We start from the raw sequence: 144,179 nt of genomic DNA, 5'->3' as shown, positions 1-144,179 counted from the left end.
GGAGGGGTGTAGTTTATAGAATGGGGTCATTTTTGGGTGGTTTCTATTATGTAAGCCTCGCAAAGTGACTTCAGACCTGAACTGGTCCCTAAAAATTGGGTTTTTGAAAATTTCTGAAAAATTTCTATATTTGCTTCTAAGCCTTGTAACATCCCCAAAAAATAAAATATAATTCCCAAAATGATCCAAACATGAAGTAGACATATGAGGATTGTAAAGTAATAAATATTTTTGGAGGTATTACTATGTATTATAGAAATAGAGAAATTGAAACGTGGAAATGTGCCTTTTTTTTTTTTACAAATGTTTGGTAAATTTGGTATTTTTTTTTATAAATTAAAAATGCTTTTTTTTAACTTCATTTTACCACAAAAAACTATCTCAGAATGGCCTGGATAAGTCAAAGCATTTTAAAGTTATCACCACTTAAAGTGACACTGGTCAGATTTGCAAAAAAATGGCCAAGTCCTTAAGGTAAAATAGGGCTGAGTCCTTAAGGGGTTAAGGTATTGATGGGTCTTCCACAACATAGTAAAAAGGTTTACTTTAGAACAATCCTGTTCAATGTCTACCCACAATTTTCGAACCCATTCTAGCAATCTTGACAGAGTAGTTGCCTTATAATAGTTTTCAATGTCAGGTAGACCTGCTTCTCCATTTTTCCCATGTCTGGTCAGTGTTTTATATTTAATTCTGCTATGTTTCACTTGCCAAATAAATTTGGTCTTGGTTTCTGGGAAAACTAGATCTGAGATAACTCACCTACTTGGCACTTCAAACTGCCAATTTGTAGTTCACTTGCCTATTCCTTGAATTAGGAATAAGTTAATTTGTTCATCTACACACATAACTGACATCCTGCTACCACTTGACTAATATATAGTCCCCCCCCCCCCTTCAAGTGGTGTGAACTTTAATACCTTAAACTCTGCTCTGTTGAGAAACTTCTACGGTTTTCTCAGCAGACCAAACGCTACTTGTTTCTTTTTCTTTTTCAGTACCATACTCTGATATTGAGGTGTACTGAAAAATGTTAGTTCATATCAGTTCAAGTTTATACCAGTCAATAAGACTTATAGCTTCCGTCCTTTACTACATTCACAATGACAGAATTTACCTGTGTTACATTTAGTCCCAATGGTTTAAATATTCCGTCCAAAAGAGGCCAAATCCTAAAAATATTCTATAAAAGAAAGATAGACATACTCTTCATACAAGAGACCCACTTTGAGATCTTACACCCCTATAACCAAACATCATTATTACATACAATGGTTTAATGCCTGCTCTCCTACTCAAAAAAGGAAAGGTGTTTCCATAGTGTTTAATAAACATTTTAAATTGACTAAAACTGTCATTCTATCTGATCCTGATGGCAGATTCGTATTTATTAAAGGGGAAAATAGGAGAAAAGATGTTCACCTTCACCAATATCTATGCTCCGAATACCAAACAATCATCATTTTTTAAGTTAGAATTTGATAAATTAGATCCATTCTTGGATGGGACCTTGATTGTTGGAGGGAATTTTAATGTCGCATTAGAACCCAACGTGGACACATCCCACGACTTGATTAAAAAACTGTTTCATGAATACCAATAGGTCGATGCCTGGAGGGCAATGAATCCAACAGCCAGAGACTTTTCATACTTCTCTAAGGTTCACAAGTCCTATTCAAGAATTGATTACATATTAATTGGCCAAAGAGAAATGGGCAATATAAAAAAAAAAATAATATGAACCAATATTATTATCTGATCATGCCCCCCTTTGAGTAAATTTATAATTTGGTCATGCTTTAAAACACCGGGGACCTGGAGACGTAATGAAAGCTTACTTGCCAAAAAAGAGAATGACGCTCTCACCTCCCATCTCAACCATTTTTTTTAAAGAGAACCTTGGAGATCACAGTTGTGCTATACTAACATGGGAAACACATAAAGCAGTCATCAGGGGTCTTCTGATACAGATGGGAGCTAGAGAAAAAATAGCAAAAAATAAAGAGATAGATACAATCTTAGCAAAAATCCCAAAACTGGAGACGCTTTACAAAGCATCTCTCTGCAAAAAGATGGAAGGGGAGTTAACATTATTAAGACAACAACTTAATGAAATACTTAATATCCATTCCCAAAAGTTCTCATTCATGTCTAAGTTTAGACATTACCTCTACGCAAACAAATGCGGTAAGACTCTTGCCAAGATCATACGAAAGGAGAGAGCCATGACATGTGTCCACAAAATTAAATCAGAAACAAAAATTGATGTTTTTGAATCTAAAAAAATAGCTGAGGCTTTTAAAGTCTTCTATAGCAGACTCTATAACCTTCACAAAGAAAAGGATGTGGGTCTAGCTCCAAAGGTTCTTATCAAAAGATTTAAAAGATATACAGACCCCTAACTGAATAAAAGAACAAACAGAAAAACTTAATGCCCCGTTCACCCTTGATAAAATCAAACATTCCATAAATTCTCTAAAAAAATGGTAAGAGCCCTGGACCAGACGGATTTTCCTCTGGTTATTAAAAGAAATTCAGAGACTTGTTGGCCCCACATTTGGAACACCTCTTCAATGGAGTTTTCTTAGCTGCTCCTTTCAGGCCCGAATCTATGCTTGCTCATATTTCTGTCATTCCAAAAGAGGGCAAAGATAGTACTCAATGCGCAAATTATAGACCAATCTCGCTACTTAACGACCTCAAACTCTTTGCCAAATTATTGGCAATGCGACTGCAAAAACTAATGGGACACTTGATAGATAAAGATCAAGTGGGCTTCATTCCTGGAAGAGAAACTAAGGATAATACCATTAGAGTTTTCCACATGATCCAACATGCAAAAATTAAGAATACCCCCTTCCTACTTATAACAACGGACGCTGAAAAACCCTTTGATAGGCTCAATTGGGACTATCTCCACGAAGTTCTGAACAAACTAGCCTTCCCAACTAATTTTATTGAGAAAATAATGTCCTTATACAGACGTGGACAAAATTGTTGGTACCCTTTGGTCAATGAAAGAAAAAGTCACAATGGTCACAGAAATAACTTTAATCTGACAAAAGTAATAATAAATTAAAATTCTATAAATGTTAACCAATGAAAGTCAGACATTGTTTTTCAACCATGCTTCAACAGAATTATGTAAAAAAATAAACTCATGAAACAGGCATGGACAAAAATGATGGTACCCCTAGAAAACACAGAACATAATGTGACCAAAGGGACATGTTAATTCAAGGTGTGTCCACTAATTAGCATCACAGGTGTCTACAACCTTGTAATCAGCCATTGGGCCTATATATATGGCTCCAGGTAATCACTGTGTTGTTTGGTGATATGGTGTGTACCACACTCGACATGGACCAGAGGAAGCAAAGGAAAGAGCTGTCTCAAGAGATCAGAAAGAAAATTATAGACAAGCATGTTAAAGGTAAAGGCTATAAGACCATCTCCAAGCAACTAGATGTTCCTGTGAGTACAGTTGCACATATTATTCATAAGTTTAAGATCCATGGGACTGTAGCCAACCTCCCTGGACGTGGCCGCAGGAGGAAAATTGATGACAAATCTAAGAGACGGATAATCCGAATGGTAACAAAAGAGCCTAGAAAGACTTCTAAAGAGATTCAAGGTGAACTTCATGCTCAAGGAACATCAGTGTCAGATCGCACCATCCGTCGTTGTTTGAGCCAAAGTGGACTACATGGGAGACGACCAAGGAGGACACCATTGTTGAAAACGAATCATAAAAAAGCAAGACTGGAATATGCCAAACTACATGTTGACAAGCCACAAAGCTTCTGGGAGAATGTCCTGTGGACAGATGAGACAAAAATCGAAGTTTTTGCCAAGGCACATCAGCTGTATGTTCACAGACGAAAAAATGAAGCATATCAAGAAAAGAACACTGTCCCTACTGTGAAACATGGAGGAGGCTCTGTTATGTTCTGGGGCTGCTTTGCTGCGTCTGGCACAGGGTGTCTTGAATCTGTGCAGGGTACAATGAAATCTCAAGACTATCAAGGAATTCTAGAGAGAAATGTACTAGCCAGTGTCAGAAAGCTTGGTCTCAGTCGCAGGTCATGGGTCTTGCAACAGGACAATGACCCAAAACACACCGCTAAAAACACCCAAGAATGGCTAAGAGGAAAAAATTGGACTATTCTAAAGTGGCCTTCTATGAGCCCTGACCTCAATCCTATTGAGCATCTTTGGAAGGAGCTGAAACATGCAGTCTGGAAAAGGCACCCTTCAAACCGGACACAACTGGAGCAGTTTGCTCATGAGGAGTGGGCCAAAATACCTGCTGAGAGGTGCAGATGTCTCATTGACAGTTACAGGAAGCGTTTGATTGCAGTGATTGCCTCAAAAGGTTGCGCAACAAAATATTAAGTTAGGGGTACCATCATTTTTGTCCATGCCTGTTTCATGAGTTTATTTTTTTACATAATTCTGTTGAAGCATGGTTGAAAAACAATGTCTGACTTTCATTGGTTAACATTTATAGAATTTTAATTTATTATTACTTTTGTCAGATTAAAGTTATTTCTGTGACCATTGTGACTTTTTCTTTCATTGACCAAAGGGTACCAACAATTTTGTCCACGTCTGTATACTTCCCCTTCAGCCTGCATCAGAGTCAATGGGATTCTTTCCAAACCATTCAACATCTCTAATGGCACTAGGCAGGGATGGACCCTTCTATTTGTTCTCTGCCTAGAACCCTTCCTTGCAAAAATTAGATCCAACTCTAATATAAAAGGCCTTTGCACTAAAAACAAAGAACATAAAATCTCGGCCTATGCAGCTGACACATTATTTGCTTTAACAAATCCATTAGACTCCTTACCAGAACTGATTAATAAGTTTGAGGCATTTAATAGGGTCTCTGACTTTAAGATTAATTTGGACAAATCTGAAATGTTCAATGTTACCCTAAATAGTAAAATATGGGAAAAAGTTAAAAGACTAAGCCCTCTAAAACCAACACCTCAATCCTTTATGTATCTAGGGGTCAAAGTTTGTCTTGATCTTATGGATGCTTACAGAAGTAACTTCATCCCGCTTTTAAAATCTACCGAAATACAGTTAAAAGAATGGGACTTATTATGGCTGTCATGGTTTGGTAGAATCAACTTAATAAAAATGATGATCCTACCAAAATTCCTATTTCTTTTCCAGACCCTCCCCATAGAAATTCCCAAGGAATTCTTTAAAAAAGCAAAGGGTGTTATGACCTATTTGTATGTTATGAAAAAGATGAAAATAATTTTTTTTCCAAAACAAAACACTGGCTAGCCATAGCAATTTTATAATAAGAAAAATTTATAAATTGTTCCTTACTAGACCACATACTTAATTTCCTGCTTCTGATGCCCCTCCCCTATGCTGGGCACCTTCAGGACCAAACACCACTGGGGAAAGGCATAAGCAAATGTATGCTTAACAAATTGACTACTAGCTGAGAGACTCCAGGGTAAATCAAGTGTACCTACTTATTGTAACTAATAATGTGCTAAACTGTCTTGGTAGATATCTAACACTATTACCTGAGCAAAGAAACTTTGCTTTCTCAGAAGTGATGTTGCACACTGTATCAAGCTTATTAGCCGATGGGAATGTCTGAGACAAGCTGGAAACAGAGTAAAGGAATTCTATCTCAGAGCAATGGCACAACTCCTACAGTCTACTTCACTTGATTATGCCAGAGAACTCATTCCTTTAATTTCAGTTGTTGCTTTTAGTGAATCAGAAGGAAATGATGACAGAGGAACACCAGTTGTATCAGACATACAAAGCTCAACTGAAGAGACATATTGCAGAGGGATGTGTTTTACCCACTGTCACTGAAGATGACTATTTCGTAGAGATGAAAGAACAGGAGGATAAGCCAATTCAACCATGCCAAACAGACCTGAAAATATGGGCAACAAATTTGTGAAAGGAGTAAGATGCTTGCAGCAAATCATAGTGACTGTGACAATTTACATTTCCTTCCAGAGCTTGTTCCAAATGTTATAGGAATGGCATGTTACCTTCCAGTTTGGACAGCTATGATGGTTCCATACTTTAAAAGTGTGAACATGACAGCAAGTTCTGCAAATGTTGAGGCTGAATTTAAAAACATAAAAGATGGCCTCTTAAAACATGACTGTCTCCCTATTAGAACTGACCGATCTGTAATTCGTCATCTTGAATTTATGGAAGGTAAAATGAGACTTTCCTCCACCCCCATAAAGAAAACAGAATGCAGTGAAAACATGAGGCAAGAGAATGGGCAAAAAAACAGCAACTGTGAGGAGAATCCACAAGTTCACATAAAATCAGGTGCTGAAAGTAGCTTCCAGTAGCAGCCTGTTGAAAATTGGAAAGGTCTCAGTATTCCTACAAAAAAGAGATGGTCCTAAATAACCCCATGTTTCGAGTGGCTGCATATGGACACAAACTGTAAAGGGAAAAAAAAAGATGAGCATTTTGAAAAATGGAAACCATCTAGCTAAAAAAACTATTAAAGTAAACAAAATGCTTAGAAGTATCGTTAATACCTGTGCATTTGATTCATTTTGCCAGTGTCTTTGTTGTGCATTCTGGGACAGTGGATTATTTTGCAATTATGTCAACAAAGAGAACAACGTTGAAATTTTTGAATTTGTGCAGACAATTGTGACAAAGGGAGTTAGAAAAGAAGCTTATGCAATGAGTGAAAAATACTGTCAGGAACATTTGAATATGTTCAGCTGAAGTCAGGTGTGAGGCAGGTCAATGCTGAGTGCAACGTCTCAATGACTATGAGACTGGTACCAAGTGCAGTAATGACAACAGTGTTCTTCTGTGTACTGCATTACAAATGTAACTTCTTCAAGGACAATCCCTCTTCTGCCAATCAATGGACATTTTAGAAACTAATGGACTGAGTAAACTTCAGCTAGCATTGGAAGATGGGCTAAACCTAAATGTGTCTAAATGTCTGAAGCCATTAAAGTCACCTCAAGAGTGTCCAGATGGCTGGAAAATTCAGAATGCATCTTCATTGAAATTTATTTGCAATGATTTGGTCACGCACAGCTGCACCACTGGACAAATACTTTGTATTGAAATAAGTGCGGAAACACAATATACACTGTCTGAAATACCTGTAAACATACACCTGGACAGCCATTCATTCATGTTACGAGGGGTTGTTGCCTTCATTCCAGAAACTGGCAATAAGTCTCTTGGCCATTATGTAGCCTATTGTAGAAGAACATTTAATGGCTGGGAGAAATATGATGACTTGTGTGACTGTATTACAACAGCCTCTGCAAAGACCAAGATGCAAGCCAGTGTAATATTTACGAAGGAGGAGTCAATACTTTCTTAAAAGGATACCCTAAGCCCCAAAAAACTTTAGCTTTAAAGGGGTACTCCGGTGGAAAACGATTTTTTTTAAAATCAGCTGGTGCCAGAAATTTAAAACAGATTAGTAAATTGCTTCTATATAAAAACCTCAATCCTTCCAGTACTTATCAGCTGCTGCATGCTCCACAGGAAGTTCTTTTCTTTTAGAATTTATTTTCTGTCTGACCACAGTGCACTCTGCTGACACCTCTGTCCATGTCAGGAACTGTCTGGAGCAGGAGAGGTTTGCTATGGGGATTTGTTCCGGCTTTGAGACGCACATAAAGGTATAACCTTACTGACCGGTCTCGGTGTATGAAGTAATAACTGTGTGTATATCATTATAAATCATATATTGATACATTAATCCTATAACCCCTTAAGGACCCTGCCATTTTTCACCTTAAGGAACAGGCCATATTTAGCAAATCTGACATGTGTCACTTTATCTGGTGATAACTGTAAAACGCTTTACTTATCCAGGCCATTCTGAGACTGTTTTCACACCACATATTGTACTTCATGACAGTGGTAAAATTGAGTAATTTTTTTTACTATTTTTTAAACAAATTCCAAATTTACCAAAAATTTGGAAAAATTAGCAAATTTCCAAATTTCTATTTCTCTATTTGTATAATAAGTAGTAATACCTCCGAAAATAGTTACCACTTTACATTCCCCATATGTCTACTTCATGTTTAGATCATTTTGTGAATGCCATTTTATTTTTTGGGGATGTTAGAAGGCTTAGAAGCAAATCTTGAAATATTTCAGAAAATTTCTAAAACCCACTTTTGTCAGGACCAATTCAGATCTGAAGTCACTTTATGAGGCTTACATAATAGAAACCACCCAAAAATGAACCAATTTTAGAAACTACACCCCTCAAGGTATTCAAAACTAATTTTACAAACTTTGTTAACCCTTTAGGTGTTCCACAAGAATTAATGGAAAATTGAGATAAAAGTTCAAAATTTTACTTTTTTGGCAGATTTGAACCCATTTGAAGCCCCCCTGATGCACCCCTAGAGTAGAAACTTCAAAAAAGTAACCCCATTTTGAAAACTACGGGATAAGGTGGCGGTTTTGTTGGTACTATTTTAGGGTACATAGGCAAGGTAACAAGAAATAGCTGTTTTGGCACAGTTTGAATTTTTTGTTATTTACAATCATCTGACAGGTTAGATCATGTGGTATTTTTTTAGAGCAGGTTGTCACGGACGCGACAATACCAAATATGAAAAAAAACAGATTTTTTAGTGTTTCCACATTCTGAAAGCCGTAGTTTTATTTATTTTGTGGGCGACTGTCTTGTGTAGGGGCTTATTTCTTTTGAGATGAGATGACAGTTTGATTGGTACTATTATAGGGTGCATATGACTGTTTGATCACTTGCTATTACACTTTATGTGATGTAAGGTGACAGAAAAAAACTAGCCTTTTTTACACTGTTTTTATTGTTTACTGTATTCACCTGAAGGGTTAGGTCATGTGATATTTTTATAGAGCAGGTTATTACGGACGCGGCGATACCTAATATGTCTACTTTTGTTTTTATTTATGTAAGTTTTACACAATGATTTCATTTTTGAAACAAAAAAAATTATCTTTCAGTGTCTCCATAGTTTGAGAGCCATAGCTTTTTTCAGTTTTTGGGTGATTATCTTAGGTGGGGTATCATTTTTGTGGGATGAGATGACGGTTTGATTGGCACTATTTTGGGGTGCGTATGACTTTTTGATCGCTTGCTATTACACTTTTTGTGATGTAAGGTGACAAAAAAAATGGCTTTTTTTTATACCTTTTTTTTTTTTTTTTAGGGTGTTCACCTAAAAGGGGGGTTAGGTCATGTGATATTTTTATATAGCAGGTTGTTACGGATGCGGCGATACCTAATTTTTTTTTTTACATTTAAAACAATATAAGCATTTTTGAAACAGAAAAAAATCATGTTTTAGTGTCTCCATAGGCTGAGAGCCATATTTATTATTATTTTTTGGGTGATTGTCTTAGGTAAGGGCTAATTTTTTGCAGGATGAGGTGATGGTTAGATTGATACTATTTTGGGGGGCATACGCCTTTTTGATTGCTTGGTGTTGCACCTTTAGTGATTTTTTTGACTGTGTTCCCCCGGGGGGTTAGGTCATGGGATATTTTTATAGAGCTGGTCTTTTTTCCCCCTATTTTTTAAAAAAATTTTAACTTTATTTTTGGAAAAGGGCATACAGGGGGTTAATCCGCCGGCATCGGTGTTAGTATCAGCCAGGCCCCAGCAGCAGTTGTGGGGCAGTGCGTTAACCCTAGGACGAGAATGCTTGTCCTAGTGTGTTAAGTACCTGCAAGTTAGGACGAGCATTCTCGTCCAGGGTCCTGAAGGGGTTAATGCTAAATTAACAAACCAGCACAAACGAATGGTGTATTTCTTTTTTAAATTTAAGAGCATGGGGTGGAAAGTGGGTGGGGTTTCAGCAAATCAAGCGCACAATATCTCGGAAACCAAAGCGGCGCTAATGTTCATTTTTGCAGCCCAAACAAATGGTGTATTTCTTTTTTAAATTTAAGAACATGGGGTGGAAAGTTGGCGGGGCTAAATATCTCAGGAACCGAACCGACACAAACGCTCATTTTTGCGGCACAAACCAGAACAAATGAATGGTGTATTTATATTAATCTTTTACGAACATGGGGTGCCAAATTTACACTGGTAAGCATTTCTTGTTTTAAGTAAAATGATTAGTACATCATGGTAACAACAATTAATTTTTACTTTTCCATTAAAAATCTTAAGTAGCCTGGCAAAATATAACAGTAGGGTGTATTGCAGGGATTATACAAACTTTTTCTAAATAAGGGCCAGATGCCACATCTTTTAAATGGATGTTGAGCCACATTCTTTGTATCCCCTGGTCTAGTGCACAAATAAGTTATTTTTTAATAATCAACCTTATTCTAATTTATTTCTTTATCAATTAAAAAACAAACGCTATTGTGTTGTTGATACAACTTTTTTAATCAACAAACTACTGTACGTTTTCTATTAGATTACACAGAACACACACAAGCGAAAAGCAACATTGTCTTTGAAACTTCGCAATGCTATACAACATAGTAGTGAAACAGTAAAAGGCATCCATGGATATGTTACTGAATTCCCTGTGGTTTCCGAATGTATAAACCATGAAAGTACTGGAGAGGTAAGATTTAATAAACACACTAGGTGTTTGATTTGAGGATGAATTTGAGGTTACAGGGTAATTGATATGATGTCTCATCTTAAAATAGTTAACACTTCATGATTTCCAATTGCTTCTGCTGTTTTCGAGTTCGTTGTCAATGATAGCAGGTGTACATAAATAGGCCTATTTCTATTATTATACAGGATTTATAGAGTACCAACAGTTTGTGCAGCGCTTTACAATATAAGGAAGACATTACAATCACAATGCAATTTAAGACAACATGGTAAGGAGGGCCCTGCCCCTGAGGGCTTACAAGCTAAAGGGAGGGGCAAGTGATACATGAAGAGGTAGCTGTGCGGGGGATTAATTTCTTTAGAATGTGAGATTTCTGTGGTGAGGTTGAGGTGGGATTAGCTTCCCAGAAGAGATGAGTCTTCAGGGATTGCCTAAAGGCAGTCACAGTGGGAGATAGACAGACAGGTTGGGCTATAGAGTTCCAGAGGATGGGATAGACTATAGAGAAGTCGCTGAGGCGAGCATGGGAGGAGTGGATGAGGGAGCAGGAAAGTAGAAGGTCTTTGGAAGAGCGGAGGGGTGTTATTTTCAGACAAGCTATGATATATATCCGAGGGCGGAGTTGTGGATGGCTTTGTAAGTCATTGTGAATATTTAGAATTTGTATTTTTCAGCTACACTTGTTCAAGAGCGCGGCTATGTCTTTTTTTTTATAATTCTGGTTTCTTTAGTTTGCCACAGTTGTAGTGTACGTGTTCGAACTCTGTGTTAATTGAGGGGAGCCAAAGTGCGAGCTCTAGTAGACAGAAGTAGTTGGGGCAGGGCAGGACAGGGGTGAGATTTCGTCATAGAGGTGGTCAGTAGCATAGTAGAGAAGAGAAGGGTCGAGGTGGCAAAGGTTGTTTGAGGTGACAGTGTGCGGTGGAATCATGGTTGGGGACAGGGTTAGTGTGAAACTGACAAGGTTGTGGTTTGAGAAGGGGGAAAGGGGTGTTTGAGAAGGGGGAAAGGGGTGTTTGAGAGGTTGCAAGGAGAGCATAGGTGAGAGAAAACAAGATCTAGAATGTCACTATCAAAGTGAGTTGGAGTGTCTGACAATTGTGTTAGGTCAAAAGAAGTTACGTTAAGAGATTGAGTGCAAGCCAATAACATTGAATGTTATTAACAATGTTAAAGTCACCAGGAATGATAGTGAGTATTTCTGAAAAGAGAAAGTAGGGTAGACATGCAGAGAAGTCATCAAGAAAGCGAGATACCATTCCAGGCTGCCAGTATATAACAGCAATCCTGTGCGAAAATGTGAGAAAAGAGGCGAATACAGTGTGCTTAAAAAGAGGACAGGGATAGAGAGGGAGGAGAACCACAACTTTTTTACATTTTAGGTGTAATCAAATATTAATAGTATGTATTAAACATGTGCACGGACAAAACATTTGTTTTATTAGCAAACAAATGCAAATGAATAATGTTTCCATTCATTTCGAGAAAATATATATATTTTTCTGCAGTTTCAGATTCAGAGTCAACAAGCATCCGAATCAAAAACTGCACACTGAAAATGCAGAAAGAGCGATAGTCATATTGGCCGCCGACACGTTCTGTGCTTGCCTGCCGCCATCTTTGAGTGTATCTTGGTATACACAAAGATGCCGGATGTTTGTGCGCCACCATCTTGGTGTATACAAAGATACACTGAAAGATGGCGGCGCGCCTGCGCAGAATATACCACCAGCCAATATTCCCCAAGCTTGTTCCACAAAATCATTTATGTATGTCCAGCTATAGGTTTTGTATGTTCAGGCACATAATAACATTGTTATTTCTGATTTGTGAAAATCAACTGAATTTCGTTGATGTTCAGTTTTGTCCAAATCCAAATGCACATGTGTACTATGTCACACCAATTGCCAATGCATGGATGTGGGATCTAATTGTAATTATGATGAGAAGCAATATTTTGCTCTTTTAGCTACGATTAGTTTATTATTTTTCTAATTGATTTTATTAGATCAAAATGTGTCCATTCAGTTGGTATAAGACAAGTTCGACAATTGTAAAAAAAAAATATGAAGATAATGCTAACTATAGTTAAGTTTAATTCACAATCCTTAAGCTTAGAGATTGCAAGATTTAAGTATTATATTTATGGTTTTCTATTTAAAATTATCTGTATACATTCCGATTTTTCACCAACTTTTGAAAGAACTGTGAATATAAATGTATTAATCACAACCTAATGACAATGTATATAAAAATTTTTGACTATTGACCTCTATTGCGGTATATAGAACACATTTTATTATAATTTAATTTATGTTCATGTTCACTTTCATACTTTTAATGCAGTACAATCAGATTATACTCCAAATCAGGGTTTCATAAATGTGATTTAAAATTTGGATTCCAATGATTAGGAGATGAATATGGTATTGCATAGTGATGAATAAAGACAATCCAATAAATTTAGGAAACATGGTAACTAATTTTAAACAACTTGTGAAGCCCTGACCATAAATTAGTGAATTTACACAAGTGCATGTTCTGTACAGTAAGACGCAAAATTATATGTCCTCTTCGTGAACTAAATAATTATTTATATTTTACAGTTGGCAAACATAAGGGAAAAGGTGGTTCGGAAAAAATCATTAATTTCTACAGGAGTGGTGTTAGGACAGTAAATGAAATTCTTAGGCAAACGGATGCGTTTGCCTAAGAACTTTTCCAATCATCTGAACTTCCAGAGGAGAGCCGGAGAAGGTTTTATCCAACTCAAAAGGATATTTCCAATTTATTGAGCAGATCCAGACAAGAAGGGCATAATTCTGTGTTAGATCAGGCACGATTATTGGATCAGCTTAATGTATGGAAGGTAGACCTCAATCATTATTGCTGGTTGAGTACAATGCCAGATGATCTCAGCAATCCCGAATTTTTTTTATTTGCTTATCAGACCGCATGGCAGAAAAAAATCTTACAAAGATATGGAAACCAAATTGCTTTCTTGGATGCAACGTATTGAACCACAAGATATGCACTACCACTGTTTTTCCTATGTGTACGGACAAATGTGTGCTACGTTGTTGCTGGCACTTTTGTCACTCAAAATGAAACAGCAGCAAGCATACAGGAGGCACTGGAAATATTTCAATCCTGGAACGAGGCATGGAATCCAAATTGCTTCTTGGTAGATTTTTGCCTTGAGGAAAAAAATGCAATCTCAAGAACATTTCAAGGTAGTGGTTTATATTTTACTTTGCTATTTGTCAAATGTCTGTCTTACAATATATAATAACTATAAATCTTAGTTTTATAGAATGTATGCATGTATGTCGTTCTGGTACAACAAAGTAATCATATTTATGGTGACTGACCACTATGATGTATACACATACATTGCACAGAACACTTTTATTTAATTATGTATTACTAATGGAAATTATTTTTACTTTTCAATCTAGATGCAAAAATACTGCTTTGTGACTTCCACCGTTACAAAGCCTGGACTGAATGGGTGAACAAACGAGATCATGGGGTATACGAGAGTCACAAAACTGTGCTGAACATGTTACGTGGAATTGCATTTGCCTCATCTGTTGAAGATTATTACATGCCATTGCAAACTTTAGCTCATTCAAATATTTGGAAAAAAACTAACTCATTAAGGAAGTGGTTTTCACACAAATTATTTTTATTAACTTTACATAAAAAAATTGAACTATATTTTTATATGCATGATAATAGTCATTGACCATTTAAAAAAAAACTTGTAAAATATATATATATTTTTAATGTTTTGACTTTTTTTTTCCTTCTAAAATCAGAAATGGGCACATCTCCATCGAACTTCAGAAATGCTAATTGCAATCCACACAAACAATGGGCTGGAAAGACAAAACAAAATATTAAAACTAAATTATCTAGACGGCTACAAGAGCTGGATGCTTGTAGAAATGATCACTGTGCTACATTCAAAGTTTTTCCCAAACACCTATAAAAAGTAAGGTTTTTTTTCCTGTTTTTTTTTACAGTAGGAAAATCATACATTGTTATGTTTGAATTTTAGGCTCAAAGGAAAAAATCTTGCATTTGTTTACTGCAGCAATAGATTTATAATGATCCCCTGCTAATATGAATAGGTTAATTGATCCATAGTACAACTACATGTTATTAGTTCTGCAACAACTAATCGGCTAATTTGAATATAATCCACAAATGAAAAATGTGTCAACATTTTCAATTATGGATTAATCGGCTTTCTATTACTTGTCCCTGTTCATCAATCCACACGCGCCGCACCTCCTCCCCGCCTCATGCTCGCTGCTTTCAGAGCCGTCCCCACCTGCCTCCACGCTACACTGCCAGAGCCGCCCTCCACGTGACACCCCTCCTCCACACCTCACGCTCGCCGATGCAAGAGCGGTCCGCCCGCCTCCACATGCCGCTGCCAGAGCCGCCCACCCACATACATGCACCTTACTTCCTCCCCGCCTCCCGCTCGCCGCTGACAGAGACAGCAGCCTGCATCCACACTCCACATAAAAAAAAAGTTTGATTTCATGTTCCCAGGAACATTTAAAAATGTCCACGATTTTATTTTAAAAATTGTCACCTTACCCTGGTGGTCAGCGGAGGCTCCCTGGACCCTGGTTGTTGGGGGGGGGGGGGGGGTTGCTGTGGCCGCAGCTGCAGTGGCTCCCTCCGCCGCCTCTCTCGGGAACGGCATGGCTCTGTAACAGGAGATCGAAGGGAGTTCAGTATACGAACTCCCTTTGATCTCCTCTCCAGTCCCTGAATGCAGGAAGTGATGTATATTACATCACTTCCTGCATTCAGTGTCACTCTCCAGCTACAGAAGCTGATGAAGCCAATCTCTGCTTCATCAGCTTCTCTGGGGGTCCCTAGGTGACTTTAGGGGTCTTGGAGACCCCTGATGTCTCCATTAAGAGGACCTGTCATGTAAATTAGCTATCCCATAGGGGGCTTCTTATCCCCCCCCCCCCCCATGTAATAGCAATAAAGTTGTGTGTTTAAAAAAGAAAAATAAGTTATATAAAAATGAAAGAATCATAAAAGAAAAAAATTTTTAGTCCCCGCCCCCCACATAGATATGCGTCGGGTGCGAAAACGACTATTGCGCCTATTGTGCCGCACATGTTACATATCGCCACAAATGTCGGAGTGAGAGCAATAATTCGAGAGCCATTAATCACTGATAACACTAATATGATGAGCAGTAAAAGCATTTTAATCATCGCGTATGGGCGTTTTTGGCGATTTTGCGGGCGCACGCAATTTTAAGGCTTGACATGTTTGGTGTCTATTTACCCGACGTGACCCCGACTTTTATGTTTTACTAAAAATATGGGTAACAATAAATGCTTTATTACATAGGGAAACCTTTTTTTTTTTTTACATTTATGGTACTTTTTTCATTATATAGTAAAAAATAAATAACCCCCCGTGGGATCACAAAATAAAGCTCTATCTGTCCCGAATTTATTTTTACATATATTACAAGGCAATAGTCATGCTGACCAGTGAAACACCGCCAAATTTTTCAAGCCCTGTATATGTGTATATATATATATATATATATATATATATATATATACATACATACATACATACACACACACAATTAATGTTTTTGACTTACAAGGAATTTGCATGTTCTCCCTGTGCTTGCCTCTGGTTATTCATGTATAAGTGGCGGACCTAATAACCAAAGGGACCATTACAGACCCAGCAGTCTGTAATGATGCAGTAGCGTGCTGGATTCTGGACTTACCTGAGACCCTGCAGAGCACACCATAGATCCTGCATAGCCCACATGAGACTCTCTATGGTGGGCTCTGCAGGGCCTCAGGTGGGCTGGTCGCCGTGATCCCTTTCCGTGTACCTCCTCCCAACTCTTCTTACCTGCTGGGTCCCGCCTCCTCCACCCCCTCCCCTGTCGCCTCTGCCATGCCGCCCCTGGTACAGCTGATACCCAAGTAAGGGGCTGCCCAGACCTCTCACATGGGTACCGGACATACCCCCCTGGTGGCGTTCTATCAAAGTTTGTGACAAAGTTACAATGTGTGACCGGTGATGTGGTCACACATTTAAACGTAATCCCATCCAGTTTTTTCAGCCGTGGAATGTGTGACCGCCAATAGGTGAAGCATTCCAACGCTTTCTCAGCCGTTCCAGGGCAGATCGGCATTGCAGATGGTATGTGCACAGATCTGCCCTGGAACAGCTGATCGGTCCTGAACTGTCACTTCTATCTAACTTTTTGACTGCCATCTCACATTCCACCCCATTCGCAAAGTCGGAGAGAAGTGACATTTCAGGACTGATCAGCTGTTCCAGGGCAGATCGGTTCTCCTGCATATATGATTTGCGATGCCGATCTGCCCTGGAACAGCTGAGAAAGCGTTGGAATGCTTCACCTATTGCCAGTCACACATTCCTGAATTACTGGGTAGGATTAGGTTAAAATATGTGACCACGTCACCAGTCATACATTTTAACTTTGTCACAAACTTTGATAGAACAGAGGCTCTATCTGTAATCATTTACTCCACTTTTCTAATTAAATGACATAACAGGCTACAACATATCTACTCACAATATGTTCTCAATATACATAAAGGTCTACAACCAAATAAATATTTATGCTATGTTTCTGAGTGTTGTAAAGTTGCGATTATGCTAGCTCCAGTCACACATGATTAAAAGGCTGCTTGTGGAATTCATCTATTGATTTTCATTTGCATTTAAGAAAAACAGTGACCATCCTTGAAAGATAACAGCCCATCACAAAAGGATATCATTTCATTTTGCATTGCTAGTTTGTTGGTCCAATGCCATGTTGATAATAGCCCATGTACCCCCCCCCCCAATCCCCTCCTCAACCTGCCAGAACCTCTCACTACTTAGCCAGACGGTGGGGTGCATAGGACCGGACCCCCCCCCCCCACAGCCTATGGCCTCGATGCGACCGCACTGGAGGTATTTCCGCCCCTGTTCATGTTTCCTCCCACACTCCAAAGACATGCTGTGTTAGGTTTATTGGCTATCGTATGTATGCATGTGAGATAGGGACCTTAGATTTTAAGCTCTTTGAGGGCAGTCATAAATGCAGATATTAAAAGCTGAGACTTTTGCCAATATATTCCTGTCAGGAAGATATCGGAGCCCAACATGCACCACGTCACGGTTCTCTTCATGGCAAGGGGTCCTACCACTACGCTACCTATGGTGTGAACAAGGTCTGAAGGTGATGTAATCCAGCTCACAGCCAAGCTTCCACACAACCGCCTAGCAGGACAACTAGTGCAATGTGAACAAAGCCAGACTGTAAGCCACACCCATATCAGACCATGTGATGGAGGCTACCAGGTGCAAAGGAGAGTGTTTGAATGCCAGGTAAAGGCACATACACTACATATAAAACAAGACAAAAACACAGAAATATAGTGGCAAATCTGGGGGAGCTGCTCAACCCCTAACACTGTAGCGTGTTTTTCATTGGGGGAGCAGCCCCACCGCATGTGGACCGCAGCAAACAACTATCCCCAGCAAAAAATATTTTGCATACGGTGGAGGATGTCGGCGCGGTCCACATGCACCACAAAGGCATCCTACACAAAACGGAGCATTGTGCGGATGAAAATATAATCATAAATCACAGAAGAAATGCACCACACGGATATGCCACTGACTATACTGGCTAGTCATAAATGCAGATATTAAAAGCTGAGACTTTTGCCAATATATTCCTGTCAGGAAGATATCGGAGCTCAACATGCACCACGTCACGGTTCTCAGCATGGCAAGGGGTCCTACCACTACGCTACCTATGGTGTGAACAAGGTCTGAAGGTGATGTAATCCAGCTCACAGCCAAGCTTCCACACAACCGCCTAGCAGGACAACTAGTGCAATGTGAATAAAGCAAGACTGTAAGCCACACCCATATCAGACCATGTGATGGAGGCTACCAGGTGCAAAGGAGAGTGTTTGAATGCCAGGTGAAGGCACATACACTACATATAAAACAAGACAAAAACACAGAAATATAGTGGCAAAAGTCTCAGCTTTTAATATCTGCATTTATGACTAGCCAGTATAGTCAGTGGCATATCCGTGTGGTGCATTTCTTCTGTGATTTATGATTATATTTTCATCCGCACAATGCTCCGTTTTGTGTAGGATGCCTTTGTGGTGCATGTGGACCGCGCCGACATCCTCCACCGTATGCAAAATATTTTTTGCTGGGGATAGTCGTTTGCTGCGGTCCACATGCGGTGGGGCTGCTCCCCCAATGAAAAACACGCTACAGTGTTAGGGGTTGAGCAGCTCCCCCAGATTTGCCACTATATTTCTGTGTTTTTGTCTTTGAGGGCAGGGACTAAAGTGAATGTGCACTATGTAAAGTGCTGCCTAAAATGTGAGCACTATGTCAATACTTTTCATAAATTATCCAAACACAATATAACATATTGGGGCTCAAGGTTAAAAAACATAAAAAGGTTTAATGAGTGTGTGTAAATAGATATTATAGTCTGCATTTATGGTAATTATACGTTTTATCTGTTATCCAGGTATGTACAGCTGAACTTGCAAGTTCACAATGCTATAGAAAATATTTAGAAGAAGTCCCAAATTTCTTAAGAAATCGCCCACGAGATTTTCTCACACATGTAATGAAAAGATTGGAAAGCAGTTTAACCGCTGCAGACATAAAAATTTGAAAAAATTAATCCGGAATATTTGATGTAAAGAGTGAAACCAAACATGATAAAACTTACATTGTCAATGTGTCAGAAAAAATACCAACATGTAATTGTTTAGACTGGAAAAAGAACTTCATGCTTTGCAAGCACATGTGTGCAATTTTTGCTTTTGAGAAGGAATGGGGTTGGGAAAAACTGGATCCAGCTTACAGTCAGAACCCGCTTTTTGTCCTTGACACGGACTGTTTCATTCCAGACAAAGAACCAACTGCGGACAATAAGTTAAAAGAGTGGTGCACTACATCTGCATCCACGAATTCTGTATCAAAGCTCCCACAACGGAGGAGAACAAAACGAACGATCATGATACGGAGTTGTATGCAAAAGATAAATAGACTGCTAGACAGTGTATATTTACAAAAAGATGAGGACTACCTAATAGAGCTGGAAAGATCCATTGATTTGCTATTAGAAAAATCTTTTAGCAAAATTCCCACCCACCGACCATGGCCTCCCATTAATTGAATCTCCTCAAAAAAAAAAGAAATCATTCAAAATGTTGTACCCCTTCCCAAAAGGCTTTATGGGAAGCCCAAACAACAAGGCTCTGAAAGGTTTGGGAGTAGGGCAGAACAAATGAAACTGGATGTTTGAGATACTGTAAAAGAATCAGCACAATCAGTAGAAGAAGCAAATATCAATGACAGGAAATGGGTTACCATAAATGGTATAACACTCACTCATTGTGGAAAAAAAAAAGCTATTTTTAATTGTGAGTGGCTGGACGATAAAGTGATCAATATATTTCAGTATCTGATAGCCACTGATTTTCCAGCCATCTCCGGGCTATTTGATACCGTAATTCTTTCCCATGACTCTGTATCATGTATAAATAGGTAATTTAGCAGGATGGGAACTAGCTCCTTCACAGTGAACCGTCTAGTTCCTATCCTTCTAAATAACCTGTATGGTAATAATTTAGGAGGATGGGCACTAGCTCCTTCATAGTGAACCGTCTAGTTCCGATCCTTCTAAATAACCTGTATGGTAATAATGAAGAAAGGTAATTTAGGAGGATGGGAACTACCTCACTTATAGTGAACCGTCTAGTTCCCATCCTTCTCAATAACCTGTATGGTAATAATGAAGAAAGGTAATTTAGGAGGATGGGAACTAGCTCCTTCACAGTGAACTGTCTAGTTCCCATCTAGATCCTTCACAGTGAACCGTCTAGTTCCCATCCCTCTAAATAACCTGTATGGTAATAATTAAGAAATGTAATTTAGGAGGATGGGAACTAGCTCCTTCACAGTGAACCATCTAGTTCCAATCCTTCTAAATAACCTGTATGGTAATAATGAAGAAAGGTAATTTAGGAGGATGGGAACTATCTCACTCACAGTGAACCGTCTAGTTCCCATCCTTCTAAATAACCTGTATGGTAATAATGAAGAAAGGTAATTTAGGAGGATGGGAACTAGCTCCTTCACAGTGAACTGTCTAGTTTCCATCTAGCTCCTTCACAGTGAACCGTCTAGTTCCCATCCCTCTAAATAACCTGTATGGTAATAATGAAGAAAGGTCATTTAGGAGGATGGGGACTAGCTCACTCATAGTGAACTGGCTAGTTCCCATCCTTATACATGACCTGACCACTAGGGGGCAAAAGATTATTCTGTGGGATGGGAACTAGCCTGTTCACACTGAGCAAGCTGTATCCCATCCTCAGAATTGGCTAGTGTCGGGCATATTTATATCTGCACATTAAGGTCTGACAATATTAGAACCAAAATGGAGATTCACATTACCTTTAAGAGGCCAAACTCTCTGTTGGAATAAGCCAGAGAAGGTCATGATAGTCACTGGCATATAATGTATATTGTTTTAAAAGTTATTGCCAACAGATGTGGTATCTTAGAGAATGTAATGGGTCTCACATAAACTGTCTCAACTACCAGGTCAAGAGAGGTTATTGCTTAAGACACTGGTATGCAGCGTTATTCCATATAACCACCAGTATAAAGTATTTTCACGTGTGATTGCATATAATTTTGTATATTTTAACCAATGATATATATAATGTTTGTATAATCATATCCAATTATTGATAATGTATCATTGTATCCGGTTATATATATATATATATATATATATTATGCTACATATGTATCAATGAGAATATATTCTATAGAAGCATATAAGCTGGTTTTCTACTAAGAGGATATTCTTTTAGAGAAGAACTTTGTTATCTTAGATGGCAATTAATCAGTCGTTTGGACGGCTAAGATACACAAACCAGGAGAAAACTTTCTAAGGACCATTATACTCTTATCTGCCCCATAAATTCAGGGATTAGGGAAACTTCTAATACCGCCAGTCAGTCTGAGCAAAGTGTCAGAAAGAGTCCCTCCTAGTTGATTTAAGTTGGGAAAGGCCAAAGTTTAAGTTAGGTAATGAAGCCATATATATATATATATATATATATATATATATATATGTTAATTCTTAAAATTGCTATATGATACAACAGTGCCATCAAGTTGTAGATGGGCAGAGGTTTCTAAGGAATGCCAATTAAATGACATCATCCCCATGATTACCATATGTCACACCCACCTTATCTAATTGGAAATTCCTAATCCAAGAGGGGATGGGCATAGATAAGGATTAGAATATCTAATCCAGTTTTTGGGAGAAGAAAAATTCAAGGCACTTGAAGATTCATTCATCAGCATCACTTCACACGTCAGGAACGTACCACAGGACGGGATAGATCTAAATCTTGGAAAGCTGGGTCCCTTCTAAAAGCTCTTTATCCCAAAACCAGGGGTAATGTATAATTTATTTCATTTGCAGTAATTATTAATCGCTCCAATTGGCATATAGTTGAGACCCCATTATTAGTGGGTCAATAGTGTTAAAACAATAATTTTATGGGAAATTTTAATGAACGTGCACATCATTAGAATTCCTGTAATATTGCTATCAGAGTGGGATCTCTGATCGGATTTTATTATCCGTAGTTAGGCCAACGGGCGTATTTATAAGGTGTCTCTTACTGCCATATTCTTTGATTGAGCATAAGGGATTTTCCACAGATTCATTTCTATTGTTTTTTTGTTGTTGCATTATATTTTGATAACCAGTACACTAATCGGTAATAATTTGATAAAAGAAAAAAGTAGTATTGTATTGTATTTGGTGTAGTAAATTAAGTGAGCCTGGCGTAAACGGTGGAGCACCATCTTATGGTCAATTTTGATATTATCCTTGTATTCATTTGCATGCCATTTTTACTGCTTGTATTTATAATAAATTATATTTTATATAATTAATTGCACCCTGTTTAATTAGCTGCACAAATTAACTTTAGATCTCATTAATAAAAGAACTGGCGTTTATATGTCCGCCAATTAAATTTTTCATTTTTCATAAAAATATGAAATCATAATTTTTATGATTTCATATCTTATATGAAATAAATACCCGACACTAGGTGAATCTGCAGGATGGGAACTAGTGGCAACCATGCCCTAAGTCCCGAACTGGAGCATGGGGAACAGGCACCCACCCAACACATTGCCTGTTGCCAGCTACACTATCTATATGGTGTCCCCCAACTACTTTAGTGGACACCTGGACTAGGGCTTTTACTCCACCAAGGCCGGGCCCCTTGGTGACACGCTCCTGGTGCAAACACCTCAATGTTCACATTGCCACTATATATATATATATATATATATATATATATAAATATACACACACTGTACACATCCACACGCACTATATTTATCTATCTACATAAACATTATGTAGACATACACACACTCTATGTGTGTGTATATGTTGGTAAGGCTGATTAGTCAGCCTGCATTTGTGGAAGGGGTGGAGGCTCTTCATATACGAGCCACAGCCTCACTCACAGGCGTTTGTTCTCAGGTGCACAGCTGCCGCTGGGTGTCATTAGCAAACTAGCTTCTCTGGTGCTAGGATTCTTTCTTTGCAGCATGGAGCTTGTTAATTTGCTCTCTGCTACCGTGGCATGAACGCGCCATACTATGTAAGAAGGTTGGGCCGGGGCCGCCTCCTGGCCGGTCAGAACCGACTTTGCTAGCGAACGGGAGGCTTCACCTCAGGTTTGTTCGTTGGGGCTAAATACTTCTATTTCTTTTCAACTTTGTTGGTAATAGGAGTTAGTTCCTATAAATCTTACAAGTTTTACTTCGCTTTGTTCGTCTCGTATGAAAAGTTACTTCAGCCGGTTTGCTGTAAAGGAAGAGTTACCCGGGCTGCACGTGACGTCATGTTTGGAGATCGGACGCAGCTGTTATTGTTTAGGCCTCTTGCTGTAGGTGGTCCTTGCCACGTGTCTCCCCCTCCCCCCGCTACCACCATCTTTAGATGTATTTCACTGTTCCATGTACTTAAAAACCCTGCTGCACTTTCATGCTCTGCTGTTATCCTGAGCGGCATTTACACTTTCGACTTTTATTTCATGTCTTATGCTGCATCCGCACGTCCTTACTGTCCTGCACTTTCCTACTCTTGGTTCGTATTCACTCAGATTGGTCTCATATTCAAGCTGTTGGCTGTTACATCTCATTCCGTACCCAGCAGACAGCCGGATCCGTATTACACGCCTGTTATTATATGTTGTATACTAGGCTTACAGCTATAGCTGCTACTGTTACTCTGTTTTTATTCTCTGGACTCACCACCCTGGTGTTCACACCTTGCTCCACTCACAACCAGAGCTGCGTTCATGCGTCGACTGGTATACCATGTTTTCTCTGCTCACTGTGAGAGCTGTGTTTACATGTCTGCTGTCACAACATGTTCATACTAGGCTTGTTTCAGAGTGGCATTCACGTTCACTGTTACATCATGTTTATGCTCCACTCACATTTAGAGCTGCTATTCTACCAACTTCATTCTCGGCCACACCCAGAGGTGCATTCACACTACGCTGTCAAATTTTTATATTTTTTTTTGCACTCCACCCACGACCAGAGTTGCATTCATACGTCTATTGGTATATCATGTTTGCTCTACTCGCACCCAGAGCTGCATTCACACGTCCTATGCTACTACAGGTTCTTTCCAGGCCCATTACAAGAACTGCATTCATGTCGCTGTTACATCTATGTTATGCTCCGTTCACAACCAGAGCTGCTGTTATACCAAATTTCATGCTCTGCTTATATCCAGAGTTGTGTTCACACTTCTACTGCTACACCAGGTCGTATACCCAACTCACCAAAGCTGCTTTCCATGTCTGCTGTCACATCAAGTTAATATTCCGTTCACATCCAAAGCTGCGTCCGCATGTGTGCTTTTACATCTTGTTCTATACTCCATTCACTACTAGAGCTGCGTTCACGTGTCTGCTTTCGCATCACGTCAATACTCTGCTCACTTTCAGATTGCATTTATATGTCTGCTTTATACCATGCTTTTCATGCGCTACCCATACTCAGAGCTGCGCCCATACCATGTTTTTTAGGTACCACCACATCCAAAGCTCCATTCACCCATTTGTTGTTACATCATGTGTTGTACTCTGCTCCCACTCAAAGCTGCATTCGCCTGTTCATTGCTACGTCATGGTTTTACTCAATAATCTCATCGGGGCAGTCCACACCCACCGCTCTGGTACCTCTCTCCCGACAAACATAACTGCGTTCTTTTCAGGCTTACGTTCCTTTCCTCGGTGGTCTGTTACCTTCCATAGGCCTACTTTTCTGTTCACCTCAGTGAGATTCTTTAATCCTGGTTCATAATCACTCAGACTGGTCTCCTTTTACTTCTGGTTCGTATTCACTCAGATTGGTCTCCTGCCCCAGTTCATCAAACCTCCTCAGCGGAGGTCAGTGGGCCAATAGGAGCAAGTTTCCTGTTTTATGTTTTCAGAAGCTGTTCATTTGTTTGTCACGATAAGAGACTTCTCTTAGCGAACTTGCAATGCCTCAGGCTCTTGTTTTTTCTCCCATCTCTGTTTCAATTTAGTGTTTACGTTTCATGGTTCGAGGTGGTTAGTGTTTTATGTATTCACGTGCTTCGGATTACTAATGTCTATATTTTCAATGCCTGCTGGTAGTTATGTTCCTTAGGCCACCTTCTAGCCAATCCAATCATTCAAGCTGCTGCATATCCCATCAGGTCCGGCTTACGTTTTAATTACTTATCGTCACCGCAACGTCATCCCTCTGGCTTCGGGCCTATGACTGATCCGGCCTCATGGCTATGGGGGCCCCATGACTGTTTTTCATTTTTGTTTGTTAGGGGTACGACATGGTTGTAGGCTGGTTAGTGTCCCAGGTTTGCTGTTGGAGGGGGTCATGGTTATGCGAGTCCCCAAGGCATTCTGGTGCTGCATAAGTGGCTTATAAAAAAATCATAAGAGGCTCGCACGAGTGGCTCTTCGCTTATAGGACCTCACGATTGGCACCGACACTTATAGTTCACACGGCCATCTGATGCTTTTTTTCTGCCATAAGGGACTCGCACGCGTGGCTCCCGGCTTAGAGGATTTCACAATTGTCATCGACATTGGTAGGTCATACAGCCATCTGATACTATTTTCCATGGCACACCTTTCAGAAGTTTTCTTTTGTTCATTTATATTTTACAGATTAGTACTTGCGGTTCATTTCAGCCTCATTTCATTAGGAAGCTTTACCCCATGTCTTTGTCTTTCTAGGTTATTGAGTCCCGGTTGATTACTAAACCTGTCGGGTTAAGCCCCAATCTTTTCCCCAGCCGTCCTTTAGTTCTATGGTTCGCATCCCGGGGGCTACCCGGCCCTATGGGGCCCCTGGTGGTTGCTTCGGCCCCATGGCCTGCCAGCTTATGTTATTTAGGTTTCAGTTTAGTTAATATTCGTTATTATCAAATTTTTCTGTCACGTTTCCCTTCGTCTTTTCAGGTCATGCAGTTGAATTCATGTTGGGGGGTCACCTTCCACGTCGGTCAGGTCTCGTTCCTAACAATATTTTACCTTGCATGTTATTCAGGCCACGTAGTTTATCTTGGGTATCGCCTGCCACATCCATCAGGCTCATGGTTTAATTTCACCTGCACCTTATTCAGGTCACTTATTATAGTTATAATTTCTTGAAAAAAAAAAAGCCCAATTGACGGCTTCGGCCCCATGGCTTTGGGGGCCCGATGACTGTTTTCAGTCCTGCTGGGTTGTCCAGTATATATCACATACATACCTGCTTCCCTAATTTCCTAATAATCCATGTTGATCGCTCACTTTATGTTTTGACCGCAAACTGGTCCGGTTCGCCCTTCAGCATCATTGTCATGTCTTACGCAGATATTTTGTCTTGCTTTAATTGTTCATGCTTTCGTTCAGGTCCTGCCAGAGGAGGAACAAGTAGGGTAATTCCCTCTAGCATTTCAGTCTCTGATCGTAGTCGATCATATCTTCTCAACCAGGTCCCCTACGTGGCTTGGTTTTTACTCACTTATAGGCCTACCCACGATCATGGCTTAGGGCACACAACAAGCCATTTAGTCAGGTCAGCTAAGACACGCCTAGCTGGGTTAGGTTGTTCCCGTTGTTTCTCTCCCTAGGGTTCTTCGAATATCTCTTGGCCGTAGCCATGACCACAAATAAATATATATATATATAAATGGTAGAAATGAAGGCAGCACTCCAGTAAATGGTGAAAAGTGGACGATTTATTCACTCATCAGCTCAGCGACGTTTCAGCTCTCACTATGGAGCCTTTTTCCAGCTGAGTAACATGTGCCAAATTACATCTATATATAGTGCAGGTAATTGATATTGTACAAATTGGTATAAAACATAATAAAGTGCAAATGCATGTATATTACAACCATATCGTCAAATTGATCAATGTGACAAGGTAATTCAAAAATCACAGCGTTATCGATACAGTAATAAATGTTTCATAAGGTGAAAAACCAGTACAAAATGACAAAAAACATCATAATTAATAATTACAAGTGATCAGTGAACATGTGTTAGATATAAAAAATTAAAACCTTTCGAATGTATCACAGCAGGCACGGTGAACATGGTTGGAGCTTGTTGGCGTCCGGAAAGGAACAAGGCGCATGCGCCGTTCACACCACTATCGCGAGATTCGCAGTGAAAGTATGAGAGGTAAAAAACCACAACAAAGATGGCCACTTTGGAACATAACTTCAGGGCGCATGCGTGTGCCGAAACACCGCCCATATGATTTTGACAGATAGTATCATAGTATATGAGCGCCGCAGAGAAAAGCAGAAAGAGCTGATCCAGACATCAGGGGCCGGCGGGTCAACGTCGGTCACCGATGGGATATCTGTATTTGCATGACGACACGGTTACCACACCGTCATCATCAAGCAATCCAGAATCACAGCATATCCGCTCCAAAATCCTCATAACAGTGTGGCGGAATCTGTATACATAAACCACCACCATCTGCCAGAGGAACATGGAAAAACTGCATCAGGGCTCAAAATGTATCAATATCATCAATACAATATTTATATAATAGGCCAGCAACTGTCAGCGCAGTGTAGCCCAAGTCCCAAGAGGGGCTGAGGCTGTACCAAATCTATATATATACAGACCAAAAGTTTGGACACACCTTCTCATTCAAAGAGTTTTCTTTATTTTCATGACTATGAAAATTGTAGATTCACACTGAAGGCATCAAAACTATGAATTAACACATGTGGAATTATATACATAACAAAAAAGTGTGAAACAACTGAAAATTTCATATTCTAGGTTCTTCAAAGTAGCCACCTTTTTGCTTTGATTACTGCTTTGCACACTCTTGGCATTCTCTTGATGAGCTTCAAGAGGTAGTCACCTGAAATGGTCTTCCAACAGTCCTCAAGGAGTTCCCATAGATGCTTAGCACTTGTTGGCCCTTTTATCTTCACTCTGCGGTCCAGCTCACCCCAAACCATCTTGATTGGGTTCAGGTCCGGTGACTGTGGAGGCCAGGTCATCTGGCGCAGCACCCCATCACTCTCCTTCATGGTCAAATAGCCCTTACACAGCCTGGAGGTGTGTTTGGGGTATTGTCCTGTTGAAAAATAAATGATGGTCCAACAAAACGCAAACCGGATGGAATAGCATGCCGCTGCAAGATGCTGTGGTAGCCATGCTGGTTCAGTATGCCTTCAATTTTGAATAAATCCCCAACAGTGTCACCAGCAAAGCACCCCCACACAATCACACCTCCTCCTCCATGCTTCACGGTGGGAACCAGGCATGTAGAGTCCATCCGTTCACCTTTTCTGCGTCGCACAAAGACACGGTGGTTGGAACCAAAGATCTCAAATTTGGACTCATCAGACCAAAGCACAGATTTCCACTGGTCTAATGTCCATTCCTTGTGTTCTTTAGCCCAAACAAGTCTCTTCTGCTTGTTGCCTGTCCTTAGCAGTGGTTTCCTAGCAGATATTCTACCATGAAGGCCTGATTCACACAGTCTCCTCTTAACAGTTGTTCTAGAGATGTGTCTGCTGCTAGAACTCTGTGTCGCATTGACCTGGTCTCTAATCTGAGCTGCTGTTAACCTGCGATTTCTGAAGCTGGTGACTCGGATGAACTTATCCTCCGCAGCAGAGGTGACTCTTGGTCTTCCTTTCCTGGGGCGGTCCGCATGTGAACCAGTTTCTTTGTAGCGCTTGATGGTTTTTGTGACTGCACTTGGGGACACTTTCAAAGTTTTCCCAATTTTTCAGACTGACTGACCTTCATTTCTTAAAGTAATGATGGCCATTCGTTTTTATTTACTTAGCTGCTTTTTTCTTGCCATAATACAAATTCTAACAGTCTATTCAGTAGGACTATCAGCTGTGTATCCACCTGACTTCTCCACAACGCAACTGATGGTCCCAACCCCATTTATAAGGCAAGAAATCCCACTTATTAAACCTGACAGGGCACACCTGTGAAGTGAAAACCATTTCAGCTGACTACCTCCTTGAAGCTCATCAAGAGAATGCCAAGAGTGTGCAAAGCAGTAATCAAAGCAAAAGGTGGCTACTTTGAAGAACCTAGAATGACTGACATATTTTCAGTTGTTTCACACTTTTTTGTTATGTATATAATTCCACATGTGTTAATCCATAGTTTTGATGCCTTCAGTGTGAATCTACAATTTTCATAGTCATGAAAATAAAGAAAACTCTTTGAATGAGAAGGTGTGTCCAAACTTTTGGTCTGTACTGTATATATATATTAGTAAAGGCTGTGTACAGCCTGTAATTGTGGGAGGAGCTCCCTCCCCTATTTATTCTCAGCGGTCCAAGGAGGAGGGCGCTCGTTTCCTGTGCACGGTTCCTACCTCGGCAGATTCGTGACATCACTTCCGGTACCAGCGACTTCTGTTTTGTTCCTGCAGAGAGCGGCGCCAGCGGTAAGTACTTCGGGGCATCCATCCGGCTGCGGCCTTCCAATAGCACCAGGCGCTTCTCCTCCTGCCACGTCTGCTCCTCGGCCGGACGCGCTCTGCAACCTGGAGGGCCTCCAGGCATCGGTCTGGGGTTCCGGTCGACGTCCAGGCGGCTTCCCCTGGCGTATCCTGGCACTCAGCCAGCTCGGACGTTGCGGCCAGCGGGCGGGTCCGTCTGTCACAGGGGCGGGGTTTCAGCAGCCTTACACTCTTCCCATCATGAGAAGGCGTCATCTGGCCCTCTTAGGATCGTGCAGGGGTTAAGATGGAGTCAGGGATCCGGGGGGTACCAGGGCATGGGAACTGCAGATAGCTAGGAAGGCGGAACTCTATCGTCTCCTGATGACAGAGCCAGAGGGTTCTAATGACCAGCCCTCTCTCTCCTCCATTCAGCTGTCTCTGCTGCAGTTGCAGTCCACCATCGGCAGTCTGGCCGGTTCGGTGGGAAATATCCAAGCCAGAATGGGGGAATTGGAGTCCCGCCCTCCGGCGGCACCACCATCTCCAGCCCCACCACCTATTCCTTCAACGTCCCAGGACGCGGCGCCAGGTACGGTCTGTGCCAGCCCCAGATTGCTCCCTCGCACTTTATCCCGGAGAACTTAAAAAGGGATATTCTAGCAGGGAAAGATGTCAACCTGGCATCTATTCTCATCGCGTCTCAGGACGTGTCTGAGAACAAGATAATTAATTGTGGGGAAGTGTCGGTGGTTCTCAGGGCCAAGGACGCCCGTTTGAACCGAAAACTATCCATTCCTGAATTCGTACTAGCATTCAGCCTCTACAGAGATACCATCTGCTCTGTCCAGCCGCACAGACGTGAGGAACTGGACTCGTACTTGTACCGTATCACAGACTTGGGGTAAAAGTACGGTGGCACTAATTTCTACGACTATCACCAGTCATTCTCGGCCAAGGCAGCCACTGCCCTCGCCCAGTTTCAGTTCACCACTGACTGTGCGAACCTCGACATGGAGTTATTCTGTCGACGTTTCGCCGGGTTAAGGGCTCCCACTTGTGTGGCTTGCCAGTCTTTCCAGCACACCGCAGACTGGTGCCCCAACCTTCCCACCCCAGCCCGGGAGGGTTCCCTTCCAGGCCTCAACCGATAAGCTGGGTAGGCCTATCACGTATTTGGGTCAGAGTCAAGTCTGCAACAACTTCAATGCAGGAGGTTGTGGGTTTAAGAGTTGTAGAGCTCTGCATATTTGCTCTCTCTGTTTTAGGGCCCATCCTTGCCCGAGCTGCCCGAAAAGGCAGCACAAGAACCTATGACTGGCCGACATCAACATCGAGCTCTTGGGCGTTCTATTGCAGGACCATCCCGATCGCCAGTTATTCCAGTTCCTTCTCTCCGGATTCGAGAGGGGTTTCCACACGGGTTTCATTGCCCTCCCTCAAGTTTCCTGGGAGGGAAGAAACTTGCTGTCGGCTATCCAGGAGCCGGCAGCAGTGGATACCTTGTTGCAGGATGAAGTCCGGAAGGGGTTCCTGCTGGGCCCGTTCCAGTCCATCCCCTTCGCGACTTGGAGGGTGAATCCAATTGGCCTGTTTACAAAGCAGTCCTCAAATAAAAGGCGTTTAATCTACGATTTGTCTGCTCCACACATGTCGTCCATTCCCAGGCTGAAGTCCTTAATTCCATCAGAAGAATTCTCCATGAGGTACTCATCCATCGATGAGGCCATCCAGTATGTCCTGCTGGCTGGGAAAGAGGCTTGGTTGGCCAAGGCAGACATAGCGGACGCATTCAAGTTGCTTCCTATCCTTCCCCAGCTATGGAAATATTATGGCTTGCATTGGGCGGACGGGTACTACTTCGCCAACTGGCTCACCTTCGGATCCAAGAGCAGCCCGTGGCTGTTTGACAGTTTCGCTTGCGCATTGCATTGGATTCTGGTTCATCACGGGGGATTGGACATGGTCATCCATTATCTCGACGATTTCCTGATTGTCGAGAGGCCCCAGGGCGTCCCCTCGGGATTGGCAAGCTTGCTTCAGCTTTTCGCCAGGCTCGAGGTCCCCGTGGCGACTGCTAAGACGGAGGGACCAGGCACCAGGGTTACCTTCTTGGGCATCATCTTGGATTCTGTCCGCATGGAAACCAGCCTCCCCACGGCGAACAAGTCGGTGATTTTCATGACAGACAGGTGCTGGTAGAAGTCATTACGAAAGGGAAAAAATTCATGTCCCTCCTGCGTAGGTTCGTTTGGCTGTCATTAAGGTTTAATTTCCATATCCAGGGGGCAAAGAACGTCGCGGCCGATGCCTTATCCCGTTTTAATTACGACATCTTTTTTCAGGAACTTCCAGAGGCAGACCCTGTCGGTACTCCAGCTCTGCCATTCAGCTCCCTCCTGTTGGACTAGGGCCCCTGATAGCCTCCGCTCGGATCTTAGTCCAGCATTCTTTAGCCGCCAATACTGCCAGGAAAGTCTGAGAGCCATAGTTTTTTATGTTCTCTAGGGGACTGTTGGGGATTATAAAAATGCAGTACTCCATGGAAGTGTGATACTCCCTAACGCAATCGATAACGCAGAGGCCCGGATGATCGGGGCAAGTGTCACACTGAGTGGTGGTGTCCTTCCGTATCCCCCTCTTGTGACACACTCTGCATCTTTTTTGGGTTCGTCCCTTCTTTCCAGTATGGGGGACCACACCTGGAAACTGTTGGCCAGGGATGATCCGGGCGCCTCCAATTCCCGAGGTACTCCGGCCTGCTCTTTCCCGGTCCGAAAAGATCAGGTCTTTGAGGACTGCCTCATAGAATTGGAGGAATGTCCCTGTGCTGCCAGCGCTTCGGGATAGTACAAAAGAGTTGTACAAGGCAACCTGTACCAAGTAGACCGCAACTTTTTTGTACCATGCCCAGGTTTTGCGCATGGCATTATATGGCTTGAGGACTTGATCAGAGAGATCAACTCCTCCCATATACCGATTGTAGTCAACGATACAATCGGGCTTGAGAACCGTTGCCGCGGTACCTCGCACAGAGATGGGGGTGGTGCTGTTACCGTGGATTGTGGACAGCATAAGGACATCCCTCTTGTCCTTATACCTGACCAGCAACAGGTTTCCACTGGTAAGTGCACGGGTCTCGCCCCTGGGGATAGGTACCTGGAGGGGGTGGGCAGGGAGGCCTCTTTGATTTTTCCGCACGGTCCCACAAGCGAACGTTGATCTGGCGGGACCTGAACAAGGGAATGCTGGTATAAAAGTTATCGACGTACAAGTGGTAACCCTTATCCAGCAGTGGGTACATAAGGTTCCACACAAGTTTCCCGCTAACACCCAGAGTGGGGGGGGACATTCTGGGGGTTGACTACGGGAATCTCTCCCCTCGTACACCTGAAATTTGTAAGTGTACCCTGAGGTACTCTCACTAATTTTGTATAGCTTCACACCATACCTCGCCCGCTTTGTGGGAATGTATTGGCGGAAACTGAGTCTCCCCTTGAACGCAACGAGAGACTCATCAACCGCGACCTCCCTTCCAGGTACGTAGGCCTGCTCAAATTTGGCCCCGAAGTGATCGATGACCGGCCATATCTTATACAAACGGTCATGGGCAGGATCACCTCGGGGACGACGACACATGCTGCATTATCGGAATAATGCTGACATTTCCGGATGGCCTCAAACCGGGGACGTGTCATGACCATACTGTAGAGTGGGGTCTGGTATAGGACGTTCCCACTCCAGTATTGCCTGACACTGGGTTTTTGCACTAGACCCATATGCAGCACAAGGCCCCAAAATGTCCTCATCTCGGCTGCACTGACCGGCGTCCACCCACCGGGTCTAGCCAAAAATGAGCCCGGGTGCTGAGCAATGAACTGTTGGGTGTACAGGTTTGTCTGCTCCACCATCAGATTCACAAATGGGCTACTGAAAATAAACACTAAGAGTCAATTTCAGTAAACCCCACTGTGGGAATCTGGATTCCTGGATTGCCAGCAAAATCTGGAATCTCGGGCTCAAAGTCCACTGGGGGACACCAGCTAAGTTCATCGGCAAGGGGCTCCGGTGGGCTTATCTGGTGGGCTGGGAGACCAGTACGAACCCCAGGGCGGCTCGTACTAGGGTGGGCCACAGGATCCCTAGCATGTGGGGGCCCTGGCTCCGCCTGGTGGCGTCTCCGCCGCCTTGGGGGCTCATTGTCATCAGATGATGATGAGGAGGAGGATGCGGATGACAAAAGGAACGTGGGGTCATCCTCACTGGGGCTCTCGGAGTCAGATGCAATCTGGGTGTATACCTCCTCGGCCGAGAACATCCGGCGGGCCATGGGTATGTGTGTGCGTGTGTATGTAAACCTTTATTCTATGCGCGTGTGTGTGGGGGCACGGGTGTTCGCGTACTAGCAAAAAAATGGGCAAGTGTTAGGAAAAAAAAGTTCAAGCGTTGTACCGCTGATCAGTGGTGGGGCGGGCGATGCGCTAAAAAGTGGCCGGACCCTAAGAGGGCCGGCCAGTCAGCGCACGCAGAAAAAAAATAAGTGTTGGTGGGGGGGCTGGTGGTGGGGGGGCTGGTGGTGAGGGGGCAAGTGGCAGGGGGGGTCTGGGGTCTGAAAGCTGAAACAAAGAAAGTTTAGAATAAAAGTGCTTTATTTTTATTTTTTTCCTAACTAACTTTTCCCTTCTTTCCCTGCCTAACGGTACCTCTCCCTCACTGACCCTACCCTACCTGGAGGGCGATGGGTGCAGGAGGGTGATGGATTACGATTAGGGGGACTCAGGAGCTGGTGCTGGATGGTGCTCGTGCAGAACAGGAAGAGGAGGGGAGAGAGGAGCGCAGGAAGTTTGAATCTCACGCCTCTCTCCCCTGCACCAATCAGCACCCTGGACAGCAGCATTCAGCACCAGGGCCAGCACCGCCTCTTCAAATCCTCAGACTGCGATTGGTGGTGTATAATCACGCCACCGATTGCAGTCTCTTTCCGGTTCATCGGAGACCCGAATTGACCGGAAACGCAGCAAACCGCAGGTCTGAATTGACCTGCGGTTTTCTGCGATCGCCGATACGAGCCCCCCCGCGTTGTTACAGCATGCCGGCTGAATGATTTCAGCCGGCATCCTGTTCCGATTAACCCCCGCGGTGCCGGAATCGCGATTTAAAGCCATGACATACCAGTACGTCATGGGTCCTTAAGGACTCGGGAAACATGCCGTACCGGTACGTCATGCGTCCCTAAGGGGTTAAAGTAATGATGGCCATTGGTTTTTCTTTACTTAGCTGCTTTTTTCTTGCCATAATACAAATTCTAACAGTCTATTCAGTAGGACTATCAGCTGTGTATCCACCTGATGTCACGGAAGGTGTACAGAAAACTAGAAGATCCGACTGACTGGATCCAAAACTAAGGAACTAAAGGGAGAGCCCTGCAACAGACCTGGCTCTCGCCCTAACTGCTCAGCCTATGCAAAAATCTCAATGGTAGATGATATCATATCCTCGTTCCTCGACTGTATAACACCTGAACACCCTATAATAGTGAGGGGGCACGGCCACCGGCTCCCTACACTTGATACGGAGGGAGTCAGGGTCACCTGGGATCCAGCAAACAGGAAAACACAAAAGAATGAACAAAACTTATCTGTAGAAGACTCAGTAGTAGCATCCAGCATGCACACACTCCAGGAAGTTGTATAAACTGCAAAGTGATGCAGTATGGGAAGGGATTTAAAGGGATGCAATCAGTGCAACTACATGACAGCTGAGAGAGGCTAACGAGATGAGAAAACGAAAGCAAAACAAAAGGAACCTCAAGGAGGAGGTTCTGAAGAACGTCTGTCAGAGCTTCTCAGATGTCTGGTGGTGACAGCTGACTTCTCCACAACGCAACTGATGGTCCCAACCCCATTTATAAGGCAAGAAATCCCACTTATTAAACCTGACAGGGCACACCTGTGAAGTGAAAATAATTTCAGGTGACTACCTCTTGAAGCTCATCAAGAGAATTCCAAGAGTGTGCAAAGCAGTAATCAAAGCAAAAAGTGGCTACTTTGAAGAACCTAGAATATGACATATTTTCAGTTGTTTCACACTTTTTTGTTATGTATATAATTCCACATGTGTTAATTCATAGTGTTGATGCCTTCAGTGTGAATCTACAATTTTCATAGTCATGAAAATAAAGAAAACTCTTTGAATGAGAAGGTGCGTCCAAACTAGTTTAGATACAGATATAGCTTGGATACAGATATTGGTTAGAAACAGATATAGCTTAGATACACATAGAGATTAGATACGGATTTTTTTTTTATAAACATATACAAATGATTGTCATATTTCTTCTCAAGGAAAAATGGCTAATTGTTTTGTGCAAGGATGCACTTCCAAGTACCGTAAAAAAAGACAAGTTGGTAATCAAGCATTCGTTTCCTGTCCAGAAAGAGCATATAAGAACCTGGCTTATTCAAACTGGGCAATTTCAGGACAATTTGGACTCCATGGTGGAAAAAGTTAATGTTGGAAAATTATATGATAAGTACCGGCTCTGTTCACTTCATTTTGATGCAAATAGATATGACGAAAATCGTCGGATGTTGAAACATGATGCAGTCCCCACAATTTTTCCATCCAGTGTAGTAGTCCAGGTAGTCAGTAGCCAAACTTATTTACCAACTACCACGTCTACATTTGGAAATGCTTTATGCTCTCAAACAGTACATTCAGTCTGTGGTACAACTACAAAAACAATTTTGACCTATGCTCCTGCTCTCTCATGTAGTACAGTGTCAGTTTCATCACTATCATCTACTATATGTTCTGTTCTTCCATCCACTTGCTATATATCCAGCACTATGAGTAGCAGTGGAAGTGAGGGGTTAGGTGGTCACTTGGACCTTAGCGCAACCTCTCTGACTGATAATAAAATGTAATCTTTATTAATCACTCTATTAAAAATACATTGACTACTTGGGAACTTTGTACTCAAAACTCTCAGGAAAAACAGGGTCCGGGAAATAGCTGATGTTTATTATGTAGTGTATATTCACATCGGACTCAGCAGGGCGGGATAGAGATCTGCCCCTCGGGTCTCCAATCCTCCAAAGATCTCTGTCTGAAATGTTAGCCTGCATATTATCCCCTGAAGACGCCGAGTCATCGGCGAAACATGTAGGGATGCAGGAACTTAGTTTTTAGTTCAGGAATAAATAGGCAGGGACCCCACAGTGGGAAATTATATTTAGAGAGTGTCAGACATAGAGATCTTTGGAGGATTGGAGCCTCGAGGGGAGGAGCTCTATCCCGCCCTGCTGAGTCCGATGTGAATATACACTTCATAATAAACATCAGATATTTCCCGAACCCTGTTTTTCCTGAGAGTTTTAAGTACGAAGTTCCCAAGTAGTCAATGTATTTTTAATAGAGTGATTAATAAAGATTACATTTTATTATTATCAGTCAGAGAGGTTTCAAAGGTTACGCTAAGGTCCAAGTGACCACCTAACCCCTTTTGTATAATAGATATAGTGTCGCAACCTCCTGAGGGATCCTTTTGTTTGTTATTGTAATAGCAGTGGAAGTGAGACTCATTTGTTTAAAAAAATCACATCATAAAACAGTCTCGGACGAGGATGATCCATCAGAAGCATTGTGTAGTTCTATATCACTTACCATGGGATCAAATACTAAAACATCCAAGTCTGACATCATTGGTGTAGTTACTACACCTGTATCTACATCTCCATTACAAGTACAGAGTTTTGCTGTGCAAACAGAGCATTTGTTTTTGTAACATAACGTTGCTACACAAACCAAATGGAAAAAATTTCATAAGAAGATTATATGCCGCCTTATTGAGAGACAAGCCTCAGAACTGGATTTAGAAGGAACAATTTCACTTTTAAACCCTGAAGATTTTCTTTTTATTTCTCCTGCACATTCCGGTTATGGTGAAGATGAAAGAGCAACTGATGAGTCAAATACTGAACTGGTCACAATATCAGATAGGATGAATATAGACAAATACATTATGGATATAGAATCCCCCAGCTGAAACCACTTCTACAGGAATATCAACTTCAACACCCACGAAAAATAAGGATTTGTCTACACAACGAATTTAACAAAATTAAAAGCACGCAAAGAATAAATAGTAATGTAGAATTAGATATTTTTCAAGAGGATGAAGAAGCACTATCCCCAATTCAAGAAGTAACAGAAACATTATCAGAGGATGAAAAAGAAGGACAAATTCAACAATTGGCATCAACTGACAAGCCCGCAAAGCTAACTGATAATTTCCAATCATCTTCAGCAGAGGAGGATCCAGATGACAAAACTTTCTATTTGTCTTATAGAGATGAGGAAATCGAAGAAAGTTTCCTCGTCTCTAGCAACACTGAGGATGAAGATACAGATGAATTTGAATTGTTAGACAGTTCTAACAAGGATCATGCCTCCAAAGAAAAATACTTAGTTTTCGAATCATGCCTCAGGCAACTAATGCCATTGATACCATGCCCGGCTTAAAAGCATTGCAATGCTAAATTGGAAAACTTCTGAATTTTTTTTTTATGGCAGCCTCGTCTCTATAGAAGTTCGATGCACCAGAGGTCATGCTAAAAAAGTCTAGGAAAGCCAGCCCCGTCATGGGCGATTATCTTTGGGAAATGTTATGCTTGCAGCTGTTGTCTTGCTCAGCGGATCTAGCTTTTTCAAACTTCAACAGTACATGAAAATACTCAAAATGAGATTCATTGGAAAATCTGCCTACTACTTTTTCAGAAATGTTACAGGCGATAGACAATCTGACAGTCCGGGCTCTTCACCTAAATACTCTTGTTTATTCCTTCATGCACATGGATTCGAAAACAATATGTGCATTCAATATACAACAGGTTAATCCCCCAATTTCATCAGTAGCATTGAAAAAAATTGCTTCACCTGATTGGAAAAGGTGTGGACGTGCAACTAATAGCCACTGATCGCCATGTTGGGATAAGAAAATTGGCAAGCGAACATATAAACAAATAATCAATTTGATGTATGGCATCTTGCTAAATCAATTGGTACAAAGGTGCTAATTGCCTCAAAGACCAGAGACGGTGTAGGACTAAATCTGTGGATTAAACCTATCAAAAACTACCTAGAACCTGCAGAAAAGACAATGATGAACTAATTGCAAGATGGGAATCTGTACTTCATCATGTTCATAATGACCACGAGTGGGAATCCACAAGCAAATATACAAAATGTCATCACGTACTATTAACAGATTCAGCACTTGCCAATACTAAATGGCTCACCCCTAATTCTTCACCATCCCAAATTTTGGAGCAAATTGTTGCTAGCAAAACATTACTTCGTGACAAGCCAAATCACACACTTGCCATACCAGTGAATTAGAAATATATCACAGTGTATGTTTGAAATATCGACCAAAACAAATCCATTACTTTATGGAGCTCGTTTTTTAGGCAACCGACGGAGAGGACGGAGACCAGGACCAGGCGCACTAGGAGAGGCGGGAGGAAACGGTCAAGGAAGCCAAGTACAGACAAGATCCCAGGTAAGGAGAACAACTTAGTTGTAAATATCTCCTCTACCAATTTATCCCCTGCACAGACTTGCATACTTCAAAAGGGACTATCCTTCTGCCCCACACCGAGCCTTAATACGTTTACCCTGGAACAAGAACTCCAGAGGTTTTACCGGACTTTAAGACTAAAGGTACACTTTGGTGAGGCGGAATCAGGACCTAATAATACCACAGAACCACCAGGGGCATTATCCCTGATAACATTAGGCCTTAGAAATAGAGTTGAGCGGACACCTGGATGTTCGGGTTTGGGAAGTTCGGCCGAACTTCCCGGAAATGTTCGGGTTCGGGATCCGAACCCGATCCAAACTGCGTCCCGAACCCCATTAAAGTCAATGGGGGCCCGAACTTTTCGGCACTAAAAAGGCTGTAAAACAGCCCAGGAAAGGGCTAGAGGGCTGCAAAAGGCAGCAACATGTAGGTAAATCCCCTGCAAACAAATGTGGATAGGGAAATGAATAAAAATAAAATAAATAAAAATTAACCAATATCAATTGGAGAGAGGTCCCATAGCAGAGAATCTGGCTTCACGTCACCCACCACTGGAACAGTCCATTCTCAGATATTTAGGCCCCGGCACCCAGGCAGAGGAGAGAGGTCCCGTAACAGAGAATCTGTCTTCATGTCAGCAGAGAATCAGTCTGCATGTCATAGCAGAGAATCAGGCTTCACGTCAGCCACCACTGCAACAGTCCATTGGCATATATTTAGGCCCAGCACCCAGGCAGAGGAGAGAGGTCCCGTAACAGAGAATCTGTCTTCATGTCAGCAGAGAATCAGTCTGCATGTCATAGCAGAGAGTCAGGCTTCTGGGGCCGAACCATCAGTCAGTACGTGGAGGGGTGTGCACACGTACTGTTCCACCATGTTAGTGAAATGTTGTCTCCTGCTAACACGTTGCGTATCAGGTGGTGGTGCAGTTAGCTGTGGCGTGTTGACAAAAGTTTTCTACATCTCTGCCATGCTAACCCTGCCCTCAGAGGAGCTGGCCGTGACACAGCTGCCTTGGCGACCTCTTGCTCCTCCTCTGCCTTGGCCTTGGGCTTCCACTTGTTCCCCTGTGACATTTGGGAATGCTCTCAGTAGCGCGTCTACCAACGTGCGCTTGTACTCGCGCATCTTCCTATCACGCTCCAGTGCAGGAAGTAAGGTGGGCACATTGTCTTTGTAGCGTGGATCCAGCAGGGTGGCAACCCAGTAGTCCGCACACGTTAAAATGTGGGCAACTCTGCTGTCGTTGCGCAGGCACTGCAGCATGTAGTCGCTCATGTGTGCCAGGCTGCCCAAGGGTAAGGACAAGCTGTCCTCTGTGGGAGGCGTATCGTCATCGTCCTGCCTTTCCCCCCAGCCACGCACCAGTGATGGGCCCGAGCTGCGTTGGGTGCCACCCCGCTGTGACCATGCTTCATCTTCATCCTCCTCCACCTCCTCCTCATCCTCCAGTAGTGGGCCCTGGCTGGCCACACTTGTACCTGGCCTCTGCTGTTGCAAAAAACCTCCCTCTGAGTCACTTCGAAGAGACTGGCCTGAAAGTGCTAAAAATGACCCCTCTTCCTCCTCCTGGGCCACCTCCTCTTCCATCATCGCCCTAAGTGTTTTCTCAAGGAGACATAGAAGTGGTATTGTAACGCTGATAACGGCGTCATCGCCACTGGCCATGTTGGTGGAGTACTCGAAACAGGGCACACAGGTCTCGCATGGAGGCCCAGTCATTGGTGGTGAAGTGGAGCTGTTCCGCAGTACGACTGACCCGTGCGTGCTGCAGCTGAAACTCCACTATGGCCTGCTGCTGCTCGCACAGTCTGTCCAGCATGTGCAAGGTGGAGTTCCACCTGGTGGGCACTTCGCATATGAGGCGGTGAGCGGGAAGGCCGAAGTTACGCTGTAGCGCAGACAGGCGAGCAGCGGCAGCATGTGAACGCCGGAAGCGCGAACAGACGGCCCGCACTTTATGCAGCAGCTCTGACATGTCGGGGTAGTTGTGAATGAACTTCTGCACCACCAAATTCAGCACATGCGCCAGGCAAGGGATGTGCGTCAAACCGGCTAGTCCCAGAGCTGCAACGAGATTTCGCCCATTATCGCACACCACCAGGCCGGGCTTGAGGCTCACCGGCAGCAACCACTCGTCGGTCTGTTCTATACCACGCCACAACTCCTGTGCGGTGTGGGGCCTGTCCCCCAAACATATGAGTTTCAGAATGGCCTGCTGACGTTTACCCCGGGCTGTGCTGAAGTTGGTGGTGAAGGTGTGTGGCTGACTGGATGAGCAGGTGGAAGAAGAGGAGGAGGAAGCCGAGAAGGAGGAGGTGGCAACAGGAGGCAAAGAATGTTGCCCTGCGATCCTTGGCGGCGGAAGGACGTGCGCCAAACAGCTCTCCGCCTGGGGCCCAGCTGCCACTACATTTACCCAGTGTGCAGTTAGGGAGATATAGCGTCCCTGGCCGTGCTTACTGGTCCACGTATCTGTGGTTAGGTGGACCTTGCTACAGATGGCGTTGCGCAGTGCACACTTGATTTTATCGGATACTTGGTTGTGCAGGGAAGGCACGGCTCTCTTGGAGAAGTAGTGCCGGCTGGGAACAACATACTGTGGGACAGCAAGCGACATGAGCTGTTTGAAGCTGTCTGTGTCCACCAGCCTAAATGACAGCATTTCATAGGCCAGTAGTTTAGAAATGCTGGCATTCAGGGCCAGGGATCGAGGGTGGCTAGGTGGGAATTTACGCTTTCTCTCAAATGTTTGTGAGATGGAGAGCTGAACGCTGCCGTGTGACATGGTTGAGATGCTTGGTGACGGAGGTGGTGGTGGTGTTGGTGGTACATCCCCTGTTTGCTGGGCGGTGCCAACGTTCCTCCAGAGGCGGAGGAAGAGGCCGAGGCGGCAGCAGCAGAAGAGGTAGCAGGGGGAGCCTGAGTGACTTCCTTGTTTTTAAGGTGTTTACTCCACTGCAGTTCATGCTTTGCATGCAGGTGCCTGGTCATGCAGGTTGTGCTAAGGTTCAGAACGTTAATGCCTCGCTTCAGGCTCTGATGGCACAGCGTGCAAACCACTCGGGTCTTGACGTCAGCACATTGTTTGAAGAAGTGCCATGCCAGGGAACTCCTTGAAGCTGCCTTTGGGGTGCTCGGTCCCAGATGGCGGCGGTCAGTAGCAGGCGGAGTCTCTTGGCAGCGGGTGTTCTGCTTTTGCCCACTGCTCCCTCTTTTGCTACGCTGTTGGCTCGGTCTCACCACTGCCTCTTCCTCCGAACTGTGAAAGTCAGTGGCACGACCTTCATTCCATGTGGGGTCTAGGACCTCATCGTCCCCTGCATCGTCTTCCACCCAGTCTTGATCCCTGACCTCCTGTTCAGTCTGCACACTGCAGAAAGACGCAGCAGTTGGCACCTGTGTTTCGTCATCATCAGAGACTTGCTGAGGCGGTATTCCCATGTCCTCATCATCAGGAAACATAAGTGGTTGTGCGTCAGTGCATTCTATGTCTTCCACCGCTGGGGAAGGGCTAGGTGGATGCCCTTGGGAAACCCTGCCAGCAGAGTCTTCAAACAGCATAAGAGACTGCTGCATAACTTGAGGCTCAGACAGTTTCCCTGGTATGCATGGGGCTGATGTGACAGACTGATGGGGTTGGTTTTCAGGCACCATCTGTGTGCTTTCTGCAGAAGACTGGGTGGGAGATAATGTGAACGTGCTGGATCCACTGTCGGCCACCCAATTGACTAATGCCTGTACCTGCTCAGGCCTTACCATCCTTAGAACGGCATTGGGCCCCACCATATATCGCTGTAAATTCTGGCGGCTACTGGGACCTGAGGTAGTTGGTACACTAGGACGTGTGGATGTGGCAGAACGGCCACGTCCTCTCCCAGCACCAGTGGGTCCACTAACACCACCACGACCATGTCCACGTCCGCGTCCCTTACTAGATGTTTTCCTCATTGTTATCGTTCACCACAACAACAAAAATATTATTTGGCCCAATGTATTGAATTTAAATTCAGGCCTTTTTTTACAGACACCTAACACTATCTGGCTATCTATTTAGGTACCGTATAACACTAATACAGGCACAGCAGTAACCACCGATTTAGCTGACTATGAATTTGAGGCCTAGTATTTAGGCGCTGGGTGACAGGTATACGTTTTACGGACAGAATTAGACTAGGATATGCACAGTAGCGTGTGTGTGAAGTTATTGAGAATGACCCTATCAGACCCTTGATTCTGATATACCCTTTTAGGGATGTATTTAAAGTAGGCCTGATACAGCAGAAACCACTAAATTAGGAAATTGCTAAATTGGGAATTGTATTTCAACCCAGAACAAAAAATGTGCTTTGACGGACACTAAATAACTTGCCCAGCCACAACAGTACAGCAGTAACGACAGATTTAGCAGGATATAAATTTGAGGCCTAGTATTAAGGCGCTGGGTGACAGGTATAGGTTTACTGACAGAATTAGACTTGGAAATGCACAGTAGCGTGTGTGTAAAGTTATTCAGAATGACCCTATGTGCACCTTGAATATTATATACCCTTTTAGGGATAGATTTCAAATAGCTCTGATACAGAAGAAACCACTAAATTAGGAAATCGCTAAATTGGGAATTGTATTTCAACCCAGAACAAAAACTGTGCTTTGACGGACACTAAATAACTTGCCCAGCCACAACAGTACAGCAGTAACGACAGATTTAGCAGGATATAAATTTGAGGCCTAGTATTTAGGCGCTGGGTGACAGGTATACGTTTTACGGACAGACTTAGACTGGGATATGCACAGTAGCGTGTGTGTGAAGTTATTGAGAATGACCCTATCAGCACCTTGATTATGATATACCCTTTTAGGGATGTATTTAAAGTAGACCTGATACAGCAGAAACCACTAAATTAGGAAATTGCTAAATTGGGAATTGTATTTCAACCCAGAACAAAAACTGTGCTTGGACGGACACTAAATAACTTGCCCAGCCACAGCAATAACGACAGATTTAGCTGGATATAAATTTGAGGCCTAGTATTTAGGCGCTGGGTGACAGGTATGGGTTTACTGACAGAATTAGACTTGGAAATGCACAGTAGCGGGTGTGTGAAGTTATTCAAAATGACCCTATGTGCACCTTGAATATTATATACCCTTTTAGGGATAGATTTCAAATAGCTCTGATACAGCAGAAACCACTAAATTATGAAATTGCTAAATTGGGAATTGTATTTCAACCCAGAACAAAAACTGTGCTTTGACGGACACTAAATAACTTGACCAGCTACAGCAGTAACGACAGATTTAGCTGGATATAAATTTGAGGCCTAGTATTTAGGCGCTGGGTGACAGGTATAGGTTTACTGACAGAATTAGACTTGGAAATGCACAGTAGCGGGTGTGTGAAGTTATTCTGAATGACCCTATGTGCACCTTGAATATGATATACCCTTTTAGGGATAGATTTCAAATAGCTCTGATACAGCAGAAACCACTAAATTATGAAATTGCTAAATTGGGAATTGTATATCAACCCAGAAAAAAAAAAGTGCTTTGACGGACACTAAATAACTTGACCAGCCACAACAGTACAGCAGTAACGACAGATTTAGCTGGATATAAATTTGAGGCCTAGTATTTAGGCGCTGGGTGACAGGTATAGGTTTACTGACAGAATTAGACTGGGATATGGCCAAAAAATAACCACACTATTGATGGTTAAATGCACTTGGTGTGACAGCTTGACCAACCACACTACTGAGGGTTAAATGCACTTGGTGACAGGCGCAGCTTGCCCCTGATGTAGTATATGGCCAAAAAATAAACAGACTATTGCTGGTTAAATGCACTTGGTGTGACAGCTTCACCCTGATGTAGGATTTAGCCAAAAAACAACCACACCATTGAGGGTTAAATGCACTTGGTGACAGCTTGCCCCTGATGTAGTATATGGCCAAAAAATAAACAGACTATTGCTGGTTAAATGCACTTAGTGTGACAGCTTCACCCTGATGTAGGATTTAGCCAAAAAACAACCACACCATTGAGGGTTAAATGCACTTGGTGACAGGCGCAGCTTGCCCCTGATGTAGTATATGGCCAAAAAATAACCAGACTATTGTTGGTTAAATGCACTTGGTGTGACAGCTTCACACTGATGTAGGAATTAACCAAAAAACAACCACACCATTAAGGGTTAAATGCACTTGGTCGCAGCTTGTGCTGGCACACCACAAGACACAAAATGGCCGCCGATCACCCCAGAAAAAAGTGACTGACAAACGGTCTGGGCAGCCTAAAAACAGTGAGCAATTGAGTATCAGCAGCTCAATGATCCACAGCTGCAGATCGATCAATTAATCAAGTCCTTTGGAGGAGTTAATCTGCCTAATCTCGCCCTACTGTCGCAGCCGCAACCTCTCCCTATGCTGATCAGAGCAGAGTGACGGGCGGCGCTATGTGACTCCAGCTTAAATAGAGGCTGGGTCACATGGTGCTCTGGCCAATCACAGCCATGCCAATAGTAGGCATGGCTGTGATGGCCTCTTGGGGCAAGTAGTATGACGCTTGTTGATTGGCTGCGTTTCAGCCTTTCAAAAAGCGCCAAGAAAGCGAACACCAAACCCGGACTTTTACGAAAATGTCCGTGTTCGGGTCCGTGTCACGGACACCCCAAAATTCGGTACGAACCCGAACTATACAGTTTGGGTTCGCTCATCCCTACTTAGAAATAAAAGTTCATTCATGCCACCCCGCAACAAACATCCGGTAGAAACATTCGTTTCCCTTGCCCAGAAAACCATACAGGAAATTCTAAAAGATAATAAACAAGGTCACTACAAACACACAAATAACCTGACAGCAGAAGAAAAAATGGCCCTAGATTCACTGCAAACACAGAGTGATATCATAATCAAACCAGCCGACAAAGGGGATGCCCTAGTAGTAATGGACAAATCTAAATACATGAGGGAGATCATGAGACAACTAAATGATGAAACAACGTACGAGGTTCTCCGACACAATCCGACAAGACAAATTCAGGAATTAATTTCTAATATCCTTAGCATATATACTGGCTCAGAGGTAATTGATCCCAAGACTGCTATATTCCTTACCAAACAGGATCCCATCATACCAGTATTTTACACTTTGCCAAAAATTCATAAAAATTTACAAGACCCCCAGGACGTCCCATTGTCGCCTCAACAGAATCAGTATTTTCTCCCTTGGCCATTTACCTGGAAAAAATTCTCACTCCACTAATCAAAATATCTAGATCCTTTATCCTTGACACCACAGATTTAATCTCTAAACTACAACAATCAGACATACCACCAAACTGTACACTAATCACTCTTGATGTGAACAGCCTATACACATCAATTGAACATGAAAAGGGCATCCAGGCCACAGCTAGATTACTGTTTACCCATTCCAAACTTAACCAGATACAACAGGAATTCTGCATCGAGCTATTGACAACCATATTAACAAAAAATTACTTCATGTTTGGTGACACATACTACGGTCAGAAAAGGGGTACCGCTATGGGATCGAATGTGGCCCCCCCCCCCCCCCGTATGCAAACGCCTACATGATAGCCTTCGAGGAAGATTACGTATATACTCACCCCCTGTTTAATCAGTTTTCAGTCATGTGGCTACGCTTTATTGATGACATTTTTTGCATATGGAGGGGCCCCATCACCACCATCGAGGAATTTGTACATGATCTCAATGCTATCTATCCAGAATTAGGCTTCACCAGTCAGACGAGCCAGGAAGAAATAAGTTTCCTCGACACAACAGTCAAACTCGATCCAACAGGCAACATAACACTAGATCTCTATAACAAACCAACTGACCGCAATAGCCTCCTACATTATAACAGCTGTCACCCCAGAGCCACAAAAAACTCTCTTCCCAAATCCCAGTTTGTACGGGTCAACCGCATTGTCACTGACACAAATGTAAAAACAGTCAGACTTAAAGAAATGAAAGAAAAATTTCAAACAAGAGGTTATCCACAGACTCTCCTAGATTCCACATTGAACAACATCACTGAGGGAGCCCAATTATGCAAAAAAGAACATAAAAAATTAGCCTGCGTAACTACATACCACCCCCTGGTCCCCAAAATCCACCAGGCATTGAGGAAACATTGGTCGGTACTCACTAAAGCATACCCGAACATCCCGGAATTTAGTGAACCCCCACTCACTTGTTACAAGAGACCCCACAATATCAGAGACAAATTGGTCATGGCCGATATAGGTAGCCTCACTAAACTACCTAAACAAACTTTTCTGAAAAGCCAACGGCAAGGAACATTCCCTTGTTTGCATTGTGCGCAATGCTCAAGTGTCATTAGGGGCGAACATGTTACCCACCCAAGAACTGGTCGACTATACCAGATCAAGGGTTTCTTCACGTGTGAATCCAGCTTTGTGATTTATGTATTGAAGTGCCCATGCGGTTTGGCGTATGTGGGAGAGACTACTCAACACGTACGTGATCGTGTAAGTAAGCACAAATCCACTATTAGACTCGGACACACGATGCTACCCGTTCCACATCACTTTACAGAAAAAAAACACCAGGTATCCCAATTGCGCTTCCAAGTATTGGAGCAAATCGATCATCCAAGACGCGGCGGCAACCGGATCACGCATTTAAAACAAAGAGAGGCATACTGGATCCACACACTCAGAACTCTTTCACCACACGGCCTCAACCGGGAATGCGATTTCTCTATCAATATGTGATGTAACTGTAAAAATTATTGTTTTATATGCAATTAACAACATCTTCATTTTTCCTTTACAGACCCTTTGAAATCACGACTTGCGAGGGTGAGATAAATAATCCCAAACCCCCCCCCCAACCCCCCCTCCTCTCTCCCCCCCTTTTCTTTCCTCCTTTTCCCCCCTTTTTCTCCCCCCCCCTTTTCTTTCCCCCTTTTTTTCCCTTTCCCTTCCCCCCCCCTTTCCTTCCATCTTCCACCCCATCCATCAATCCATTATCCATTAACGACAGGGATATCATAGATCATTTCCTATTGATTATCAGTATATAAAATATTGTGATGCATTACTGTTGGTTACCTATTCTCCCAACATCAGTTGCAAAGTGCCTACTCACCCCTATTATCGAAAATGCCACAACATTTTACTAACTACTCATTATTCATTCACCAATATACATATATTGGGCGTGTACTAGCGGTATATCCATATACTAATGGGTATTCACCCAAGACCTTCTTTTATGCTACAAATGCACGGCCTGAACTGGTGACACGCAAGGTGGAACGCAGGCTAGTTCCGCCCGTGTCACGTGATACGCGCATGCGCAGGAACACAAGCTGAGCGGCCGGCCGGCATATCGGAGACGTAGGTGGAACGCACGTGCGTTCCACCAGCGTCAGGTGTCCTGGACGTACCATGTGACGCACATGGTAATGGCGCTCACCACAAGTATAAAGCGCACATAGTCAGCGTCCTCCAGGTGCATCCAGTGCACACACCTGAAGGACAGCACTATAAGGTAACCACAGATTTCTTAATCCTAGCCCATTTTCGATAATATCATGGCATAGATGAGGTTATATGAAAGTTATTGGATTTGTATACCGTTCAGACTATGTTGGTTGTTGCACTCTGCTTTAATAATGAGGTCTGTACTCTGCCTTAATAAATGATTTTTCACTCAGGGGGTCTGCCCAATGGACTACACAAGACAGTGACCACATATACATATAGATTATAGACCACATGACCTATTAGGTGGATCACTTACCCCACATAGTTGGTCAAACTGGCTTGTATGTCTTATATTGGGCAAACACCCCACAGAGACAGTTACGGCATATATCTATATAGACTGCATTGCTAATGTCAGTAGGTTCACCCTTGGATTACAATAAGCTGTCTATTGCTTTTACAATATATATTTTTTTACAATATGTCTACCATATATACTCTCTCCCCTATGTTCAATATATGTATATATAAAAAACATTGTATGTAACACCCTTTTTTTCGTCAAGACCAAAGATCCCAATACGTATATAATGTGACTCATAACGTACGTATATTATCTTTCTAGATTTAAGACCACTGAAGAAGGCCTTGAGAGGCCGAAACATCTGGTCATTATCTCACCTATATAATTGAGCTGTTTAACGTGCACTGGAACTTGGTCATATGATGACAAAAATAAGAATTAAAAAATAAAATTCAATAAGTAAGAAGACAAGCTGTGTGCTGCAATTATTCTATTGCAGGGCTGGCCAACCTGTGGCTCTCCAGCTGTTGTAAAACTACAACTCCCATCATGCTTTGCTGTAGGCTGATACCTGTAGGCAGTCTAGGCATGCTGGGAGTTGTAGTTTTGCAACAGCTGGAGAGCCTCAGGTTGGCCATCCCTGTTCTATTTGTTATCCCGGCTATGGCCGGAGGGCTGAGGCAGGGGATAGGGCCGCGGAACTTTGCTTAATGTTCCTCCTTCCCTCCGGTATAAGCCCAGCGATGCTGGCCACCCTGGGCTATGGACCCACATCCAGTGCGGACCGGCCCTGTTTTGTGAGCCGGGGGAGCGTTCCTGGGCCTGGGAACGCTCTCCACATCTTCCTCCTGTACTGCGCGCGCTCGCCCGCCCGCAGCGGGGCCCTAAGTGATGTCAGTGGCCGGCGTGCAGCGCATGGAGGGGGCGGAGCCGGATGTCATCATCATCGGGGACCAGGAAGTAAAAGGAGCGCGGTCTGCCGGCGTCCCGATCGTCTCCAGCGCTCCTCTCCTGGAAAAGAGATGTCCCAGCAGGCAGATGAATCGCCCAAGCGGCCCACAGACACATCCAGGCCCTCTAGCCCGGTAAGCCTCCTCCCGTTACTAGGTGTCAGGTTTGCTTTGTCCTGCACTTAGGGTCTCCTTGGTGGTGGTTCTTTACCCTTTTTAAGAGACTAAGGATAATTTTTTTTCCTTTGTCTCTTAGGGTAAAGAATGCTCAAAAAAAGAACCACCCCTGAAAAAGAAATGCGCTATCTGCAGAAAATTACTGTCTAGTTCATACAAGAAACCCTTGTGCCAAAAGTGTTGTGACAAGATTGTGTCAGAGGAGACCCCATCTTTAGTAGATAGTCTAAAAACCATAATTAAAGAAGAAGTGGGTGCAGCGGTAGAAGCTAAATTATCTACATTACCGCCCAGACCATCTACCTCCGGAGTCATAGCCTCTGTACAAGTCTCTGACTTAGATGAGGGTGAAATCTCATCTAAATCCGATTCTGATGCCTCAGATCAAGCAGACGGTAAACCTCTCTGTTCAGTTGAAGATACGGATTCTCTACTAAGAACAATCAGGGCTACGATAAATCTGGAAGAGCCCAGAGAACCCCTTTCAGTACAGGATCAATTGTTTGCTGGGTTAGGAGACAAGAAAAAACAAGTTTTTCCCGTCCACCCTAACATCAGAGCGTTAATACAATCAGAATGGAAAGACCCTGAGAAAAAACAATCTGCCTCTAAATGGTTAAAAAGAAAATACCCATTCTCTGAAGATGATTCTGTAGCCTGGGATAAGACCCCTAAAGTAGATGCCCCAGTGGCGAGAATCTCTAAAAAAAAAACTGCCCTACCATTTGAAGACCTCGGTCTTCTTAAAGATCCGATGGACAAAAAATGTGAGAGCCTTCTTAAAAAGATGTGGGAATCTTCTACGGCTACTCTAAGACCTGGGATCTCTGCTTCTTATACTGCAAGAACCCTGGGCCTTTGGTTGGGACAATTAGAGGAACATATAGAGTCAGGCACTCCATTGGAAGACATCTTGGCCTCCATACCAATGTTAAAGCAGGCCGCTAACTTCATGGCAGATGCGTCAGCGGATATAGTGAAACTGTCGGCCAGATCAGCCGCCCTATCTAACTCTGCTAGAAGAGCAGTATGGTTACGCACCTGGTCTGGTGACACAGCCTCTAAAAACTAGCTGTGCACTTTACCATTTGAGGGGGATAGGGTGTTCGGTACGGCCTTGGATGACATTCTGGAGAAAGCTTCAGATAAGAAGAAAGGATTCCCTACAGAATCTTAATTTCTTTCACCAAAGATGCTCCTTTCGGTCCCAGAAACGTGGTAGACCTGACCAAAAGAGAAAGGACACAAGACCATCCTGGCAGTCCAATAAGGGTAAAGGCAAAGGGTTCCTTTTTAACCCTGATAAATCCGCCCACACCTCTTCTCAATGACGCCAATGGTGTGGTGGAAGGAAGACTGTCCCAGTTCTATCCTGCCTGGGTAAATATCCAGGCCTCTCCATGGGTTCTATCAGTAATAAAAACCGGGTACAGTCTAGAACTAAAATCCTGCCCACCAGACAGATATATGGAGAACTCTTGTCTGGAGGAAGTAAGCCAGAAAGCCATGGATCACCAACTGACACTTCTGCTGGAAAAAGGGGCCATCATCCTAGTTCCAAACAGAGGAAAGGTTTCTATTCCCCGGTCTTCTTAGTAAGAAAACCAAACGGCTTGTTCAGGGTAATAATAAACCTGAAGACATTGAACAAATACATCATATACAAAAAGTTCAAAATGGAAATGATAAAGACAGTAATCGGCCTGCTCCCAGGGAATTGCGCTATGGTAACATTAGATCTGGCAGACGCCTATTACCATATACCCATCAGGAAAAAAGATCAGAGATTCCTGAGACTGGCAATATGGTTCAAGGGAGAACTGTGCCACTTCCAATTCCGGGTACTTCCTTTCGGTCTCAGCTCGGATCCAAGACTTTTTACAAAGGACATGACAGAGGTGTGAAAATTATTTCATCTAAAGGAAATTCTATTTTTTCCTTATCTGGACGATTTCCTAATAGCAGCCCCATCAACGCATCTGTTACTCCTACAGCTACAGATAATCCAGACAACACTTGCCAGCCTGGGGTGGATAATCAATATGGGAAAATCCTGTCTCCTGCCCTCAACCCAGATAAGCTTTCTAGGAGTGCTATTAGACTCTGAGAAAAAGCAGACATCCTTAAACAGGAAGGTAAAGATCACACAGCCAGTAAAGACATCCTTGAATTGGTGGCTAGACCGGAAAAAACTTTCGAAAGGAGTGCCCTGGAGACCATCAGACCAGGTAGTTATTACCACAGACACCAGCCAACAAGGATGGGGAGCCCACATGGAAGGGAAACTAGCCCAGGGCCAGAGGAGTCTCGTTCTACAAGAAGCCTCTTCCAACAAAAGAGAGTTGACTGCGGTTTGGAAAGCCCTGAAAACATTCGCTCCCTCCCTCCTACAGAGGAATGTAAAGATCTTGTCGGACAACTCTACGACGGTGGCATATCTGAACAAACAGGGAGGTACAAGAAGTCTATCTCTAGCACTGGTGGTGAAAAAAATCTTCAGTTGGGCAGAAATAAATATTCAGTCTCTTTCAGCAGCCCATGTGAGAGGGAAAGAGAATCAAGTGGCGGACTTCCTCAGCAGGGACCAGCTAAACGCAGGAGAATGGATGCTAAACCGCCAGGTATTCAAACAGATCTGTTGCATCGACCTGTTCGCCACAAGGAAGAAAAAACAGGTTCTGGATTTCTACTCTCTGTCAGTGGAAGATCAGCCCTTAAAGGTGGACGCACTTTCGGTACCCTGGCCGCCGATCCTGTTCTATGCGTTCCCTCCATTTTCCCTCATACAGAGGGTCATAGCAAAAATTTTGGAAGAAATAGTCCAGATCATCCTAATCACTCCCTTCTGGCCCCGGAGGTCGTGGTTTCCGGTCCTGAAGAGCCTTGCAGGAGAGGAATTCTGGATTCTCCCCCCTCGCCCGGACCTTCTACTTAAGGGTCCGGTTTCTCATCCTCAGGTCTCTCAACTCCGTTTGACAGCCTGGAGGCTGAAAGAAACATCCCAAGGAACAAAGGTTTCTCTGAAAAAGTGATCTCCACTTTACTACTTAGTAGAAAACCTGTCACCTCAAAAATATATCTGAGGGCCTGGAAATCCTTTCTACCCTTTGGGGAAAACAGATCCATCAGGAGAACCTCAATTGTCCCTCATACTGGATTTCCTTCAGGCGGGGTTGGATAAAGGTCTTGCAGTAAGTACAATGAAAGTTCAGATAGCAGCCTTGAGCAGTGTTTCTAGACTGTAAACTGGCTGACATGGAAATAATAAAAAGGTTTTTTAAAGCGGCTACCAGGATTCGGATAAGATCCCTAGTGCCTCCCTGGAACTTAAACTTGGTACTGTCCAAACTTCTTCTGTACCCTCCATTTGAGCCAATTGCAGATCTACCCTTAAGAATTCTTACTCTTAAGACATCATTCCTGCTAACCATCACTACGGCCAGAAGGGTAGGCGAAATACAGACTTTTCTATCCTGCATCCATACCTTTCTGTTTCAGACGACAGGATCACATTAAAACATGCTCCTGATTTCCTTTGAAAAGTAGTGTCTAAATTCCACTGCCAACAGGAAGTTACCCTTCCCTCCTTCTGTTCTCAGGCAAAAAACAAAAAAGAGAAACTCTTTCATAACCTGGACGTCAGGAGATGTGTCCTTCAATATCTGGAAGCTACCAAGGAGATTAGGAAAACTAATCAACTGCTAATTCAATACTTGGGCATGTTTTTTATGGGAAAAGCTGCCAGCAAGACTTCAATATCAAGGTGGATCAAGTCCTGTATCTGTCTAGCCTACCAGACAGAGGGTGTTTCTCCTCCATCATTTCTCAAAGCTCACTCTACCAGGGCCCTAGCCGCGTCCTGGGCTGAGGGTGCTTCAGCTTCCTTAGAGGACATTTGCCGTGCAGCCACATGGTCCAATCCATGTACATTTTTCAAGCATTACAAACTGGATGTTTCTGCAAATAGGGATTTAGCTTTTGGGCCTAGGGTCCTATCTGCAGTTGTCCCACCCTAAGCTATTTCCTATGTTATCTCCTCCATGTTACTGACGTTGTGGAGGCGTGGGGAAAAAACATACATTACTCTTACCGGTAATCGTTTTTTCCCTTTAACCTCCACAACGGCAGGAGGAATTCCCCCCCACCCCCCAAAAAAAAAAAAAATATATATTATATAATATATACTCTATGTATGTGTATATATATATATATATATATATTTCTATCAATTTGAATATACAGTATATGTTTTTCTAATCCTGTGAGTTAGAGAGTTCTGGCTCTAACATTTGTATTTTGTTGCTTATATTTTCTTTATTAAACCTTCCTTGCATTTATCTCTGAGTACTAGGTTACTAACTGGAGAGGTAAGAGGGAGGGGGCCTTATATGGGCTGGTCCACAAGTTGTTTCCTGTACCTGAGAAGGCGGGATAATCTCCATGTTACTGCCGTTGTGGAGGCTAAAGGGAAAAAACGATTACCGGTAAGAGTAATGTATGTCTTTCCTACTATGTCTCTAAGTTAAACATGTAAAAATATATTTAATATATTTTTTTTAAAGTTTATTATTGATAACTTATTCTCATAATAGGTCACGAATATCAGATCATCGGTTGCCTTATCTTAAGCAAGCCAATAATGGTGGTGTGGATCTGATATTTATCAGTATTAAAACCAGAATTTGGTTTGTTGTATTTATTTTTGTGAATACCTGGGTGTAATGTAACTTTTTTTTAAATCCATGATTGTGCCTTTTTTTTGACTGTGCAAGTAGTGTGTGTAATACATTGTTCTGTGGAAGCACTAATTTGCTCTAACAGTAACAAACTTATAAGCTGTTGATTTCCCAGGGCATTTTATGGTTGTGTGAAATTTATACTTTGTTATTTAAATAGTTTATTTCAATAAGTCGTTATGTCGCTGGCTGCCATTAGCGATGTGCTTATGTCAACTGACTATAACTGTATGACTTATTCTCCCTACCTGGAGCCATTAGCGCTAAATAACGACTTATGTAATATTGAAATGATCCTCTCGGTGCTGGTGGGGCGTTGCTGCATTACCTAGAGGCTCCATCATCTCACCGATTGTCATGCCCTTGTAAAGGTGATTGACATCTTCGGTCCACTCTGTGCACCGCAAATCCCACGCTTGCACCATTCATTTTAGTATAAGGTGCAGTGATTGAAGGACCGCAGCAGGCGTGCATCCTTCAGTCAATGGGCCCGTGCTGAATACTAAACAGGACGGCACAGGCGCAGCATTTACGTGGTACTAAGGACGTCAATCACCTTTACAAGGGCGTGACAATCGGTGAGAGGACTGAGCTTCTAGGTAATGCAGCAATGCTCCACCAGCACTGAGAGCATCATTTTAATATTACAAAAGTCATTAAGAAATGCACCACATAGACCTGTGAGTTACAAGAAGAAGGAACCCCGGGCGGCCACAGCGCATGTAAGTATAATGCTGCTGAGTAACTGACCACTTTAATATCGGGGGGAGGGGGGCGCACTGCCCACCAATGCAAACATCGTAGAAACATTCCTGGCACCCGACCTCTGACAGGGAGCTGCCGTCTGCGCAATTCACCCCTCAGGTGCCGCGGATGGCAGCACCCTGTCAGAGGTGTGTCCTCGGGTTCAGAATATACCATCGGATCAGAGTTTTCTCCAATCCGATGGTATATTTTAACTTCAAGCGTCCCCATTACCATGGGAACGCCTCTGTGTTAGAATATACCATCGTGAAAACTCAGATCTGAAAAAACTAATAGTATTATTTTCCGTTATAACCATGTTATAACGGAAAATAATAAAGTGAAGTTCGGGTCCGGGTTTTTGGGGTCAAGTTCAGGTCCCGAACCTGAACTTTGCCATGAAGATTGGCCGATTGGGGGGGGGGGGGGGGTGTAGTGACAGCGTGGGGAAGAAGAAATGACAGAGCTGTAGGGGTGGAGCAATGAAAGGTTCTGTCACATTTCCGGCTTGGGGGGGGAGCAGTGACAGAGCCAGGGTCATTGATAGAACTCTCAACTCTGCCAGCACCCCTCAGAGGACCCCCTTTCTGCAGGTGTTGTCATACTGGGAAGGTGAAGGGGGTCCTTTCCATGCCACATCAGCAGCTAATTTGCTACCACCTAGAGGTACGGGTAGTAATGTGCTAAGAGCAAGAGTGTGCACTAAACTAATTGCTGTGATCACATTAAGGCCTCGTTCACACCAGGCAGTGCGTTCCAGCCTGATTCTGTCCAGAAGGCACTGCATCGAACCAGCAGCATTTTGACCGGACCTCAGGCATAATTGTGCCTTAGGATTCTGTGCATCCGATCACCTGCAGCTGTGGCTACAGTGCCATTCACTTCAATGGATTCTCACACACTTTCTTCCCCACAACATAGTGAGCTGGCCGCGATGTAGTACATTCTGGACAGAATCATCTGGTGTGAACGAGGACTAAACTTAGAGTCATTTTACACCACCAAGACTGGAACGCGAGCCAGCCACCTCCCTGCATAAGGAAGCGTGGCGGTGCATTGAAAGTAATTTTTGTATCGGGACAAGTAGATTGTCATGAAGTAGATCGAGCCCCTGTTTTAGTCCTTCGACAAGTAGTTTTTAGTTTTTTTTCCCAGACACCTGTTAGGTCATGTGGTATTTTTATAGAGCATATGCTGCGATACCTAATACATATACTTTTTTTTATTTAAGTTTTACACAATAACACGATTTTTTCAACCCAAAAAACTATGTTTTAGCGTCTTCATATTCTGAGCCATAGTTTTTTTTTATTTTCTGGGCGATTGTCTTATGTAGGGGCTCATTTTTTGCGGGATGAGGTAACGGTTAGATTGGTACTATTTTGATCGCTTGGTGTTGCACTTTTAGTGATGTACGGTGACCAAAAAATGGTTTATTTAGCACAGTTTTTATTTTATTTTGTTGACCGTGTTCATCTGAGGGGTTAGGTCATGTGATGTTTTATAGAGGCGGTCGATACGGACGCGGCGATACCTAATATGTGTACTTTTATTTTTTCCCTTATTTTTTACAAATTTTTTCCCTTTATTTTGGCAAAAGGATATTTAAATTTTATTTTATTTTTAACTTGAAACTTTTTTCACTTTTTTTTGTCCCAGCTGACCGGAAGTAGAGGTGCACATATGTGTTCCACCTTGATCGGGACCGGAAGTCCTATCCGGTCTCGCTCTTCTCACTTACAGGGAGCAAATTAATTATATACCATCTCTCCAGGCACTCTCCACTATCTCTGTCACCTTTCCCCAGACCACCATTTCCTAGCCCTTAATAACATTCTCCCTCTAAGTATATTTTTATGATTTAAAATGTGCATTCCAGCGTGGAACGCACATGCCTTGCCTCCTACAGGAAGTGACATCACTTCCACCTTCCTTCCAGCACATGGCATTATTAGGACAGGTATATAAGGCCCAATGGTAAATTATATTTTTAATGCTGCTTATAGCTGTTTTTAACTTGCTTACCTTGCTCCTGATGAAGGGGGCTGCATTCCCCCCGAAACGCACTGAGCACGCCTGTGATTCTCTGAGAAAAAAATTAAAAGAGGAAAAACACCAGATGTGTTGGACACGGCCGTGTTTATTTCCTACAATACTACAAACGATCCTGGTGGGGGAGGTTTTGGTCATTGGGTGTCTTGAGCTTCATCCCTTTGACCTCCTCCCCAGTGAAGTAAGTCACTTGTATCTTTGATCAAGATTGATTTTGACTCAGTCATAATATTGTGAATTTTTTTTATTTTACAATTTTTTTTATTTTTAACCAACATCTTTATATGTAATTGTCACTTCATTATTTCTATCAGTACACCCTAAAGGGTGTTTTTTGGGACTATACGAGGTTGGCGCCGTCTGGGTGGTGAACCCTCCCTTTTTTTTTATACTTCCTTTTTCTATGTATGCAGTAGCTGCTTAAGCATCCGGCCACCCCTGGCAGCCTCTATGTTTTACCTTACACTTTATATTTCTTTTGCTTCCCTCTTGGTGCCCTGCTCTGTTGTTTCAAAATCCCTCCTCCAATTTTAAGGGGAGATTGTTTTTTGACTTTGTTTCTTTACTGTCTCCCCGGCCAATTTACCAGATCCCACAGGAGGGGCCGTCCCAAAACCCTACAATTAGGGAACATTATGGGCCACAAAGTAGGCCATACAGCCAACCGTATGGAGAGCCTTCATATGGCCAGCCTGGCCCCTTATCCTCCTCCCAAGCTGCCCCATCCCCACACTCTGTCAGTCCTTCCCAAAGCACCCACCATGGGTCACATTTTCAGCCAGTTTTTTTTATCTATAATTTTTTATTTCTCTTTATTGTTTATGCTATTTTTTTGCAACAAAAATCCATTGAGTACTCTGTGCCAAAATAAACAGAATTTTATTTTCATTTATTTGATTGTTTGCGGTCTTTATTCTACACATTAAATAATTATATTTATGTAGCACAAACACATAGAACACATTAATAACTGTACACGTTTCCTATAAATTAATAGAACCTAAATACACAACTATATAAACATGATTTATAATTCATTTACACACATACATATTAATGTAATTAAAAACAATATCAACCAATTGAATAACTTTAGTCAACATTTGGGAATTTATAATACATATCTTCAAAAGTAACTTAAAAACATTTTTATGTACATTATGCACACTATAGTCTAGACTCTAGACAATACAGATAGAGTTTAGTGACATGACACATGTAATGATAGTTGTTAGTAATAATGAGGCCAATCACAATGTTACTAATTATGACGGTGATACTGGCATACATTTAGTAGTGCTTACAGTTAATCTTTATGGTAATGAGGTATTAGTACATATTTCACATACTGTGTTAAAATAGGTTTTTATTTTATAAGAATAAATTTTTATCACCCAACAGACAAATCAGCCACACAACCAAAACCAGAAAAAATTGACCTTTCCACAAATATAATGTATGCTAGGAGTTTTGATATATGTTGGCAGTAAAGGTGAATCTAGAGAATGGTTCAGTTTTTTTTACGCGCGGACAAAAATAACGCAACGCAATCGCATACAAAACAGACAGCACTCGCAAGCAAAGGCCGCATGCACACAACCGTTGTTTGATTCCGCGTCCGTTCCACAAATTTTGACGTTCTGATGCGGACCCATTCATTTCTATGGAACCGTAGAAATTGCAGATAGCCAACTGTTTTGTATCCGCGTCCGGAGTCCGTGGTTCCCTTCCGCAGAAAAAATATAAACTGTCCTATTTTTGTGCGCAATGGTTTCCGGACCCATTCAAGTCAATGGGTCCTCAAAAATGAGGCTGCACATCGGAAACCATCCGTATGTCATCTGCATTTTTTGCGGATCAGTTGCCTGGCAACCTGTCTCCAAGTCCTTTTGGCAATAAAAAATAAATAAATTGTACAGGAAGTTCCAACGATCAGATTGGCAAGCCTTGTGTTGTGATTGCACATTTTGCAGACACATGTTTTTGCCAGTGATTTGGATTGTTTTCTGTTCTGCCCAAAAATGTCACGGTGAAATGTGGAAAAACTGATTACTCTTCCACATGAAAGGCCCGAACTGTGGGACACATGGTCCCCTGTGTATCAGGACCGTGTGTGCAAGGAAGTATCGTGGGAGAAAGTGGCCCGTCGATTGAGGCCTAGCGAATGGGATAAAGCGGATCACAGAGGTTGTGCAGAATTAGGTAAGTGCAAGCTATGTAGTTTGGGTGTCCTTGTGTTGTCCCTAATGATTTTGCTGGTACTTCAATGAGTTCCGAATCATGTCCCTTTTGTGGCCAGGCTTAATTCTGTAGTGGTATGTACATGTAGGGGCCTAGCTATAGGGGAAGCAGCTGCTTTTGGACCCTGACCCAGAAGTGACCCATCCTGGCGGAGGAGTAAAAGACTTTATCAGGGCCCCTCAACAGTATTAACACATTTATATACAGTGACAGTATAGACAGTGTATAAAACTGATGGAACTGCTGCCAGGCCTGGTAGAAGAGAGTGATCTTTACCAGACACAGGAATAGGGGCGGCATGAAAGGAAGGTGTAGCGAACAAATTACTGGGGGAGGGGGGCTTCATTTGCAAATTTGTGCTTGGGCCCAGTCATTTCTAGGTACGCCACTGTGTACATGTTTTTTTTTTGTTCTTTCATGAACTTTTTAACACACAACACCACATTTTAATGTACGTTCTGACCTTACCTACTGGCAACAGTCGTAATGTCTACCCGGCATGTGCTCTTTTTGAGTTTTGGACACAAAGCCATTTGGTGCTCCTTTCCTTCTGACCCCTGTGGTACGCCCATATAGCAGTATACAAGCACATATGGGGTATTGCTATAATCAGGAGAAAATAGGCAATAAATTGGGGGTACATTTTCTACAGTACCCACTTTAGAAAATTTTCTGGAAACAATTATATTTTTTGATTTTCACAGCCAATCCATGATTTACCTTTTGAGGACAAAGTTCTCACTACAGATCTTGAAATATTCCTTGAGATGTGTAGTTTCCAGAATGGGGTATTTTATTGGGGATTTCCACTATAGGGGTACCTCAGGGTGTTTTTATATGTGACATAGCTCCCAAAAGCCAATCTGTCCTCCAAAAGCCCTATGGTGCTACTTCCCTTTTGGACCCTGCCATGCACCCATACATCTTTTTTTGAGCACATATGGGGTGTTGGCGTATTCGGAAGGACATGGGGAACAAAATTTGGGGTGCATTTTGTCCTGTTACCCCTTGTGAAAGTGAAAAATGTGGGTGTAAAGCAACTTTTTCTGGAAAATATTGTAATTTTTCATTTTCACAGCCAAGCGTTTGTTCATTCTGTGAAACGCCCGATGGCTCAAAGTGCTCACTACACACCTTGAAATATTCCTTGAGGGGTGTAGTTTCCAGAATGGGGTGACTTTTTAGGGGTTTCCAGTGTAGGGCTTCCTCAGGGTGTCTTCATATGCATCATAGCTCCTAATTACTATTGCAACTAAATCCGCTGTCCAAAAGCCCCATGGTGCTTCTTCCTAGCCTGCTGTGTGCCCATACATCAGTTTTTGAGCACACATGGGGTGTTTCTGTAAACTCCAGATTCAGGGTATAAGGTTTTGAGTTTTGTTTGGCTGTTAACCCTTAATGTGTTGAAAATATAGATTAAAATCTGCTAAAAAAAAAAAAAAAAGTGAAATTTTGAAATTTCATTCCCATTTTCCTTTAACCCCTTTGGGGGACAGCCTTATTTCACCTTAAGGACCAGGCCATTTTTTGCAAATCTGACCAGTGTCACTTTAAGTGGTGATAACGTTAAAACGCTTTGACTTATCCAGGCCATTCTGACATTGTTTTTTTTGTCACATACTGGACTTCATGACACCGGGAAAATGAAGTAAAAAAAAAAAAATCATTTTTATTTATAAAAAAGTACAAAATGTAGCAAAAAAAATTGCAAATTTCCAAGTTTCAATTTCTCTACTTCTATAATACATAGTAATACCTCAAAAAATAGTTATTACTTTACATTCCCCATATGTCTACTTCATGTTTGGATCATTTTGGGAATGATATTTTATTTTTTGGGGATGTTACAAGGTTTAGAAGCAAATCTTGAAATTTTTCAGAAATTTTCAAAAACCCAATTTTTAGGGACCAGTTCAGGTCTGAAGTCACTTTGCGAGGCTTACATAATAGAAACCACACAAAAATGACCCCATTCTAGAAACTACACCCCTCAAGGTATTAAAAACCGATTTTTATAAACTTTGTTAACCCTTTAGGTGTTTACAGAAACACCCCATATGTGGTCGTAAACCGCTGTACGGGCACACGGCAGGGCGCAGAAGGAATGCCATACGGTTTTTGGAAGGCAGGTTTTGCTGGACTGTTTTTTTTACACCATGTCCCATTTGAAGCCCCCCTGATGCACCCCTAGAGTAGAAACTCCATAAAAGTGACCCCATCTAAGAAACTACACCCCTTAAGGTATTCAAAACCGATTTTACTAACTTTGTTAACCCTTTAGGTGTTCCACAAGAATTAATGGAAAATAGAGATACAATTTCAAAATTTCACTTTTACAAAGCAAGGGTTAACAGCCAAACAAAACTCAATATTTATGGCCCTGATTCTGTAGTTTACAGAAACACCCCATATGTGGTCGTAAACCGCTGTACGGGCACACGGCAGGGCGCTGAAGGAAAGGAATGCCATACAGTTTTTGGAAGGCAGATTTTGCTGGACTGTTTTTTTTTTTTTTACACCATGTCCCATTTGAAGCCCCCCTGATGCAACCCTAGAGTAGAAACTCCATAAATGTACCCCATCTAAGAAACTACACCCCTCAAGGTATTTAAAACTGATTTTTACAAACGTTGTTAACCCTTTAGGTGTTCCACAAGAGTTATTGTCAAATGGAGATGAAATTTCAGAATTTCAATTTTTGGGCAAATTTTCAATTTTAATCCATTTTTTCCAGTAACAAAGCAAGGGTTAACAGCCAAACAAAACTCAATATTTATGGCCCTGATTCTGCAGTTTACAGTAACACCCCATATGTGGTCGTAAACTGCTGTACGGTCACAGCAGGGCGCAGAAAGGAATGCCATACGGTTTTTGGAAGGCAGATTTTGCTGGACTGTTTTTTTTTTTTTTACACCATGTCCCATTTGGAGCCCCCCTGATGCACCCCTAGAGTAGAAACCCCCAAAAAGTGACCCCATTTTAAAAACTACGGTATAGGGTGGAAGTTTTTTTGGTACTAGTTTAGGGTACATATGATTTTTGGTTACTCTATATTACACTTTTTGTGAGGCAAGATAACAAGAAATAGCCGTTTTGGCACCGTTTTATTTTTTATTTACAACATTCATCTGACAGGTTAGATCATGTGGTATTTTTATAGACCAGGTTGTCACGGACGCGGCGATACCTAATATGTATACTTTTTTTATTTATGTAAGTTTTACACAATGATTTCATTTTTGAAGCAAAAAAAAAAATCATGTTTTAGTGTTTCCATAGTCTGAGAGCCATAATTTTTTTTTGTTTTTGGGCGATTACCTTGGGTAGGGTATGATTTTTGCAGGATGAGATGACGGTTTTATTGGCACTATTTTGGGGTGCGTGTGACCTTTTGATCGCTTGCTATTACACTTTTTGTGATGTAAGGTGACAAAAAATTGTTTATTTAGCACAGTTTTTATTTTTTATGGTGTTCATCTGAGGGGTTAGGTCATGTGATATTTTTATAGAGCCGGTCGATACGGACGCGGCGATACCTAATATGTATACTTTGTTTTTTATGTAAGTTTAACACAATAACAGCTTTTTTAAAACAAAATAATGATGTTTTAGTGTCTCCATATTCTGAGCCATAGGTTTTTATTTTTTGGGCGATTGTCTCAGGTAGGGGCTCATTTTTTGCGGAATGAGGTGACGGTTAGATTGGTACTATTTTGGTGGGCAAACGCCTTTTTGATCGCTTTTTGTGATGTAAGGTGACAAAAAAATGGTTTATTTAGCAGTTTTTATTTTTACAGTGTTCATCTGAGGGGTTAGGTCATGTGTATTGTTTATAGAGGCGGTCGATACGAACGCGGCGATATCTAATATGTATACTTCCCCCCCCCCCCCTATTTTTTACCAATTTTTTTTAACTTTATTTGGGGAAAATTATGTTTTTATTTATTTTTACTTGAAACTTTTTTAATTTTTGGGGAGGAAAACTCTATTTTTTCAACCTTTTTTTACTTAATTTTTTTGTCCCACTTTGGGACTTGAACTTTTGGGGGTATAATCCTTTACAATGCATTCCAATACTTCTGTATTGGAATGCATTGGCTGTATGATTAATACTGTGTATTACTCAACCAGATTCTAGGGCCTATGAGATCCAGGGGGCTGGATCTCACAGGCTCTTCACCGTAAGGCAGCACAGATGCCTCAGGAAGGCATCGAGGTGCCTTCCATGCCATCGGGTCCCCAGCACAGCCCCATGGGGAACCGATGGCACCAACCGCCACCGCAATAGTGTGGTTTCTAATATGTAAGCCCTAGAAAGTGACTTTATAACTGACCTGGTCCTGAGAAATTGGGGTTTTGGAAATATTGTTCCTAAGCCTTCTAATGTCCCCAAAAAATAAAATGTTATTTTCAAAATGATCCAAACATGAAGTAGACATATGGGGAATGTAAAGTAATTACTATTTTTGGAGGTATTACTATATATTATAAAATTGGAAATTTGCAAATTTTTTAAAAATTTTGGGTAAATTTGTATTTTTTTATAAATAAACATTTTTTTTTTTACTCATTTTTACCACTGTCATGAAGTACGATATGTGACAAGAAAACAATCTCAGAATGGCCTGTATAAGTATAACCATTTTAAAGTTATTACTACAGAAAGTGACATTTCAGATTTGCAAGAAATGGCCTGGCCAGGAAGGTGAAAACTGGCCGGGGGTAGATGGGGTTAAATGTTAACTTTTTGTTTTAATTTTTTCACTGTTATTTTTACACTTTATCAAATCACACTTCGGTCTTGAAGATCCAGTGGGCCTGCTTTCTGTACAGTGCACTGAGATACTATTGAATGTACTGTCAAGTCAAGTATTTGGCCCCTTTCACACGAGCGTGACGGATTAGGTCCGGATGCGTTCAGTGAAACTCGCACCATTTTGCAAGCAAGTTCAGTCAGTTTTGTCAATTGCGTTCAGTTCTTTCCGTGCGAGTGCAATGCGTTTTGATGCATTTTTCACACGCATGATAAAAAACTCAACATCTCCTAGCAACCATCAGGGAAAAACGCATTGCATTCGCACTTGCTTACAGATGCAATGCGTTTTTCACTGAACCCAATTCACTTCTATGGGGCCAGGGCTGCGTGAAAAACGCAGAATATAGAACATGCTGCGTTTTTTAACGCAACGCGGAACTGAGGCATGAATAAAAAAACGCTGATGTACACAAACCCATTGAAATGAATGGGTCAGGATTCAGTGCGGGTGCTATGCATTCACGCATTGCACCCACGCGGGAAAACTCGCTCGTGCGAAAGGGACCTTACACTAAGCGTCTGGTTGCCATAGCTCCCTCCCTCTGTTAACCCCATAGATGGATCGGGGGCCATGCCTCATTTTAGGCTCTGAACTTGTGATCAGAGCCTGAAACCGGCATTTTCTTACTGAAGCGCTCCAGTTGGTTAGTCTGCAGAGACCAACCAATTTGCTGTAGAATTCAAAATCCACATGGATAATATAATGTACATGAGATGTCAGATCTCAAATCACTTAGATGTTACTGCGCATTAGGCAGCATTTTTCCGTGCGTCATCCACATCATGTGCAGGTAGGCTAATGCTCCTTACACACAAGAATAGTATTTATTTTTTTACTACAAAAATAAAATAAAAAATGCATGTGCTTTTTTTTATTTTGTCCGATTAGTACTTTTTGCGCCAGGTTTACCCTCTAAAGATGTTGAAATGCCACAACAAGCATTTCAAAATAAGTCTAAAAAACAGCCCCTAATTAAAAATGCCAGGAGCTGAAACCCACTTGTGTGACCTGGGCTTCATATTTCCCATAACCACTGGGGAAATTACAATATTGCTGAAATAAGACACCAAAAGCACCTTAAACCCCGTTCTGTGAGCCATGTGGCTAGTGAACATGGGGCCTGACTGGGCAACAGACGCCACATGCTTTAACCCTTTATAGCACACACGTGCCATGGAGCCGGGCCTTCAACCATAGTTTCTAAGCCTGTCTGTGGCTTTCCCCATTTAAATCACTTAACACATTTTCAAACACAAAATAAGTTCCATTGTCCAGAACACCGAATTCAAATAGCGTGCCAGCCACTCCGCGCTAATAACAGCCGCCGCAGTGAGGCAACACTACCTATATCATATACCGCTATGTGACCGCAAACTAAAATGGCCGACGCTTAAATAGAAAGCTGAGACTCCGCCTCTATCCGCAATTGGTCAGATTAGTTACATGCTGGGTTGTCCTGCCTGAACGAGGCTTGAAACGCAGGCCCTGGGAAGTCGTCTTTTAGCGGTCACGTGACGTGAGGGTGTCGGCAGCTATCAGCTGAGCGGAGTTCACGTAGGAGGTGGTGGCAGCAGCAGGTGACAGGGTGGTGCATGCCACCGAGCTGAACGGTCCAGACGGGAATGGAGAGGCAAAGCAAATGTGTGGTTGTAACTGGTGAGTCAAAGCAGTGTTGTGATGGCAGGCGGAGTAAAACAACGGAACGTAGTCGGGCTGAGACTGACAATAGTCTTTGTGCCTTTACTGTACATTGTTGAATCAGTGAGCAGCGAAGAGGAGGCAGTCAGCATGATGCTGTAGCTGTCAGCCTTCGCTACAGACTATGTGTCCCTATTGGGATATGTGCCTGTTACATCTCCTAGTGAGTCACACTGGACAGTTCCCATACAAGTGCTTTCTCTCAGTATGGCATGCCCCATAGAAGGTCCATCAGGTGAATCCTAAAGGGAGGAATACAAAGCAGCATCCCGTTTATACTGGGCATTCCCCAACATGTGGCACTTAAAGGGAACCTGTCACCAGGATTTTGTGTATAGAGCTGAGGATATGGATTGCTAGATCGCTGCTAACACACCTGCAATACCCAGTCCCCATAGCTCTGTGTGCTTTTATTGTGTAAAAAAACAACAACTATTTGATAAATATGCAAATTTACCTGAGATGAGTCCTGTCCCTGAGATGAGCCCAGTGCCGCCCCGCATCCTCCGAATCTCCTCCTTGCTCCCCGACGTCGCAAAGCTAGAGCGCCGTAATCTTGCAAAAAACGCGAGCTAGCACATGCGCAGTGTCTGCATAGGGTTCCTTCCCTGTGCTTGCAACAGCCTCAGGGAACGAACTGCGCATGCGCCAGCTTGCGCATCGCGAGATTACGGCACTCTATCTTTCTGACATCCGGGAGCAAGGAGGAGATTCTGCATTCCCATACCGGAGAGCAAACCACAGCATGCTGCAGTTTTCTTTCCATCATGGGATGCGGAACAACACGTTCCCCATTGACTTTCAGTGGTGGTCATGACAGATCCGTACTAGGTATGTTAAAGGGAATATGTCACCTATTTTGAGCATATAAAACTGTTAACATAGCAATGTGTCTTTCTTTTATTCTACTTTTCATTCAGATGAAAAAGTGATTTTTCTGATATGCTAATTAAGTCTCAATGTGCCCAGAGGTGCGTTATTACTCTGCTCTAGTCCCCAGTAACGCCCCCCTGCAGTGCCCAGCCCGCCGTTCTTCCAAGCCCAGCACGCCTCCTAAGAAATAAATGCACTCCTACATCCTTGCCGAGCGGCGCCACCCACCACAACTACGCCATTTAATTTATTTACTGCACCGTCCTTGCTTCCTCCTCTCTTGGCCTCTGAAATCCCGCGCAGGCGCAGTATCACTGACTGCCTGCGCCTGTACGATTGTTGGCCAATGCCTATAGGGCCACCCAAGCTTTCTTCACTGCCGCTGGCCAGGTACATACTACTGGGGGCACTACAGGGGTCATTACTAAGGGAAGTCCAAAGAGCATCCTGAAGGTAGGGCTGGCCTGGTGCTGTGGCCCACATGTCAACTCCTAAGCCCCCTGCTTTATATCCATATTAGAGACAACTGGAGGAGGAGGACAGAACGTGGCAGCTATTGATGGCCACCACAGAGGTACAGCTTCTGGGGAGGTATTTTGTGCTGCACTGTGGTATTTAGTTATGTGGGATGATATTCTGTGCTGCCCTGTGGTATTACTGACCCTACCAGCTTGTATTTTCCCCATATACTTGTGTTGCCCCGTCTTCTGTCAATTTGGACCCACCTAAAACATTGGGGCCACTTTAAAGGCTATGTACACCTTTGGAGGCAATTTTTGTTTGATTGTATGTTTACAAATTTTGGGCTAAAATCATATTTTCAATTGGTCTTTATTAAAAATATTGAGCCATTCTGTCACAAAGGGTTAACAATTTTTCTAACTGTGTGACTGGTACTTTCACTTTGTGCATTCATCTAATAAGCCTTCTGTAAACTACTAAGAGGTCATAAACACTTATTTACCCCTTAAAGACCCATGATGTACATGTCCGTCATTTCAGTCCGGGACTTAAAGACCCATAATGTACATGTACTTGATGGCAGGGGTCCGGCAGTCACTGATAGCCGGACCCCTGCTGCATGCGCCGGCTTCGGTGAAATCACCGATGCCAGCGCATTAACCCTTGATGTGCCACGGTCAGCGCTGACCGCGGCATGTGCGATCTCGGGCGGGGATCGGAGCTGCCATCGAGTCCCCGTGCTGCTGTGACCGGGACCCGATAGCAGGGAAGGTAGCCTTCCGGGGAGAGCTTGTGAGATCCAGCTCCCTGGATCTCATAGGCAGGAAGCTGTATGTGTAATACACACTGTATTACACTTGGGCCTCATGTGTTCCGTTCCGCAAAATGGGGTTCCGTTGTTCAATGATCCGTTTCCGTTTTTATTTCCGTGTGTCTTCCTTTATTTTTGGAGGACCACCAGACATAAAGGAATGTAAAAAAAAGTCTAAGACAGGTTTGCCATGCAAATGATAGGAATAAAACAGACACGGATAACAATCTTGTGTGCCTCTGCATTTTTTTAGCGGTCCCATTGACTTGAATGGGCCCGCAAATCGTTTTCCGCGGAAATAGGACAGGTTGTTTTGACGGACTGGAACCACGGCTCACAGACGCGGATGGCAAACGTGCACTATCCGCATTTTCAACGGCTCCATAAAAATAAATGGGTCCATAGCTGAAACGCTAAAATCGCCGGAACGGACGCGGAGACAAAAAAACGGTCGTGTGCATGAGGCCTTACAGGCAATCCATTCCAAAGGGGATCAGACCCCCAAAAGTTGAAGTCCCAAAGTGGGCCAAAAAATAAAGTGAAATAAAAGTTGAAAAAATGAAGTTTTCCCCCCAAAAAATTAAGTCTCAAGTAAAAAAAAAATAGAAGCGGTGAGTAAGCGGTTTTAAAAAAAATAAGTTTGATCCCGGACAACCTCTTCTAACCTCAACCTGTTCTAACCACAATTCATGGGAATCCCACCTCCCCTGCCCCTGTACGAGCTAAACACAGCTACTACCCTCCGAAACCCGACTGCATTCTAGACTACAACAGGCACATGGGAAGGGTTCTAAAACCATACAGTGCCACGTGAAAAACAAAGGTGTGATCAAAAAGCTGGCCGTGCATATTGTACAGACAGCACTGTACAATGCATACATGTTATTTAGACCTACAGCCCAGACAGGAACATTTCTTTATTTTTAAGAGGTAGTGATCAAGGCCCTAATTTTTCAAAACCAGCAAGGGGAGGGCCCCAGTACTTCTGTAAGTTACGGTGCCCGTGTTGTACCATAGTAACATTACCCTGGTGAAGTCCCCCAGACAGCAAGGAAGGGAAGGACCCAGAAAAAGATGCAGGGTGTGTTCCAAAAGGTGGATAGATGAGAAAGGATACCATTTATCATTGTGAAACCTGCCCTGAAAAACCTGGTCTCTGCATAAAGGATATCATGATGCCACACATCCATGGAGTATTAATTATATCCTTTACGCACCCTGTAATTTTATCACCTTATTAGACTATGTATTATTATATTCCGTACAGCTTACATACTCACTTTTTACATACCACACCCCACCCCTTAAATAATCCCTTGAGGGCTGTAGTTTCCAAAATGGGGTCACTTCTTGGGGTTTTCTATGGTCTGGGGACCTCAGGATTTTTTTTTAAATGCGACATGGCAGTTTAAATCCATGTCTGCAAATTCTGGCCTGCAAAATCCATATATTGCGTTTTGCAGAATAAAAGCACACATAGGCCACTTTCAGACAAACGTATTTGCAATGCGTATATAGTCTGGATTTTGTGTTCCTGAATCTGCTGCTAATGCTAACCCCTTCACCCCCAGCGCCGTAATAGTACAGCGCTGGCCGGGTCTTTAAAGATGGCACCTGCTCCTGAGTGGAGCGGGTGCCATAGTTGCGGGTGGCCGCCTGCTTCTTATAGCAGACACCCGTGGCTCATGTCCGCAACTGGCAGTAATGTCGATCTCTGACATTTAACCCCTCAGATGCCGTGGTCAATCCTGACCACAGCATCTCGCTTCCGGTGCTGCTCCGGCTTCCCCGAGCGGCGAGCAGAGGAGCCGGAGCGTGTGTGCAGCAGCCCCTGTCTTTGTGAATGACAGGAGGCTGCTGCATAGTATTTCCTATGGAGCCCTTGCCTGTAATAGGGCTCCATAGGAAAGTAGTAAAATCATCATAGATTCCAATGCTAGTGCATTGGAGTCTATGATAATAGCAATCAGATGATTGATTGTTATATGGGAACTATAAAAAAATGAGCCCCAACACAGCTCTGTACACATACAGTCAAAATATGGAGACAAAAAAAATAAAAACGCAAGAAAAACTATACATATCAGATATTGCTGGATTCGTACTGACCTGTAGAATAAAATTAACTGGTCAGTTTTTTCTCTCACATCCATATGGACCCGCGGCACATGTATGCGACCAGCCATAAGGCTGATCGCATACATCTTACCTTTCAGATGCCGTGGTCAAATGTGACCATGGCATCTGCGCAGACCGGAACCGGAAGTCGCGCGCTTCCGGTCCAGTAACAGCTTTCCCTGGCTGAGATCGGGGAATATGTTACCTTGCGCTAATTGACCGAAGTCTCAAGCACGCTTCAGACGCTTTAGGTGGCAGCCTTGTACTGATATACTGCAAATTAAGTCTTCAATGATGACTATTTAGACATCACTGAATACCAAGGTCACGTAAAAAGGAGAAAAAAAAAAAAAAAGGTTTTTACAAATATTAAAAATACTGAAAGTTCTAATCGTCCCCCTTTCCTTAAAATGAAAATCCTTAAAGGGGTTGTCCGGGTTCAGAGCTGAACCCGGACATACCCTTATTTTCACCCCGGCAGCATCCCTGAGCCTAGCATCAGAGCATCTCATGCTCCGATGCGCTCCAGTGCCCTGCGCTAGATCGCGCAGGGCACAGGCTCTTTTGTTTTCAATAACAGCAGTGTGTTCGGTGACGTCACCGGCTCTGAGGGGCGGGCTTTAGCTCCGCCCTAGCCGTTTTACTGGCTAGGGCAGAGCCAAATCCCGCCCATCAGTGCCGGTGACGTCACCGGGCTGCCTGTCAGCCCCATAGAGAGCCCGGTATGTCACCGGAACTCAGAAAAATGCCTTTGCCCTGCGCGATTTAGCGCAGGGCAAAGGAGAGCATCGGAGCATGAACTGCTCCGATGCTCATGTCAGGGGGGCTGCCGGGGTGAAAATGGAGGGATGTCCAGGTTCAGCTCTGAACCTGGACAACCCCTTTAACCAATAAAAAAAAATAAACATCATGGGCATCTCCGTGTGCGAAAATGCCCATACTATTAAAATATAACCATATTAATGGCATGCAGCAAATGGCGTAGCGGGAAAAAAAATAAAAACAGACTATTTCCAATTTTTTTTGTCACGTCAACTACCCAATAATTTTTTTATTAACCCCTTAGGGACACAGCCTTATTACACCTTAGGACCAGGCCATTTTTTGCAAATCTGACCACTGTCACTTTAAGTGGTGATAACTTTAAAACGCTTTGACTTATCCAGGCCATTCTGAGATTGTTTTTTCGTCACATATTGTACTTCATGACACTGGTAAAATAAAGTTAAAAAAAATATTTTTTTTTGCATAAAAAAATGTCAAATTTACCAAAAATTGGGAAAAATTAGCAAATTTCAAAGTTTCAGTTTCTCTACTTCTGTAATACATAGTAATACCCCTAAAAATTGTGATGACTTTACATTCCCCATATGTCTACTTCATGTTTGAATTATTTTGGGAATGATATTTTATTTTTTGGGGATGTTACAAGGCTTAGAAGTTTAGAAGCAATTCTTGAAATTTTTCAGAAATTTACAAAAACCCAATTTTTAGGGACCACTACAGCTCTGAAGTCACTTTGCGAGGCTTACATAATAAAAACCACCCAAAAATGACCCCATTCTATAAACTACACCCCTCAAGGTATTCAAAACTGATTTTACAAACTTTGTTAACCCTTTAGGTGTTGCACAAGAGTTATTGGCAAATGGGGATGAAATTTGAGAATTTCATTTTTTTGCCTAATTTTCCATTTTAACCCATTTTTTCCACTAACAAAGCAAGGGTTAACAGCCAAACAAGACTGTATCTTTATTGCCCTGACTCTGCCGTTTACAGAAACACCTCATATGTGGCCATAAACTACTGTACGGCCACACAGCGGGGCGTAGAGTGAAAGGTGCGCCGTTTGGTTTTTGGAAGGCATGTTTTGCTGGACTGGTTTTTTGACACCATGTCCCATTTGAAGCCCCCCTGATGCACCCCTAGAGTAGAAACTCCATAAAAGTTACCCCATCTAAGAAACTACACCCCTCAAGGTATTCAAAACTGATTTTACAAACTTTGTTAACCCTTTAGGTGTTGCACAAGATTTAATGGAAAATAGAGATACAATTTCAAAATTTCACTTTTTTGGCAGATTTTCCATTTTAATATTTTTTTTCCAGTTACAAAGCAAGGGTTAACAGCCAAACAAAACTCATTATTTATGGCCCTGATTCTGTAGTTTACAGAAACACCCCATATGTGGTCATAAACTGCTGTATGGGCACACGGCAGGGCGCAGAAGGAAAGGAATGCCATACGGTTTTTGGAAGGCAGATTTTGCTGGACTGGTTTTTTTGACACCATGTCCCTTTTGAAGCCCCCTGATGCACCCCTAGAGTAGAAACTCCATAAAAGTGACCCCATCTAAGAAACTACACCCCTCAAGGTATACAAAACTGATTTTACAAACTTTGTTAACCCTTTAGGTGTTGCACAAGATTTAATGGAAAATAGAGATACAATTTCAAAATTTCACATTTTTGGCACATTTTCCATTTTAATATTTTTTTTCCAGTTACAAAGCAAGGGTTAACAGCCAAACAAAACTCATTATTTATGGCCCTGATTCAGTAGTTTACAGAAACATCCCATATGTAGTCGTAAACTGCTGTACAGGCACACGGCAGGGCGCAGAAGGAAAGGAATGCCATACGGTTTTTGGAAGGCAGATTTTGCTGGACTGGTTTTTTTGACACCATGTCCCATTTGAAGCCCCCCTGATGCACCCCTAGAGTAGAAACTCCAAAAAAGTGACCCCATTTTAGAAACTACGGGATAGGGTGGCAGTTTTGTTGGTACAAGTTTAGGGTACATATGATTTTTGGTTGCTCTATATTACACTTTTTGTGCGGCAAGGTAACAAGAAATTGCTTTTTTGGCACCGTTTTTTTTTTTGTTATTTACACCATTCATCTAACAGGTTAGATCATGTGCTAATTTTATAGAGCAGGTTGTCACGGACGCGGTGATACCCAATATGTATACAATTTTTTTTATTTATGTAAGTTTTACACAATAATTTCATTTTTTTTTATTTTTATTTTTTATGTTTTAGTGTCTCCATAGTCTAAGAGCCATAGTTTTTTTCAATTTTTGGGCGATTATCTTAAGTAGGGTCTCATTTTTTGTGGGATGAGATGACTATTTTATTGGCACTATTTTGGGGTGCACATGACTTTTTGATTGCTTGCTATTACACTTTTTGTGACGGAAGATGACAAAAAATGGCTTTTTTTACACCGTTTTTATTTTTATTTTTTTACGGTGGTCATCTGAGGGGTTAGGTCATGTGATATTTTTATAGAGCCGGTCAATACGGACGCGGCGATACCTAATATGTATGCTTTTTTTTATTTATGTAAGTTTTACACAATGATTTCATTTTTGAAACAAAAGAAATCATGTTTTAGTGTTTCCATAGTCTAAGAGCCATAACTTTTTCAGTTTTTGGGCGATTATCTTGGGTAGGGTATGATTTTTGCGGGATGAGATAACGGTTTGATTGTTACAATTTTGGCGTACATGCGACTTTTTTGATCACTTTTATTACCTTTTTTGGGAAGTAAGGTGGGCAAAATTCCAATTTCATCATAGTTTTTAATTTTTTATTTTTATGGCGTTCACCGTTCGGGTAAAGTAACATTACTGTTTTATAGATCAGGTCGTTACGGACGCGGCGATACCAAACATGTGTAGGGAATTTTATTTTTTTCATTTTTAATCAGTGATAAATGTGTTTTTTGATTTTTACTTTATTTTCACTTTTTCCACTTTTTTTTTTGACCCAGACCCACTTGGTTCTTGAAGATCCAGTGGGTCTGATGTCTGCATAATACAGTACTGTACTCTATATAGGGTACTGCACTGTATTTTACTTACACTGAACAGATCTATGCTTTCAGCACAGATCTGTTCAGAACCATGGACAGCAGGATGCCTGAGAAGGCGTCCTGTTGCCATGGGAACCTTCCCCGTCTGCTCAGTAGTTGCCAGAACTGCGCAGACGGGGAAGGGTAAGGACGGGGCTTGGGGGGGCTGCCTGGAAGCTCTCTCCCTCTCCATTCGGGGGGCTGCAAAGGCACAGCAGCCCCCCGATGGGAGAGGGAGGGAGCTCCCTGAGCTGTTAACCTTTTCCATACAGCGGTCCGTACGGACCGCTGTATGGACAGGGTTAAACGGCTGACATCGCATCACCGATGTCAGCCGTTTATACCAGGGTGCCAGCAATGTGCTGGCACCCTGGTATACCCACTAGACGCCAACGATTATGCAATGGGAGGCGGGCGGGGGATCGCGATCCCGCCTACCGCACCGCCCGCCTCCCGCACCGCCCGCAACCCTCCCCCTGCACCTCCCACCGTGTGAAAAATAACTCAGGGGTGCAGGGGGGAGGGATACTGGAAAAAAAAATTAATCCTAAAGTTTCTGATCCCCGCGGTCAGGGACCGCGGGGATCAGAAACTGCAGAAATCGCAGCAAACCGCAGGTCTGAATTGACCTGCGGTTTGCCGCGATCGCCGACATGGGGGGGTCACGGGACCCCCCCGCGCATTTAGCCTAGGTGCCTGCTCAATGATTTGAGCAGGCACCGGGTTCCGATCACTGCCAGCCGCACGGCAGTGATCGAAAATGCACAGGGCGTACATGTACGCCCTGTGTCCTTAAGTACCAGGGCACAAGGGCGTACCTGTACGCCCTGTGTCCTTAAGGGGTTAAAAGTGATCAAAAAGTTGCACACACTTAAAATTGGTATCACTAAAAGGACAGATCTTCCCGCAAAAAATGAACCCTCACACAGCTCCGTACACATATCTACAAAAAGCTGTGTGAACCCTCACACAGCTCAGTATACATATCTACAAAAAAGTTATAGGGGTCAGAATATGGTTATGAAATAATATATTTTCCTGCATAGTGTACAGTGTAAAAAATAAAATAAAAACCTTTATCAGAATTGCGTTTTTCCCCAATTCTACCCCATTTGGATTTTTTTCCCCGCAGCCTACTACATGGTATACAACCGTAAATGGTGCCATTAGAAAGAACAACTTGTCCCGCCAAAAAAAAAAAAAAAAAAAAAAGCCCTCATAAGGAAATGGAAATGGAAAAACAAAAAAGTTAGGACTATGGAAAGGCAGTGAGTGAAAAATGGAAAATCCCAGGGTCCTTAAAGAGAAAACTAGTGTAGGACAGTGGGGGTAATGGCCTGGCACTACTCAGGCTGGACACTAAGCATAAATCTCTGCATACAGTAGGTTTTTCCTGCACTGTTCCTTGAAATGCTTCTAACCACTGAAATGTTCCTGTGAAATGAATCAGTTTGTGAAACTGAGTATCTTCCAGAAAGGTGATTGATGCTACACATTCAACACCTTTGTTTTTTCTAGTTTGTGGATTATGCTATATTTTGTCTTTGCAGGGTTTGGTCCATTTGGGGAGCATGCTGTAAATGCAAGCTGGGTGGCCGTACAGGTAAACGGACATTTCCTTAGTTTGGCTTAGGGTTTCAGACAATGTGAACCATATAAAAAAAAAAGCAATTTTCTTCCTGTAACATAAATATATATATTTTGTAAAAAAAAAGGGCAGCACTCCAGAAAGTAAAAATGCAAAAAATTACTTTATTTACCCAAATGGGACATACATGTAATGCAGTAAGTTTTTTCCATTTTTTACTTTCTGGAGTGGCTTATATCCATATTGGGCCAGCTGCACCCTTTTGTTTATATCATTGACGGTGCTGCCACTTTGTTTTTGTTTGTGTGTGTATCTCTCTCTCTCTCTCGTGAAAGCAGTGGATCTTTTATTCCCTCTGCAACGTTTCAACCGTCTCAATGCGGTCTTTCTCAAGCATATTACACAGTGTCATGCAAGGGTATATATACCCACAATTCATAGCAAGCAATTATTCAATATACAGCATGATTAGTCCATACAAAATATAATATTGTGCAATCTACAGTGAATCTGTCTAACATGATTACATATAATGTGATGATTTACATATCATAATACATTTACAGTGTGTATAGATCCAACAATTTTGTTATCGATCTCAACTGTGAATTAATTGTTGGTCTATAATTCATCAACATACTCAGTCACCTGTGTGTCTTATACAAAGTGCAATTATAACAACCACAATTAAAAACAACTCACACCGTAGCACCTGTGCAGGGGCGCCAAGATCCGCGTCCTCACTGTCGAACCGCGCATGCCCAAAATGTCTGCCGCGTCACAGAGGCGACAGGCTGAAGCCAGGAGCCATCACCAAGGAGACGTGACGTCAAAGACACGCGACCAAGGAGGCGGCCACATGACCAAACCAGGGGCGCCCACGATGCAGGGCCCGCGTCACCAGGCCATACACGCCTACAGTAGTGGCGTCACTGCCATGGCAACAGCCGGCCCAACAACATGCTCAGTGTCTCCACAATGTCCAGCGGCAGGCATAGGGCAGGCGCGAGCTAACAAAGAACGGCGGAGGGAGAACATTTAGGCCAAGTAAAACATATGGGAGCAAACAGGCGAGGGTTAATGAACACCTCACCGGGTCAACCTGTATATTTAGAGATAGGAGTGAATGTGGTTCGAGTATGTCAGCAACAAGGGTTACCCCCAAATCATCTATGCCATACCCATGTTATCTGACAATGGGACGGGGACCAAAAGGGCCACGTCGTTCTCACGATCATCGCCTCCGGTCCATGACGGGCATGGGATCCAAGACACGTCCATGCCAAGGTACCCAGTTCCAGAAACCGACCCTCATGTCTAAGAAACCAAGGAAAAGACCACCACTCCAGAAAAGTGACCCGCATTTTGGTGTGTGTATATATATATATAATGCGGGTCTCAGCAGCACAAGACATGTGCTGCTGAGACCCGCATTTTGTTTCTATATTATTGGACTTTCCCAGCTTGCACCTTATCTCATTATTTGTTCTGTACCTTTAACATGGATCTCCCCGACGTATTCACATACACCAGGGCGGACGAGGAAAGGATTCTGCGGGGTCTGGTGAGTGAGCCCTCTTTTTTTATCCACACCCACTTTGATCGACTTAAAACGAAGATTTGAGGCAGACGCCTAGAAGATTGTGTCCACTGACTTGCATCTTATGACCCTTGGTCAATACTTAGGGAACACAGAATCCCTAGAGGCATACGCTCACAACTCAAACCAAATCTTTTTCCAGCTGAATCTGTTTATACACAGAAGTTTGTGCAGATTTCCAATAAATATGCCTATGACATTATTCTCCTGAACTTGGAGTTTCTACAACAGGAATTGGCGGATAGTAAGATACGGCAAGCTCAGACCACAGTTGCCTTGGAAACTATGCTGGGCCAGGATGAATTTAAAGTTTATGAAGAAAGTTGCAATGAATATTTATCCAAATTTACTAAGGAACAGGAAGCCACCAAAAGGAAGAAATGGCAGCGTGATGCCGACGATTATGCAAAGGGAAAAGTATATACATGGCAAAATGATATGTCTAAAAAGCAGCAATTTTTGTCACAGCGATCGGGCAACAATAGGAAGCAATCGGGACAATCCGGGCCGTCAGCTACTCAGAATCCCACATCTAAGAAATCTTTTTTGGAGATGGGCCCCGTGATGGCCAGAGAACCAGACGGGGTGGCAGAAGACATCACAAGTGGCGTAAATCCCAAATCACCAAGGACACTCAAACACATGTCATTGCGCAGAAAGGGGAATCAAGTTCAGTGAATAATCTCTCCACTGTGGTAAATATCTCCTCTGTGCCATTATCTGATTTACAAATTAAGGTGTTGTCTAAGGGTCTGTCATTCTGTCCCTCAACTAGGGTCGATTGGTTCAATCTAGAGGCCGACCTGCAGCGCCTATATAGGAATATTGAACTCAAGGTATGGTTTGCAGGTCGTCCTCCCATTGGGCAATCGACCTCTGTTACTGAATTGAGGCTCAAATCCTTTGGATTGTCCAACAAGAGTGATTTTTCACCAGAAGGGCTGTCTCTAGGGATATAGGCTCATTACGGGATGAGACCAGTACCTCACCCCTAAAATATCCTAATATGACTTCCTCTGAGGTTGTTGCTTTGGAGGGGTTGTGCCATGACAACGGCCTCACCATCAAACCAGCTGATAAGGGTGGTGCGGTTGTTGTCATGGACACCTAAGTACATACTTGAGATTAGGAGACAATTGGGTGACCCGAATGTTTACAGATTGTTGGCTGGTGATCCGAAGTTTGAAATTACTAGATGCATCAAGAATGCCCTGGATCTAGCTTTGGCTCAGGACATTATTGATGGTGAACTCTATACATTTTTGTCTGTAACTCAACCACGTACACCGGTCATATATGTACTCCCCAAGATACATAAATCATTGATTGACCCACCTGGCCGTCCCATTGTTGCCGGCACTGGCTCCATTTTTTCCAATATTTCCATTTTTTGGGATAAATTGCTTCGCCAGAATGCGGTTACGGCCAGGTCGTACATTAGGGACACTGGGGATTTTTTGGATAAGATTTCTGATTTGGTGCTGCCGGACAACTGCCTCCTGGCATCTTTTGATGTAACCAGTTTGTATACCTCCATTGACCATGATAGGGGGTTGTCTGCTGTTCGGAGGCAGTTGTCCGGCAGTAGCCATTCTTCACACTGTCAGGATTTTATTGTTCGTTTACTTGATCTGGTGCTGAGAAACAATTATTCTTTATTCATGGAGAGTTTTTATCTCCAATTACGAGGGACCGCCATGGGGTCAAATGTGGCACCCACCTATGCCAATGTCTTCATGGCGGCCCTCGAGGAGGACCTTGTCTATGTATCCCACCACTTCAGGAATGTCCTGGGGTGGTGGCGATACATAGATGACGTCTTCCTCATCTGGCATGGTGATTCTCTTTCGCTAGGGTTATTCCATGACTTTTTGAATAGCATGGACCCTGACATTAGTTTCACCTTGGTCCACTCTGCGACCCATGTCCAGTTTCTCGACACCACGGTCACCTTATTGAACAATGGACTCTCCGCTGATATCTATACCAAGCCGACTGACTGTAACACACTGTTACATTTTAACAGCTGTCACCCGAGGTCAATTATTAATTCTGTACCCTATGGCCAATTGCTTAGGGTCAAGAGGGTGGTACAGGACCCTGATTTGCTGCCGACCCGGTTTTCACAGATGGTAGATAGGTTTAGGAAAAGGGGTTATCCCGCTCAGGTGATTGATAAACACCTTAGCCGAGTGATAGATTCACAACCGAAACCATCTGCTAACACATGTAGCAAAATTGAGAGGATACCGTTTATATCAACGTATTCGGAGCAGAGTGTTCCCATTGCCCAGATTGTTCGCAAATATTGGCCGATATTGAGGAGTAACTTCCCTGACATTCCAGCTTTGACTTTGCCGCCTCTGCTTTCCTATAGGCGCGCTGCCAACTTCCGTGATAAGTTGGTACGGGCGGACATTCCGACTAAGACCTTGGTACAGTCCCATATTGGCTCCCGAAGAAGGGGTTCCTACCCTTGTTTGGGTTGTGTTAACTGCCCCTATATGATCAAGGGTGAGAAGTTCACGCACCCCGTCACCGGGACCCAGTATGGGGTTAGCCATTTTTTAACATGTAACAGTTCGTTTGTGATCTACGTGCTTTCCTGTCCTTGTGGTCTCCTCTATGTTGGGGAGACCACCTGTGACATGAAGGCACGTCTCAACAATCACCGGTTTTCCATCAGACAAAAAAGAAAAGATCTGCCGGTTCCCAAACATTTTGTGGAGGCCAAACACAAAGAAAAAGATTTGAGGTTTGTTGGTGGACCATATCACCTTGTCCAGAAGGGGAGGTGATAGGACGCTGGCCCTTAAACAGAGGGAATTGAGGTGGATCCATCACCTCAACACCCTGAGACCGCATGGTCTTAATGTCGACTTTAAGTGGAGTGTGGTGTAAGGGGGTTTCTGTGCTAGTCCCTTTTGGTCCTTAACTCGCTGCGCCCTGGTGTATGTGAATATGTATTAGTGTAATTTGTCATCTATTATGAAAATTGATCATGTACTTCATATGATCGTTTTATCTTTTTCTAATTTTCTTCTTTCTCTTTTCTTTCTCCAGTTATTGGGACTCCACCGTTTTGGTTCGTGGACAGTGGGCGTCTATTTCTGTGTCTCCTTGTTGATTTATGGCGTTGGGGGGAGATCTTTTGGGCCATATGAAATACAAGATACTTAATGGGTCTACCGTAATTATATTTCTGTGGAGTGGTGGTCTTCTTTATGGTCTAACACATGAGGGTCGGTTTCTGGAACTGGGCACCGTGGCATTGATGTGCTATGGACCCTTGTCCGATATGGACCAGGGGCGATGGTCGTGAGAACGACGTGGCCTCTTTTGGTCCCCGTCCCAGTGTGAAATAATGAGTATGGCAGATATAATTTAGGGGCAATCCCTGTTGCCGATATACTCGGACCACGTTCACTCCGATCTGTTAATACTTTTATACTTGAATGCAGGTTGACCTAGTGAGGTATTTATTAAGCCTCAGTTATATATGCTCTTATGGATCCTTATTTGGCCTTTTTGCTCTCCCTACGCCGTTCCTTTGTGGACCCGCGCCTGCCCTATGCCTTCCGCTGGATCCTGTGGAGACACTGAGCATGTTGCTGGGTCGGTTGTTGCTATGGCAGCGACGCCACTATTGTAGGCGTGTCTGACCTGGTGACGCGGCCCCTGCATCATGGGTGTTTCCCGGCGACGCCTCTGGTCTGGTCATGGAGCCGCCTCCCGGGTCGCGTGTCTCTGACGTCACGTTTCCTTGGTGACGGCTGCTGGCTTCGGTCCTAATGGAGTCGCCTACCGTGACGCGGTTGACCTCTTGGGCATGCGCGGTTTGACAGTGAGGACGCGGATCTTGGCGCCCCTGCACAGGTGCTTCGGTGTGAGTTGTTTTTAACTTTTATTGTTATGATTGCACTTTATATGATACACAGGTGATTTCAAATACATGGATGAGTTGTGAACCAACAATTTAATCACAGTAGAGATTGATAACAAAGCTGTATACACTGTGAATGTATTATGATATATGAATCAGCATGTAATTGTATTAGTCAGATTCACTTTATTATGCACAAAGCACTTTATTATGTTTTGTATATTTTTTATGAATTAATCATGCTGTATATTGATTAATTGCCACTTTAATTTTCTTGCTATGGATTGTGGGTATATATACCCTTGTATGACACTGTGTGATATGCTTGAGAAAGACCGCATTGAGACGGTTGAAACGTTGCAGAGGGAATAAAGATCCACCTTTTTTCACTTTACCTGGAGTGCTGCCTTATCCTTTTGATGTATATGTATATATATATATGACAAACAGAGCAGCACTCCAGTAAAGTGAAAAAAGAAAGCTGTTTATTCACCCAGTTTCGGCTCCAAGATGAAACCTTTCTCAAGTTCTATAGTATATGGAGAAAAGAGGCAGCATTCCACTTTTGGTACCAAATCCAATACAGGGAACGCGTTTCGGGATGCATATAGCTTTTACTTTAATTCCAATCTACTGCAAACCAAAAGGAATTTGATATAAAGCATGCATATGCTCATGCAATATATTTAACTATGTGTTCTACCTGCCTCTTGCAGTATTTCGGATGCATGTAAAAAATAAAATAAAAACACATTAAAAGTTCATGAACACGACCGTTGTTTTGCGGTCCGTTTTTCACGGATCCGTTCCGTATCAGATTTTTTATTTTTCTCTGATTTAAGTCCTCTTCCGTTATTGCACAAAACATATCCGCATTGTTTCTGGATTTTATTTTATTTTTTTTATTTTTTATTTTTTGCGGATCCGAAACGGAAACCGTAACTTTGTAATTACCAAACACATGAGCAATATGGACTCGGCATAGCATTTCTACAGTATGGATCCGCAAAATACGGATGTGTTCCGTGTGCTTTCCGTATTTTTTGTGCACCCATTCACTGGAATGGGGCCTCGGACCATGATCTGCGTACAATAAGAGTGCATGCACTACTTTTTTGCGGAACGGAAATACGGAAACTGAATGCACACGGAGTACCGTCCGTTGATTTTGTGGACCCATGAAAGTGAGTGGTTCTGCATGCGGTCCGCAAAAAAAAAGAAAATATGTTCGTGTGCATGAACCCTAAGAAACATTCATCATATTTCACCTCCAAACGCTGGAGATAGATCAGTAGCTTCTCTTAATTTTTCATCTAGACATTACATCTTTTAACGTACAAACAATGGACTGTGTATATGCCCCTTTTAAGATGTGGCGACTATAGAAATATTTAGAGAGTCTGTCACCTAATTTTTACCTATTAAACACTTGTACTGGCCAGCAGATTGTTGGAAAAACATTCTAGACATATCTTTTACTCTTCTGGAAAAAGTAGTTTCAATCCTATGGCTAACGGCTCCAAAGTGCCCAGCAGGACAGGCTTGCCCAATCCTTTCCCTTGCTGAGTTCCGTTCCTAAGATTAAAATTTTTCCCATCATTACCAACAATGTCACCTTTGTTAGTTTATTAGATTTTAAATTTTTTTTTGGTGCAAAAAATATTATATTTTATATTAGGCCCTGACATCACTGAGATGCCTCTGCATTGATGCGTGCAAAAACAAGCATACTACTAAAATATCAGAATCGCAATTTTTTTGGTCGCTTCATCTCCCACGGAAAATGGAACAAAAATTGATCAAAAAGCCATAGACACCCCAAAATGATGATAATGAAAAGTACAGATCACCCGCGCAGATCCATACACATAACTACAAAAAAGTCAGAATATGATGACGAAAACTATTTTTCTTTTCCCCCAGTGTTAAAACACAAGAAAAATTATACATATGTGGCATCACCGTAATCGTACTAACCTGGAGTAAGGAATTCATGGGTCAGTTTTACAGCATACGGAACACCTTAAAAACTAAATCCATAAAATTGGTGCAGAATTGCATTTTTTATTTTTTTTTTCCAATTTCAACTTGTCCCGCAAAAAACAAGCCATTATACAGCTATGTGAACAGAAAAATATAAAAGTTATGGACCCAGAAGGGCAGGGAGTAAAAAACGAAAAAAAAACTCCAGGGCTGAAAGGGTTAAAGCTTCATGAGCACATGCATTTTGAGCTTCAAAACAGTGACAAAAGTGAAAAAAAATTACAGGCCATATAACTTCACATGTGCTGTCATATGTTTTATATGGTGGGATGCATGGCCTCTTGAGATTAATGGTGGCCATATTCAGTTTAGTGCGATCCCAAATGTACTCCTGTGCATAAGACTTAACTGGAACCTCTTATGTTGAACACGGCGTCTGATCTATTGGCCGCATGGTAAAGAGCAGGAAGAGCTGAGTACATACAGTATGTACATACATGGTTTTAGTAGAAGTTGTAATGGGTGGACAGCTATCTCTATATACTCATTCATACAAGGAAGGCTGTCTGTCACTGATAGGACCACTCACTGAACTTCTTAACCCAGAATGTGCAGGATTTAGTGATTCATTGTGGAAAACTACTTTTATTCCAGGTGAGATGACCGTGCAGGAACCTGGCCCTACAGTATTTATTTTTACTACAATATATATTGAGTGTGTGTATGTATATGTGTGTGTGTTATATATAATTTTGTGGTCGTGGCCGCCTTGAACCTAAACCTGGTGAGGTGTGCCTGGAGCCGGGTACGAGAGCAGCCTATAAGGGGGCTGCCCTAAAGGAGGAGCCTTGAAATAAGGGGAATGGGTGGGTGGGTCCACGACCGGAAAGCCTACTAGGTGAGGGAGAGAGGGGGCTTATAAAGGCTGAAGCCCCTCCCACAAATGCAGGCTGAGAGCAGCTTATAAGGGGGCAAAAAGGAAACCAAGATAGTTAATTCAAGAATTTTATTACCTCATAACACCAGAGACTGAAAAGCTTGCGAAATCTCTACCTGTGGGTTAGGTATATACCTGGCGAAGCAAGACGAGCGCCACCTTCCCATCCTTCGGATGACATGAACAGGGACCCTGTGCTGGGAAGCCGCTCCAATGCGAAAGGAATAGCCAGATATAGAGCCGGGGTCAAACCCCAAGCCAGCGGCAAGAGTACGGACATGGCTGATGAATTGCGCGGAGGTGAGAGCACCATTAAGATGCGGTAGCAGTGGGCTATGAGGGGGAGCATCATGGATGGCGTGCATGAGCTGGCCAAACACTTGTACCGGGCACCATTCATTGCCAGACTGGAAAAAATTAACCTCAACTGGGGGACCTGTTTGGCATGTCTTAGTGGAAGTTAACTTAAGCGTATAATGGTCCTGGTTCCGCACCAGCTATTCCTTGTACAGACTGAAACGCCCTGCCGCAGTGCAAGTAAATTCGCCTGGCCTAAGGAACCCGTAGAAGCCCAAGTACATAGCAGCTTTAAAGACCAAGCTGGAGAAGGGCCCAAAAGGAGCACCATCCAGGGTTGAAGACAACCTCCGGAACATCTCCCCTGTGACGGCCTGTCTATGGGACGGGGGATGGACCCTACCCTTCTGGACCCCTCGCAAGGTGGCCTTGACCGCGGCGTGCGCAGAACAAATGGAGCCCCCCCCCCCGGGTTGTGGAGCATGGCGTGGTGTTGGACGCTCGCCAGGTATAACTTAATGGTGTTGTATGAGATGCAAATGGTGATGACAATGGGCAATGAAGGCCATGATGTATGGGATGTCCGCCAGGCCACCCTGCGGGTGCAGATTTGAAGACTCTTGGTAGGTTCTTAGGCCTGATAGATAGTTCTTGACTGTATTTGGGGCGAGGGACTGCTGCGCCAGGTCTCTTGCCGAGGAGATGAGTATACTTAGCCCATTGTCAGGGAACTGAATGCCTTGGTGGGACATCTGAGTTGATCGGCTTCCGGCATGACCTGAAAAAAAGAGGGTGAAATTAAACCGGGATAGCACGTCCGCTACGTTTCGCTGACCCGGAATGTGGCTGCAATGTAAATGGAAATTGTGTGACAGGGCCAGCCATACCAGCTGGCGCAATAGAGCCATGATCTTTTGGGACTTAGCCCTACCCTTGGCTAAGATGTTGACTAGTGCCTGATTGTCCGTGACAAACATCACCGGCAAGTTAGCCCAGAGAGGACCCCATGCCTGAGCAGCTGCGACAATGGGGTATAACTCTAACAGGGAGGAGGTGCGGATGGACTCTGCATTCTCCAGGACGGATATGGGCTAATGGTCAATCAGCCAACGGGGACCCCAAATGGCTGCGTAACCGCAGGATGCAGCGGCATCTGAAAAGATAGTCTGGAAGGAAGGTGACCATGGAGGGACGGAGAGGGAGATGCCGTTCCACTGGGAGAGGGACAACTCCCACATGGCCAGGTCTGCCATTGCCTGGCCGTCCAAATGGATGACGCTGTCCTGTTCGGGTGCCGAGGGAAGAAGCTGGAGTAGCCTCGACACGAATGTCCTTCCCTGGGGCATGATCCTAGAGGTGAAATTAAGCCAGCCCAGAAGAGATTGTAACTCGACCCTAGTGAGGTGCCCAGAGGAGGCAGTGTGGGAAATGACCTCTCGGCACTGAGCGAGTTTCTCTTCCGGGAGGCTGGCCTGCAGGCTGACAGAATCCAGGATGATGCCCAGGAACGAGACCCTTATGGCAGGACCCTCAGTCTTGGTCTGGGCGACCGGAACATGCAGACTGGCGAACATCTCAAGGAGGACGGCGAGAATGCCAGATCCGCCCTGCGGGTCCTCCATGACCAGGAAGTCATCTAGGTAGTGGATGCCTGACTGAAGGCCACCGTGATGGACCAAGATCCAATGTAGCGCTTTGGCAAACTGGTCGAATAACCAGGGGCTACTTTTGGATCCAAACGTGAGTCTGTTGGCAAAATACTGGCCGGCCCACTCGATACCATAGAACCGCCACAACTGAGGTTGGATGGGAAGGAGCTTGAACGCATCGGCGATGTCAACCTTTGCCAACCAAGCGCCCCTGCCATGCAACAGAATGGCTCGTATGGCATCGTCTATGGAGGAGTACTGCATAGCGAATTCCTCCGATGGAATCAGGGAATTGAGGCTGGGAATCGCAGAAACGTGAGGGGTGGACAGGTCATAGATCAACTTTTTTTTTTTTTTTTTTTTTTTTTTTAAATTTAGTGTTTTTCTTGGACAATAGGCCGATAGGGTTCATGCGCCATGATGCAAAGGGGATGAGCGGGAAAGGGCCTATGAGGAAACCTTTCTCCACCTCAGACCGCAGCAACTCGCTAGTCGCTGGAGGGTCCAGGGTGTCTGACAGCAGATTCCTGCCCTCCCAGGAAACCTTTTGGCAGTGTAATGAGCCCTGTGTGGAACCCCTGCCAGAAGCCTGCCAACAGGAATGCCACGAAGTTCTGATCATGGTGATCCCGAAGGAGAGCTGCCAAGAGGTCCACATTAATGTCGGCTAGTCAGGAGCCTTTGGCTGCTTTTTTAGGACAGGCGGACCGCGGTTGGGCTCTGAAACACAGGGAGCACATGTGGAGAGATCTGCAACTGGCATAGGAGCAACCCCCTGAATTAAAATTGTTGCAGATCTGACTTCTTCCCTAGTGGACAATGGGTCGGCCCAGTGGAGGGGTTGGACGGCAGAGACCCGGAGGTTCCCGGGAGAGCCCTGTCCTGAGATGGGTGAGCGCTATTTGGGCACCATTCAGACGAGTCAAAAATAGACTGGCACATTGCGCAGGTGAGTGCCCTGAGGCCGGCGAAGTGACGGCAGAAGAGTTTTGTGTCAATGGAGGCTCAGCTGGTGACATATTGGAAATGCGCCAAAGCTGCAGCCGCCTTAGCCGAGAAGGAACAATGGTAGTCGTAGAAGGCTGAACCACCATACTTGTGACCCAGGTCAGTGACCAGATACAAGTAGCTGTCCAGCTCTTCCCTCCTTTCGGGCTGTGCGGTGCAGACAATGTCTCTGAAGAAGCTAAACGCTAAGACGAACTCAGGAATAGACAACTTGCGGTTAAGCCGAGAGTCCTTGGCCCTGAGGACCACAGACACATCTCCACCATTGATCACCCTGTTCTCGGGCACATCCTGAGTGGCAATGAGGATCGATGTTGGGTTAACGTCCTTCCCTGCCAGAATGTCCCTCTTGAGATTGTCAGGAATGAAATGCGAGTGGGTCATCTGGGGAATTGTCCTGGGCGTACCTGGTGCCAGCCAAACCGACGTGGACTGTGCGATCAGCGGGACGGGTGACGGGGGCGCCTTGGGTGGCCGGGATTCCAGCTCTGATACCCTCACCCGGACGTCGGCTACAGAGTCGACCAATGAGTTCAAGGTAGACTGCAGCTCCACCAATTATAGCTGGATGGAAGACTTCTCCGGTTGCACCACTGAAGCGCTAGTATTGATCATGAGCAGTTTGTACAGTTCTGCCTTCCTGGCGGTGGCCGGGTGCGGGATGCCTCTCCGGTTAAGCTCTACCAACAACTTCATAATGGTCCAACTCCTTAAAGGATGATGGACCCGCTTGGCCTGACATGACCGACCCGGAGACAGATAGGCTGTCATCCATATCCGATGCCCGAGACATAGTTGAGCTGTTGAAGCAAACGGCGTGACCGATAAAAAGAAAAAAAAAAAAAAAAAAAGGAGGTGATGAAGTAACAGGATCGAAGAGGTGCAAGATGGAGAAAAACACGTACCGGAATTAGAACCCGTAACACGGACTAGCAGAACCTGACCTAGCCGGACAGACAAAGAAACCAATTAAACCGTGAACATTGATGATAGCAGAAGAAAAAAGCACCGCGGCACTCGCCACTGGTCACAAAGTTGCTGTTTGCAGTTTATTTTTCAAATACACATCGTGGACGCAGACAGGACACAGGTGAATGAACAGGCTACAGCTGTTTCGCGCTGTGTTGCGCTTTGTCAAGCCTCCTGTGACATGAAGGAGGAGGGGGCTAGAAATACCCCCATCTCATGCACGTCACTGGTTACAATCAAGTGGTATAAAAAACACGTGTGCTAAAACTAATCAAATGAAAACAGCGAAGTCATTTTTGTCATTTAACCCTAGAGGGCCCATGGCTTGTGTTTTTGATTATCCATGCAGCTTCTCTCTGCAGGAGAAAGCGTTTTCTGTCCTCCCCTCTCATGGGGGTGTGAACCACTTCTATACCTGCACATTTCAAAATTTCACTGTTCCCTGCATGTTCATTATGTATATGCTCAATTAATCTAGTTGCTCCATTTCTGGTGATAATAGATTTTCTGTTTTCCCTGAAACGTACATATAGGCACGTGTGTCTTTCCAATGTAAAATCTCCCGTATGGGCACAAAATTGCATACACAACATATTGGGTCTTGCAGTGTATAAATTGTTTAACTGCATGTCCTACATGTCCTTATACATGTGCGCACATAGAGCAGTGTCCACATGCACAGTTTCCTCTGGGAGCACTCCTGCCCAGCCAGTTATCAACTGGACGGGGGAGGTTGCTCCTGACAACAGCGTCCCCTATAGTTTTACTTCTGCGAAAACTGACAATGGGAGGATTGTCTACCATGGCTGCCAGGGAGGAATCCCTCTGCAGCATCTGCCAGTTGTTCAAGATCACTGTTTTGATAGTGGAAGCCATTGGTGAAAAGTTGAATGTGAACACCGCTCTACGCTCGCCATCATTTATTTTGTCTCCTCTTTTTCGTGTGGATGTCCCTACCCAGAACCTCTCTGCTGCAAGCACTTCAAATATGCGTTATCTATTATCTTCTCCGGGTAACCCCTCTGTGAAAATCGTCTCTTCATGTCTCCACATTGCTCTCTAAACTCAGTGTCATCTTTCACAATTCTAGCAAGATGCATGAATTGGCTGTAAGGAATGGCGGTAACTTTTATAATGTAATAGTGCATTCGTGGATGTACCTTTTCTGTAAATAGTGGGGTTTAGCTGACCATCTTTGACCCTCACTTTGACATCAAGAAAATCCAGTTCCTCCGCACTGATTGTGCTGGTGAACCGCATGTTCATATTGTTAGCTTGATTTCAAATATTCCACGAATGCACTAAACGTATGCAGATCACCTGTCCAGACAATGAATATATCATCGATATATCGAAGGAATACCTTGATATATCGAATGAATGGATTCTGGACAGTGTAGATATACCTCTCTTCAAAAATAGCTAAAAATAAATTTGCCCAAGTGCCCCTTCAGAATCGTGCCACCGCCTGTCCCAGCCATGAGAGGGCCGCGTGCGCTCCACGGTGGAACGCACGGCGCCGCAGCGCCTCCCGTTGCCATGGCGGAAGGACGACTCGCCGCCGCCCCCCCCCCCCCCCAGGACAGGAAGCGCATGCGCTCCACAGTGGAATGCACTCCGCCGCAGTGCCGCCCGTTGCCATGGCGGAAGGACGACTCGCCGCCCCATCCCCCCCCCCAGGACAGGAAGCGCGTGCGCTCCACGGTGGAACGCACCCGCCGATCGACAAAGTGTGTGCGTGTGCGCCGGCAGGACTGCCGCTGTCACCTGCTTGGCATGCCCGATCGGAAAGCAAACTTGCCCACATGCTGCGGGGCTGTAGCGTGAGGCGGCTGGCAGAACGAAGCAGAAACGCACGTCAATGTCCAACGAACGCCTACTAGGTGAGGGAGAGAGGTTGGCTTATAAAGGCTCAAGCCCCTCCCACAAATGTGTGTGTGTGTGTGTGTATGTGTATATATATATATATATATATATATATATATATATATATATATATATATATATATATATATATATATATATATATATATATATTGCTAATAATATAAATTTTGAGGGTAGATGCCTCTTTAGATTGAGCATTCCCTGCCCATCTGCCTGGGGCTTCTGAGCAGAGTATAAATGTAGCTGGTTCCTACACTGCCCTTAATATTGTAGGCTTGGGCCTCTTGCACACTACCGTATGTATTTTGCGGATCCGCAAAACATACGGATGACATCTGTGTGCATTCCGTATATTTTTTGTGGAACGGAACAGCTGGCCCTTAACAGAACCGAACAGTACTATCCTTGTCAGTAATGCGGACAATAGGACATTTTCTATTTTTTTGCGGAACAGAAATGCACTCAGAGTACCTTCTGTGTTTTTTTTTTTTTTTTTTTTTCAGACCCATTGAATTGAATGGTTCCATATACGGTCCGGATTTGAACCTAGGACCCCAGCGCTGCAATGCACCACTGAGCCACCTTTTCCCACAAAACTATCAGTCAATAGCAATCTGTTCAGCTGCTCTCTAACGTGACCAGTTCCCTTTAAGATTCTGTAACATTCCTTGCTGTAATGAGTAAATAATTCCCTTGTTTTTGTTGCAGGAACTGGAAAAGTTAGGCCTTGGTGACAGGGTCGATCTACATGTCTACGAAGTTCCAGTTGAATATCAAACTGTGCAAAGGTTAATCCCAGATTTATGGATAAAGTACAAACCTCAGGTAAACTCATGCAATTATTCTCGTAGTCAATTATTAATTTGTCTTTTTGCCCTCACTAAAATAATGCAATTTATTCCTTTATTCATAAAATATGCAGTTTATTCCTGCATCCCTAAGAGTGTAAGGGCCCTTTCACACCCAGATTTGTTCTGGTGTTTTTTGCTCACTAAAGAGACCCACAAATATGCCACCTAACTAAAATTCTAGTAGCAAAAATATGCCTGTGTGTCCTGCATTTTGTATTTTCCATAGACTTGCATCTAACATCTGGAGCCAGTTTTTTAAAACGTATTTGTGAAAACATTCTCGTTTCAGATCACGTTAGAGATCTGGCAGACTGTTACGACAGGGAACAGCCTGTCAGATTTCTTTGCCAGCATTTCTGGAAGCTTGTAAGTGTCTCTGAGAATCAACTACCTGCGGGATCTCTAGCGCTAGTCTGAAACTAGCCTAAGACTGCTATCTTATTTACTAAATACTCTATCTAAAATGATGGAGTGAGAAATCATTACATGAAAACAGCCAAAGTAAACGGCAACCATCTAATTTTGCCTTCTTCTGGATGAACACAGTCAGATTATGGGTTGAATTTACATAGTTACATAGTTAATACGGTTGAAAAAAGACATGGGTCCATCAAGTTCAACTAGGGGATAGGTGGGGACGTGAATCCCAGAAATAATTGAGACTCAGATTTCTACATGTTTCTATAAGCATTAATGTTGTTTACTTTTTTTTTTTTTACTCGTTTTATTGAAGTTTAACAAGAAAGGCATGTTACATTAGCATAAGCAAAGAAGTAGCAGATCCAGATTCAATCCCACGCAGGGGAGATAGTGCAAGCACATCAGTACAAAACAGTATTGCATTACACCCTATACAACAATGAGGTATATAAGTCAGTTGACTACTAAGGACTACAAGATAAGAGACAAGTGCCTCCATACGCAGGCATTTTACTACACATCAGCAGCTGAGTACATACATGCGTCATGCACAGTCAAAGGGGACGCACACCATTCACCCCACACTTTGTCAAACTTTTGTGGGCACTTCCTATGAATATAGACAACCTTTTCCATGCTTACAGCCTGATTGACCAAAGCTTTCCATTGACTCAGTGTAGGCGTTCTATCATCCATCCACCTCAGAGCGACGGCCTTCCTGGCGAAGAATAGGGTTTCGCCCAGAAAAATCCTATGATGATGACCCCAAACCTCCTCATCTAGGATGCCGAGTAAGCAGCTCTTGGGGCACAGCGGTACCGCATTAGGGACTAGTGCGGATAGTACTCCTACCACAGCCTCCCAGAAGCCTCTCAAATACGAGCAGTCCCATATGAGGTGCCAGAAGTCCGCTCCGTCCTGATGACACCTGTGACACCTATTATGAGATAATCTGCCCATTTTTTGCAATCGGACGGGTGTAAGGTAGCTTCTATGTAAAATAAACAGTTGGATCAATCTATTAGTAACTGACGGAGAAACCCGCGTAGGAGACAACAGTGCTTCATTCCAATCATCCGCCGATAGGGAGGGGATGGAGTTCTTCCATTTCCCTTCAACGGCAAGGGGGTTCATCAGAGTGCGATTGTTAAGCAGGTGTGTGTAAAGAGCAGAAATGATACCTCTCGAGCCCTGCGATCTAAGGACTCCTATCAGGGGGTAATTAGAAATTTTGCGACCTCCCGTCCCAAACTGTGCCGCCAGCGCATGCCTCAACTGCAGGTATCTAAAAAGAAAGGAGCGAGGCAACTCAAACCTTTCTTGCAACTGGGAGGAAGAGCACAGACTGCCACCCGTGTAGACGTCACTCAGTTTGTTGACACCCTGTGCCTTCCACCATCTAGCTCCCTCCAAATCTTTCAAATGGGCAAACATGGGGTTATCCCACAGAGGGATGTCATCCGGGATGTCTCTGAACGACCTCAACTTGGCAGCTGTCCACACCTTATGGGCCATTCTATGGATGGGGAGCAAGCGCATGGATATGAGACGCGGTCCTTCCAAAACCGGCCACATAGAGGATAGGCCCAGGTGCTCCCTGAGATAGTATTCCACATTGGGCAAGGCCAGCGGCTGAACCCAAGTGGCTAGGAATTTCAACTGCCCGGCCAGGTAGTAAAGGAAGAAATCAGGTAAAGCAGCGCCACCCTCTAGCTTGGGCCTCTGCAGGACCTGAAGGGACAACTTCCGTCTGGACTCCCCCCACACAAATTTAGTCACTAAAGAATGGATGCGGGTAAAAAAAAACTGCGGTACCGGGGTGCACGCATGCGCTAACAGATACAGCCCTTTAGGCAAAAGTGTCATCTTGACTAGATTCAATCTTCCCATAATGGATAGTGGTAAGGCCCGCCACGTCCTAAATTTATCCATAAACAGGGTCTCCAGGGGGGCAATATTCAGGGAGTACGCCAACTGGGGATCCTTGGTGATAATAACCCCTAAGTATTTGAAGGAGTCCACAACTGGCAGGTTGCAGTACTGAGGAGGCCACGTGTGCGACCACAGGGGCATGAGCGCCGATTTCGTCCAATTTATATGCAACCCCGAGAACCGTCCAAACTCGCCAATTACATCAATCGCTCTAGGGAGCGTCGTCTCGGGTTCGTCCATAAAAATGAGGAGATCATCCGCGTAAAGTCCGACCTTGTCCGCTCTGTCACCCATAGCAATTCCTTTAAAGACCTGATCCTGCCGAATTCTCAAAGCAAGGTGCTCAATGGCTATGGCGAACAAAAGTGGTGACAGGGGGCAGCCTTGTCTAGTTCCCCTGTGGAGTCTAAAGGACTCAGACATCGACCCATTTACAAGTATATTAGCCTTGGGAAGGTGATACAGGATTTCCACCCATTCAATGAACCTAGGGCCAAAACCAAAGCAGCGTAACACTTCTAAGAGAAACACCCACTCCACGGAGTCAAAAGCCTTGGCGGTGTCTAGAATGTTGTTTACTTTTAAGAATTCGTCTAAACCCTTTTTGAAACTGTCCACTGTTCCTGCTGTGAACACGTCCTGAGGAAGTCTATTCCACAGATTCATAGATCTTACAGTAAAGAAGCTTTGACGCTTTTGGAGACTGAACTTTTTCTTCTCCTGTCGGAGGCAGTGCCCCCTTGTCTTTTGAGTGCATTTTACATGGAACAGTTTTTCACTGTATGTTTTTGTATGGCCCATTTATAGATTTGTATAGGTTAAATCATGTCCCCCTTAGACATCTCTTCTCAAGACTAAATAAATTCAATTATTTTCATCTTTCTTCATAACTAAGACCTCCATGCCCCTTATCAGTTTAGTCGCTCTCCTCTGTACTTTTTCCAGCTGCAGTGCGTCTTTTCTATGCACTGGTGCCCAGAACTGAACTGCATATTCCAGATGAGGCCGCACCAATGCTTTTGTAAACTGGTAATATTACATCCATGCCCTGCAAGGCCATGCCTCGTTTAATGCATGACATTATCCTGCTTGCCTTAGAAGCAGCTGGTTAACATTGTATGCTGTCATTTAAAGGGAACCTGTCACCGGGATCTTGGGTATAGAGCTGAGGACATGGGTTGCTAGATGGCCGCTAGCACATCCGTAATACCCAGTCCCCATAGCTCTCTGTGCTTTTGTCTAAAAAAAAAAAATGATTTGATACATATGCACATTAACATAAGAGTCATATCTTACTTGTGTGACCAGAGAAGAGTCATATTTTCAAGCTCTGACTCATCTCAGGTTAATTTGCATATGTATCAAATCTGTTTTTATACACAATAAAAGCACACAGAGCTATGGGGACTGGATATTGCAGATATGCTAGCATCTAGCAACCCATGTCCTCAGCTCTATACACAAAATCCCAGTGACAGGTTCTCTTTAACCACTACAGGACCGCCTGGCGCCTGCCCTGTTATTCCTCCTCGACACGCCGGCGCGTCCTCTCACGAGACGCGAGATTTCCTGTGAACGCACGCACACAGGCGCGCGTGTTCACCGGATCGGCAGGTAAACAAGTGCATCTACAGCCTGCCAGTGGCGATCATTCGCTGGCAGGCTGTAGATGCGATTTATTTTTTATATTTTTTTTAAACCCCTAAAAGGTATATTAGACGCTGTTTTGATAACTGCTTCTAATATACCTGCTACCTGGTCCTCTGGTGGTCCCTTTTGCTTGGATCGACCACCAGAGGACACAGGCAGCTCTGTAAAGTAGCACCAAGCACCACTACACTACACCCCCCTTCCGGACGTCTGAATGGAGCCCTACAGGGGGGTGATCACCCCATAAAGACTCCCTGATCACCCCCCTGTAAGGCTCCATTCAGACATCCGTATGTGTTTTGCAGATCCGTGAACCTATGGATCCGCAAAACACTGACGCTGCGGATCCGCAAAACACGGACACCGGCAATGTGCTTTCCGCATTTTGCGGATCCGCACATTGCCAGAACTATACAGAAAATGACTTTTTTTTTTCTGCAATTGCGGACAAGAATAGGACATGTTCTATAGGCTCTACAAAAAAGGCAGGTCTGATCTTGTGCGCACACTTGCGTTCAGTCCGCCCCACCACAGTGACAGATTTTTTATTTTTTTTCTGATCACTGCAAAAACACCGTAAAATCGCTGCGGCGCTATACTGAGGGGCATGGCGAGTTCATAGATTTTTTATTTTTTTTTTTGGCACAAGTTAGCGGAAATTGTGTGTTTTTTTTTTTTTTTTTTTTTCTTACAAAGTCTCATATTCTACTAACTTGTGACATACCCCTCACGGAATCCAAAAGCGTAAAATGTTTAGACATTTATATTCCAGACTTCTTCTGACGCCTTAGGGCCCCCCCTAAAATGCCAGTCAATTTCCGCTAACTTGTGCCAAAAAAAAACCTTATAACTCGCCATGTCCCTCACGGAATACCTTGGGGTGTCTTCTTTCCAAAATGGTGTCACATGTGAGGTATTTATACTGCCCTGGCATTTTAGGGGCCCTAAAGCGTGAGGAGAAGTCTGGAATCCAAATGTCTAAAAATGCCCTCCTAATTTGGGCCCCTTTGTGCATCTTGGCTGCAAAAAAGTGTCACACATGTGGTATCGCCGTACTCAGAAGAAGTAGGGCAATGTGTTTTGGGGTGTCTTTTTTACATATAACCATGCTGGGTGAGAGAAATATCTCTCTATAATGACAACTTTGTATAAAAAATGGGAAAAGTTGACTTTTAGAGAGATTTCTCTTGCCCAGCATGGGTATATGTAAAAATACGCCCACATGTGTGACACTTTTTTGCAGCCAAGATGCGCAAAGGGGCCCAATTTCCTTTTATGCGCTGTATATGTGTGTGTGGTACTGTACACTGCCTGTGTGTGTATACACTGCTGCTGTATATGTGTGTGTGTACGGTACTGTACACTGCCGCTGTATGTGTGTGCGGTACTGTACACTGCCGCTGTATAATGCCCATTTTGTTTGGTTCTAGACTTCTTTATATGTTAATTTAAGAGGTGTTATTTTTGTCGCTGAAAATAAGGTAAAATAAAAAAAGGCTCCTAACTCTTTTAGCTGGCTCCTAGATTCCAAGGAAACTTGTCAAGCCCTGATATAGCACATTCCTGGTTAGGTAGGTCTATCCCTCTCATTGCGATGATGGTAATAGTCTGCATGCTTGGGAGTTATGAAAGTTAATTCAATTTTTCCATATATTATTATTATTATTTTTTTTTCTCAGTGATGCGGTTAGATCCTCCATTCTCATGGTCTCCTGCACTTTGTTAATCCACATTGCGATTGTGGGGGCAGAGACTTGTCTCCACATACAAGGGATACATGCTCTCGCTGCGTTGACCAAATATCGTACCACTGATTTTATTATAGGTAGTGATGGGAATCTCGCACTGATGGAGTATAAAAAAGGCTGGCAAGAACTGGGCATTCCCAGAAAATATGTAATATTGTTCCCCCTAGCTGCCCCACATTGCCAGCAAAGCGTTGAAACTGTAGGGAAAATAAAATGTACCCCTGATAAAACACTTCCATATGGTGAGGGGATTGCTCTCGGAGGTGGTATTTAGAAATATTCCGCTAGGTCTTTCTGGACCTCTGTGAGAACTTGTAGGTCTTGTATGAGAGAGTTGTTTAGTTGCCAATGCCAGGCTCTGTCCCGGAAATTCGGATGTGAAAGTGTCATTGATATCAGAGCGTGGTCAGAGAAAGTGATGGAATAGATCCAGTTTGGAGTGTTGTATGAAAAAGTAGTCTAGTCTAGAATATGAATTGTGTGGATGAGTCAAATGTATAGTCCCTGGTTGTCGGGAGCAAGGTACGCCATGTGTTTATCAGTTGGTGTGTAAAGAAGAGTTCCCGTAGTCCGGATTGTGTAGAGCAAGGTAAATATGATTTGACCCTTGGAAGAGTCAATGCTTGGGTCGTTAGTAAGGTTGAAATCACCCCCCAATATCAGGATGCCCTCAATAAATTCTTCTAGGGCTGCGGTATTTATCTCCGTCCTGAAAAGGTAAAAAGACTGAACTGAAGACATCCTGAACGGATTGCTCTCCATTCAGAATGCATTAGGATAAAACTGATCAGTTCTTTTCCGGTATTGAGCCTCTGTGACGGAACGCAATGCCGGAAAAGAATAACGCTAGTGTGAAAGTACCCTAAGGCCATAGGATTTGCTGACTTTGTTTTATTTCTATTTTCGCTTAGCGTTAACTTACTGCGCTTAGTGATGTACAGTACAATACTTTTTAGTTTATGATCCTTTTACTTTCATTGTACCATAAGGTATCTATTTTGGTCATTTTTACTGTATATGGGCATCACAATACACATTGATTTATTGATTGTTGTTTGACATATCTTTATATATTTTTTTTGTGGGCTTTTTTCATAATTTTATTTATTGTAGTATTGGTATACTGAGTTTTTCCTTGCTAACTTTGCTGTATTTTTTTCTCACTTTTTAAATGTATAAACTGAAATAAATATATATATATATATATATATATATATATATATATATATATATATATATATATATATATATATATATATATCCATAGAAAGATTCAGGCAGCACTCCCTTCAGTGCAAATATAATAGTGCAGGTGCCCGCGGTGGTCCCTCGATATGGGACAAATTCAGTAGAGAAGGAAAGTCCGCAGCACTCCTTTAAGTAAAAAAGTGAAATTTATTCACACATGTCAGACAACGTTTCGGTCCTCTCACAGGGCCTTTTTCAAGTCAAGTGAACAAAAAAGTGCAAAGTGCAAAAATAAATACAGCTCTACAGCATGACACAATCCATTATCAGCCAATAGAGTACTAGTGCACTCCCATTCATGGGTGGACTACAATTCATATAATTAACTCCATATATTGCCGTACATACCAACTTCAATAGCAGTATATCAGTGATACATTCAATAATAATTCATCATCATATGTGTACATAAGTGTATATAATAAAGTGAACCGTGCAATTTAAAAAAAGTCCTTGACTATATTACCTTGCCTCAAGCCTGCTGGAGAACCGAGATAGTTTGTGGAGAAGGCGTCTCTACTTGTGTCTGAACACGCCACTCATCCGCGTCCTCTGCTCCTTACTGCGCATGTATTCAACCCCCTTCTGTTCAAGCAGCTTCTAATACTCCTACGTCGCCTCTACGGTGGAAACCAGCGTGATGACGTACGGTCGATCACGTCCAGGCGCCGCACACAGACAAATCTGCGTCAGCGTATAGACAGATCGCTCGCGCCCCATCACGAGTCCATATCCACCATCTTACTTTAGGCAATATTTTTGGGCAATAATATCATGCCTCCATAACTCCCATATTTATCTCGTCTCCATCTACACAGGGCTCGGCACTGGCAAAAAGTCAGCATACATATATATCTCTGATCCAGACAAATCATTGTAGCTTCCATTTAGTTCACTGCATATAGAGAGCAGACAACATCAGGGTATAGGCCATGTAAAAAGGGTGTTTAGCTAACCATTCCTCCTGTCACCCTAAATTCTACATTTAACCCTTTGGGTTTTAGGGTATCAAGCTGAAAAATCCACCTTAGTTCAGTTTTTTTTAGTTTGCTTAATCGATCACCTCCTCTTTCCAATGGTTTAACATGATCTATAATCATAAATTTCAAATCACTTTCTTTATGATTTTTTTCGGCAAAATGCTTTGATACAGGCAGATCTCTTCTTTTATTCCTAATAGATTGCCTATGGTTATTTAACCTAGTCTTTAGATCATAAGTGGTTTCACCAACATATAATTTTTTATATTGGAGAATTGTTGATAAAGATGAGAATATGTGCACAGCAATGAAAAATATGGAACAATCTTTTATAGACAGGGGATACCCTAGAAAGTTAGTGAAAAGACATGCAGAAAGGGCTAAAAAAATCCCCAGAGATGAGTTATTGACCCCGAAAACTAGAAGAACTAATGATAGAATGCCGTTTGTATCATCATATAACGAGTTGAGTCCCGAAATTGAAAAAATAATAAGGCGACATTGGAGTCTATTGAGCAGTGGACACCCAAATGTTGCTGCATTTAGAAGTGTGCCGATGATGGCATATAGAAGAGCAGGCAACATCAGGGATAAGGTAGTACACTCCAAAGTACCAGATAAAGGACAATCTAGACAGACATTTCTTAAAACAAGGCGCACGGGCTCTTTCCCGTGTCTGGGATGTGTGAACTGTAAACAGATGGTCAAGGGATCGACGTTCGCACATCCAGACACGGGTGAGACCTTTGATATAGGGCATTATCTCACCTGTGATTCGTCATGGGTGATATATGTGCTATGGTGCCCTTGTAAAAAATTATATGTTGGTGAAACCACTTGTGATCTAAAGACTAGGTTAAATAACCATAGGCAATCTATTAGGAATAAAAGAAGAGATCTGCCTGTATCAAAGCATTTTGCCGAAAAAAATCATAAAGAAAGTGATTTGAAATTTATGATTATAGATCATGTTAAACCATTGGAAAGAGGAGGTGATCGATTAAGCAAACTAAAAAAAACTGAACTAAGGTGGATTTTTCGGCTTGATACCCTAAAACCCAAAGGGTTAAATGTAGAATTTAGGGTGACAGGAGGAATGGTTAGCTAAACACCCTTTTTACATGGCCTATACCCTGATGTTGTCTGCTCTCTATATGCAGTGAACTAAATGGAAGCTACAATGATTTGTCTGGATCAGAGATATATATGTATGCTGACTTTTTGCCAGTGCCGAGCCCTGTGTAGATGGAGACGAGATAAATATGGGAGTTATGGAGGCATGATATTATTGCCCAAAAATATTGCCTAAAGTAAGATGGTGGATATGGACTCGTGATGGGGCGCGAGCGATCTGTCTATACGCTGACGCAGATTTGTCTGTGTGCGGCGCCTGGACGTGATCGACCGTACGTCATCACGCTGGTTTCCACCGTAGAGGCGACGTAGGAGTATTAGAAGCTGCTTGAACAGAAGGGGGTTGAATACATGCGCAGTAAGGAGCAGAGGACGCGGATGAGTGGCGTGTTCAGACACAAGTAGAGACGCCTTCTCCACAAACTATCTCGGTTCTCCAGCAGGCTTGAGGCAAGGTAATATAGTCAAGGACTTTTTTTAAATTGCACGGTTCACTTTATTATATACACTTATGTACACATATGATGATGAATTATTATTGAATGTATCACTGATATACTGCTATTGAAGTTGGTATGTACGGCAATATATGGAGTTAATTATATGAATTGTAGTCCACCCATGAATGGGAGTGCACTAGTACTCTATTGGCTGATAATGGATTGAGTCATGCTGTAGAGCTGTATTTATTTTTGCACTTTGCACTTTTTTGTTCACTTGACTTGAAAAAGGCCCTGTGAGAGGACCGAAACGTTGTCTGACATGTGTGAATAAATTTCACTTTTTTACTTAAAGGAGTGCTGCGGACTTTCCTTCTCTCTATATATATATATATATATATATATATATATATATATATATATATATATATATATATATATATATATATATATATATATATATATATATATATATCACTATTTGGTTAAATCGATATACTGTACCTCCTTTTATTGTACATTACACGTACCATATATTATTCTATCGTTTTGGTTTTATTTTCTTCACATTCTTGTGTTTTAGTTCTTTCACACGAGTGAAATTTCCATTCGGTTGTGATGCGTGTAGCAAACACATATCATCCGGACTGAATCCTCACCCATTCATCAGTGGTTCTATGTACATGTCTTTCAGGCATAATCTTTGCATTCAGGAAAAATCGTAGCATGTTCTGTGTTCTGCGTTTTTCACTCAGCCCTGGCTTCATAGAAGTGAATGGGGCTTGCGTGAAAAACGGATGGCCTCCGAATGCAATGCATTTTTTGCTGTTGGTTGCTAGGAGATATAGATTGTTGTTCTTCAGTTTTTCTTCACGCACATCAAAAACGGTACGATATGTACGGAAAAAACAGACACCACTGAACACAATTCCTGAAAAAACTTATTGAACTTGCGTGCAGGGATGTTACATCATTTGAAACTTCATTGTTGGACATTCATCAAAGACTGGCATTTTACGCTGGTCTTTGATATCCCCTTGCGCTGCTGGAGGATGTGTTTAATTTATGATGAGGTTCAGGTCATAAATTAGGTGCACCCTCTGGCAGTCCACGCAGCTACCATTTGATTGTCGTTTACAGTTGCAAGAAAAAGTATGTGAACCCTTTGGAATGATATGGATTTCTGCACAAATTGGTCATAAAATGTGATCTGATCCTCATCTAAGTCACAACAATAGACAATCACAGTCTGCTTAAACTAATAACACACAGAATTAAATGTTACCTTGTTTTTATTGAACACACCATGTAAACATTCACAGTGCAGGTGGAAAAAGTATGTGAACCCTTGGATTTAATAATTGGTTGAACCTCCTTTGGCGGCAATAACTTCAACCAGACGTGCACAATGGTCAGGAGTAATTCTTGACCATTCCTCTTTACAGAACTGTCTCCGTTCAGCAATATTCTTGGGATGTCTGGTGTGAATCGCTTTCTTGAGATCATTCCACAACATCTCAATCGGGTTGAGGTCAGGACTCTGACTGGGCCACTCCAGAAGGTGTATTTTCTTCTGTTTAAGCCATTCTGTTGTTGATTTACTTCTATGCTTTGGGTTGTTGTCTTGTTGCAACATCCATCTTCTGTTGAGCTTCAGCTGGTGGACAGATGGTCTTAAGTTCTCCTGCCAAATGTCTTGATAAACTTGGGAATTCATTTTTCCTTCGATGAAAGCAATCCATCCAGGCCCTGATGCAGCAAAGCAGCCCCAAACCATGAGGCCCCCACCACCATACTTCACAGTTGGGATGAGGTTTTGATGTTGGTGTGCTGTGCCTCTTTTTCTCCACACATAGTGTTGTGTGTTTCTTCCAAACAACTCCACTTTGGTTTCATCTGTCCACAGCATATTTTGCCAATACTGCTGTGGAACATCCAGGTGCTCTTGTGCAAACTGTAAACGTGCAGCAATGTTTATTTTGGACAGCAGTGGCTTCCTCTGTGGTTTCCTCCCATGAAATCCATTCTTGTTTAGTGTTTTACATATTGTAGATTCGCTAACAGGGATGTTGGTATATGCCAGTCTTTTGTAAGTCTTTAGCTGACAGTCTAGGATTCTTCTTCACCTTATTGAGCAGTCTGCGCTGTGCTCTGGCAGTCATCTTTACAGGACGGCCACTCCTAGGGAGGGTAGCAGCAGTGCTGAACTTTCTCCATTTATAGACAATTTATCTTACTGTGGACTGATGAACAGCAAGGCTTTTGGAGATACTTTTATAACCCTTTCCAGCTTTATGCAAGTCAATAATTCTTAATTGTAGGTCTTCTGAGAGCTCTTTTGTGCGAGGCATCAGTCACATCAGGCAATGCTTCTGAAAAGCAAACCCAGAACTGGTGTGTTTATTTAATTTTTTTATAGGGCAGGGCAGCTGTAACAAACACCTCCAATCTCATCTCGTTGATTGGACTCCAGTTGGCTGACACCTCACTCCAATTAGCTCTTGGAGATGTCATTAGTCTAGAGGTTCACATACTTTTTCCACCTGCACTGTGAATGTTTGTTTATATGGTGTGTTCAATAAAAACATGGTAACATTTAATTATTTGTGTGTTATTAGTTTAAGCAGACTGTGATTGTCTATTGTTGTGATTTAGATGAAGATCAGATCACATTTTATGACCAATTTGTGCAGAAATCGATATCATTCCAAAGGGTTCACATACTTTTTATTGCAACTGTATACCAGTACACTGGCATAAAAGAATGTGCCTTTGCTGGGACCTATGGCCTTGCAACCTTTCCTTCCCTGTCACTCTATCCTTTTCAGAAAGTGCATAGACATTCCAGTTGTGCCTATATTTAGCCACAATGGCATTTAAAAAGTCGTAAACTGCGGGTTTGCAACTTTTTTACACCAGTTTCTGGCTTAGGGGGTTTGTAATTGACCCCCAGTATTTCTTTATTGTAACACAAGTGCTGGTTTATCCACTAGAGCTGCTGCTTTTGTAAGTGTGTGGCACGGTGCTGGTATATTCTTCCTGCATTTAGGCTCCATTCACACGTCCGCAATTGTGGTCCGCATCCGTTCCGCACAATTGCGGACCCATTCATTCTCTATGGGGACGGAATGGATACAGACAGCATACAGTGTGCTGTCTGCATTTCTGGAGAGCGCCATCGATCTTCCAATCCACGGCGCCGGAAAAAATAGAGCATGTCGTATTCTTGTCCGCAATTGCGGACAAGAATAGGCATTTCTATAGGGGTGCCGGATGGGTATATTGCGGATCCGCAATGCATTACAGACGCGTGAATGGACCGTTAGTTTCATGCATTTCCACAGTTGCATCTGCATATTCACAGGGATGGATCAGGACACTTTTCTAGACAGCATTGCAGGAATTCTAATTTTATTATGTTTCATTAAACTTAGGGCCTATTCACACGACCGTATATTGGAGTCTGCATCCATTCCACAATTTTGCAGAACAGATGCAAATCCATTAATTTCAATATTCAAAAAAAATATAGAAATGCCTAGTCTTGTCATTGCTGACAAGAATAGGCATTGCGATCACAGGGCTGGCCATTCCGTTCGACAAAATGCGGAACGCACACACCTGGTATCCGTGTTTTGCAGATTGCAAAACACAGTCATCTGAATGAGCCTTTATTGGGGCACATTTATCAAGCTTGCTCGTTTTTAGGCGTACAATTAGACAGGTGTATTTGCTTTGTTTCTTTTGCCAACTATTTATCAAGCACTTCATAAATTGGACTAGACGTATTAGCATTAGTCTGACCTCTAGTGGTTCTTTATCAGTATGACCGGTGTAAATTCGCTAAGACTGGTCTAATTAGTATGCACATGCAATTGTGTCACAAGTGAGCTAAAATTAGGAAAGTAAACAGAATGTGGTGCAACTCGCCACTCAAAAGATGCAGAAAAGTACACCAGCCCTAGAGTGGAGTAGCAATTAGATTGTTTTTACGACTAAATCAGGGGCAAAATAAGGCACTCCTACATAAATAGGTCAGAAATTTCCTTACAGTATTCAGAAGTTTTGAACAAAGTGACTTCAGATGAAGCATCTGAAGCTTGCTTCACTCAACACTAGCAGACACTGTACTTTCATTTAGATTTTATTTAAAATGCAGGCAGACCTGCTGTTTGTTGACAAAGTCCCTGCTGAAGCTGTTCCAATGGCAGTATGCATGGAGTCTCCACACACACATGGTGTTGCGGGAAAGGTTGCTTTGTCTGGCAATTTGTCTTTTTATTTGTACAGGCTTTTGCTCTGTTGGACCCCCCAGCCGATCAGATGATAGATCATCAGTTTTAAAAACTGCAGAACCCCTTGAATCAACATGTCAGCTTTTTAACTTTTACAATTACCTCCAATAAACTGAATAATGTAGGTCTGTATGCTTCTGCATCACTGCACAATGGTACTGTGTGTCTTTTGTTTGTGTCCCTAAAGAGGACCTGCCCCCGCTTCTGACATGTCTGTTTGAGTAACTACTAGGATTCCTCATGTAACAACTTCTCGAACCTCAAATCTTTTGACTCTCTATTTTGTGCCATTCTTCTATTATTCCTTCTAGAAGCATATAACTAAATTGGTAGCAGTCTACAATATGGGTCCATCTGGGTGTTACCAGTTGGGGTGTATCCATGCACAATTTTACTTTATCTAATCAGTGCTGCCAGTGTCCGTGTGCAACTGTATATACAGAATTTGACCTATAATTGCCAGCAGCATGCAATCATTCAGAAACTTCTAGTAGATGAACCACAAACGGTTATGAAAAGCTGCTTCATAATTTTATTACATGGGGAATGCAAGTGGTTTCTAAAACTGACCTGTCAGGAGAAGTGATGGGTCCTCTTTAAGTTTGACAGTGAAATTGTTCAGAATATTTCTTGCTTATAGTGATTTTTGCCTTTGTGTATCTATATAAAATGTTAATAATGAAGCCTTTAAAAAGGAATAACGTTGATTGCATTTTGTTGCATATGACTTGTTGGTGGACTACATTTTGATGTAACTTATTTTTGTTTGCAGCTCATAGTACATGTTGGAGTTTCTGGAATGGCCACAGCTATAACACTGGAAAAGTGTGGCCACAACAAAGGTTATCTAGGTCTGGACAACCGCCAGTTTTGCCCAGATACACAGTGCTGTGTGGAAGGAGGCCCCGAATGCTTGCAGTCTTCTATTGACATGGATGTTGTTTTCAAGAGAGCGTCAGCGGCTGGGCTAGATGTTCAGTTTACAGTGTCTACAGATGCGGGCAGGTACTTAAATTTAATTTTTTATACATAAAAAATGTGGTTGATTGTTATTGAGCTAGTCTTTCCCTGGTCATTTTCAAATGTGGTCAGATTTATTTCCATGAAACTGATATTTGAGAGGCACATTTAGAACTGTACTTTGTATATGACCTATCCTTCCTAGATATGTCTTATGAACATCACAGCTACGTCCTACCATCAAGAAAACTACAAAATTATATTAACTGAAATATGGAACTAGAAATCCAGTCGACTCCAAAAATACATGGCACACCTCTCGGCTTCGAAACTCAGTTTGAACAGAGTCTGTACGTTAAGCAGTTTGGGTTGTATTAATCCCAGAATTCTGTCTTTCATTTCTATAGGGGATTTTTTTATTTATGTAAATGTATTTATATATTATTGTAATATTAATGCAAGTGTATTAACGACAGCAAAATGTATGGACTCCAACAATACATGGTTGGTGTAGGTCTGAACTCTAGGAGCCTCACCAATTCTGAGAGTTACAATGATTCATCACTGTGGCCCATTTACTGCTTTGCCCTGCACAGAAATGCCCCCTACTGCTAAGCTGTGAAGGGAACTGCAACTGCCCCCCCCCCCCCCCCCCCACACACACACACACACTTGAATACAATGAAACTGCACAGATGCCCTTTTTCCCAGAAGTTGGACCACCACCGATCATAAATTGATGACATATCCTGCAGTCAAATTCTCTACCACTGAGCTCTAACCCCTACCTCTAGTGAATATCCTAGCAATGGGAATAGCCCTTTAACACTCTGTTCACCTCCTGATGGTGCATTGTTACAATCCCCTCTCCCAAATGTAATTTATTTTCTTTTATACTAAATTAAGAAATGTTTGGAGAAGTTTATTTTCTTTTTTGTACTATGATCTCTTCCCATTTTAGATGGGGAAAAAAAGATAGAGAATGGATCTTCCATATTCATTTTAAAGGCAGTCTGTTAGCCCCAGCCCTATATAAAAGGTTGTGAATCACAACTCCCCGGTCCTTTGTCTGTATGCAGTGTTGTGACGTCCATGACATCGTCACATGATAGTAGCAGCAATGTGGCACTCCACTATGGCTGACATCTTTTCCCTGGGTCCTCCCTGACGCTATTACTTGACATCTCATCTTGTGGACAGCTCATCATGTAGGAAAGGTAAATGAGGATGACTAGGGCAGGCAGGTACAGGGGCATAGAACAACCAAGGATTACCAAGGAAAGTATATTATAATTTGGTTTATTTTTAAGCCACGTTAAAACATGTTTGTGCTACTTTTATTATTCTGCTGAGACATTTTAAGATAAATTGAGGATTATTTTAAAGAGGTTTTCTGAGATTTTGATACTGATGACCAATCCTCAGGGTAAGTCATCAGTATCTGATGGGTGTGGGTCCGACACCCGGGACCCCCACTGATCAGCTGTTTGAGAAGGCAGCGGCGCTCCTGTGAGCACTGTGGCCTTCTCCGTTTTTACCAAGCACAGCGCCATACGTTATATAGCATCTGTGCTTGGTATCCTGCTCAAACCTCTTCACTTCTATGGGCCTGAGTGCGATACCAAACACAGCTGCTATACAATGTAATAGCACTGTGCTTGGTAAGCTGTGAGAAGGTCATGGCGCTCAGAGTTCCTTTTTTAAACAGCTGATCGCCAGGAGTCCCAGGTGTCGCATTCCCAACAATCAGATACTGATGACCTATCCTGAGGATAGGTATTCAGCATCAAAATCTCAGAAAACCTCTAACTTCTGTCTTGCACTACGACCAATGGGTAGACATGACCATGTTCTGGCTGTTGTGGCCCCAGTAGAAAAAGATCGAGAATCCCTGTACTACATTAGCTCCTCTCTGGTACCATCAGAGACCATCACAGCCAGTGTACAAAGCACTGATCGATTGTATTGACGGCTTTCGCAGAATTAAAGCCCCGTTGTTAGGAGCTATGGTATGTGGAAAATGACACCGATGCCGGCACATTAACCCTCGCACTGCCGTTGTCGGCACTGACCGCGGCACGTGCGGGATCATGCCGGGTGGCCATCGGGTCCCTGTGTTGCTGTGACTGGGACCCGACGTCGGGAAAGTCAGCCTGATGCCTTCCTTAGGCATCGTGGCTGCCTTCCATGACAGCCTGTGAGATCCAGCCCCCTGGATCTCACAGGAAGCAGGCTGAAGTGTATTACAGTGAGTAATACACTTACAGTCAATGCATCACAATACAGAAGTATTGTGATGCATTGTAAAGGGGATCAGACCCCCAAAAGTTGAAGTCCCAGAGTGGGACAAAAAAAAAGTTAAAAAAATAACGTTTTGCAAAAAAAAAATCTAACGTTTTAGGTTAAAAAAAAAAAAGGAAAAAAAAAGGGAAAAAAGTACTCTTATTAGGTCGCATCCATAAAATCATGCTCTATAAAAAATACCACATGACCTAACCCCTCAGATGAACACCATAAAAAAAATACACTGTCAAAAATCCATTTTTTGTCACCTTGCATCACAAAAAGTGTAATACCAAACCGTCATCTCATACCAAAAAAAGGGCCCCTACATAAGATAACTATGGCTTTCAGAATATGGAGACACTAAAAAATCTTTTTTTTTCAAAAATGCTTTATTATGTAAAACTGAAGCAAACAACCAAAATAAGTAGTCATATTTGGTATTGTCGCATCCGTAACGACCTGCTCTATAAAAAAATACTGCATGCTCTAACCTGTCAGATTTAACATTTGAAATAAAAAATAAAAATAAAAAAATGTGCCAAAACAGCAATTTTTTTTTGTTACCGTTCCTCACAAAGTGTTATATAGAGCAACCAAAAATCATATGTACCCTAAAATAGTACCAACAAACCTGCCACCTTATCCCGTAGTTTCCAAAATGGGGTCTTTTTTTGGAGGTTCTACTCTAGGGGTGCATCAGGGGGTCTTCAAATGTGACAGGGCAGCTTAAAATCATCTCAGTGAAATCTGCCTTCCAAAAACCGTATGGCATTCCTTTCCTTCTGCGCCCTCCCGTGTGCCCATACAGCAGTTTACAACCACATATGGGGTGTTTCTGTAAACTACAGAATCAGGGCCATAAATATTAAGTGTTATTTGGCTGTTAACTCTTGCTTTGTTACTGGAAAAAATTGATTAAAATGGAAAATCTGCCAAAAAAGTGAAATTCTGAAATTTCTTCTACATTTTCCTTTTAATTCTTGTTGAACACCTAAAGCGTTAATACAGTTTGTAAAATTAGTTTTGAATACCTTGAGGGGTGTAGTTTCTAAAATGGGGCCATTTATGGATGGTTCCTATTATGTAAGCCCCACAAAGTGACTTCAGACCTGGACTGGTCCTTTTAAAAAGGTGGGTTTTGGAATTTTTCTTAAACATTTCAAGATTTGCTTCTAACCTTCCAAGCCTTCGATCGTCCCAAAAAAAGAAAATGTAATTTACAAAATGATCCAAACATGAACTAGACATATGGGAAATGTAAAGCAATTACTATTTTAGGAGGAATCACTATCTGTTTTAAAAGCAGAGAAATTGACATTTTGAAAATTGCTAATTTTTCCAAATCTTTGGTAAATTTGTTTTTTATTTTAATTTTTTTTTTTTATAAATGAAATATTTTGACTCTTACCACTGTCATGAAGTACAATATGTGATGAGAAAACAATCTCAGAATGGCTTGGATAAGTAAGTCTTTTAAAGTTATCATCACAAAAAGTGAAACATGTCACATTTGAAAAAAAAAGCCTAGTCCTTAAAGGGAGCCTGTCACCAGTTTTATGGTGTTCTAACTAAGGGCAACATAAACAAGTGACTGATTCCCTTAGCAAAATGCTGGGTCACTTTCTTTAATTGACCCAGTCAATCTGCCAACATCTTGTATTGAAAAGCTCCAGCTGAGGCTAGTTTCACACTAGCGTTCGTTGGTCCGCTCGTGAGCTCCGTTTGAAGGAGCTCACGAGCGGACCCGAACGCCTCCGTCCAGCCCTGATGCAGTCTGAATGGAGCGGATCCGCTCAGACTGCATCAGTCTGGCGGCGTTCAGCCTCCGCTCCGCTCGCCTCTGCACGGACAGGCGGACAGCTGAACGCTGCTTGCTGTCCGCCTGGCCGTGCGGAGGCGAGCGGATCCGTTCAGACTTACAATGTAAGTCAATGGGAACGGATCCGCTTGAAGATGACACCATATGGCTCAATTAGGGCTGCAGTAAACGAATATTTTTGTAATAGAGCATTCTATTGATTATATTTCTCGATTCATCGAGTAATCTAATAAGAAAAAGCTACTTAAAGTAACGTACGTAATTGGGTATGTATAAAGTTATTGGTTTGAAGGAGTTAATAACTTTATACATGCCTAATGCCAAGGTGCTTCCATTAACCCCTCCAAACCAATAACTTTATACATGCCCATTGGGTTTGGAGGGGTTAATGGAAGCACCTTGGCATTAGGCATGTATAAAGTTATTGGTCTGAAAAGGTTAATGAAAGCACCTTGGAGGTGCCTTCATTAACCCCTCTCTAAACCAATAACTTTATACATGCCAAGGTGGTGCTTGCAGCCTCCATTAACCACTCTCTCTCCATCTGCCTCCCCCCAGCCTCTGATCTGCTTGCCCCCGCCCTCTGATCTGCTTGCCCCCAGCCTCTGATCTGCTTGCCCCCAGCCTCTGATCTGCTTGCCCCCCGCCTCTGATCTGGCTCCCCCCCCCAGCCTCTGATCTGCCTTCCCCCCCCCCCCCCAGCCTCTGATCTGCCTCCCCCCCCCCCCCAGCCTCTGATCTGCCCCCCCCCAGCCTCTGATCTGGCTCCCTCCCCCCCCCCCCAGCCTCTGATCTGCCTCCCCCCCTCCCCCCAGCCTCTGATCTCCCTCCCCCCAGCCTCTGATCTGCCCCCCCCCTCCCTCCCTCCCTCCCTCCCCAGTATTAATCATTGGTGGCAGTGGCCACAGGGTCCCCCTCCTCCCCCCCATCATTGGTGGCAGTGTCAGTTCCGATCGGAGCCCCCGCAGTGTAATGCTGGGGCTCCGATCGGTTACCCTGGCAGCCAGGAGTCACGCTACTGAAGCCCTGGCTGCCATGGTATGTTAGTGAGCAGAGAGCAGCGCATTATACTCACGTGCGCTGTGGCCGCCGGTCGCTCCTTCTTCTGTCTGTGCGGCGGATTGCTAATGCTTGCAGCATTAGCAATGCGCCGCACAGACCTATGAGAAGGAGCGACCGCCGGCCACAGCGCACGTGAGTATAATGCGCTGCTCTCTGCTCACTAACATACCATGGCAGCCAGGACTTAAGCAGTGTCCTGGCTGCCATGGTAACCGATCGGAGCCCCAGCATTACACTGCTGGGGCTCCGATCGGAACTGACACTGCCACCAATGATGGGGGGGAGGAGGGGGACCCTGTGGGATATGGCCGGCACATTCATTGGTGGCGCAGTGGCCACAGTCCCTCCCCTCCTCCTCCTACTCAGTCTCTCCCCTCCTCCTCCTACTTGGCCTTCAGCGGCAGCCGCGCACAGTGGGGAGGGAGAGACTCCCTCCTCCTCCCTCAGCTGTGCCGGCCGCTCAGTCCTGCCTCTCTGGCCTCCGGAGGACACGGAAGCGGTGAGTGAGACGCTTAATTTCACTCCCGCTCCGTGATCACGTGATCTGAACGATTCCTCGATGCAGGGAAACTGCATCGATGAATTTTTTGACTCGATTTAATCGAGTTATTCGAATAATCGTTTCAGCCCTAGGCTCAATCTTCAAGCGGATCCGTCCCCCATTGACTTTACATTGAAAGTCTGAACGGATCCGCTCAGGCATCTTGCGCACTTAGAAAATTTTCTAAGTTATTAATGCAGACTGATCCGTACTGAACGGAGCCTCCGTCTGCATTAATATGATCGGATCCGTTCAGAACGGATCCGATCAAGCGCAAGTGTGAAAGTAGCCTGATAATGATGAGTCCTGAATATTTATGAGCTCCTTATTCTTCCCACCTACCTGCTGCTGATTGATAGTTATTTTCCATATGACTCAGCAGCAGGTGGGCAGGGGAGTGGCTATAGCTCTGAATTAAATAAACGCTGGACTCAAATCAGCTCATTGGCATGCAGCATCTTTGTGTGTAAATTATGAGGTAACCATCTGTCACACCAGTAAGTGAATACATCTAAGGCACTTTTTAGTAGTTAATGATTGTATATAATTAGTTAGATTATAATCAAATATCCACATGACAGGTTCCCTTTAAGGTAAAAAATGGCAGGGTACTGAAGAAGTTAAAAACCAGATGCTTTTTAGTGAATTTTCAAGCTATTTGTTATGTAAACCCATAGAATTGCTCGAATGTATATAATTTATATTTGTGCTTGGTATTGTGTACTGTTTCTTTTTATATTTGTGTCAGGACGGATCCGTTTGGCTCAGTTTCGTCAGACGGACACCAAAACGTTGCAAGCAGAGTGGAATGGAGGCGGAACCGAGTCAAACTGATGCATTCTGAGCGGATCCTTATCCATTCAGAATGCATTAGGGCAAAACTGATCCGTTTTGGACCGCTTGTGAGAGCCCTGAACGGCTCTTGCAAACGGAAACCAAAACGCCAGTGTGAAAGTAGCCTAACGCTGACCTTCAGCTTTCTGCAGTGATTTTACTTGCCACAGCTCCTCCGGTGGTTTTAGCCCTATTCATTGGGATTAATGTGAGTGCTGACATCTTTGCAGAAATAATCTGCAGCTGCACAAACATCAGCATGAAATCCCACAACAATGGGAGGCAGTTTCTGTGCAAAAAAAAAACACCATATGAACATTCCCTAAGGGTTCAGACACAGTTGGTGAGGGAATTCATTAGGGTCTTTATTTTATTAATTTTACAGTACATATTTTATATGTAACTCGAGTGGTCATATCAGAGCTTTGCAGGGTCTGGATAGATTTGTCAGCTTTGTCATTTTGCAGCACCATCTCGACAGTTCTCTAGAAAAGTCTCTTAATAGCTGCTGTAAAAAATATGGCATATGATCATTATAGGATTAAAGAGGACCTCTAAGGTCTCCTGATGTATCTGTTTTGATAAATCTCCCATTAAATAGCAATGCTGGAGAAGCTTCTTTTTTTCTATAGAACAACACACAAATGTTTTAGAGGACGCTCACTGGTATCTATGGAGCACAGCCCGCTGACCACCTCTCAGTGAAACCAAATCAAAATAATAAACAACAATGGCTGGCTCGTATGAATTTCCACATAATTGCACTATTTAATATTCTAATTCATTGAAAATACACTTAAATAAAAATGAAGGCCCAAAACACAAGTTGGGGAAGTCACAGGGGACAATATAATAAATTTGAGTTCTATGATATTAACTGAAAATCACAAGAGAGTAAGTAAGGTTTTAAAATTTGTTCCCAGTGCACCATTAAACAAATTCCATACATATAGCGGCATAAAAAAGTACATAAAAAAATTGTTATAAGAAATATTTTCTAAAAAAAATCCCATAAATGATGATAGTAATAAAGTATCCAACTATGTAGATGTAGCTGTAAAGCTGAGATCAAAACTATATCCAAGGCAGGAAATAGGCAGGGAGATAGCTGCCTTTAGGCCCCTTTCACACGGGCGTTTTCTTTTTTTTTTCCGTGCGGATGCGAAGCGTGAAGTGAACGCGTGGCACCCGCACTGAATCCTGACCCATTCATTTCTATGGGGCTGTGCACATGAGCGGTGATTTTCACGCATCACTTGTGCGTTGAGTAAAAATCGCAGCATGCTCTATATTGTGCGTTTTTCACGCGACGCAGGCCCCATAGAAGTGAATGGGGCTGGCAGAAAAACGCAGTAAATCCGGATACCATGCGTTGCGTCGTGTTTTTCACGCTTGTAACTAAGCAACACTTCAGAATTTAAAGACAGGAAGTAGGCGTTTTTTAGCGTCTGTCTGCGTCAGTTTGGTGTCTGAGAAGAGGGAGAAAGTTTGCTGCCAAACTTTTCCAGCCCTTGCGGAGTGAAAAAAAAAAATGCCCAAATCACCACACGTCATTGACGTAGAAAAGCTGATAGTCCTGGTGCAGGAGAGGCCCTGCATCTGGGATCTTCGGGCGGCCGAGTACCAGGACCGCTACAAAAAGGATGCTGCTTGGTCGGAAATTACCCAGGAACTTTTTGCCCCAATCTGGGAGAAGAGACAAGGCCCAAGTAGAAGGAATTTAAGTAAGTACACAATGTATACCATGTTTGAGCCTTTGAGTACTCCCTAGTATATAGACGTAGTTATATGTTATTGTTCCTAGTATATAGACGTAGTTATACTTTATTGTTCCTAGTATATAGACGTAGTTATACGTTATTGTTCCTAGTATATAGACGTAGTTATACGTTATTGTTCCTAGTATATAGACGTAGTTATACGTTATTGTTCCTAGTATATAGACGTAGTTATACGTTATTGTTCCTAGTATATAGACGTAGTTATACGTTATTGTTCCTAGTATATAGACGTAGTTATACGTTATTGTTCCTAGTATATAGGCGTAGTTATACGTTATTGTTCCTAGTATATAGACGTAGTTATACGTTATTGTTCCTAGTATATAGACGTAGTTATACGTTATTGTTCCTAGTATATAGGCGTAGTTATACGTTATTGTTCCTAGTATATAGACGTAGTTATACGTTATTGTTCCTAGTATATAGGCGTAGTTATACGTTATTGTTCCTAGTATATAGGCGTAGTTATACGTTATTGTTCCTAGTATATAGGCGTAGTTATACGTTATTGTTCCTAGTATATAGGCGTAGTTATACGTTATTGTTCCTAGTATATAGGCGTAGTTATACGTTATTGTTCCTAGTATATAGGCGTAGTTATACGTTATTGTTCCTAGTATATAGGCGTAGTTATACGTTATTGTTCCTAGTATATAGGCGTTAATTGACTATTTTTTATGAATAGATGTAGATATTGATACCTGTTCCTTTCATGTCTTTTTGTATTACCAGTTGAGGAGGTCAAGAATCGTTGGCGGAGCTGCAGGGACCAGTTCCGCAAAGAGATGAAACATCGTGGGCGGAGCGGGTCTGGTCCCCCCAAGAAAAGGCCCTATCTTTTCAGGGAGCAGCTGATGTTCCTGCGCGATGTTATGGAGCTGCGTCCGTAAGTTCATTTTATAGTCATACTGAAATGGTCATCTGAGTAGTATTTATGGTATAGACATATAGGTTACAGATGTAGCAGGGTAATACACATGCTTTATGTGACATGTGATGCTAACTAAATGCTTATAAATGCATTATGCAATAGCTTATCGCGCCATTTTGCTTAAAGATAACATGATTATTATAGACATTCAAGTTAGAGTGTGTGTGTGTGTGTGTTATTCCTGCTACATCTGTACTTATAATGTAACTAAAGTATTGAAATTTCAACATATGTTTATGCATTTTCTACTGTTTTTAGAACTGAAGACAACCTAGAGGAGGAAGCTGATGAGTCGGGCCCACACCAATCAGGTGCATGTGAGGAGGACACCACATCAGCCCAGCCTGAAAGTGGAGCTGAACCCAGCACAGGAACATCAAGGCCTCCTGCAGCATCTGGTGGCGAGTCCCCCACCTCCCCTCTGGCTCTACCCAGCAGGGCCAGACGACGGGCAATGCCTCCTGCCGAGTCTAACATCAATTTGCAAGTTCTAGATTATTTATCTAGAGCACGGCAGGAGGATCATCACGACATGTTTGCCTGTAGTCTGGCCCATTTTATGCGTCAGCTACCTCCAGAACGACTACTGCGAACCTGAACTGCATTAGAAATCGTTCTGGAGGTAGCTAATCGCCCCCGAGAGCCGACAGAAATGTTTGACGCCCTGGAAAGCCTGCGCTGTCATGGCAACATATTTAGCCCCCACCACCCCGCAGGTAGTCAGCCCTCACAGGGCCCCCAACAATTTCAACCCCAAAGGGATCCCTATGGACCACCAATTGCCCCATATGTGCCACAGTTTCAGGGGGAACCCTGTTACAGTCAGCAGGGCCCATCGTCCAGCCAACCTGGCCCAAGCCAGTACTCTGGACCACCTTCCCAGACACAATTTCATGGACCCCAATATCAGGGCCCATCGTCCAGCCAACCTGGCCCAAGCCAGTACTCTGGGCCCCCTTCCCAGACACAAGTAACTGGACCCCAATATCAGGGCCCATCATCCAGCCAACCTGGGCCTAGTCACTACCCCGGGCCTCATTCCCAGCACCAAATTTCTGCCCCTCATTATCAGGGAGCCTCGTCGCCATCAAGACGTTATGTCAATTTATAATTTATATTTGTTCCCTGTTTATTTTTTTGGGAAAAGCCAGAGTATACTGGAATATAGTGTGAAATAAAACACGTTTATTTTTCAAGTTTATAATTGTTATCTTTGGTGTTTATTTGGCACAAACACACACAATACAATATAGATTTATGATTTGTGGAAAACATCATTAGCCACAAAAGATCCATACATTTTAAAGTTTTTATTCACAATCTGTAAACACACATTCATGTATTGGTTTTTTGGCCTATAATTGAAGAACTTTGGAGGGTGTGCACGAGCCAAAAAAGAGTCCTTTGCTGGGCCTCTGCGAAGGTATAGGATGCACCCACATACGCTTCTTCCGCGGCTCCTCCTCAATCATTTCTGGCTGCTCCCCAAAACAACGGGACAGTGCAAAAACACATGGTCAGTTGATGACAGGGTGAAAGTGGACATCCTGCAAAGGATAATCCAATAACAAAGACACACGTCAACCACACAAAAACCACTCCACCACAAAAAATGGAGCTGTCCAACAAAACACTGCATGCTGGGGCTATTTATATTGTCTTTGCATTACAGGTGAATCTAGTGGATGGATCAGTTTTTTTTCACGCGCGTGAAACGTGACGCAATCGCATAGTCAAATTACAGCACTCGCTAGAAAAATCGCTAACTTTTCACTGAACGCATCCTGAACGCATCCGGCCAAAAAACATGACGCCCGTGTGAAAGAGGCCTTAGAGGTGCATTGGAAGAAGACATTAGAAAAGATAGGAGTTGGTCATAATAGTAAGAGAAATTTATCTGACGAAGAAGTTAAGGTGATTAAAGAATTCCAACAGAACTACGATATCACAATAATACCGGCCGATAAGGGGGGTGTCCATAGTGATTTTAGATACTATAAAATATGAGGAATGCAGAAAACAATTATGAGATGATGATAATACTTATAGGAGATTACAGAAAGATCCAATGGAAGACTATTATAAAGAATTTGTTGGCTGTGAAAAGCGTATCAAAGGGAAATGCATTGAACAAATCATTGTTTGATTTCATTTCAGGCACCCCAAAAAGGCTTCCAGTTTTTTATTGCATCCCCAAGGTCCACAAGGATCCTTTGAATCCCCTGGGTAGGCTGATTGTCTCCAACATTGGGTCTATTACTTCAAATTTGTCCCAATATTTGGATCGAATATTGTAGCCCTATGTCGGGGATACTCAATCACATTTGAAGGATACTATGATAATTAATGTGTTGGAAAAATGGTTTGTCAACCTCATTGGATTCTGGCGACATTGGATATTAGTTCATTATACACATGCATCGGCCACAAACGGGGAATAGATGCCATAGCTAAAATTTTGTTCCAAGCAGGAAAATTAAAACAGGAACAGATTGAATTTATATTAGAAGGGATTAATTTTGTCCTTTTTTATCATAATTATTTTTATTCCAATTATTATTTGCAGACAACAGGGCACCAGGTTCGCCCCCAGCTATGCCAAGCTGGGGACGAGCCTGGTGCTCTGGCGAAGATATATATATAAATTACATCTTGATCATATGGGGCGATTCACATCAAGCATTGACAATCTATAAATGGGATTAATAATAATTACATTTGAAGTTCACCCCTAACATTAATTCTAGGATGGTAGAATGTCTAGATTTAAAAATGGAAATGCAAGACAAATAATTTGTTTGTAGTACATACCAAAAGGAAGTAGCTAAGAACGGTTTCACTTTGGACACGAGCTGCCATCTACCGAGATGGCCTTTAATTGTCCCCAAAAAGTCAAATCCGACATTTAAAAAGGAACTGTACTCAAACCCAGCAATTTGAGAGAAGCTGAAACACTAAACTGTTTTGGGAAAAATTATACCCATTAGAATTACTTGACAAATCATTGGACTCAGTGAGAAATGTGTACAGAAAAATGGTTTTGGAACAAAAACAAATGGAAAAGAAAGAAACTGATAGACTCTTGTAAGATAGTACTGCTATTTAATACTAAGTATAAAAAAAAGTGACTAAAATCATTCATAAACACTGGCATCTTCTAAAAGAAGACAACATTTTGGGATCCATAATTCCTACTCTGCGCCCAATTTGGGCTTACAAATATCACCGACCATCAAAAATAATGAGAGAACAATCTTGGGGAACTGGTTAAACCTAAAGGGTTTTTACAGGTGTTCCTTGTGTCAAAATTGCAAACAGACTAATTGTCAAAGAAAAACAATAACAGTACAATCAACAACAAACCAGTGTAAGTGGGATATAAAGGAAACCCTAACATGCAACAGCAAATTTAGTTATTTACTTAATTCAATGCCCGTGTCAAAAACAATCTGTGGGACGAACAAAAATAACCCTTAAAACAAGGATTAGTGAACATATAAACAATATCAAAAAGGGTTATGAGAAACTCACACTACCAAACCATTTGAGGACACATCATGAGTGTAAACCTATGGGTATGACATGTTGCATTGGAATCTGAGAGAAAATTGGAGAGGTGATTTTATTTCCCGGATGTCAAGGTGTGACTCAAAGAAAATCTACGAATTCGGATCCTTGTTGCTGAGGGGGCTCAATACAGAGCTGGAAGTCTTCGGATTCATATAGACTGGTTGGGGGGGGGAACGCACAATGTGTCTACGCCAGGCTGTATACCAGCGCATTGACCTCTTCCCTTTCACCTATCAGTTCTTATTTTTACTTTTTGTTTTCGTATTTATTTCTATTTTTATCTTTATTTTTACTTTTATTACTATTTTTATTTTGTAGGGAGTACCATTATTTCAAACCATATTATTGGCGATATTGTCCGTATTATTTCATTCAAACATGTGTACCGAGATGTATAAAGGAAAAGATGTTTTAGACATTATAAAAAAAAATTATACACCAAGAAACAATATAGGTATCCATATAGATATACAATACACTAGTAGATGGTGTGGGAAGTATTGGCCTCTGTGCACACTGTCATATATGGCTAAGTATGTCCATGATGAAAGGAGGTGATATCTGCAATCAGGTCCATAAATATTGGGACATCAACACAATTCTAACATTTTTGGCTCTATACACCACCACAATGGATTTGAAATGAAACTAACAAGATGTGCTTTAACTGCAGACTGTCAGCTTTAATTTGAGGGTATTTACATCCAAATCAGGTGAATGGTGTAGGAATTACAACAGTTTGCATATGTGCCTCCCACTTGTTAAGGGACCAAAAGTAATGGGACAGAATAATAATCATAAATCAAACTTTCACTTTTTAATACTTGGTTGCAAATCCTTTGCAGTCAATTGCAGCCTGTGAAGTCTGGAACGCATAGACATCACCAGACGCTGGGTTTCATCCCTGGTAAAGCTTTGCCAGGCCTCTTCTGCAACCATCTTCAGTTCCTGATTGTTCTTGAGGCATTTTTCCCTTCAGTTTTGTCTTCAGCAAGTGAAATGCATGCTCAATCGGATTCAGGTCAGGTGATTGACTTGGCCATTGCTTTACTTTGCACTTCTTTCCCTTAAAAAAAAACTCTTTGGTTGCTTTTGCAGTATGCTTTGGGTCATTGTCCATCTGCACTTTGAAGCGCCGTCCAATGAGTTCTGAAGCATTTGGCTAAATATGAGCAGATAATATTGCCTGAAACACTTCAGAATTCATTCTGCTTTTGTCAGCAGTCACATCATCAATAAATACAAGAGATCCAGTTCCATTGGTAGCCATACATTCCCACGCCATGACACTACCACCACCATGCTTCACTGATGAGGTGATATGCTTAGGATCATGAGCAGTTCCTTTCCTTCTCCATACTCTACTCTTCCCATCAATCTGGTACAGGTTGATCTTGGTCTCATCTGTCCATAGGATGTTGTTCCAGAACTGTGGAGGATTTTTTTTAGATGTTGCTTGGCAAACTCTAATCAGGCTCCCCAATGGTTTACATCTTGTGGTGAACCCTCTGTATTCACTCTGGTGAAGTCTTCTCTTGATTGTTGACTTTGACACACATACACCTACCTCCTGGAGAGTGTTCTTGATCTGGCCAACTGTTGTGAAGGGTGTTTTCTTCACCAGGAAAATAATTATTCGGTCATCCACCACAGTGGTTTTCCGTGGTCTTCCGGGTCTTTTGGTGTTGCTGAGCTCACCGGTGCGTTCCTTCTTTTTAAGAATGTCCCAAACAGTTGTTTTGGCCATGCCTCATGTTTTTGATATCTCTCTGATGGGTTTGTTTTTTGTTTTTCAGCCTAATGATGGCTTGCATCACTGATAGTGACAGCTCTTTTAGATCTCATCTTGAGAGTTGACAGCAACAGATTCCAAATGCAAATAGCACACTTGAAATGAACTCTGGTCTTTTTTATATGCTCATTGTAATTGGGATAATGAGGGAATAACACACACATGGCCATGGAACAGCTGAGAAGCCAATTGTCCAATTACTTTTGGTCCCTTAAGTGGGAGGCACATATGCAAACTGTTGTAATTCCTGCACCGTTCACCTGATTTGGATGTAAATACCCTCAAATTAAAGCTGACAGTCTGCAGTTAAAGCACATCTTGTTTGTTTAGTTTCAAATTCATTGGTGTATAGAGCCAAACAAATTAGAAATGTCGATGTCCCAATATTTATGGACCTGACTGTATTTAATGTACACTAACATGATTACTTTTATTCTATTTTTCATTTCCTATTTCCATCCTTATTTTATATAAATATCAATGTTCGGTCTTTGTGTTGCCTTTTTACCACTGAGGAAGGAACTACATGTTCCGAAACGCGTCTAGCATTACCGCTTCGGACAGTGTGAATAATTATCCATCCAGAACACAGCGCATGGTCGGGGACATATGTGCCGCGCACGGACCGTATGTCTCGGAGGGCATACGGTCGTGTGCATGAGCCCTAACAGTTATACCACATGCCGGATAAACAAACTGTGTTGAAAGCTTCACATTATGGCTTTATCTACACGAGGAACGAGCCATTTAATACAAGGGAAGTACGTGGTTCAGGTTACCATTGATATATACGAAGCACTACAGAGCATTATCCAACCTAGCGAACTGTGTGGATGTAACTATACTATCAAATAACAACTAAAACGATTAATCACACATCTGGAGTATAACGACTAATGAGAAAACTGTGTCTTATATTTTAATTTTATTCCTATTTTTACTTTTATATTGTAATACATGCTTGAGCTCCGCATCAAAGGGACTTGGTTCATGAAATAGATGAGATGAATTGTATTTTGTGTTTTTGGAATTATGTGTTTATTTTTATACAGGTGTATTTTCTGTGAATTAGAATATTAAATAGTGTAATTGTGTGCAAATTCATGTGAGCCAGCCATTGTTTGTTTGTTTTTTATTCTTTTTTAAGACCTTTTCATTATGCCATTCCTGTTTTATTCCTCCTTGACATGCTGCTGGTCTGGAGAATTCAATTTAAAATGAGCTATAGAAGAATGCATTCACATGACCGTTGCAGCCTTGTTCTATAAATTGATGAATGAACATCCGGATGCAGACCGCGCACGGATCACATCTATGTGCTATCTGTTTTATTGCGGATTCCATAGAAATGAATGGGAAAGGTATCCAAACCACAAAAAAAGCAGATCCCAAATACAGTGATGTGAATGCTTCCTAAAACGGCATTTGTAAAATTTTAACTATGTAAGTTTGTTGAGGAAAATTTGTATCTCTGTCCTATGTATTGTATTTGGAAATCCATTGTAGGGATGTTAGACTAAAGCTTGCCATATGCATTAGGGCTCATGCACGCGACTGTTGTTTTGCGGTCCGTTTTTCACGGATCCTTTGTTCTGTATCTGAGGTATATTTTTCTCTAAGTCCTCTTCCGTTCCGTTATTCCACAAAACATATCCGTATGTGATGCGTTTTTGGCGGAACGTAAACAGTAACTTATTAATCACCAAACACATAAGCAATATGGGCTGGGCATAGCATTTCTATAGTATGGATCCGCAAAATGCGGACCTATTGACTTGAATGGGGCCTTGGACCGTGATTTGCAGACAATAATAGGACATGCACTACTTTTTTGAGGAACGGAAATACGGAATGCACACAGAGTACCTTCCATTGTTTTTGCGGACCCATTGAAGTGAATGGTTCGGCATACGGTCCGCAAAAAAAAACGGAACGGAAGCGGAAAGTAAATAAGTTTGTGTGCATGGGTCCTTAGTCTTATGTCAGCCAAACCCACTGCGAATGACAGGTTCGGCCAACGTGCTAATGTATGTGTATGAGGGAGTTGGGAGAGAGGACATTTAATGTGTATGGGCAGCTTTAGAAAAATTTGACCTGGAACTACAGGGAGTGCAGAATTATTAGACAAGTTGTATTTTTGAGGATTAATTTTATTATTGAACAACAACCATGTTCTCAATGAACCCAAAAAACTCATTAATATCAAAGCTGAACATTTTTGGAAGTAGTTTTTAGTTTGTTTTTAGTTTTAGCTATTTTAGGGGGATAGCTGTGTGTGCAGGTGACTATTACTGTGCATAATTATTAGGCAACTTAACAAAAAACAAATATATACCCATTTCAATTATTTATTTTTACCAGTGAAACCAATATAACATCTCAACATTCACAAATATACATTTCTCACATTCAAAAACAAAACAAAAACAAATCAGTGACCAATATAGCCACCTTTCTTTGCAAGGACACTCAAAAGCCTGCCATCCATGGATTCTGTCAGTGTTTTGATCTGTTCACCATCAACATTGCGTGCAGCAGCAACCACAGCCTCCCAGACACTGTTCAGAGAGGTGTACTGTTTTCCCTCCTTGTAAATCTCACATTTGATGATGGACCACAGGTTCTCAATGGAGTTCAGATCAGGTGAACAAGGAGGCCATGTCATTAGATTTTCTTCTTTTATACCCTTTCTTGCCAGCCACGCTGTGGAGTACTTGGACGCGTGTGATGGAGCATTGTCCTGCATGAAAATCATGTTTTTCTTACCTTTGCAGACTTCTTCCTGTACCACTGCTTGAAGAAGGTGTCTTCCAGAAACTGGCAGTAGGACTGGGAGTTGAGCTTGACTCCATCCTCAACCCAAAAAGGCCCCACAAGCTCATCTTTGATGATACCAGCCCAAACCAGTACTCCACCTCCACCTTGCTGGCGTCTGAGTCGGACTGGAGCTCTCTACCCTTTACCAATCCAGCCACGGGCCCATCCATCTGCCCCATCAAGACTCACTCTCATTTCATCAGTCCATAAAACCTTAGAAAAATCAGTCTTGAGATATTTATTGGCCCAGTCTTGACGTTTCAGCTTGTGTGTCTTGTTCGGTGGTGGTCGGCTTTCAGCCTTTCTTACCTTGGCCATGTCTCTGAGTATTGCACACCTTGTGCTTTTGGGCACTCCAGTGATGTTGCAGCTCTGAAATATGGCCAAACTGGCGGCAAGTGGCATCTTGGCAGCTGCACGCTTGACTTTTCTCAGTTCATGGGCAGTTATTTTGCGCCTTGGTTTTTCCACACGCTTCTTGCGACCCTGTTGACTATTTTGAATGAAACGCTTGATTGTTCGATGATCACGCTTCAGAAGCTTTGCAATTTTAAGAGTGCTGCATCCCTCTGCAAGATATCTCACTATTTTTGACTTTTCTGAGCCTGTCAAGTCCTTCTTTTGACCCATTTTGCCAAAGGAAAGGAAGTTGCCTAATAATTATGCACACCTGATATAGGGTGTTGATGTCATTAGACCACACCCCTTCTCATTACAGAGATGCACATCACCTAATATGCTTAATTGGTAGTAGGCTTTCGAGCCTATACAGCTTGGAGTAAGACAACATGCATAAAGAGGATGATGTGGTCAAAATACTCATTTGCCTAATAATTCTGCACTCCCTGTATAATGGACTGACCATACAGTCTGCTGTTTGATCAACTGGGCAAGGCAAGATCCTGCTTCCTTTTGTCAAAAGTACTCAGTCTTTAAAGCATGTATGGATGCACTGTATTTTAATAGATTGTCTTTTATCTTACAGGTATCTGTGTGACTTCACTTACTATACTTCTCTGTATGAAAGCCATGGGAAATCTGTGTTCATCCATGTGCCTCCTTTAGGGAAGCCATACACAGCAGCACAGCTGGGAAGAGCACTGCAGACCATCCTACAAGTGATCCTGGACATGGTGGAGCAATCCGAAGACCAGATCAACTGCGATCACTGACAATGAGAAAGATTATCTGTTTATCTCATCATTTCTGTATATGAGGAGTGTAACTCTGCCATGTGTTTTTTTTTTTTGTTTTTTTTTTTTTCTGACTAAGATTATTTTGTCCTATCTGAATGATTGTGAATTTGCGAGTGCGCCATGTCCACTGTCCTTGCCAAATGTGATTAATGTTGTTTGAAGCTCATATAATGAGGAGTGAAGGGACTATAGGAGTGGAAATGATAGTGTATTTTATTATATTAGGACAATGTGTCTAGCGGATTTTTAAAAATTGTTATTCAATAAATTAGAAGTTTTAATGGGAATAAAAGAGGGAGTAGGAAGTTAGTATCATCATTTCATATGGTGTCCAGTTATTACCATGGGGTTATGCAGTATAATTACGTTCAGGGTCTTTATATTTCAGTTGAATAACCTACATGAATCCATTACCCGAAAATAGTATTACTTAGAGGACCTGTCACTATTAAATGCAGTACAGTATACAGGCAGCATGTTCTAGAGCAGATTGATCTAATTTAAATTACAAGTTTTACTGAAAATGTTCCCATAACACTATAAATCAATCTGCTCAGCTTCTCCTGCTCTACAACATGCTGCCTGCAAATTGCACTGAATTTTGGGGTGACAGGTCCTCTTTAAAAGGGGTTTCCATGGTTAAGAGCATGGCTGCCTTAAACAAAAAAAACTGTCCACTGGTTGTCTGGTATTGAAGTGAATGGGGCTGACATTAATACACACACAGCCTGTGGATAGCTGTGGTGCTGTTTTTGGAAGTAAGTAACCATGTATTCCTGATCCTGGACAATCCTTTTTGGAAGGAAGAATGTAAAATGGATTAGAAAAGCCTACCATGACTCATTTTTTTGAAGAATGAATTTGCCATGTACCGGTGCTGCCTAATTTTGTCACAGTGGCGTTTAAGAAGTCACAAACATCGTGTTTGAGACTTTTTTTACACCAGAAAAGTTGTGTGGGGGAATAATTTCCACACACCATGTCTTGGAATTGTGTTAATTTATTTTGTTTGTCATAATTCTTTCATTGGCTATTTCTGATTGAGTTTTTTTACAGAACGTCTTAACTGTAAGAGTAGGATATACGAAGTACATATGCCATTACTAAATATACCAAATTGGACAAAAGTATCCTATAACCACCAGGGTAAAACAATTATATACTTTATTTGGTGTAGATAGGAAAACAGTGTATGCATGTATTTTGCTGTTTTTCTTTTTTTTCGATCCGAGGGCTACAGTCTTGTTTGTATTTACAGATTTTGTATGGATTTTATCATGCAGAAAAAGCTAATACTAAGGCACTTACTAATGTATTGTGATTGTCCATATTGCCTCCTTTGCTGGCTGGATTCAGTTTTTCATTACATTTTACACTGCTTGTTTCCATGGTTCCGAACACCCTGCAATCCTGCAACGGTGGCCGTGCTTGCACACTATAGGAAAAAAACATTGGCTTCTCTGGTGGTCGGGACTGTCTGAGCAAATATAGTCATGCGTGCACAGCAGTTCCTGTCCTGGCCACCTCTTATCTACAGTGCAGCAGTGGTCATAACCCCTGGAAACACAGTGTATAATGTGATGGAAAAATGAATCAAGCGAACAAAGGAGGCAATATGGGTAATTACAATACATTAGCAAGTGCCTTGTATTAACTTTCTCTACATGATAATTGCCATTTGCTCAAGTGAGACATCCCCTTTTAAGGGCTTCTTGTGAAAGATATTTAAGGCGTGTGCTTAAAAAGTTTGATCTTTTAGAACCCCCCTAATCTTTAGAACAGAGTGTCTGGTCACCCATTCCCATTAGATAAATGGCTGTGTTATAAGGTAAGGGAGATGCAGAAACAAGTCAATGAACTTGACTGTTGCAGGATCTCCCATAGACTATAATGAAGAGTAACTGCTCACTTGTTCTTGGGGTCAATGTTGATCCCGGTGGCGAGACCCAAATTGATTTCACTATTAGGCGTGAAAATCTATAACTATGCACAGGAAGGCCCACTGCAAAATACCTAAATACTCACTAAGTTTGAAAATGTTACATTTGTATGACTGGCTTTTATGAAATGTGATCTATACATTGTAGACTGTACTTTTGTACGGTTTAGGATCACTCCTGATTCAGCTTGAAAAGAATAAGAAAAAACTAAATTCATTCCAAACCTGCAATGTTTGAACAAGGCATAAAGTGAACCCAAAATCTTTAAAGGAATCTGTCACACTGTATTTGCCTACTAAACTAAGTATAGCAGTTATTGGGGCTTGAAGACACAATTAAATCAGTACCTTTCTTAGGGCACTCCGTTGCTGCGTTTTCTAGAAAAAGCACTTTGTTCTAATTTACAAATTAGACATACAGTTCGAGGGCTGGTCCATTCCCCTCGGTGCAGCAGATTAAGACCCTCCTTTCCCATGTTGATTGACAGAGCTAGGCCTCGTAATCTCGATCATGTGCATTGTACCAGCATTTTGGCACACGGACACTTCTTCTCACGAGATGCTGTACGCTGCTTGGACTTATTACTATGACCACTAAGAAGTTGCCTTCTGCTACTCATTTCTCCCGAAATGCTGCTGTAAGGGAAATTTATTATTAAATGCCAGCCATTCAAATAAGCAGGGAATCCCCCATGCGTCCTAATAGGGTTTCTAAAAAGGGTTGTACAGAGGAGACGAGCCCTCTAAGAACTTCTCGTTTTGAGAGCTCCAATAAGGATCTAAACATTTCATAACTGGGTTCTATAGAACTCTTGACTATGATAACAATTATTGCTGCCTCATAATTCACGACCAGTAAGTCTTCTAATAGAAGCATTAAAGCTATGTACACATTTGTACATAGGCCTTTTCCTACACAAGGATGGAGAATGATGAGGCCAGCAATTAGGGACCAGATGTCTGAGGGTATGTTCACATGGCGAAAATCTGCCCCTAATTCAGCAGTGGAAAGCAATACTTGCCAACAGGTTCTCCATTTATTTTAATGTTAAAATCTCCACCATGTGTGCAGTGTAAATTGGTCGAAGGTTTTTCAGTAGCTGATTTGAAAAACGCTTCAAAAGTGGCATGTTACTACTTGGAAGCAGTTTTGATTGTGGATTCCGTAGAAGTCAATGGGAAAGCAGAAACCTCTCAACCAAATACTCTTCTAATACTGCTGCAAAAACCTCCAGCAAATGAGAAATCTGCCGCCAAGAGTGACCAGCTACTAATCTGCTACTGATTTTTCTACCGATGATTTTGCTGTGTTAACTTGGGCTACTTTCACACTAGTGTTTTTTGCGGATCCATCATGGATTTGCAAAAAACGCTTCCGTTCCAATAATACAACCGCATGCATCCGTCATGAACTGATCCGGTTGTATTATGTCTTTTATAGCCATGATGGATCCTTCTTGAACACCAATGAAAGTCAATGGGGGACGGATCCGTTTTCTGTTGTGCCAGATTGTGTCAGAGAAAACGGATCCGTCCCCATTGACTTGCATTGTGTGTCAGGCAGCGTTTTGGTGTCTGCCTCCAGAGGGGAATGGTGACTGAATTGATGCAAACTGAGCGGATCCTTTTCCATTTAGAAGGCATTGGGGCAAAACTGATCCGTTTTGGACCGCTTGTGAGAGCCGCAGGTTGGGCATCCCTGAGCTAAGAAATAACAGGGCATGCATTTCCAGCACATGTCCAGTCTCGGCATGCACAGCCTTAATATTACTTTTAAATATTTTCAGTAACAGACAGTTTGCTTAGCCTCTAGTATTAGGAGTACTTTTTGTACAAATTTGTCAGACTACCTCTGCAGCTTGTGTACCTGAACTTTTCTCGGACGGTGCCTTATAAAACCTTGCAACATTTCTGGCACAAAAGTATCTAAATTATTGAGTATACAAAGCTTAATGCCTTGTCTTACAAAATGACCTGTATCCTTAAGACAATTGTTGATTGATTCAACTACATGGCAAGATATAAAAGCCATGAATGCACTTCTACCTCTGTACTACTTACATTCCTTATTGTAGTTTTTCTGCAATTATCAGGGCTATATTAACATACCTACTATACACTGATGCATATACTGCCAGAATATATAATGTACTTATCATAGGTTCTGGAGTACTAAATTGCAGTAATCCTAAATATCTATAATATATTACACCAATGGTGATTAGACTTGTCAAAGGTACATCATAAAAATTGTCTTAAAAATATGACTCATTTGATTTGTCTTGTTGGTGCCACATTCTTTATGCTCTGTAAAAAATAAAAAAATAAAGACTTGGGCCTTGTGCACATGTCAGAAGCTGAATGTTAGCACACGTAGCCCCTTTAATTTTGTGCCATGAACAGCTTGGGATCTTTTCAGAACAAAGCAGTGAAAAGATATGGGAAATGTTTCGGTGGGGATAAAATCCTGTTCCTGTCACCGTCTGTTTTCTGCAGTCCCATACAAATGAATGGAGGACAGCCGTGTGTGTGCGGTCCCCTCTTCTTCACTTTGCAGGCCCACCTATTCTAGCGATATGCCCCCAATGTATAAAACGGGCCAACCAATTTCAATACCATTTCCATGGTGGAGATCATACTTACCTCGTCCCACCACTGGGATCAATCTCTGTCACTCTTGGGCCGACTCTTCCTCTCCCTGCAGCACTTAACATCAGTTTACTGGGGGGGGGGGATTTGGATGTGACCGCTGCAGCTAATTATAGGCTGCAGTAGTGACCTGCTCCACTTGCGTCACAACAACTGGTCACGTGACTCAAGGGGAACAGTTCACCGCTGCAGCCTCATCAATGGAGGTTGATTTAAGAGCTGCAGGGAGAGGAAGAGCCTGAACCCAGTGGCGGGGACCAAGCAAGTATGATCACTATCAGGCTGGGTTCAGACCTGAGCGTTTTACAGCGCGTTCCTACCCGCTGTAAAACGCTCAACAGGCAAGAACCAATGATTCCCTATGGGAATGGTTCTCACCTGAGCGTTTTACAGCGCGTACGATCGCGCTGTAAAACGCCCGACGCCCCAAGAAGTACATGAGCTTCTTTGGGGCGTCTTGTCGCGCATTCCCGTTCATAGACTTCAGCGGGAACGTGCGACAATAGGCGTTCGCTTGTCTCTGTATGTGCGATTGCAAACGCCCGTACAATCGCGCATACAGAGCGTACGTTCAAGTACGCTCAGGTCTGAACCCAGCTTCAAGGGTCGGCCACTCTGGGAGGTCTTTATTAGTTTTGGATAATCACTTTAATGAGTGTTTGGCACTTTTGTTTGGCCGATTTACATGCGGCTGTCATCGGGAATATGGGGATGAACAATCGGTAATACACGGGTCAATGTGTTGCTAACAGATAATGATTTTTGGTGCAATCACCCATTTGTCAGGTCATCGGTGGAATGCTTACATGGGCAATGATCAGGCAGAAGTGTTGCTCATTCCTGATCATCGGCCCATGTAAAAGCCTACATACTGAGGGCTCATTCAGACGGCCGTAAGCTTTTAGCAAAAATGCGGATCCATTTTTTTCCAGATTAGATTCAGACCTATTCACTTCTATGGGGCCCTTTATTTCCGTTCTATGGCTCCGCAAAACAAATAAAACATGTCCTATACAGTACTTGTCAGTGAAAATCAGGACATGGCCCCGTTGAAGTCTATGGGTCTGCAAAAAATGCGGAATGCAATCCGTTTTTGCGGACATGCTGAACAATCTGCAAAAAAAAAAAACGGCCGTCTAAATGAGGCCTAATGCTTGGGCTCTCTCTTTTTGACTTGTTACTTTACTGACCTTGTGCTGTGTTCACTTAAATGTGCCACACAACCGGATTTGCCATTTTGGATTCTGCTTAATGTCCACTGTAAACCAATTTCACATTGGCTCCCAGGACCTGCAGTTTTAGGCTAGTATGAATGATTTAGATAAGAATGTTGAATGCACTCTTCATGCTGTTTGTTAGTTTTACACAGAAGTCCTTTGCATGTTTTGTGCACAAGATATTTTTATTACATAACAAAGGGTTTGATTAAAACCTCTGAAAAGAACAGACGCTGTTGCAAATAATTATGTGGGTGCTTTTTTTTATACAATTGCTGAGGCAGTAGAATCCATGTAAAAGATTTAAAAGGGGCTCTTATAGCACAAGTGCCTTTTGTAGTGTATCCAACACAGTACCCTTGTATGACCAACTGTATCATCTTTGAATCTGAAATGTAATACCTTTATAGGAGATTCCAGACTAATATACAAATTCTACCTGGTTAGGCCAAATTGTGGTACACTGTTAGTTTGTGAACACAGATTTTTATAATTTCTCCAACTCTTGGCTCAATAGACCTGACTTTCCAGGGAATACAAACCGGCATTACTCAGACTCAACTTAGATATACTACAATATTTGGCACATCTGCCGAACCTCATCTAAAACAATTAGGTTTGTAAGATCTGAATGATTTACACTTGTCTCTTCATTTATCTCCCATAGTTACTGTGTTTTGGACAGATACATCTTAAATGGTTTGTATGAGATAAGAAAGAGGTTCTGTTTCTGCAATATAGCCTGACAAGAATGGCAATGCTTATGTGAAAAACTTTCTAATGTCATATCCCTTTTAAGTACAATGTGTCCTTATTGCCAATAGCAACCAGAGCTCAGCTTATAGGGTACCCGTCAGCAGAGTTCGATATTAACCTCCTGCCATGGTGTGCTCATAAATACTTTTGTAGAGATGGCCTGCACTGGCCTGAGAGAAGGTGAAGTTATAAAATCACAGTGTACTACTGTCCAATAGTGATCTGCTGGTCCAGAGACACTTTATGCTTCATAGCTTTAGTTTCTCCCTCCTACTAAAACCAGTGATTTCAACAAGGTCATCTCTGCAAAGGTATTTACAAGCACATACGTAGCATGCCAATAGTTTAAAGTGGATGTTTAGATAAGGGGCAAAATGGTTTAAAATGCTCTCCATACCGACACCCCTCTCCCCCCACTGTCGTTCCAATGTGTACCAGGTTATTGCTAGTTTCTTTTCTTTCTGGATCAGGCTTGACACACAGGCTGTACTGTCCTGCTAAGTGCATGTTCGCGCGGCAGGCCGGGTTTTCACAGACCGTGGTCCGTGAAAATCCACGTATGTGTAAATGAGGCCTTAGTTGGGACATTGCTGAGGCCAATAACTGGCTGTGTGCATCTCCTGTTTATTTCCTGTGTGTCAAATCTGGACCTTAAAGCGGAGGTCCAGTAGGTGTTGGAAAGGATGCAGCAGGGAATCGGTCGGTAAGGTGAGTAATGTGTGGGATTTTTTATTTTTATTTTTTGTTTTTTAATTCCATTCTGCCCATTGTCAATGTAATTTATCCCACCGGCCAACCTCTAATATTGAAAACTTGCTAACAGGTTCTAAGGCTTCATTCAAGTATGATTATAAAAAATTGTCCATCTTGTGACTGCAATACAGACTATTTTCAGTATGCAAGTAAGTCTATATATGTCTGCATAGTACACTATGTGGGCATATGGGCCTGCTGACACCCATGCCATGTGTTTTTCCACACTGATCTGAAAAAAATGTACTAAATAGCACCCTTCGCTTTTATGGGTCTATGTGATGTCTGTTGTACAAACAGAATGTAAATTACATTTGTATGATTCAGTCCTAAGTCTTTTAAAAGTCTCTGGAGAAGCTAAACTTTGGGTGCTATGGGCAATAAGCCATTTTTCTAATGGACATTTTCAGTATGTATCTTTATATTATACAGTAATTATCTTTCAAAATATCTTTTATACTCCTAACAAACAAGAAAGCATGAACTTCTCAGGTATTGTTCTTATCTTATACATTATTTTATTTAAACATGAGGATAAAACCAGTTTAGCCTCAAGTTGCAGCGCCTTGCAATGCCAAATGTTTACCATAATTTAAGGGCTGTTATCCAAGTCTTTGTCGTTTTATTGTGTCCATTCTGGTAACTTTACAGTTGAATAAAAATGTGTCATTTCAACAAGATGAGCCGTGTGTTTATGTGTTAATTTTCATTTGTAAATGAAAAAAGAAGAAATTAATACGTTTTTAAGAGCTTGTGCACCAGGGTTGTCATAGAGATACATACATCCACTGTCATACCGTGAGTCTTTTCCTGTTAGACTTTACAGAAAAGTTGTAGCATTGGATGCCATGTGTATTTTGCCCCTAGAAGTGCTAAAGCTGCTTTTCTACTTTGGGTGATTCATGGCATGCACACAGGATGTTAATGTAGGTATTTGACTTGATTTATTGAATTTGCTTGTTTGTCATTGAAAGGCGCAATCAAAATGTGTGACCGCAGTTTCTTCATCGGTCTTGAAATATTTTAAAAATGAACATACAGCTCAGTGCATGATTTATTTTTAAGTAGAATTCTAGTATACCTAGTCAGGCAATGGGTGTGGAACCACCAAACTGATTTAACTTAGGGCTACCTCTAAGTGCCCTTTCACACAAGCGGCTGCCGTGCGGGTAATCTGCTGCATGAAAGAGAGCCAAGCCCTGTTCCGGACAGCAGAGACATAGAGCATTAACATGAGTGATAATGCTCCGTGCCTCTCTGATCTTTTTACTACAAAATCATAGAGAGATAAAGTTGTCATCATGATTTTGTAGTAAAAAGATCAGAGAGGCACGGAGCATTATCACTCATGTTAATGCTCTGTGTCTCTGCTGTCCGGAACGGGGCTTGGCACTCTTTCACGCAGTGGATTCCACGCACAGGATCCGCTCGTGTGAAAGAGCCCTAAGGATGTTATCCTGGAAGTCCATAGTTTCCATTACTTAACCCCTTCATCTGGATTTTTCTGCTGGTGAACAACCAGACCACTATCTCCTGGAGTAGTCTGTTTGATAGCTGATGAACAGGGGTCAAGAGACATCAGTGTGGAATATTGAAGGGTAAGGCAAACTGTAGTCATGAACAGGCTGAGGTCAGGGGCAGTCAGAGCATGTACAATCCAATAAACAGTCCAAAGTCAAAACGGGCAGCTCAGGGTCAGTATGGAGGTCAGGCAGAGAAGGGTCAATTCCAATAAACAGGCTGTGCATGCTGATAAATGTATAAGAGGACACTTTTTCAGGGCACTAGTGGACTAGAACCTATTATTGTTTATGCACCCTCCCATAGGGGAAGATGCTTAAAGTACCCTAAGGAGGCCAGCCATTGACTGCTGAGCAAAGCAGCAGCTGCCACAGGCACCAAATTTATGGATGTCACATTTCTATCTTTAAGATGTTATTCCACTTTATATGCCACCCTTTTATTGAAGAAAGATTGCAACGATATTAAGACTTTTTTAAGTAGCAGTTGATAAATCGGACTTAAATCAGCTAGACAGCGTAAACCACCTCCACTTACGCACTCAATTGTCAAAACTGGTGTGAGTGAGCTAAAAAGACAAAATGTTGCCAACTTTTTGTGCAGGTAAGCTAAAACAGTCACTAAATCTAATTTTGCAACTTTTTTAAAGCCAAATTTCAGTTTGTATGTTCCTGTAAGGCTACTTTCACACTTGCTGTAGGCTTTTCCTGCAGGCTTTTCCCAAATTTGTTTAGTAGGATTTTTTTTTTTTTCAGGTTTCATTGTTTCATCATATATACTAATGCATTGATAAATGATAAATATTTTTTATGAGAATGACTCATGGAGGTGTCCATGATTTTGAAAAAAAAAAAACAGTGCTCTCTTCCTGAAAACAAACAAAAAAAAAAAAACAAAGGCTCCTAGTGTTCAATAAAGGATTCAATCAGGGATGCTCAACCTGCGGCCCTCCAGCTGTTGCAAAACTTCCAGCATGCCTGGACAGCCTACAGCACGGCATGGTGGGAGTTGTAGTTTTACAACAGCTGGAGGGTCGCAGGTTGAGGCTCCCTGAATTACAACATTTGCAGCATGTGTGTACCTCTTGGCATTTTAGGATATGTTAAAATACCCTATGTGTATTTCTCAAAATACAAAACACTGCAAACAATATTGAAGTTGAGGCATAAGAAGCTCCAAAGTTATCATATTCTATTACCCATGGACCCACGTAAACCTGGAACCAGCGATGCCAAGCAGATTAAAGTTTTTATTCAAGACAAGATGGTAGCTAGCATTCAGTATTTAATTGCAGCATCTAACTGTACTCCCTATGCCCCTTCTCCCCTAGCATGTGTGAGCTGAACTACCATCTTCCAGGTATAGAGGAAATGCGACTTTCCACATTCTGATGTTCAGCAGTTCTTAAATAACCCCTTCAAGGTGCCATTTTTCACCTTAAAGGGGTATTCCCATTTCAGACACCGCTGGGACCCGCACCTACAAAGAGAACGAATCAGGGGACGCTGTGACTGGAGGACCCTGGATTTTTTGGGGTCTGTCCACCACCAAGCGCTGCTCCCATAGAGGTGAATGGGAGCGCAGCGCGCATGCGCGGCCCATGCTCTCATTCATTTCTATGGAGCAGATTGCAATAGCCAAGCCAGTGCTTGGCTATTTTCAGCGGCCCCATAGAAATGAATGGAGGGCGGCTGCGCATGCGCAGTGCGCCCTCCATTCATTTCCCGGCTCAGTTCTCATTGTAGGTGCGGGTCCCAGCAGTGTCACTTTATGTGGTGATAACTTTAAAATGCTTTTACTTATCCAGGCCATTCTGAGATTGTTTGTTTGTTTGTTTGTTTTCTCGTCACATATTCTTCATGACCGTGGTAAATTTTTCATTTTTATTTCTAAAAAAAATACCAAATTTTATTGGAAAATTTTAAAATGTTAATTTCTCTACTTTTAAAATAGATAGTAATATCTCCAAAAATAGTTATTACTTTACATTCCCCATATGTCTACTTCATGTTTGGATCATGTTTTGAAAATTAAAATTTTATTTTTTGGGGATGTTGCCCAATTTTTTAAGGACCAGTTCAGTTATGAAGTCCCTTTGTGGTGCTTACATATTAAGCCACCCCTAAATCACCCCATTTTAGAAACTACACCCCTTAGGCTATCCAAAACTGATTTTACAAACTTTAACACTTTAGGTGCCCCACAAGAGTTAAAGGAAAATGGGAATTAAATTTCCAAATTTCCTTTTTTTTTTTTTTTTTTTTTTTTTTTAGCAGATGTAAAATTTTAATCCATTTCTCTGCAACACAGAAAACAGGGTTAACAGCCAAACAAAACTCAAAATCTATTACCCTGATTCTGGAGTTTACAGAAACACCCCATATGTGCTCAGAGTGGAAGGAGCACCATATGGCTTTAGGAGAGCAGATTTAGCTGGAATGGTAATTGGGAGCTATGTCGCATATGATGACATGCTGAGGTGGCCCTACAGTGGATAATCCCCAAAAAGTGACCCCATTTTCAAAACTACACCCCTCAAGGAATCTTTCAAGGTGTGTAGTGAGCACTTTGACCTTTAAAGGTGTTTCCTAGAATTAGGAAACACTTGGCAGTGAAAATAAAACATTGCATTTTTATCGAGAAAGAATTGCTTTACACCAACATTTTTCACTTTCCCAAAGGGTAACAGGACAAAATGCACCCTACATTTTGTTCCCTATTTCCCCTGAATACGACAACACCCCATATGTGCTAAAAAAATTATGTATAGGCACACAGCAGGGCTCTAGAGTCAAACAGCAAAATATGGACTTTGCTGGCCTGAATTGGCAGACATGGATTTTAGGTGCCATGTCACATTTAAAAAAATTCCTGAGATCCTCAGAAATTAAAACCTCAAGAAGTTACCCCATTTTGGAAAGTACACCCCTGTATAAACATTTTAAGCGGTAGAAAGGGCACTTTTGACCAAACAGGTTTTTCACAGAAATTAATATGTAGTGGTTGGTAAAAAGTGGATCTGTAAGCTATGCGGACTATAAGGTGGTAAAACTTCAGGGTACATCAAGGATGAAATTAAATACTCTATAGATGAGTGGTTGATTTTAAAACACTCCTGCATGCGCAGGCCAGGTTTTTCAGGGCAGGTTTTGCAGTGGTAAATGGTGTCTTTCCTTATCTGCCTTTTGGAACACACCCTGCATATTTTTGGGTCCTTCCCTTCCTTGCTGTCTAAGGGACTTGACCTGGAAAATGTTGCCCTGGTACAACACGGGCATCATGACTTCCTGAAGTACTGGGACCCTCCCCGGCCTAGCTTTGAAAAATTAGGGCCTTGACAACCACCTCTTAGAACTGAAGAAAAGTTCCTGTGTGGCATGCAGATTGAAATTGCACGTACGCATTGCATGTTGCCATCTATACAATGTCTACGGACAGTTTTTTGTACCACACTTTCGTTTTTCATGTGGCACTGTAGGGCTTCCGAAGTTGATCTGAAAGATCCACCCCTCCCATGTGCCTGTAGTAGTCCAGGATACAAACTGGTTTCGGGGTAGTGGTTGTGGTACCTCGTAAAGGAGCAGGGAAGCTGGTGTTAGTGTGAATGGTGGTCTGTACAAGGACCACCAGCATGTTCTTTCTCATGGATAGGAGCCCTACTTTCACCCATTCTCAGTGGTTTCCCTACCAGGGATCTAGGAAGGCCTCTTCGATTTTTGCGCACTGTGCCGCAGGCCACAGTACCTCTGGCAGTTAGGGACATAAATAGGGGTATGCTGGTATAATAGTTATCCACATAGAGGTAGTAACCCTTATCCAGCAGTGGGTGCAGAAAGTCCCACACGATCTTCCCACTAACTCCTAGGATGGGGGGAGGGGGCATTCTGAGGGTTCTATCCGGGAATATTTCCCTTAGTAAATGCAGAACTTGTAGGTGTACCCGGAGCTATTCTCACAAAGATTGTAAATCTTTATGCCATACCTTGCCCGTTTGCTAGGCAGGTACTGACTAAATCTAATCCTCCCTTTGAAAAGTAATAGGGACTCATCTACACAGACATTTTTATATCTGGGTTGTACACCTCAGCAAACTTAGTGGTCAATGACATTTTGGGGTGGACACTGTGCATTGTCGTTGTAGTGTAGAAATTTCTGAATTGACTAAAATCGTTTCCGGATTATGGTCTTACTGTAAATTGGAGTCTAGTAGAAAATGTCCGAATTCCAATATTATCTGATGTTTTGGCTTCTTTACAACGCCCATATGCAGAACAAGTCCCCAAAACTTCATCATCTCTGCTGCACTTACTGGGGTCCAACCTAGGGGGTCTAGCATATGCCGATGTAGGGTTCTGAGCAATGAACTGTTGGGCGTAAAAATTGGTTTGGGCCACCATTAAATTTACAAAATCTTCAGAGAAGAAGAATTTGAAAAAATCTAGTTCAGTAAAGCCCGCACAGTCTATCTGTATTCTGGTGCTGCCCTCAAAATACGGAATTTGGGGCTGAAAATAGTCAGGGGGTGGGGTCCATATGGGCTCACTCTAGGGGGCTGCCTCAGCTGTTTTTCTGGGGCGCCTTTTAGAGGATCCCTCATCTGCGGATGATGATGATGAGGGGGTAGAGAAAAGTGGCATCCTCTTCTCCCTCACTGGCAGACTCTGTATCAGAGGCAAGATATGCGTATGCCTCTTCAGCTGAGTATACTCGTTGGGACAGACAGGCCATTTTTTATTGGGGTGTGACGTGTGAAATGTGTAAACCTTTATTTAGTGTGAGGGGTGTGTATGTTGGGTTTTCACACATGAAGGGGCTTGTAATAAATTTGAAATACAGAGAAAAGGAGTAGAAAAAAAAAAGTGAAAAAATAAATTACAGGTGCACGATGCACACACGCACAAAGATGTTGCCTGCGTGCAGAATTAAGTATTCACCCCCCTTGACTTTTTTTCATATTTTGTTACATTACAGCCTTAAGTTCAATGTTTTGTATATCTGAATTTTATGTGATGGATCAGAACACAATAGTTTAAGTTGGTGAAATGAGAAAAAATATGTAAATAAAGCTATTGTTTAGAAAAAGAGAACCGAGATTTGGCATGTTCATATGTATAGAAGGGTCATAGAAATGTATAGAAAGGTCATAAAAAGCTCTGGTGCAACCAATTGCCTTCAGAAGTCACATACCATATTTTTCGCCCCATAAGACACACTTTTTTCCCGCCCAAAAGTGGGGGGAAGTTCCCCTGCGTCTTATGGGGCAAATGCTGGCAATTTACATGGCAGTCTGCGATGCTGCAGCATCGCAGACTGCGATGTATTAGTAAGGAGGGACTGTAGTAGGCGGGGAAAGCGGCGGGCAGTGCAGGCACTGTACTCTGGCCCCGCCGCTCAGTATGTACCGTTTTATACGTAGTGTTAATCATTATATCTAAACTGAGTAATGATGCGCTCCCCCTGCTCCCCATGTGTACCGTACTTACATGTCACGCTCCTGTAGTAAGCACTAGCAGCTAGCAGGCAGGCCAGGCGGAGCAGGCATGTGACCTCCGTGAGTTACGGCCGCCCGGCCTGCCTGCTAGTGCTTACTACAGGAGCGTGACATGTAAGTACGGTACACATGGGGAGCATATCATTACTCAGTTAGATATGATGTTTAGATATGATGATTAACACTACGTACAATACTGTACATACTGAGCGGCGGGGCCAGAGTACAGTGCCTGCACTCCCCACCTTATCCAGCCCCTCCCTAGGAATCTGTGGATGGGATAATGATGGGCAGGGTCTGTGGATGGCATTATGATGGGGGGGATCTATGGATGGGACTGTTATGGGGGGATATCTGTGGATGACACATATAGCAGTGTTATCCACAGATCCACCACCCCATACCAGTGCCATCCACACAAACCCCCCCCATCATAATGCCATCCACAGATCCCCCCCCACCATCATAATGCGACCCACAGACCCCCCATCATAATGCCATCCACAAATCCACCACCCCATAACAGTGCATCATCCACAGATCCCCCATAATAGTGTCATGCACAGACCGCCATTAGTTCAAACCCACCAAAAGCACACCTTTTAGTTAAAAACATTTTTTTTCTTATTTTCCTCCTTAAAAGTAAGTAATTTTTTGACAGGAAATGACATAGGTGTCTCCCAAAAGATAATAAGACGATGTACAAGAGTCATTATTGTGGGGGGAAAAAAAAACATTTCTCAGCTTTTATTTACATTTGAGCAAAAAGTGTCCAGTCCAAAATTATTCATAACCTTCTCAATAATCAATAGAAAAGCCTTTATTGGCTATTACAGCAATCAAACGCTTCCTATAATTGCAGACCAGCTTTTTGCATGTCTCCATAGGTATTTTAGGCCATTCATCTTTAGCAATGAGCACCAAATCTTTCAGGTTGGAGGGTCTTCTTGCCATCACCCTGATCTTTAGCTCCCTCCACAAATTCTCAATTGGATCCAAGTCTGGACTCAAACGTTAATGATGTTGTCTGCTAACCATTTCTTCACCCCTTTTTGCTGTGTGTTTTTGGTCATTGTCATGCTGAAATGTCCACTGGTGCCCAAGGCCAAGTTTCTCTGCAGACTGCCTGATGTTGTCGTTGAGAATCCTCATGTATTGCTCTTTTTTCATGGTGCTGTTTACTGTGAATAGGTTCCCTGGTCCATTGGCTGAAAAAAAAAACAAAGCATTAGGTTCCCACCACCATGTTTGACAGTGGGGATGGTGTTCTTTGGGTTGAAGGCTTCTTCTTTTTTACGCCAAATGAAGGAAACATCATTGTGACCAAACAGTTAAATTTTTGTTTCATCTGACCATAACGCAGAATACCAGAAGTCGTCGTCTTTGTCCAGATGAGCTTTTGCAAAGGCCAAGCAAGCTTTTGTGTGCCTTATCTGTGGAAATGTCATCCTCCTTGGTCTGCATCCGTGGAACCCAGCAGTGTGCAGTGTCCGTTGGATTGTCTGCCTTGAGACATTGCCACCAGTAGAGCCCAGATTCACCAGGATGGCCTTGGTGGTGATCCTTGGATTCTTTTTCACCTATCTATCTATTCTCCTCACCAGCACAGGTGTCACTTTTGGCTTCCGACCACGTCCTCTGAGATTTTCTACAGTGCGGAACATCTTGTATTTTTTTATATTACTATATTACTTTGCACTGTAGCCACTGGAACTTGAAAACATTTTGAAATGGCCTTGTAGATTTTTCCTGACTTGTGAGCAGCCACAATGCGCAGCCGCAGGTCCTCACTGAGCTCCTTTGTCTTAGCCATGACTGTCCACAAACCAACTGCAGAGAGCTGCTGTTTTTCACCTGTTGAGTTGATAAAAACAGCTGCTCCTAATTAATCAGGGTAATTGGGATGCTTTAGAACAGCTTGGACTATTTGGAATTGTATAGAACTTTTGATTTTCCCACAGACTGTGACAGTTTGTGAAGGGTATAAATAATTTTGGACTGGACACTTTTTGCTCAAATGTAAATAAAAGCTGAGAAATGTCTTTTTTGCAAAATAATGCTTCTTGTACATCATCTTATTATGTTTTGGGAGACGCATGTCATTTCCCGTCAAAAAATTACTTGCTGTTTGAATAAAAGTAACTAAGTCAACATTTGCCAGGGGTATGAATAATTATGGGCAGCACTGTATACACACCTTTTTTGAAAGACCCCAAAGGCTGCAACACCTAAGCAAGAGGTATCCTAACCAAACACTGCCATGAAGACCAAGGAACTTTCCAAACTAATAAGGGACAATGTTGCTGAGAAGTACAAGTCAGGGTTAGGTTATAAAAAAAAAAAATCCAAATCTTTGATCCCCATCAAATCTATTATAACCAAATGGAAGGAACATGGCACAACAGCAAACCTGCCAAGAGACGGCTGCCCACCAAAACTCATGGACCGTGCAAGGAGGGCATTAATTAGAGAGGCAGCACAGAGACCTAAGGTAACCCTGGAGGAGCTGCAGAGTTCCACAGCAGAGACTGGAGTATCTGTACATAAAACGACAATAAGCTGTACGCTCCATAGAGTTGAGCTTTATGGCAGAGTGGCCAGAAGAAAGCCATCACTTTCAGCTAAAAACAATAAGGCACGTTGTGAGTTTGTGAAAAGGCATGTGGGAGACTCCTAAAATGTATGGAGGAAGGTGCTCTGGTCTGATGAGACTAAATTTTAACTTCCCTTAGGTCCTACCAGCAGCACAGATGGGGGTTAACTGCCCCCCGTGGACTGGTAGGACCGGCGGAATTTTTAATGAGCCCAAAAGAATAACCAATAAAAGAACTCCAGCTCCCTTAAAGGGAGGGGTTCATCCCCCAGCCCACCGTGTTTTTTTCTGTCCTTTGGACAGGTGGACTGGCGAGTTTTTTCTCTCCTTTAGGGGAGTTGGAGACATTTCTGACTCTATCTGAGTCACCCTGTGTCTCCTCTTCTTCTTCTTTTTTTTTTTTTTCCCCTTTATATAAGAGCGCTTATATTCTGCGCCTTATTTAGTTACATTTGTTCGCTTTGCGATACCTGGCATGCTTGCCTCTGCTAGCTCCCCTCCTGCGATGTGACTCGGCGGCGCTCCGCTGCAGGTTTAGCATGGGCGCCGCCATGACCGGAGGTGGCGCAAGCCCGCGACGTCACTTCCGGTCTCTCGGCCCGGCCGTCGGCGTCCTTGAGCTGAGTTTGCCGGCCGGGTTCTATTCCAGGGGGGGATGTGTGTGTGTGAGGGTTCTCCCCTCACTTAGGCATAAGCCTTTTTTTCTAAGGGGAAAACTGTATGGATAGCAGTATCGTTAGGTGGGAGGGTTTATCATACAAACCACTCCCCTGGGCGGAGCTTCTCTATTTAAGCTCCCTCATTCCCTTCAGTCGGTCTCTGGCTGTGTTGCTTTTACAAGCTAGCTCCAGAGTCTCCTGCTATTTTTGAGATACTGCTATCGTACCGTTTTTTTTGCCTTTCAGCTTATCTTTGTATTCACTTCTCCTCTGGTTCGTGCTCCTAAATCAAATGGATGGTTTCCCTTCTTTTTTTTAGGATGCTTTAATTTTTTCCTTTCTATTTTCAGCTATGGCCTCTCCCAGAGAGCCCGATCAGCCACGGAAGTCAGCAACCAAGAGGAGACACCTGGCTTGTTACGACTGTAATACGCCTCTTGACGAGAGCTGCCCTTTTTCCAGGTGTGACAGCTACCGTTCCGCCACTGCTACAGAACCTTCGATGCAGGACATGTACCAGTGGGCCAAAACTTATGTTGACGACTCCATTAAAGGGGTCGTACGTCTTCTTAATAAGAGGCTACCTATTCCCTCTCAAACTCCTATGGAGGTGGCTGCCCCCACTGATAGACCAATGCCCCTTTCTGTGGGGTCATCTTCCTCTGATGAGGAAGAATCGACTTCTTGTTTCTTTCCTCCTGAAAAGACACAGAAGCTTCTAAAGTCCATCAGGTCGGGGGACCATGATGTTGACGTAGGGGAGTCTTCCGATCCCGCCTGCCGGACCCAGCGGGTCTTTAGGGCAGATGAGACCCTTCTCTCTGTGATGCGCACAGAGTGGAAAAAGCCTGAGAACGGCCCAGTCCTAACCAGGAAATTTAAGCTAAGGTTCCCAATGGCTAAACCCTTAGTGGAATCATGGGGTTCCATTCCTAAGGTGGACATGGCGATTGCCAAGTTATCCAGGCGCACTCTGGTTCCTGCAGACGATGGGTCTAGTCTGCAGGACCCTCTAGATAGGAGGGCAGAGTGCACCCTCAGAAGGGGTTACTCGGCGGCCGCAGCCTCGGCCTCGACATCCATTGCTGCCACAGAGGTTTCTTCCTTCCTTAGAGCTAAGCTGAATCAAATCCAGACAGATGTCGACCAAAGTGTCTCTCGTGACGATATCCTCACTGCCTTTAAATCCGTCAATTTGGCCATGGATTTTCTATGTGACACAGCCCAACTTCAGCTAAAATTGGCGACCAAGACAATGGCTTTAGTGTCTGCCGCTAGGAGACCTCTGTGGCTGAAACCTTGGAATGCAGATAATGCGTCCAAATATAACCTCTGTGGGCTCCCCTTTGAACCAGGTCGTCTATTTGGATCCGAACTAGACACCATTATGGAGGGTCTTTCAGATAAAAAGGGGAAGAGTCTCCCCCAACAGCCCTTTCGAGGCAGGGGTAGACAAACCCGCGGGGGCCGACCAGGACAGCAGGCTGGACGTAGAGATTGGGGGGGGGGCTGTCTAGAAAGTTTTCTAGACGCTCACGCAAACCCACCAGGAAGGCAAAGCCCTCCTGACTATGGGCCTCTCAGAGGCTCTTTGATAAACCCTGCTACCCCTGTCGTTACGCCTCTGGATTTTCCCGTACCCCTCCCCCAGGGGGCATCTTTCGTTCCGGTAGGGGGCATCTTTCGTTCTTCAGGCACGTATGGGCCCAGGAAATCCTGGATCCCTGGGTCCAAAATATAGTAGCCACAGGCTATCTAATAGACCTTGTTTCTCTCCCCCCAGGAAGATTCATTGCTACACGCAGTTTTTCGCCGGCCAGGCAAAGGATCTTGGAATCCTATATTCAAGACTACCTTTCCAAGGGAGCCCTGGAGGAGGTACCGGCAGGGGAGAAGGGTCTAGGGATTTACTCTCCAGT

At 42.8% G+C, this 144,179-nt stretch overlaps 1 protein-coding gene across 2 annotated transcripts; it reads left to right on the top strand.

The window, feature by feature from the left end:
* The first annotated feature begins 66,297 nt into the window (after nt 1-66,297).
* PGPEP1 (pyroglutamyl-peptidase I) lies at nt 66,298-125,236 on the top strand. Of its 2 annotated transcripts, XM_044269053.1 has the most exons (5): nt 66,298-66,431; nt 76,145-76,197; nt 91,104-91,220; nt 105,866-106,098; nt 124,472-125,236. In XM_044269053.1, the coding sequence occupies exons 1-5, from the start codon at nt 66,398-66,400 to the stop codon at nt 124,656-124,658; spliced, it is 624 nt and encodes a 207-aa protein (XP_044124988.1). In that variant the 5' UTR covers nt 66,298-66,397; the 3' UTR covers nt 124,659-125,236. The 2 variants fall into 2 exon arrangements, with proteins under 2 accessions (XP_044124988.1, XP_044124996.1); XM_044269061.1 differs by lacking the exon at nt 76,145-76,197 and having other exon boundaries at nt 66,338-66,431.
* Nucleotides 125,237-144,179: the final 18,943 nt, after the last annotated feature.

Source organism: Bufo gargarizans, chromosome 1, assembly GCF_014858855.1.
Source record: "Bufo gargarizans isolate SCDJY-AF-19 chromosome 1, ASM1485885v1, whole genome shotgun sequence".
In the NCBI taxonomy this organism is placed as follows: Eukaryota; Metazoa; Chordata; class Amphibia; order Anura; family Bufonidae; genus Bufo; species Bufo gargarizans.
Note: the sequence above shows the minus strand (reverse complement) of the source record. Positions and strands in the feature narration are given on the sequence as shown.

Coding starts and splice junctions, on each gene's coding strand:
- PGPEP1 (XM_044269053.1), top strand. CDS start 66,398: ATGGAGAGGCAAAGCAAATGTGTGGTTGTAACTG. Junction 76,198..91,103: donor CAAGCTGGGTGGCCGTACAG/GTAAACGGACAT, acceptor TTTTTGTTGCAG/GAACTGGAAAAGTTAGGCCT. Junction 91,221..105,865: donor GGATAAAGTACAAACCTCAG/GTAAACTCATGC, acceptor TTTTGTTTGCAG/CTCATAGTACATGTTGGAGT.